A 144,179-nucleotide genomic window follows, 5' to 3' on the forward strand; every position below is an offset into this window, starting at 1 on the left:
CTGAGGATGTTAAGAGCGTGGCCCCTTTTGGACTTTGGAATTAAAAAATGTATCTGAATAAAGCTTCCTTTTATTAGAGAAGAGAAGCATTCTTTTGAAACTGTCTCAAATATCTTACTTGGCTGCCAGCACATTTTGGGAAAGACAGGTGAGAAGTGAAGCACATTCCTTCCATTATGGCTTTTGCCACAGTGTCCAGCTTTACATGTCTTTGGAAAAAAAAAAAAAGCTCAAATGCCATTAGAGCTTTGACTTAAACCAAGACAGAAAAAAAAAAGTATTTTAAGTGTCTTACATTAAAACTTTATCTCTGCTTCACTTTGGTAGAATTAGAATAGTATTAAAGGAAAGCAGCCGACATTTTATCTCTATATATGGCCTGAGTTTTTCTTAGACCATGGGAGGATTCTTAACACACCACAGTTTCAGTACAAGATGGTGAGAGATGGAAGCAACACATGGGTCAGCTGAAGGTTGTTTCAACTGTAAATAACTCCATTAAATCTCTGAGTTACTTTCAACTGGGTTTTGCACATCAAAGAACCCATTTCCTCTTATTATTAAAAGTATGAAATGAGTACCTGTGAAAAAAAAATGTGGCATTGGAACATGCTTTGGAACAGTCTGGGCATATAGTACTCTTCCTTACTTATTTACATCAGTATCCTATATCAAGTGTTCAAGTACTGCAGATGTTTTCTGAAAAGGCAGTGAACCACTGTGCATTGTCATCGTGACTGCTGCATACACCTGATTTTCTTTTCGTACATTTTCAGCTTGATTTTCTTTTCATACGTTCCACTGATATTTTTCTTCAACAGTTATACACAGTTTTTGACAACCACCTAAATGAACACAGTCTTTATGTGAAGTCTCTCGTGCACAAAATGCATTAAGGAGTTAAGCATGTCCTTAGAGGAGTCTTATGGCCATACAAAGTGTCAACACAGTACTGAAGACAGAGGCAGCCTTTAAGAGTATTAGGATCATTCCTACTATTCTAGTTCACATGTTTTGGTGTGGGATTTTTTTACAGTTTGCAAGGTTTCACTGCCACATGTAAGTATTTTCATAGCCCTGTGCATGTTTCAGTTACCTTTTTTGTGGTTCTCATGCTGTTTATGGTGCTCAGTGCCACAGCAGGGGTTAACAGGCTCTTCAGGAGAGTGTTCATGTAAGAGGAGAAGACACAGGATTCTTACATGCTGGATGAACAATGCTTACATTGCGTGCCAGCTGTTCCTTGGGCTTTGCAAAGAGCTTATACCCATCTTAAACCCCACTTAAGCCCTACTTTGATTTTTTTGCCTACATCTCCAACTAATGAAAACTGACAGTGACATCTCTGTACAATAGCTGAGGAGCTGGTCACTTGATCTGAGAAAATGCTAATACCTGTATAAGGAACTGCCTTTTTAAGAGTTTGGGATAAAAATGTAATAACCTCTAGACACTGAAGTTGAGAACCATTGTTACTTCAGGGTTTTTTTCAGTAGCCTTGTTGAATAAAATGTTCTCCTTCCCTCTTACTTTTACTAGTTCTCTCTCCACTTAATTTTTCTCCTGCTTGTTACAGACCCCTTCCAGAGACAATAAATTCCTGACTGTATTCTTCTTAATTATCACCTCATAGCACCATAAGACTTATCTCTTCTGGTGAAAGTTTCTTCTCTAATGCAAAGTTGGTCTGTGATGTGGAGTATATGCTACTTTTATAGACCTACCCTTGAGAGTTGTTCCTGCGTTCCTTCCAAACCCAAACTCTTGAATTGAGAAAACTCCTGTCTGTACTTGACAATGAAGTCAACAGGAAAAAAGTTGGATTGCCGATTATAGTTTTTATAGCATAATCCATCTACTGAGTGGCAGTAGCCTATATTTTTCATTTTCAAGACAAATATTAACACTTTTTAAAGCCGTAGGTGGGCCAAGCCCACACTGTCTTTTCACAAGCCCTCCTCTCCCATCCACATTAGTTCTGGATGAAACCAAGGGGATGAGAGGCTTATGGGAGGTGGGGCTATCAAATTTTCATTTGACTGAACTTTTATTTACATTTACACTTATTCAGAAAAGCAATTAGACTCATATGCAGAGCCTGCCTTTTCTTGAATCAGAAGTTTAAAAATGTAATGTTCTTTTAGTCTGTAAGTAGCTGCGTCTTCTTTAACAAAACTTTACCAAAGTTCTGTGAGTCAATTTCGAGGAGCAGGCCTTGGGTCTATAGGATTTCTCCTGATTGTTGACAGATATTCTTGGTACAGTGTAACAATATCTCCAAGAATTTTCAAACCTCTAACTCCTTATGTCTGTCAACAAATACCTTGTGCACAAAAGCCCTTTGGCACATGTGAACTTGTAAAGAAGCAGAGAGTTTGAACGCCTGACTTTCAGTCATGCCTGAGTATACAGCTGTGTTCATTCTGTCCATGGACAATGCAGGGAAAACCCGGAAAAAATTGCTGTAAAAGGAGAAAAAGTGTCCCTGACAGATTCAATGTAAGGTGTGAAGGAATAAGAACAAACAGCAGGTCTACATTAGTTATCCAGTAGTTATTCTTGCTATAATAATCATCTAAAATAAAGAGTCACAAAAAGATACGGTAGAGACAAAAGTGACTTCTGGGTGCTTGGACAAGCTTGATGTCAGTATTTTTCATTAATGCACTGTTTGAGCATCTATTTTGGAATCACAGAATCAGAGAATGGCCTGAGATGGAAGGGACCTTAGAGATCATCCAGTTTCAAGCCCCCTTCCATGAGCAGGCAGACCTTCCATGAGACCAGGTTGCTCCAAGCCCCATGCAACCTGGCCTTGAACACTTCCAGAGATAGGGCAGCCACAGCTTCTTTGCACAACCCACGCCAGTTCTTCACCACCCTCACACAGATTTTCTTTTTAATATCCACTCTAAACATACTCTTTTTAGTTTAAAGCCATTTCTCCTTGTCCTGTCACTATATGCCCTTGTAAATAGTCTCCATTTTTCTTGTAGGCTCCCTTCAGGTACTTGAAGGCCACAATTAGGTCACTCCAAAACCTTCTCTTCTCCAGGCTGAACAATCCCAACGCAAAGTACACAGGTGTATATACCTTGGGAGATTTGGATATAAAAAGAAAACTAGCGTGACATTTTCTGAAAGACTTTCCTAGTTAACATTTTTCTAATTTTTTTCTTGATAGTCATATGGTTTAGTTTTAGGCAGTCCTGTAAAGAGGAGGGAGTTGGACTCAGTGATCCGTATGGGTCCCTTCCAACTTGAGATATTCTATGAATCTATGATTCTATGCCAGGCTGTATACAAAGAGAGAGTGTTATTTCACCAAAGTACAGCACAGCCACATAGCTGGCTATTGGACAGATAACAGAGGAGGAGAGGAAGTGCAGGTTTTACCGAATTCTCAGTACTCAGAAGAAGACGGTTCTTCTTGGGCAATTAACTGAAAGGAGGAAATTCTCCTGTGCATACCTAAAGTCTCAGCTTGACACAGGCAGCCTTGAAAGAAAATCCTCTTGAAGAGACTTTGCTGAGAGGAGTTTATATTAGCTCCCACTTGAACTGAAAGCTGTTCCACCTGCTCTCTGGCAGAAAGGCAATGTGCGTAATTAAAAGCAGACATTTCAAAGAGTATGAATACCCAGCAGGGTTTTGAATACTGAGAGTAGTGAAGGGTTCTCCCTCATCTGCACACTGTTTCCACCCTTTAAGTACTCTGGAGAAATTAACTAGCAATGTTTGGTTATTATTAATCCTTTTTACAATGGAAAGAGCATCTCAAGAAATTTTTGGTGCCAAGAATCTGTTGTTTTAAGCAATTCACTAAGCAGTCTCAGACACTGCAAGCCCTCCCTAGTTAAAGTTTCTAAGGTTTAATTTATTCCAGAGACTGGATCAGCAATGGTGGGAAGGTGAAAATTCTGTTTTTCAGTATTCAGTGTAGTGGAAGTGAGAAGCTGTTTTTCTTTCCAGACTCAGAAGAGAAGCTGATTGCCGTAGCATAAGCTCTTCCTAGGGAAAAAGGTTTATTGGCATCAGAGACAAATTTGTGCTTAAGGTTACTAACTCCAAATTACTTTTACTTCAACAAAGCCATGTTATTAGATACTACAGATTTATGGTTATTTCATCCCAAATGTAATCTGTGCTTGCTCATAAATTATCTGAAGAGCTGATAACATTGCTGAAAGTGGGAGTCTTTCTTAATAAAGTAAGTAGAAGCAATCAAACGCAAATGAAAATACAATTGTCTGCCCACTATGAGTTTTTTGTACTGAGATAACTAAGCAACAGAAGTTATCCTTGGTTCAGAAATGGAAAGTCATTATGTGCATTAAAAAAAATGATATTCAAAGAAATCACAGCTATTTAGTAATATTTTTCTTCTAAAAATGTGAGAACTAATCACCAACTGCTAAAAGCATATTTTATGTTGATATACTTAGTTAACACCAGACAAAATTTTCCTTTTGTTGTCTCTTCTTACAAGCCAGTCCTCCAATAGACATATGGACTACATGACCAGTTCACACCTCTTCAAGACTTATTTTTATGTCTCTAAATTAAAGTGAACATTTTGTTAAGGTTTCTCCTCTTGGTTTAGAAATATTATATTTGCACTCTTTTCCCGATATGAGAGAAATTAATATATTGTCTCCCATTAGGTCATTTGAGCACAAGCAATACTTTGTTCTCTTGACTATTTTGTCTGCAAACAGAACAGACCTTCTCAAAAGGTCTGATTCTGAAACATATAAACTATGTAATAAAATAGTATTGATTTTAAACAGTTATTAGTATGAATATATGTATTTCCATATGAAGAGGGTTGTAGAATCAGGCCAGAACTGTGCAAGTCACCATGCAAGTATGGATTATAGGATTGGAGAGGGATAACTGCAGGAACCTGCAAACCCCATTGTATTCTTGATTGTATTTTGAATCTTCTTTTCTATTAAAGGTTTACAAGTTATAAAGGCACCCGATGAGAATTGCCAGACAGTGCTTTAATAAACATAGATCCTACCCTTCTACATGTGCATAAATCCAATTCATTTCCTCTAGTGTCTGATTTCAGCTGAAGTTGAAATCTGTCAGTAGGAGGAACTAGCTAGTCCACTGCCCAACCAGGGCAAGAGCAAAGAAACAGGTAACAATAGTGGATTAAGTGGGTGGCACACGAGAATGGGGCTTCCCTACTTCATTCTTTTTCTCCCTACCATCCTAGGTCACACTCTACTAGAGTTGTGTTTTGGAAGTCTCCCATGTCTGAATACTCCCCAAAGAGCAGCACAAAGCAGTGGTTCACAGAATCACAGAATGACTGGGGTTGGAAGGGACCTCCGGAGATCATCTATTCCAACTCCCCTCCTAAAGCAGGTTTACCTAGAGCAAGTTGCACAAGAAAACAACCAGGTGGGTTTGGAATATCTCCTGAGAGGGAGACTCCACATTCTCTCTGGGTAGCCTGTTCCAATGCTCTGTCATGTTCACAGAAAAGATTTTCCTCATATTCAGATGAAACTTCCAGTGTTTCAATTTGTGCCTGTTGCCCCTTGGTCTGTCTCTGGGAACCACTGAAAAGAGTCTGGTCCCACCCTCTTGATACCTGCCCTTAAGATATTTGTATGCATTGATAAGATCCCCTCTGAGTCATCTCTTCTGGAGGCTGAACCTGCCCAGCTCCCTCTGCCTTTCCTGATAAGAGAGATGCTCCAGTGCCCTCCTCACCTCCATAGCTCTCCTTTGGACCCAATCCAGTAGTTCCTTGTCTTTCTTGAACTGGGGAGCTCAGAACTAGACACAGAACTACAGGTGTGGCCTAACCAGAGAAGAGGGAAGGATCATCTTCTTCCATCTGCTGGCCACACTCTTCCTCATGCAGCCCAGGACACCACTGGCCTCCTTGGGCTCATGGGCACATGGTTCAGTTGTTCATTTCCCACACAAGTAATAGAGATCTCTGTAAGAGTGATCAATGGTGAAGGAGAGAGGAGGCTTATCCTGGCGATTCAGGGTTGCAGTGAGCACTGTAACCACTTGCAGAGGCTGTCCAACCTTGTCACCTACGGTGTACCAGCAACAGGCATTCAGCAGCCAGAGTAATCTTTGGCAGACAAACCCTCTTAGACATATCCAAATAAGAGACAAGGTTTATGTAGCTGCACAAGGGGGGAGAGTATTGATGTTTCTTTTATGGAGTACTTTAAATGCTGAGACTGATTGGTCTATGTCTTTAAACGTGAATAGTATGTTCCTTTTTTGTAAATGGCAGTCAAAAATAGGTGGCTGGCTAAGAGAAGTGTTCCTGAGTTTTACGAGATCAATAAAACTTGTTGTTGTACAGAGCACTCAGCTTTTGCTAGCAGTCTCTTACATCAGCTCTAATCAGGGTCCTCCCTGCATCACTGAGGGAGGAGGCAGTACTAAGAGTTTGTTCAGCAGCTGTTGCACCAAGTCCAACTCAAGTCCAGGCTTCAAGACCCACTGGAGTGAACAGGGTTTATGGATGCACTTGAGTGCTTTGCTGAAGCAGAGCCAGCCTGGGTGAAAACATCTCACCAAGTAACCAGGCACTCAGTCCCACCTCCTTTGGAGACATTTTCAAGGTGTGAGATTTTTTTTTTCTCTCATATGTTGTTTTTTGTAGGTTTGGGTTTGTTTTTTTCAATCAGCAATAAGGTCTCCAGGATGAAAACGCATGATATCCTCTTCTATATGAACAACCTCATAAATAAGAACAGATGCTTCTAGTGCAGAGGCATGAGGGAGGCATGAGGAAGGCATTTCTTTTGAAAACAGCAGTTAGAGAGTCTTCATAACTCTCCCATTCTTGGATGATTTTATGGTTGAGCACTGAGACCTGAGCTGGGAAGGCCCACTAACCAATTCCTTCCTCTATAAAATAGACACTAAAAAGGAATTCGATCCAGATTGTCTCTTCTGCACATTCACCACACACCTTGGGTCTGAGCTCAAAACCACCGGGGTCAGCTGGATGATTCCACTGCAGTTCAGGGAATATTGTGTCTGGTGTAGACTTGGAAAACATGTCAGAGGCATTCCTGGTTTTGCTAAGGATGTGGGCTGTTCCCATTAATCATGGCCTTAGAAACAGACAATCGGTGCTGCATTTAAACTAAAAAATGTTGAGAAACATAGAAAAGAAGGTCAGAATAAACAGTGGGCCCATTTGCATTCAGACCTCATTCTTCACATCAGCAAAATATAAGGCAGAACCTAGAAGGAAGCAAGATTTAGTGTTGGCTTCCTTCTAACAAAGTTGTGACTAATGGCATTATACCTTTTTATCTAATTTTTTTAAACAAAAGCTAAAACTAAGGAAGAGGAGGAAAAAAACCTTCCAAATAGAGGTCCATTATGCTCATGGCCTCTAAGGCAGCCTGCACAATGGGTGCCTCCCTCTCTCCTTCCTCCTGCATGATGGATCTCCTCCAGTTTCCCTGTTGCTTGTGGTTAAAACAAAGATTGCTGTAAGCTGTGCATCTTTTGACTGATGAGATTGCACTATTTGGGAACCTGGATACAAGTCCACACCTCCAGCAAAACAAACAAACAAATGAAATAAAACCCTCACAATGCTCATTTTGCAATGTCAGCTAGATAAAACACCCTTTGGAGATGTTTTACTCATCCTTTTACTCTGAACAAAAGCAGCAGAATGAGGTTGTGAACGGGCTGATCATACACCAATGCCACTTTAATTGGTTCGAGCTGAGAGGTAGCAAAATTAATTTATTTACTGCATTATAAAATGAAGCCCAGTTCAAGTCTGATTATAGCAAATTACCCTCCCTTTCACCAAAAGTAAAATTTGCGCTTGATGTATGTGAAAATTCTTTTTTTTAATGGTATATGACTGTTTAAATTACCTTATTTAGCTGGGTGAAAACTGTTTTAGTTAAGCCCTGGCTTAGGTGAGTCACTAAATATTTGTACAACTAACATCAGTAAAGGAAAATTATGCAAGGCAAGTTTGCTTTTGTTTAGGCAAACAAAATGATAAAAATAAAATTGTGTCATGTAAAATTAATGCTTAGTGAAATCTTACTTTTACAAGCGCTGTTATTAGGCAAGTCTGCAGATCTGTCACCACAGTCCGAATATCAAATCCATGAAAGAGAACATTTCAGTATCACAGCAATAATACTACCAGAGTCAAGATGCTTTCAGCCATGTAATTTCATATATAAGAAAACTGTTCTTGAAGTAGTTGGGCACCAAAATGTTCTTTTGTTCCAAGATTTGAGAACAAATTGAGGTAGAGATGCAGGAGAAGACAAAATGTGCTAGCTCATGTCTTCCAGAACAACAAAAAAGACTTGCCCTTTCACAGGTTTTCCTGTTGTCTCTCATTTGGAATGATAAATTCACATTAATGGGCTTTTACAAAGCCTACAATTTCATGGGATTACTAAACATATCCTAAATTATTTGGGGTTTCAGAAAAAACTCCATAGCCATTTGTCAGTGACTTTCAACAGCACTGAGGATTTTCAGAAAGGCCTCAGGCACTCATCCGGACTATAAGTGCAAGAACATGAGGAAAAGGTTTTGCTGTCATTTCCCAAGAGTTCTAACAAAGGTAATTTGTAGGTACTCCATGGAATCACAGAATGGGTCAGGTTGAAAGGGACCACAGTGGGTCATCTGGTCCAACCTCCCTGCTCAAGCATCTCCAGCTCATTTCAAATTTGGATGCTTATGGAGCTTGGATAAGGATCTGCCATATTCAACACATCCTGAATAAGCCCAAGAACTAAAACAGAACAGAAAATCTGAGTTTTGAAAGATTCCTCATTTCTCTCAGTTCCAAGGCCCCTCAGTGTACTGTGGTTCAGCTAGGATGTCTAGCAGACATTAAGCACCTGTGAATCTACAAGCCAAAGGGATGAAAACCCAGAGCAGTATGAGGCAACAGGGGGGACTCAGAGAGTGGTTAATGAGGGTCAGAGGATCCTCAGAGGCATCAGCATTGCCCCCTTCCCTGCTGACAGGTTGCTTCCCTGTGTGTGCATTCCCAGGGTGAGGGCTGTGCAGAGAGCAGGGTGACCTTGGAGGGGGCCTGGCGAGCTCCAGCCCCAAGGACAGCACCCCTTGCCCTCACACCTGCCATGTCCGGGACTGCAGCCCAGTCCTCTCCTGTTTTACAGGCCATCGGGAGGTCTCAGAGGAAACAATTTATTCTAATGAGGATCGCTGTGTTCCCAGGTCTGATACACCCGTCCTTGGCTACTCACAGAGGTGACTTTACTGGGCTCTTCTGGGCTCTAGGGGTTTGTTCCTCCAGCCTGAGCTCTCCATGTGACTCCCACCAGGAAACCTGATGTTACAATATCAGCTTTTCTCTGCGGCTTGACTTGGAAAGAAGAGCAAGATGAATTTCCCCGTGCTGCAGTGCCACGCAGCAAATTGCTGGGAGAGTCTCAAATCCTCTGATAAAGATCTTTGAGAAACAGATGCCATCCAGGGTCCATGTTTGAAGTCCCTTTATCAAGAATTTCACCTGTTATTACCCTGATTTCATGTTTATCTACTGAATCTACACAACTTCTTGCTGTGACTAGTTGGTGGCCAGAGAGTAGAGAAATTTGCAATAAAAAAGCATAGCAGTGACTTCAGCTTAAGAGAGTTGTCTGGTTTCCACAAAACCTCCCATCAAGGGTTGCAGTCCCTTAAATCTATGGAAGCAGTAATTAGCCTTTCCAGGTACCAAATCTGTATTTATTGAGGAACTTTTATTGTTGTCATGCTAAACAGCATGAAAAAGTTTCAGCCCATTAAAAAAAACAAACAAACAAACAAAAAAAACCAAAACCAAAACAAAACCAAAAACAAACAAACCAAACCAAAACATAACAAAAAGAAAGTACAGACAAACAAACAAAAAGAAAAAAAAAATCCACAACTGTGGATTTTAACTGCCATTAAGCTGAAGGGAATTTATTTATTTTGTGAAGTTATTTTTCATCAACTGGTCTCCTGTTTTCCAACAATCAATGGGTTCCATCTCATCCTTGTTCCCTCTGCAGCTCTGTGGCAATGAAGGGCTGCCAGGTAGAGCAAGTCAAACATGCCCTTCCCTAAAGGGGTGCTGCTGGAGGCAAACAGCATCTCGGGCACCAGAAAGAGGTGGAAAGAACGAGCTGACCCACACAGCCAGGGCCACAGAAGGCTGTGCTGCACAAGCAAAGAACATGAATATGTCTGCAATGGAGAGAAATGTTGATACAGACAGTATCAACATGATGTGAAAGACACAGTCAACCATGGGTCTGACTTTCCAGAAAAATAAAAACAAGCAGAGAGGTTATTCTGTACCGGTTTTTACATGTAACAACATTTTCATAATCATTCAGCATGCCTCCCATAAAAAGACTTCCCACTGCCACTTTCCTCCTCTCATCAAAGTGTTGTGAAAAAAGCTGGTAAATGATAACATTAAATCGCATTTTAGTAAGGTTAAGTAGGCTGCCAACAACAAGGAGCTTTACCTAAAGTGTCTTTCTGAGTCTCAAACAAAACAAAGCCTATCTTATCTCCACATCAATTTACATGCTGTAATCCAGGATGCTTCCCTAAGAAGTGAAAAAAAAAGGTTTTGCAGGAATTTCCCTTATTTTAAAATGACCTAATTAGTCCCAAGTTTGCATAGATTTCAAACCAAAACTCAGGTGCAGTCAGGCACAGCCATTCTTTGCTTTGTTTACCCATCTGTTTCACTGCACTTGAAGCACAGATGAAACGTGGTAGAACTATTTAATGTGAATGGTACTGAGAGTATGGAACAAGTTACCAGTGTCGGGAGTTAGTGCAGAGCATACACGTGTTCAAATTACCAGAGATTTGTTTCTCTCGTAGGGAGGATTGAGGGATGAAAATGCAAAACCATGGGATTCAGCTAAACTAAACAAAGGAATTGATACTGTATTTTGGACCAGATGCCTTTTTCCTGAAAAGATTTTCCTTCCAAATGATTCAGGTGCAAACTTGTTGTCTGCCGAGACTAAGAGCCAAGAACTCTTGATATTGCTTCTGGGTGTGACACGTGACTGCAGGCAGGGGGTTTCTGGCTGGTTTTCTTCTGATTCAAGTCTTACTTTTTTTGTGTGTGAAGGATGTGCGCTGGGATAGGAGTCCTACAGGCTTCGGCTGAGGGCTGGATTTTGGCCAGGCCTGAGTGGGTGCAAAGCAAGGAAGAGAAAGACGGGCTAGGGGTGGAGGTTATTAGTGAGCTCCTTCATGCTCAGCAGAGAGGCTGCTGTGTTTAAGGAGGCTCCCTGAAATAGGCTCTAGGCTCAGCATCAGTTCTGTAGAAAAATCTGTTGGGCAAGAGCAATGGTTACAGCACATGAACAGCAAAAAGCAGAAAAACACATACTCCCTATGTGTTTGTATTCCGAGGCAAAATTCCTCTGACATCCATGGAGGCAACACAACCCTGGATCACCTGAGGTCTGAGTTTTACCTACAAGGCATCATCTCAACTCAGATGACTGAAAGGGCTTTGATATCAGCTCAAACACAGAACTGAGCTAACACGTTTGCAGGACTTCTAAATTAGAGCTGGCTCATGTCCAGGCAATTCGAAGCATAAGCAGAGCAGCCTCAGGTCTGTCTGAAATGTCCATATAGATGGATTCTCAGATAGGATGCTCTGAAGTGTTGCCTCTTGTGGTTTCAGTTAGCGTGTGGGTGGCTGAGTTCTCTGAATCACATGTTGTAAAAACAGCAGTTTGACAGTCCCATTAACAATATAGATAGTTTTGGGTTCGGTATGAAAGCCCTTCTTTTCGGAATTCCTCAGATCTGAGGAATGGGTTGAAGGAAAAAAAGAATCTGATTCAGAACTCAAAAGGAATTCACGTCTTTCCCACAACACTTACTACTGGGAAACATTACTAACTTTTACTCTAAGAGGTATTGACCAATAACTCTCCTAGTGTTTTCCTGGTAGCACAGCAAAGTGCAAGTAAAGAATGGAGAATGTAAGTAAAGATAGCGAATACGAGTGTTTTGCTTTCCAACATTAAAAAAATAAAATAAAAGCCATATCTTATGCAGGTAAGTATACATGCACACAGAGTGCCTTCAAATTTGCAGAGAGAGTGAAACTCAAACTAATGGCAGAGTTTACTAAAATTCATCAGGCCATGTGAATGCAGGGCACTCACACCACAACATAATGAAAACCATCAGAGCTCCAACTTCATGTGGTTTTCATGGACCCACAGCATCTGCTTGCTTTGTTTTGGAATTTTGCCTCTGCCCCGTGCGAGTCACTGTGTCAAGAGAAGTATGTGAGGGAGTCCTCTGGGTTTACAGAGCAGGAACAGCAGGAACATCATAGCTGAACCATTCCAGGTGCTTGTTAAAACAGGTTTCGCAAAATGAGAGAGGAGAAAGGTCCACGGGGGTTAAACTGCAGACAACAGACAGTCTGATAGGCCACTGCCTTGCATTTCATGCAGTCACTAATTTCCACATGTGCAAGACTGCTGCATTATAATTTCTTAATTAGTTATAATGGAGACTACTCCATATCACTATAAATGAACACACAGATAAAAAAAACCCAGGAACCGAAACCAAAACAAAATCCAAAACCAAACCAACAGAACATAGGACCTCACTCAGTGTTTACTTCCAAGGACAAGTACAGCTTGTGCACAATGACATGCAGTCATTTTGACAAAAATGTCCTTTTTGTCAAGGATTTTCCTCACCCACTAAATCTTTTCTCCATAATATGTAAAACTCAGCAGTAAGTGAGATTGCTATATTGCTCTTCACTAGAAATTGGTCTGACCTGGTGTATACAAAAGTGTAGACAGATTGTTCTAAGTAAGACAAAAAAAACCCCTGCAATTAGGATTTACCAAAAGGAGCTCTCAGAAGATGCAGTCTGGAAAGGACAGGGTTTTTTATGTCTCTGTGAAGCACAGAAGGGAGGTGCTATCTGAGCCCTATAAGTAGAAACGTGTACAAGCAGACAAAACATAGCTGGAGTGAGGTCATGTCTTTGTCAGTGCCACTCAGGAAGCCTGACTTCACCCTGAGGGACCCCAGCAGCGATGTTCTAGACAGCAGCCCTGGACCTGAATGGCAAATGTGCCAGCAGACAGAGGATAAGAAGGAAGTGACTATACAACTAAGAACTATTATTCATCCTTATTACAGTGTAGTTGCTCAGTGATGTTCATGTGGCTTTGTCTAGGAGTAGAAAACGCAGCAAATGTTGACTGTACTGAAAGCTGATAGACCTCAATGTGTGATTATAAAGAGGCACTTATTATCAAGCAAGGCTTTTCTGCTCAATACTAAAGAACACAACTCTTAGCACAAAACAGTTTAATATTTTTATCAGTGACTTGGAAATAGAATAGAATCATAGAATCATAGAATGACCTGGATTGGAAGGGACCTTAAAGAACATCTCATTACAACCCCACTGCTGTGGGCAGGGACAGCTTCTGCTGGACCAGGTTGCTCGTAACCCTGTCCAACCTGGCCTTGAACATTTACTGGGATGAGAGACCCACAGCTTCTCTGGGCAGTTTGTGCCCAGAGAGCCTTACCGCTCTCATCAGGAAGAATTTTTTCTTACTATCTAATCTAAACCTATTGTTTTTCTGTTTAAAGCCATTCCCCTTTGCCCTGTCACTACAAGTTCTTGTAAATAGTCTCTCTCCATCTTTCTTGTAGGTTTCCTTCAGGTATTGCAAGGCAACAATTAGATTACCCTGAAGCTTTCTCTTTTCCAGGCTGAACAATCCCAATTCTCTCTGTCCTTCCTCATAGCAGAGGTGCTCCATCCCTCTGATCATCTTGGTGGCCTCCTCCGGACTCACTCCAACAGGTCCACGTCCTTCCTGTGCTGGGGACCCCAGAGCTGGAGGCAGCACTGCAGGTGGGGTCTCACCAGAGCAGAGCAGAGGGGCAGAATCCCCTCCCTCCCCTGCTGCCCACACTGCTTTGGATGCGGCCCAGGACATGGGAGGGTTCTGGGATCCCAGTGCCCATGGCTGGGTCATGTCCAGCCTCTCACCCACCAGCACCCCCAAGTCCTTCTCAGCAGGGCTGCTCTCAGTTTGTTCATCCCCCAGCCTGGATTGACACTGGGGGTTGCCCTGACCCGGGTGCAGCACCAGCACTTGGTCTTGTTAAACGTCATGTGATTCCCATGGTCCCACTTCTCAAGCTGGTCCAGGTCCCTCTAGAGGCATCCTGTCCTTCAGGTGTGTCACTGCACCACTCAGCTTGGTGTCATCAGCAAATCTGCTGAAGGTACACTTGATCCATTTGTCTATGTCATTGATGGAGATACTAAAGAACACTGGTTCCAATATAGACCCCTGAAGGACACCACTTGACATATAAAATCACAGTCACATCATAAATCATAAAATCAGTTTGGGAGACCATCTAAGACTTAAGGTGGGCTGGACGCTGACATGAAGAATTTAGGATCCTGATGATTAAGTATGGAGCAGAGCAGTACATCTGGAAACAAAGACTGTAAGCCATAACCTTAGAAGAGGAACATTCGCTCCAGAGAAGCAGGGAGACATAGACCTTTTGCCAAGGCAAAGGGAGAAACTCCTGCTGTTCATCAGGTAATGTGAGTTCCTGGTGTAGTGCTCTGCACGACAGAGTTATGGCACATCAGGTTGCACATGTATTTTACACTGGCGTGAGCAGCATTGCTTTGTCCAGCAGCAACATCCACAGCTGAAAGATATTTTTTGTAAACTGAAGAAGACTAAGACATGGCCCCTGAGAATGACTGAAATATTAAAAAATTTTTCTTTGTCTATGCACAAGGCCCTTACTGTGTTTAAGCCTCACAAAGCAAGTGCTAGAGTGACAAGGCTATTATCTATAATTTTACTCACTAGGAAGAAGAAGTAGATTCTTCAGACTAGCAGGAAAATGTTTAATAAGGTGTGATGTCTGGGCACTGCAGCTAAATGCATTCAGATTAGAAGTTGGATGCAACTTTTTAACTGTTAAGGTTAAATAAGCCTTGGAACACTTTACCAAAAGCTCTTGTTTCTTCCCTGGAAATACCAAGATCTTGGGTTTAATGAGTCAAGTGGGTCAAGCTCAGTGTTTCAGATGTGAACACATGGCTTTTCTTGAGCCCAAACATATATTGACTCCAAAAGTCTATGTGTGTGCTTCTGATCTCCTGGAGGCTGAGGTTTGAGAACTTCCCAGCCACAGCAGGGGAAGAGCCCAAGGCACAAACTACCCCTTAATGTGCTCTGCCTTCCTCCTGCTTCGGGCATAAATCAGTCACCAAATAAGAAGGTGGTAAGGCTGACAACAGGCTAACTTGCAGCTGCCAAGCACAAACACAGGGCTAACACTCATCCTTCCTCGCACAACAGCAGTGAGAACCTTGTGGTAAACCAGGTGATTGTAGCGGTCAGTGTTCCAGGATGAAAAGGGTGGGTTGTTGTTGGGAAAGGTCATGGGTGGGACACTGTGTTGTTATGTTTTCTTTTAAAACATGTCACCATATGGTTTGCATGTTTTGAAGTAGTGAACTTCTGCTCTTGCGCAGAGGAGAATGGTTTTCCTACACAGGGGATGGGTGAGTTTTTATGAACCATGGAAAGTCATGCTGTTCATTGGCAAGGGTTTGAGTACACACATTTTTCAGTTCATATTGGAGCATATAAACCCCAGTAAACATCAGGAAGGAAATAAGGTTGCCTGGTGTGGCTATGATCTAGACCATGACACACACATTTCAAAATGTTCTCTAGGGAGAAAAAAAATCTGAAAATATTGCAGGCAAGGGAGCAGAGAAGTACTGAGAGGGAGCAGGTAATTTGTGAAACAGCCTTGAGGCTATGATGAAATCTCTGTAACTCAGACTACACAGGAGAGCAAAAGTTTGCATTGACTGGGAGGTTTCTTGCCCTGTTCTCCTAATGCCCTGAAAGGTGGGCTGTGTGTTTTCATACTGCTTTGTAAATCCATTCCAGAGATAGGAATGACATTTTGTAGCATAACGTATAGTGGAAGTAGTGTGTTTGTCTAGCGAACCTGCTCCAGAGTTTCCTCCTGCTGAAGATCACGTAGATGGATTTTGAAAGCACCAGTTGTTCAGATCAACCTAACATCAAGTCGTTCTCTGCTCTGCCCATGTGTTGTATCTCCTAGACGCTTCATATGTTTATTTCTCTACAAATTTCTTTGCAACATGGCTACTGACGATTTTCAAGACTCGTATTTGATGATATTTTTGGTGTCTACTAAAAAGGGAAATAATTTCCTGTGGTACATTGCAGTATCATGTAATAGAGCTCCAGGGAGATTTTCCCATTCCTTTTAAACACACACCATCCCGGAACAATGGAGAAAAAGGAGTCATGATATTTATCAATTTTCACCATTTACCTTCCTGAAATGGAAACCATAATGAAATACCATGCACGCTATAGCACTGTATGGGCAGGAAAACTAGACAAAGTCTTCCATTGTACTGGTCTGGTTGTTACAGGAGAGGATCTGCCTACTTTGGTGAAACAGGATGTACTGCATATTTTGTAGTTTTGCCCAGTGCTCCAATCCCTGTGGGCTATGCCTTTTCAACAGCAGCAATAAAAGAAGAAAAAGACTGAGGCCCTTCTTTTATACCACTTTTATTTTAGGGGGATATTAAATACAAAGAGTTTCACTCTCGGTGGAAATTGTCCAACTGACTCCAGGATACTGTGTAATCATTAGGAACTGGAAAAACTCAAACTGCCTGTCTGTAGTGGCTTGGATAAGACCTGCTGGGTGCATTCCAGAAATGAATATTGCAGCTGTGATGACACTTATGTTTGGTCTCTTCTTTCAGGGTGAATTGCGCCCTTATGCCCAAGGCCAGCATAAGTCTAATGCATCATTTGAGATCCATTTAAGCCCTTAAAATAAGACTAACATAGCATTTAAATGTTAGATGGACCTCCTGGCCCTTTTGATGGAAGCGAGTGCATTGCAAGAAATGTGCTAAACACTAAAATGTATGTGTTAATCAATAAAATGTATGTGCTATTCATTAAATGTATGCTTTCCACTGTTAAAGACAGTAAAATACACCCCAGAAATGATGGTCCTGTCTTACGTATGCATTCTCTTACCATTTCTTCATACAACATCCTAGTTTGCAAAGTGCCTAAGACCTCCCCATCTGAAAAGGAACATTGTGTAGCTCTCAGCTGACACTACAGTCTGTGTCCTTCTGATTTTCCTCAACAGTAGCAGGACTGTCCACTCTGGGAAGTAGTGCAGCTGGATAGGAGGAGATCTGGATGTGGAACAGCTGGTGCTAAGGATGTGGCATCCACTCAGTACACCTTTAGGTGGATTTATTTGGTCTAGCTCTAGTCTATTCCTGTGCCCATGGGAATATAACTTCTGGTTTACTTTCATTCCAAAGGAATCCTGTTTGTGTGCTCCATGACCCCTACCTGGTGCAAATCAAAGTGCAGTAAGTGGAGATAATAGGGGCATAATAGGAGAATCCCTCCAAAAGCACATTCATGATCCTCCCCTAGATCTGCCCAGTGTACACCTACTTGCCTTCCTAGGCGATGTACAAGAGCAAGAAGTGCTCTTAAAATGATCCTACTTGTGGATTAATGCTACAGAACTCTCTGTGGGAAGAGCAAGCTGCAGGGTCTCCACGGTTCCCCTTCATGGCAAAGATTTCTGTTCTGAGTGAGGGTCATCCAGCTGAAGCCCTGTGCTGACAGCCATGCCACCTGAGAGCACTGCCCCCAGCTCCTGCCTCACAGCACCTGCAAAGCTCTTCCTCCCTGAGTTTCAGGGCAACCAGGATTCAGATGGAAAAATCTGTGCACACGGTAACCAGAACTTGATATCTTAGACGGTGGAGCGTGTGTATTAATGCCAGGTGAGATCTGGCAAGTGAACGTTTGTTTTAAATTTCTCTTTAATCACTCTTACAGTTTTAACTTTGAAGTCTAGGGAAGTACATTTTCTGTTTTATGCCTCAGATGACATGTAAAAAGATATTCCACCTACAGTACTGGAATATCATTTATAGAAGTGTAAATTCATAAAGCTATACCTCTAACAATTTGTCCATATGGAACTACTCCAATTTGCATAAACTGAGGACTTGACTGAAAAAAGAAAAGAAAAAAAAAAAAAAAAGAACTTTTGAGGCACTTCTTTTATTATAACTGGTCCAGAATTTCAGATCTAGGTATTTAAGGATATATATACAATCTATGTGAAAAAAAGGAAAACAAGATTTGAGTAGGAGTCTCCTAATTCAGTATTGAATTAGTTTTTGTTTAGATGAGGCTCAATAATAATTTTAAGTTGCACAGCTCGCTGAAAGATTCATGAATGGAGCTGGGAGGACAGGGAGAAGCTAAAATATAAAAATCTTTGGAAAAATATTTAAAGAAATAATGATAAAAAGTGGTAAGGTTTGGAGGGCTACAAGAGAATGCAGATTTATTTGAGTTCTGTTTTTCTACTACAGATGTTCTGCTAACTAGAGTAGAGATGTTCAGAGACCACATATCTGCTGTAAAATTCTAGGACTGAGATTAATTAAATGTCTGCTGCTCCTCACAAAAACTACACTCGAGAGTTTTTTGGGCCTTCTAGTCTTCTGAACGAACAGCTGTAGCATACATCACATGCACATCTTTCACTCTTAAAATGTATTTTTATAACAAGTGTCATTTTTTTATAAGGAAAGTTTAACATTTTACCCTTCCTCTGATTATCTTGCTGCTGTTCAGAAAATAAAAAAGGATAAGGGTCTGATACTTACTGTACTAACATCTGATACTTCCTGCAGAGCGCTGCCTCCACCCAACATGTGTTTTTAAATAAAATTCATAGTAGTTTCAATGGTCACAAATACTCACTTATGGTTTATGTGAGTCCATTTCTTGCAACAGTTGTAGGAAGGTGAGGACCCCATTCCTGTCTATTCTCTAGGTCAACACCTAGGAAATACGATTTGTCATTTGTGTCTTCTTTTTCCCCCTGACTGGACAATCGTATTGCTTCTTTTGATCAGTCAACTCACCCCTCCTCTGGATCCTGCTATGTAGGCGAAGGGTATACCTTTATTATGTGATTTATTTTTATATATGAGTAATCTTGTAGAAATCTCTTTTCCTCCTCCATAAGCTGACACCCTAACAATCTGATTTCTGGATGCCAGGCCTCAAAGAGTTTCCTATTTTAATTTGATATGGTACCCACAAACTCACAATATTCTTGTGTTGTTACACTAAAACAATACTGCTATTTAAACAGTGCCCAACCCACCTTCAACTCCATACCCCTTATGGCTGCCTCCTTAGCTCTTACAGAAAAATGAAGCTGATGTCAAATGTAAGATTTCCAGCCTACTGGAACTGTTATATACTTGATATATTATTTACACATGCCACTTATAAAAATATAAGCCCCAAGCCAAAGGCGTCTCCTTCACTCCCACATGGCTGTACTTGAAGATGTCATTGACCATAAAGAAACAAGCAAAACATTTTGCCTTAAAGCTACAGCACTTCACACCATAAAGACTTGCGTTCCTTACCAAGTATAACTGCTTTAAGTTCATCATTTTACTGTAAATGAAGACAATTTTATTTTAAACCTGGCCAATTACAACAACTACAGGTGGTGGCCAAATGCAGTGGTGGCTTGTGAGGAGCACAAAGGTACAACCTGACTAATGCCACCCAAGAACCTGCACACTGAGGAACACCAGCCTGTGTCTTATTGTGAAAATACTTTCTAATTGTTTTTCTGAGGTAGATGTTACTTGACCTTTAAATAAATAATTTAAGTCCTATAAAAACTGTACCGGACTCCTTAAAAATGTCAGCTGTGTGTGGAGGAAATGCCAGCTGTGGAACAGAGAGAATGTACAGCCCACAACAAGCTTTCCACTACTGCCTTTGCCACGTGCAATATGAGAAAGATGAAGAAGTTATCTCAGTCTCCAGAAGCCCTCAATTCCCAACACATCTGGTAAGACTGGCAGGAAGGATACACCAATAACAGTGGTGTTGTCTTATTTATCAACCACAAACCCACTTCAATATCAACAAGCAACTTAGAGTCAGTCAAAACAACCACCAAGATGTCTCCATCTGAATGGGTTTTCATAGCATTCAAGCCATGTAAAGACACATGGTCCAAATAAGGGACAATGCTGACTGTGCTGCTGTCCTAGGGTGGGGGTCAAGGCTGTATAACTTATTCCAAATGCTGGAATACCTAGTCCTTTCCAGAACTCTAGCCTAAAATATTAATCTTTAAGAGCTCTTTGCAAAATTACTTATAATGAATATTTTATTTAATAATGAGCACTTTAGAAATAAATTTTTTCAGTGGTTATGCATCACTGTAGGAAAGCTTTAAAGTGAATAGACTTGAACATTATAATCATAATGTTTGTATTGTTAAAATTGCTGACAAGACCAATAAGCATAGTAGATTAGAGAAGCAGCAAAATATCACTGGTAGATTTCTGGGGGAATAAAGATTCAAACAGCCTCCTGTTGCAGAGGCTTTCAATTCTCAGGAGGGAGAAAGTTGTCACATGTTAAGAAGTGTGTTGCTACAGGTAGTTTCTTGAATAGGATCTTACCCAAACCTGGGTCCAGTTCCCTGTGTGGATCACAAGTCTATCAAATGCTGTTCAGTTGGTATTACTTTGAATCATGATGAGCAGGCAATTTTCCTGAGTTTGATTTGGTTTTCTTATATTTTTATAGAACAAATGTTGCCTCCCATAGTAATTGCTATCTTCCCTGTGCAATTACATAGAAATGCCAGACAGTCCTAGCACCAGGACAATAAAAGCTGAACAGAATTATTTTAATTTTCAAGGAGAAAGAGTTAAGTCAATGGTGAAAGCAGGTGGTGTTGGGTAGGACATCTCTGCTAGGCCGTAACTACTGTCAGGGGGCTGCAGGCAAACACAAGGCTAATTTGTCAACAATCCAGTTGGATTCATGGTTTTCTACCCCTTGTAACATGACTGAGAATTGAAAAAGAGGTGATGCAAAATGGGACCATTTTATAAACAACTTAAAGGTCACATAGAAAAAATTATTAACAACTTTGCTGGTATCTCCACATCCCTCAAGTTATTCCTTCATGTGAGTGTTTCTACTGCTTAGAGCAATGTTTCTTATATGGCTAAGATGCTACATGATCAGGAATCCCCAGCTACCAAGGCTGTTATTTGAAGGATCCTAAAAGCTTTCATGGACAAACTCAGGGGGTGAAACACAACTTTAATGAAAGCAGATTGTAGCTCCCAGAGACTCCAGGGCATATTGTCTTCTTTCATCAGTATTGAATTGGTCCAAAGTGTACAAAACTTGCATTGTGCCTTAAAGCTAATTGAGGATTTCTGGCTCTCTATCTCTCAGTTGAGAAAGGTCAGCTTTGAAATTTCCAGGTCAGAACTGTTTGACAAGGATTTGGCGTCATCCACAACTTGGGACATACTAACAGGATTTCTTGTTTAAAGGCAGTGCTGTAACTGTAAAAAGAGGCTAAGAGGGCAAAACTATGAGGAAAAAGATGATTCATTTCAGTGATTTATCCTTACACTTCCAGGCTCTCAGACTAAAAGAGGACTCTCTCGTTGCACTAGGCATGACTGACCTATCTTTCCGTTATTGCAGTGCTGTGCTGAGTTATTGCAGTTTTGAAATATAAATAGGAAAAATTTCATAATCTATGGGGTAATTTGCAAAGGCTAATTTGTACCTTCCTGGAAAGCCTAGATCCTTGCTCAGTGAAACAGGGCACTGTGGAAGCTTAGCCAACTTTTCCTGTCATTTGGGAAATCAAAGATAACACAAGAGATGAGCAGTGAGACATATTTAATTATCACTAGCCCTTTTAGCATTCCTGCTTTTCCAAGGTTATATATGTCCAGACAGTTGGAATTAGGCTGTAGCATGGGAGAACCTTACACCGGCCTCTTGTGCACCATATGCCTTTTCATTGACAAACTAACACTTTTTTAATGAGAGTTTCTGAGGTTGTAATCCAAAATACATTCCTTATCCCATATCTCATCTTTAGCACCTCTCCCGGGGGTATCTGGGAGTTTGGATCCAGACATATTTGCAAATCCAGGGCTTGATCAGGTCCCAGTGAAGTCAATAAAAATATTGTTGGTACTGAAAAGATATGCATTAATCTCAAATGAAAAGTAAAACCCATCCAAGAAAAAGTGTGAGGTAAATTACAGGTTCTTTTTCTAATCAAAATACGTCTTCTTCTTTCTCTCTCTTTAAATTTTTCTTCAACTATTTTAACTTTATAACTAGCTTAAAGTAGCTGAGAAAATGTTTAAATTTTTAAATGTTGAATAGTCCTGGACCAATACCCAAAAATGTTAATGTGACCTTCCTGATATATAATTCTTAATTTTGAAACTTACTGACTCCAGTTAAAAATTCTTGGTGATGACAGAATACTGAAATGTAGAAAAAGAGATATCAGGAGGTTGAGAAATGAACTTTTGATCTCAGGTATCACCATATCTGGAAAAATGGAAAAAGAAGAAAAAACACCAGCAAAACTTCGGTGTGTTAAACATTTCATAAGCATAACCTCAGGGTTATGTTAATGTAATCATTTACATGGGAATATTAATTTTTGAAACATTTGTGGCTTTAGTTAACCTGTTCCTTAGAGAAGTGCCAGACTCTCAAAGCAGCCCCTGGAAACTACAGAGGTGGGTGCTGATCTGCCATTCTCTGTGCATCCCACCACCATGGCCATGGTCCTGCAAAGCATCACAGACGTGCCCGTCACTCCCTTGCGGTCAGAGCAGTTGGGCTGAGATGCTGTTTGCAGGTGAGGATGGAGTTGGAGACCTGCATCCCTCTGGAGTTCTGCAGCCAGAGAGCACCTGTTCCAGGCACCCGTTTTGGGACATCGAGAGGAAACATGAGATAACAAGCACTGCTGTTTCCCATGCATCCGTGTTTGACTTGGTGCAAGGCAAGGCCCTGGGTCCATACCTCAGCAGGGTCGGAATCCTCAGGGGTCCCCTTCCTCCCGCCTTCCCAGAGCCCGTGCTGCCTTCCAGCCATGGTCTGGGCAGAGAACGAGTTGTTTGCCAATCTCCACTCATTCTGTGGGCAATGTTAAGGTGGAAAGGGCACATGAAAAGGGAAATGCAGTCATCTGCGCTTCGCGGTGTCCCTGCTGGAGCACGAAGCAGGGGGTGGAAGACGAGGGAACAGGGTTAGTGGATATGTGTGTCAGCGGGGGGATGATCTAAGTATCTGAAGTCATTCGAAAGATTAGAGCAAGCATTACCGCTTCCCCGCCCTCTCTCGTCCTCGGGGCTCAGGGGAAATCACAGTCCACACTAGATGACAGCTTGCCGGGTCTTAATGACAGGCTGGATGAAGACGAGCCGCGGCCGCCCAAGACAAAGGGGGGAAGTTTGGCGCTGCCGCCGACCCGGGAAAGAGGCATGGGCAGGGGCCGAGCCGGGACACGGGGGGCAGCGCCGGGGACACCCCCGGCCAGCCGCAGCCGCTCCGCTCCCCCGGCCGCCTCGGGCGCCGCATCACCCGTGTTCTCGGAAAAGCCCCGGACGCTTCCCTCCCCTTCGGAGCCAGACGCAAACCTGCCTCCTCCACCGAGCTTTGCAAACTGCAGCGCCAGGGCAGCAGAGCGGGGGTGGCGGGCAGGACGGGAGGTAAGCCCGGCTCCACCGTCCCCGGCCAGCGGTGACAGCTCAAACCCCGGGTGACTCTGGGGCTTCAAGCGTTTCGGGGAAAACCTCGCGGTTTTCACACACAGTTTTTTCTCCCGGTCTCTCTCCCCTCCCCGGCTTCCTCCGGCTCTTCTCCTCTTCTGCTTCCCTCTCTCCCTCTCACCATCCCTCCTTTTCTCCTCCCCCCGCAGCCGCCCCCCCCCCTTTCCGCCTCCCCTCAAGTTTCTCCTTCTGTCTGATTAAATGAGAAGGAAGTGTGGGAGTGGTGGTTTTGAAGCTCTCCCTTTAAGAGGCAGCCTGCAGTGACGAATTGTTGAAATTGCCATTGCAGGATGGCATTCCGCTATAAATTCATTGTTCCACCTCCTCTCATCTTCACATTTCTCTCCCTTCTCCTCTTGTTCACATCGACAGACTGGGGATAACAACAACAACAGAAAAGATACAGGGAGGGCGCTTTTACAGAAATCCAGGACGTTTTCCGCTTCTTGGGCGCTTTTTTTTTTTTCTTTTTAACCATCTCGCCGGAGACGATCGAGACGGTTTTTGGTGCCTGAATTTCTTGTCTCCCTTTCTCCTCTTCAAAACAAAAGGGGACAAAAGAAGGAAAGGGACCCCACCGGAGCCCGAGAAAGTGCCGAGTCGCAGCAGACCTGGCTCCTGCCCCTGCTGCTGCTGGTGATGATCCGGTGACTACAGCAGAGAAGTGGAAGAGGAGTGGGAAGTGCTCAAACTTCTCTACTTGCCGGTTCCGAGCCTCCTCTCCTCCTTTTCCTCTCTCCCCACTTTGCCTCCTCGCCAGCAGCAGCGATTTGGGATTTTTTGCCTCTCTCTCTCTCCTTCCATGTGCTCCCGGCTCTTCCCTGCTGAGAAACACAAAGTTCACACGCGAGCGGCTTTTGTTGACATTTTTTTCTCTCCCACTCACACTTGACTCGAGTTTGGGAGGGAGAACTTTCTTTTTCTTTTTTTTTTTTTTTTTTTTTGTTTTTTTCCCCTTCCCCCCCATCTTCCCCCTTCTTCTTCCCGTCCCTTAACTACGCTGCCGCACTCCGCCGGGCCGGCTCTTTCCACCGCCGTCCCCGACTCCTGTTATTATTATTACTCCTCCTAATTCCCGCCGCCGCTCCTGACGGCGGGGCAGGATGCTCCTGAGGCTGCTGTCGCTGCTGCTGGCGGCCCAGCCGCACCGCGCTCTGGCCTCGCCGCCGGCACCTGCCGACCCGGGAGCGCCGCCGCCGCCGCCCCCCCGGCCCCCCGCCCCCGGGCCGCCCCGCGGGGCCAGCGGCGTCGTGCGGCGCCTCGACCCGACCTACGCGGGGGGCGGCAAGGCGGGGTATGTGCTCTACGCCGGGGGACAGCGCTTCCTGCTCGACCTGGAGCGCGACGGGCCGCGCTGTCACTACCGCGGCACGGTGGACGGCAGCCCGCGCTCCCTCGCCGTCTTCAACCTCTGCGGCGGCCTCGACGGCTTCTTCGCCGTGGGGCGCTCCCGCTACACCGTCCGGCCGGCGCGGCGCGGCGCGGAGGCGGCCGGACCGCGGATCTACGGGGAGGGCCCGGCCCGAACCCCGCACCTCTTCCGCAGGGAGCGCTTCAGCTTCGAGACGGTGCCTGCCCGCACCAGCTGCGAGACCCGCGACCCCGCCGGGGCGGCGGCGGGGGACGGGCGGCGGCGGCGGCGGCGTCGCTCCGTCTCCCGGGCCCGGCAGGTGGAGCTGCTGCTGGTGGCCGACGCCTCCATGGTCCGCAAGTACGGGAAGGGGCTGCAGCATTACCTGCTCACCTTGGCCTCCATCGCCTCCCGGCTCTACGCCCACGCCAGCCTGGAGAACCACGTCCGGCTGGCCGTGGTGAAGGTGGTGGCCCTGGGCGAGAAGGAGAAGGGGCTGGAGGTCAACAGGAACGCCGCCACCACTCTCAAGAACTTCTGCAAGTGGCAGCACCAGCACAACCGCCTCGACGACGACCACGACGAGCACTACGATGCCGCCATCCTCTTCACCCGCGAGGTAGGCATCGCCCTGGCCGGCAGAGGCGTGCTGTTCCTCGGGCCGTGGGTGGCCGGGCTGCAGCGTGGCGAGCCTGGCGGACCTCCAGCCACGCTGCTCTGCTTTACCCCGTGGTTGCCTCCCCGCCCAGGGATTCGGCTCTGCCGTCGGGTTGCACTGCATCTCAGGGGCACCCGACGGGGATGGAAGAGGGGTTGAGAACCCAACCAGTGGTGCACGTATTTGTGTGTGCCCGCTCCCGTCTCCTGCGCAGTCACCCCCACTGCGGGTACACGTTGTCGTGCCAGTGCAGTGTTGGGACTCCTGCCAGGGTGGAGAGGGGGTGATTTGCCTGATCGGGGGGACTCATCTGAGACTGCCCAACTTATCTCTGCTTAAGACATGACATTGTTCCATCTTTCCCAGTGAGATGTTTAACACGCAGCTCCTCTCTCCCTGCAATTGTGGTCCAAGCAGAAGGGGCTTGGGCAGAAGTGATAGCACTTCCTAGACTAAATTAGTCCCCAAACAAACCTGCTAGTGAAAATGGTGGAGAACACCTTAAGAGTACAGACGACTTCCTTGTTGAGTGCCTTGAGATGCTATTTCCAGCAAGAATAGCTTGACCACACTGGAAGCCAGCAGCACTTGTGGTTCAAGTGTAGGACGTAAATGCAAACCACAGGTAAACAGAGCTGCAAAAGTTGGTTGAGTTGGGCTGCTGGTGAGGGGATGCAGTCCTTTTCTTTCCCCCCGACTGAAAAATGGGTGTCCTGATAACTGTGGGTTGGATCTAGCTGGTATTACCCATGCAGAGCCATGTTCCACGCTTGGTTGTTGATTAATTGCATTGCCAGAGGTCGTTAAGGGACATTGCTCTAGTAGACATGTGGCTGAGTTTATGCAATGAAGTTCTTCTGTAAGAATATCCCTTCAGCGGTTTGGGTTTGGTGTTTTCTTTTTTTCCCTTCCCCAAGTATGAAAAAAATAACTGCATGACTTTCCGTTCATTTGAGTTCTCCTGCTTTTCTACATCATAGGAGCCTGCCAAAAGGGATGCTTTGGATGGTTTGTGGAAGGAGTTGCTCCAGAAGGGGGAAAAAAAAGTGTCTGGCTTGCTTTTATAGCTGTAAATAGTTGAAACATTAGGTTCTGTGTCAGTCAGGCATCACTTGTGCAACAGGAGCCTTTTTTAGCAGTTTAAGACCCATCAGTCCAATTTGCAGACTTTCATTTTTTTATCATTATAATCTGAATGAAAGCATGCTACCTAGTCTGGGTCAGAATGCTCTTGCTTTTTGCTATAAGGATCCTTTCTAATGGCTTATTAGTTACGCCTGGGCCAGAATCCATCACTTCTCACTGAAGAGTGTTTCTCTCTGCCAGTATTCCCATTTATTTCCCTGGGATTTATGACAATTCAGAAACTCTTAGGGTGGCAGACTGTGAACCTTAACATCAATTATTAAGTTAATTTGGATTGAGATAGGATGTGAATTTAAAGTGCACTTGCTTTACAGATGCTTATCTGTAATTCTTTGCATGGATGCCCTCTGCCAGAGTAAGAGTGTGCTGCTAATCAATAACCCACTTTCAAAGACTCCTGAGCAATGCATCTTCCATGTGTAGAGTTACTTCTTTTGGATGCAAGTAGTACCTAAACTAAACAAAACATCACAGTTCCTGTGGTCTTCTTCTACTCTTAAGGTGCAAATATTACTTTGCATTGTTACTTAGGGATGTAAATGCTTTCTGAGAAAAGAGCGCAGGCTTCCGTTTCCTTAGTTTACATTTTAACAGCTTTAACTATGGGATTATCTCCTCGATGCAGCTCAGGATAAGTTAATCTGCTTTAATGGTTAGCTGTGTGCACACGCACATTGTTTGGCATTGTATTTCAGTATTTTACTCAATAAGAACAAGACCAGAGTTTCTCGCTACATGTGTTCATGATGTTCTTTGCAGGGAGTATGTGTGAGTCCACACGATTTTTATATGCTTACACTTGAAATGTCAACATGAATCTGTTTGCTCGTCTTGGAATGTAAACACAAAAAGGGTTAAAGGATGAAAAAGCAGTTAAGATGTTTCCTGGACAAAACAGCCCCACTTTGAACTAAAGAGATATTTTTCCAGTTTGGCTTTTCAATGAGAGTGGTAGCAATTGGCAGGAGAATTGCACTTTTACAACTATGTTTTGAATGTATGAAGTACGTTGCCTAGCTACAAGACGCCAAGCCATGGCCGCGTGTTTTGATGGGCTCTGAATACTGTCATGCTGATTCTTGAACATCCAGACGCCTTTTTCTAAAGGGCTTGTTTTTTAGGCATGGAGTAAGTGTGTGAGGTACATTTTCCGTCTTTGTTTACTAACTGAGGCCACCTTGAACTTTGTGTCTCTCCGTCAACAGAATAATATTTGCAAATCATTTGTCAGCTGAATGCACGTCCTCAGCTGTATGTAACTGTTTATGTGTAGATAGAATCTACATTATGCATGTCTGTTGTCATACAAGTCTCTAATATAATAATTATCTTCATCCTGGAGCGACATTTACTTGCATGCTATTTTTATGCCAGAAGAGGCTGTCTGAAAAGATAGCTTTATTGGAGTTCCTTAGAAAGGAAGACAGAATTCAGCACTGTTGCTTCCTCTTCTTTGGTTGTCTTTACTTCTTTAAAGATAAATTAGTAACCATTGATAGACTAAGGGTGTGCTGGCAGCTCTCTCTTATTATAAAATTAGTACTGGCAGTTTAAATTATGGTCATCATCATTATTCATACTAGGAAGCACTTTCCATAAAAAAAGATTTTTAGAAGGAAATTTACTGATTCTGAGTTAAAATAGCCACTTTTGGTCATAATCTGTGCTTAATTTGATAAAGGCTTTAAAGCAATTATGCTGCAGACCATAGTAAATAGTAAATAAATACGAACATGAGTTGAGTTTTGGGTGATACAGGCAACACATTAAAGATATTTTAAGGCTCTGTGTTGTTTATCAGTGATGGCAAGGGCCACTTACCCGTCCATTAGCTGCAGTGGGTCCTATGTTTACTCTGTAGCTGTAAGGAGCATGTCTGACCATTGTTATAAACTGTGTAGGAGATTGTGAAAACCTTCAGTGGACACAGAAGTTATCTATCACTAAATACTGCAGAAATTTCGTTGGGTTCCACAGTGATTATGTAAATTCCCAAAATCTGATGAAGAAAAGTGTATTTTCCCAGGGATCTCAATCTCTCATTTGGGGCCGTGATGGCCAGTATCAAACATGACAGAGGTCTGACTTGGCAGTAACAAAAAGGGATAATTTTCTAATATTTCTAAATCCCATGAGAGCTCTCATTAAGGCAGCCTGGCCATAAGGACCTCAGAGAGTACATGGGTCCCCTGCTGTTTGACTACTTTGTGGTTGAGTCCTTGACAACAGCTGTAAATTTTTAGGCTGCACACATGCTTAGAGCATCCTCCATGGAATATGGTGGTGCAAGGATTTGATCAGCTGGTGGCCAGGTGAGTCCTACACCCCATGCAGCAGGTAGGGAACTGGCTGTGTGGTGGGAAGGAGGAAAAGCTTATAAAGCCCTCTTTCCCTGCAGATGAGCTCACTTGTTCTCAATGGCAGCAAAGTCAACAGTAAATTTAGAGTTCAGACTGTTTCAACCTCTTCTTATTGTGAACAGTTCTCGGAAGCTGGAAGCAGGTTATCTTCAGATTTTTATGGGTGCAACAAAACACTTGCCAGATTATTTGTCACAGTAGAAGAACATATTAGACATGACTTGCAAACTGCAGTTGAACTCACACTGTACCTTTTCTGAGGTCTAGCCTGCTCTGCAATTATCCTCTAGAATTCATCCAATCTATTTCATTAGTGACCCTTAGTTAAATTTCAAGTGAACTATTGAATGTGTTTGGACAAAATCCATCTCTCTTCCTTTCCCTCCAATTCTGAATCATATGAAGGTTAAAACAGATATTTCTCACAGTAGATACAGACAGGAGCAATAAAAAATACTTTCCTAAGTGCTTGTTAGCATCACCCGTGGTAGTACCATCAGCTGTGGCTCTAACAAAAAAGTTCATGCTAGAGCCAAAGGCTGCTGTCCTTCCTTTTTCTACACAGTAATTATATGAGCCTTGTGGCTGTGATTTAGTTTAATTGTCCATCTGACAGTGCTGTTGAAATTTAACACCAAGCTTTATATTATATCAGCTCTGTAGATGATAATTTCCTTGCATGGAGCACATGCTTTCTTTGGCTCTAATTCTTTCTTCCTTTTTTTTTTTTTTCTTTTCTCTATTATCGTCTTCCCACAGTTATTATGTCGTGGTAGTAAAACAAGTCACTGTACCAACGGTCAATAGAATATATTTCATTGTTTATTATTATTACTCTGAAGAAATTATAGTATGATGTTTCTACCAGTTTCATAATATTTTCACCAATTTTGTTGCAAATCTAATACATTTAAATAATGTCCCTGGGGAAAATAAAGTGGGACATAACTTGTAGAGGAGATGCAATATGATTCACACTGATATAGAGAGATGGTGTGCAGTTTTTCCACAAAAGAACTATGGGTTAGGCAAGTTAAATCACACACTTTTCCTTGTTCACCAGTCACCAGTTTCATAACTGAAATATATCCAATTTGTCAATATTTTTAAATCACCTTTAGTAATACTGCTGTGTTTTCTTTCAATGTTCTAGGGAAAAAAACATTTTGTTAATCTGTCCCTTCATAACATAAAAGCTTAATCCAATTTAGGCTCTTTTCTAATACTTTGCTTCAGTGTCCTCACATGATGCGTGCATAGAGTCCCTGTACCATACAGGGGAAGAATAAGAACATGCCTAAATATCCAGACTGGTGTGGAGGTAATTTCTGAAGCCAGCAAGTGTAGCATGCATGTGTTAAACTGAGCCAAAAAAGGTGTCACGCATACGTTGGACTTTCTTACTTAAAATTCAGAAAAACACCTCTGTACATTTGAGATTCAAATGCCCAAACCTCAGGCCTGTGTTTATCAAATGAACCCAAAAGGCAGACAATCTCAGTTTTTAAGCTCAACTACTGGATAAAAATACGTGATTTTTGTTGTGGTAGATATGGCAGGCGTCGCCATTCTGGTTTTCCTCAAAAGGTAACCAGGCCTTGGCCATCCTCTCAAAATGTGGCTGGGGAGAAGGACAAAGCAGTAACCCGGTGAGTCTGATGGGAGTCCTTCCTCTCTTCATAGTCATGTCCAGGCCCTCTCCCTGGTGCTCTAACCTAGACATCCCCATGAGAGAGACCCACCAGTGTCTCAAAGAAGATTTTTCACAGCAGTCTTACTCCAGGACAGCGTCCCACTATTTTGGCTTGCAAAGCCTTTCTTTTAAGTGTCATAGTATTGGCTGAGGGTAACATAGACCATACCCTAATTACTTTGTTCGCCCCTTAGCCCTTATTTGCAGTATACCTTTTGCAGACTGTCAGCTTCAGTCTTATGCTCCTTTTGCCTTGCAGATGTCATGCCCCCCTTGGGCAATACCCGTGATCCTTTCTGTTTGGGTGATCCTCACCTCCCTCCACATGTGCCGTTCCACGTTGCTGTGACATTAATAAACGTTCACCCGCTTTGCAGAGGGGCACATGGGAGGGTGGATGTGTGTGTTCCGCCTCACCCCACCCTCCCTTTACAGGGCTGCGGTGGGAATGCTGCTGCAGGAAGTCGGAAAGTCATACTTAATTCCTTCCTCTGCTTGAGGGATTTTAGGTCTGTATCGCCCACCTCCCTGGAGAGGTCCTTAACCAGTAGGTTGTAAGCTGTTCCAGGTGTTAAGGAAACTTTCCACCCCTCTGACCAAAGCTATGTCACTGTTTAGTGAGTAATTCATATGGTGAGAACGAGAGGAATCGTGACCTGAAGCCGCTGACTGGAGTGCACCGCTTAGAGCAAGGTGGTCTGGGTTCCTAAAGCACGGAGAGAGGAGAGAGGACTGTTTCTGTAATTTACCACAGGACTGTTCAGTGTAAAATAGAGAAGCAAGCTGAGAAAGGGACCAAAACTAGGTCTCTTCACCAAGCACTGTAAGCACTAACAGCAGCCTGGGCCAGGGAAGCCTTTGGCACATCGGCTGCTACAGGAAGAGCCACAACTCCCTGTGTGCATGGGCACGTGCAGACCTTCCCTGCAGGCCATAGTCTAGCATAGACCATATGGTGCTCTCCTAAGAAACATGCTTCTAATTGGCCTCATCCCTAAAGGAATTTGAAGCTGGATCATGTTCTTACTGGGCAAAGGCTTTAGTTGATGAGCCATTGTAAAATACCCAGAAGGGCAAGTGAACAAACACACAGGGATGCAAAAGCTCTTAGCTGTGCTTTACGAGAAGGTGAAGTGCAGCTTTGCCTCATAGAAAGCCTGATTCTGTGGGTTTCTCATACATCTGATCTGAGAACATCTATCTGTAGGCTTAACTTCCATCAGGGATAAAGGTAGAGAAACATTAAGCATCTCAAAACCAATCAAGCTTTAGTTTAAGTGAAGTGCTAAGCTGCTTAGGACTGTGAAATTGTGGCACTTCGGGGCCCATAAGGTCACAAACTGCAAGTCCTAGGAAGGGTAGATAACTCAAAAGACCAGAGGACATATTCTTCTCCCTTGTACATTCCATCAAATTGCCCATGTTGGTGTTTACATCCTGATTTGGATCTGGTCAGGGGGCTCTGATCTAATACCAACTTTCACTAAACACTTTTTGTTTGGTTTTTTTATTAGGCTACTGAACAAGTTTCAGGTAAAATAAATCCACTGCTCCAGCAGGATGCAGTGACAGTTATCTTCTTTCACCACAGTGCCATGTATACATGGCAGACAGCCAGCTGTTCTTGATGTGTTCAGAATGCCAAGAAATCTTTGCCTCTAATAAGCTGTCTAATTAACTACTAATTTTATGATGTACAGCTTAGTTTTCCTAAGTCGTTTCTTTGCCAAAGCTTAAGTCTTACCATCTATTGCCTCCTGCGTAGCAAATGCATTTCCTAGTCATTCTTGTTTTGAAACTGCTGTAATGCAGATCAAGGGCCAGACTGCATTCCTTCTTTAGAAATATCAAGAAACACTCATTCTTTGAAGCTTCTGCCACTGTTTCAAGGCATTTGAGTATACAGATCTGAGTAACTGATTAACTTTCTAATAGAAAGTTAAATAATCTTTGGAAATAATCATTGGAAATTTAAGTGAAATAATCATTGGAAATTTAAGTATCCCAAGTCCCCTTTTTCCTAGTGCTTTAGCTGGAATATGAAAAGTTGAGGTGACCCTTACAGGTTTTTTAGTTTGCATCATTACATTGGGATCTGTTTTTAGCTAAAAAAAAAATTAAAATATTTTCAAGGGAATAAAACTTTTTACTGTACTCCCCAAAAAGTTACTTCTTAAAAGTTGTAGACTGCTTTCCAAGACTGCCCAGGAAAATAAAAAAATATAACTATTGATGGTGGTAACAAGTAATCAATAGCCAGTGCAGCTATTGGAGGTTTAAGTCAAGAGAAATTTTGCCATCAAGATTTAAATCAGTGGAAGTGTAAACAGGCATGATTTTCAATAACATCACTTGGAGTCATACTGTTGGGAAACTAGTATCACTGAGTTAACCCAATAGCAAATTTTTCAGAGTATTTGTCTCAGAAATGCCACTTGATAGGCTGCAGTTTTGTTTTTAGTATATACTATGTGATGTTATGAATAGAAATATATTAAAGTTCAAATCATGCAGAGGCAAGAGAAGTAAAGAATATATGAGATAATGAGTTGACAGCATAAGGGATCTGAGGCTTTAGTAATCTGCCTAAATGATTCTTGACAATGTCAGCATTAGCTGAGAAAAAGCATCCTCAGGCAGTCACTGAGGACTGAAGTTGGCAAGGAAAACCAGGAGGCTCAACACATGCTCTCTGTTCAAAGCACAGCCATTGCATGCCCTGCTCTAGCAGCAGATGGGCAACCCATAGACATCCCAGAAACACCTTCATACTAATGCCAGAAAATATTTCCTGTCCCTGTTTCCAAAATCCTTTACGAGCCACCTCTGCCACTTCCCAGATGGGATTTGGTAGGTGGCTGCAGGACTCCCCCCCCAGGTCCTTGCTCCAAGTGCCGGGGCAGCAGTGTGGATGTGGAAACGGGGCTGGCTGGAGGTAGGAGAGCTTTAATGCATCACTGTCCACCACTTCCTGACCCCAGTGCAGTCACTCTCCTCTATTCTCCTTTATGGGAATTGTTGATCCCACACCATCTGAGGACAGCTGTTTCCCAGCTGTCTGTGGGGAATTGGAGGACCTAGGTAATTTTACCATTTATTTCCTGCTGTGGGATTTCCTAGGGCCAACCTCTAACTAATACAGCCCTAATGTCTAAGGAAGATGGTAATGCAATCCTGTGCATAGTTTTTGAAATGTTGAGGGTGAGATTACTAACCAGCCACGAGTCAGAAGGGCTGCTTATGTTTAACATCCCTGTCGTAATTTTCCATGTTCCCCACATCCCATCAGAAGTAACTCTAAGGAAGTTTATGAGATTGCCTGCTTAAAAGATTATATTCTTTTAATTATACTTGTGTCATCAAATCCGGTGAATCATTGTGAGGTCTGGTTGTGTCTGCTGGTATAAATTCCCAGCCATATCATTGGCATAGCTGCTTCTTGTATGCAAATAGAAGTAAATCATGCACTGGCATAAGACATCTGTGTGCTGATACAATTGTGCCCACATTGGCAGCGGTATTGATGTAAGTATCTACGTAATAATGACACCCAAACACAACAAAAGACCAGATGACACAAAATCTGCATGCAGAGACAAAGCCTGAATTAATGCATTTTATACTATCATTGGCACTGTCAACCTGAGAGTAGTCTAGACCTCCTACAGTGAGCTGCTTTCTGTCTCATTTGTGTGCTTTTTGGTACTTGTGTAAGAATTTCAGTTTCAAAATTTCAGGCTTGTGTGGATACAGGTCAAATTGCACTATCACAGAATCATAAAATCAGTTAGGTTGGAAAAGACCTCTGAGATCATCAGGTCCAACCACTGACCAAACACTACCGTGTGTGAGACCAGAGCACTGAGTGCCACATCCAGTCTTTCCTTAAACACCTCCAGGGATGGTGACTCCACCACCTTTCTAGGCAGCCCCTTCCAATATCTAATCACCCTTTCTGTGAAGAATTACTTCCTGATGTCCAGCTTGAACCCTCCCTGGTGCAGCTGGAGGCTGTTTTCTCTTGTCCTGTCACTGGTTGCCTGGGAGAAGAACCCCACCTCCACCTGGCTATAACCTCCTGCCAGGTAGTTGTAGAGAGTCGTAAGGTCTCTCCTGAAACTCCTTTTCTTCTGGATCAACCTTAGGTCCCTCAGCTGCTCCTCACCCTTCCCCAGCTCTGTTGTCCTTCTCTGGACATGCTCCAGCACCTCAGTGTGTTTCCTGTAGTGAGGAGCCCAGAACTGGACATGGCACTTGAGGTGCAGCTGCACCAGTGCTGAGTGCAGGGGAAGAATCACTTTCCTAGTCCTTCTGGTCCCACTATTTCCGATACAGGCCAGGATGCCACTGGCCTCCTTGGCCACTTGGGCACACACTGGCTCTTGTTCAGCCACGGTCAACCAGCACTCCCAGGTCCTTTTCCAGGAGGGCCACTTTCCAGCCACTCTTCCCCCAGCCTTTAGCACTGCATGGCAGTAGTATAAAGGTATCTTACTTCCTATATGGCTTAAACTCATTTACTTAGACGGATTGTATCCCCATGGAAAGGTATGTTTATTGGTACTATGCACGTGCATTTTTTCTGAGTTTTGTTACACATGCTCCTGTAGGTAAACCACTTACAGTTACCTCTACATGGAGTTTACTTTATCTAAAATGTACCCTTAGACCAAAAGGGTCAGATTCAGAAGTGATACATAAAGGGCTAAATGGATAGGAACCCAAGCAAAAGATATAGGAGTTTAAGGATTGTGTCATTTTTGTTGAATATGCCCCAGATATTTGACATTATAATAACATGATCTCACTTGGAGCCTGATCCAACACTGGTCGAGAGCTGCTGAAAGTGATACAAAGTTTATTTCCCTAAATGCAAGCAAAAACATTTTGAATTTCTTTTAAAGTACTTAAAAATGGGCATCCCATACCTTCCCATAACCAATGCAGAGCCAGAGACAAAGTCTGGGGAGCTAATTGGATTCCAAGGAGGGGAGCCTGGGGTGTTGGAGAGAAAATTGTCTGCATATTATCTGCATTGCTGCAGAATGGAAATTTTTCTTAAACCATGGATTACACTTGTAATTTGGAAATTGAAATACTTTTGAACTGTATCCCTTCTCTTTTTGTCAGGCTGTTTTGTTCATTGGTACTGCAGAATTTAAATCTTGATATTAAGTAGCACCAAGAATGCACTTACTGAAAAGAGTTCCCAGACACCTGGAAGCCAGAACTGAGCCTGAAATTCTTCCTCCATATATGTAATATTGCTGTGTATTTTTAGCTTGAAAAATTTCTTTGTTTCCTCTTGGAGGAAAAAAAAAAATTTGGTTGGTTGGTTGGTTTTGTTTTTGTTTTTGTTTTTTTTTTTAAAGAGATGCTCTGTCACAATATCTGTGAACTCAGTGTGTTTTTCTTTTACTTCAGTGGGTTTGAATCCTGTGCATTTTCAAGTTTGCCTAACCTGTCTAATCAGTGAACACTGTTCATACAATTCAAACCTCATACAAGGTGTCTATTATTCAGGTGGATTAATTATGAAAGGCTTCATCAAAGGAATTCCTTATAAAAAGAGATGTGAAGGAAAGCAGAGTGTCTTAAAAATGAAGGTGAAAAAAAGGTACTCTTTGATCATTTTGATAATAACCTTTGATAATACTATAATGCCTTGAAAATTACAATTTCATTCAACCACAGTGAAATGCTGAAGTGTTCTAAGTAGCTTGATACCTACTTTTCCTTCTCATCCAAAAAAGCATTATGTACATATATTCAGACTAGTATTCTTCCCTCTGCTTCAACAGAAGCACAGAAAAGTTATTGCTGATGATTAAAACACAGTGTCTGACCACAGTTCCTTCCATCACTATCATTACCATTATCACCATCCTGTATGGAAGAAAAAACCTAATGCTACCTGCATGTTTTTTGTAGACACCCCCATATCTACATGTAGGAGACGTGGTTGAGTTGGTGCACTAGTAAGACTGGGAGTGAAGGCATTTTGGGCTCTATCACATCACTGAGTCTTTAAGCAACCTCTGAGAATTGCTTAAATACTTGGTATATTGGGTAATACACTGTTAATCATTGTGTTACCCAGCAGATGTGGAATGAGGTTTCACATATACCAGTCTCATTTAAGTGCAAGTATGAGACCTGCCTTTGGAGAAGAAGGGTGATCTCTGGTTCAAGGACTGATCAGGAATCTGAAGTGTTCTCTCTGTGCCTTTGTTTACCTTCTGTAAATAAAGAGGATATTCCATTTTTATTGCCAATGAAGAAATGCTTCTACAGCATATTTTGAGTACCTACCTCAGTGCAATTTTGAGCAGAAAAAGAAATAATAATTAGTTACACAACATATCCAAATCCTGTTAAAGTCAGTGAAAATCCTCCCACTGATTTTACCAGGGGTGGGATTGGCTCATCATTCTTTTAAACTGCATTGATACCTTTAGACAGACGCTTACATTGATGTTTTTACCCAGGTTCTGCTGTTCGCAAAGGGCTGGTGCCTCTAACCGGTTGTTACCTATGGGTGTAAAAATTTATTTTAATGCCTTTTTTTTTTTTTTTCCTCCCCTTTCCTGGGCAGGATTTATGTGGGCATCATTCATGTGATACTCTGGGAATGGCAGACGTTGGGACCATATGCTCTCCTGAGCGCAGCTGTGCGGTGATTGAAGATGACGGCCTCCACGCAGCTTTTACAGTGGCTCACGAAATTGGTATGCAGTGCCTTTTCTGTTCCCTTGCCAAATCAAACACTTGTAACAGCTGCATTAGTAACCAAAATACTTCGCAATTAATTCCAGATTTCCCCTGGTCCAGATACTCACTTGGGGATTAAGGCTGTATACATATGCACTTCAGGGTTAACTAATAAGGGATCAGAAGGCAAGTGAAGGCGCACAGTAGGTGTTTCCTTTCTGACAGTGTCATTTCTAAGCAGTAGTTGAAGTGAAAATTTAAAGGCTGCTGCTACTGTTACTGTCCAAAGATGTCAATACATGTCCCTCCTGAGAAAGCATTTGGCCCATCTATTGTAATTTGCATCCTTTTAGTACATACTGAGTGGAAAATAACTGACATTTTTGAACTATTTGCATGCTCTGCTGTTAAAAAGCTTTTTTTCCTGGGACACTGTATTACCTGCAGAGAAAGACTTTTGTGGAAAAAAAACCCTATAATTCTAATATTTTTCTGACTTTATGGAAATTCCACCTTTATGGTGAAATATGTTACTAATATGAATGCTGTAATAAGTGAAATAGTATCTAGGTGGTAAAGGTTTGGTCAAAAAACCTGTTTAACTTTGTTTCAGTTTCCACCGCAGTGCACAGCAATTAAATTAGAAGCATTACATGTAGCCTTCAGAAGGATTTAAGATAGAATTAGTGACAGAAGAAAGTTTATGTTCTGGGATATTACGTCTGTCATGATATATTCCTTCAGAGAGACTGCTGCTTTCTTGATTATGTTTAATTTGCTGATGTTTTTTGAACTGTGTTCACATTTGCTATAAGGGCTATTCACTTCGGTGAGCAAACAGCAACTTAAAAGTGGAGAATGTTCTTTTTTTCCTTTTTTTTTTCCCCAACATTCTTGGAAGGAAATAACAAGGAGAGGAGAACTTTCAGAGAGAGCCAACTGCTGAATTGCCTTGTACCTCATGCCAAACCAAAGTAAAGTTTGCTTTGGGAGTATCACTGCAGTAGTTCAATTTTCAAGTAGCTAACAGGTAGAGCCCAAGAGTTGCATGCCTTACATATACCTCAGGCTCAGCAAACAGAGGTCACCAAGTGTGTAAAAGCAGCTGGTGTGTCAGTGACATGACTCTTCAGTGATAAGTGAACCTAAACCTACTGCTCCTATGGAGCTACAAAGAAGTTAAATCAGTAGTGGCTGGAGAGGGGATCATGCGTTGCATGAAGACATAAAGTATTGTAGCAGGACGAGTCCCCCAAACTGTTAAAATTTTATTTTAACAAACAATAATGTAATTATAAAAGAAAAAGTCCTCTGAAATCAGTAATTCAGAGCATTTGGAGGTAGCTAGAGCAACACATCAAATACAGATACATGCTGTATGTGTTCAGAGGCTCCAGACGCGGATGCTGTGAAGCCAACGACCCAGCACGAACCTGGTCTAGACCTGGGACAAATAGATTGCAAACTTAGTCTGTCAGTCAAAGGCCCTGCTGAGAGGGACTGCTTGTATTTCCTTGCATCCAGAAGTGATGCCTGCTGCTGAGGGTCAGTGGACATTGGTGAGGTTGGCTGAGGAACCTGCTTGTGATGCCAGTGTATCTAGTATGTGAAGAGGTGAGTAATGTGTCTCGACTACCACTCTATCAGCAATAAATACATATTTAGGCAGATTAAAAATGAAGGAATATAGATCAATAAAGATAGGGATGAGCAGTAAACATACATATTGTTACCTTCAATTCTGCACAAAGAAAATATGAACAAAAGTGAATTATTTTTAGTCATCTAGAAGAACATTTTTGAAAAAGAGCCATTTTCGTACCTAGACATTTACAGGAATCTGTAAAAACATTTTCAATGTAAAAAAGGCAGGAATTAAAATGAATACATAACTACCCTAATGGACTTAAAGCCTTTAGTTTGAGGCTGGTTAAAATAACATCCTTTTTTTTTTCTCTTCACCAGAAGTTTTTAAGAAAGGAGGTGTCAGGTCACAGAATGATCTTTGTGTGTGTGTCCTGAAGTGGGAGAAGTTGAGAAAAAAACACAGCTAAAATTGCTTGAGTACTTAAATTAAATCAAAGGTCAAAAAAGGATGAAAAATAAAAGTGTGGCATGGATACCCTTTAGTTAAGCACTTTGGGGAAAACCTTGCTTTATTTTAGTTGGAGACTAGATTTCTTCCTACAATCCAGGAATCTTAAAGTTCCCCCTGTCCTGTGGGCAGGGTGTAGCTTTAATTTTACAGCAGGCTTAGTCACTTGGTAGAATTCACATGGCAACATAAGTGATGCCCTACAAGTCAGAGGGATGCTAAGGGCTCTAAGGTGTTCCTTTCTGTCAGTAGGAAGATCAGGGTGAGCCACAAGGTCAATCAGAGTCACTCTCTGCAGTTTTTTAAGTAACCCATCTCTGTGTGCATGTGGAGCAGATGCAGCATCATTAAGGTGGACTAGATCCACAGAATGGCTGTGTGTCCTCACTTTAACTTCCAAGGGACCTAAATGCTCGTGTTTCCTCTCTGAAGTATTGAAGAGCATTTTTCAGGATCACATTCTTTCTCTGGAAGGCAACCAAAGTCAATTGAACTGCAGCTCAACCAAACAGGATAATGCACAGCCCAGGGGCTCAGGTTGGATTCGTGCATAGGAAGCCAGAAAGCAGCCTGATACAGAGTAAAGCTCTGTTGCTGGGGTGTCTACCACATTGTGTGTAAGATGTTTGTTTTATTTTATTTCTTTCAGATAAAATAGATGGATTTTGACCAGTGGTTTTTGAGGGGAAGAGTATGAATGAGTGGCAGTAACAGGCAAAATCTCCAGAGGTCTGTAAAGGAGAGCACAGATGCAACCAAAGACATAGATGCAGTCAAATACTTAGTGCAGCTGATTAGCTGACAATAAGAGGTGGAGATCTGTATATAAAGTTTGATGAGGTAGGAGCTGAATCTTGTCCTACTTGAATGTAGGGAAATCAGTAATAGTTTGTCTCCAATGTCAAATGCAAAAAATGAGGATAATACAGCAAAACCAGGAGGAAATCTTGCAACTTTGAATGTGATAATCCAGTTTCTCCTCAGAATAAAGGAGAACAATGCTAATACCGTAAATGTTATATTTAAATCATAGCCTGTCAAGATATCCAGCCACTAATAGTAAATCTATATATGGCTGTTTTTTAGCAAAGGACATGCTTCTATCAGGTTGGACAGCAGTTGCTTTGTTTTCACAAAAATAGTCTTCTGGATTCTTGCCTGAAATCATCAGTTCACACTGTGGCATATGGATGCCTTTTTTTACTTTTAGCAGCTCCTTCAGCTACACCTCCATGGCTTTGCAGAGCTATCTGAGCTAGCTTAGGCACAGTATGTAGGCATTCTCCAAGTCTTTGTTGTCATCAGCCTATTATCTGTAAAAAAATGATGTTTCCTTACTTCATGCACTTTTCTGCTTCATGGGGACATACGGAGAAAAGCATTGAAGAACTTATTGTTGCTCATAATCTCAACATTTATTTTGTTTTTCATAGGTCAGCACTAGCATATTGCTTCTCCATATATCCCTTATAAAATAACCATCAGGAAACAATAATAAGTAGATTCTCACTTCAATACTCTGGACTTTGGGGTTGGAAATTTGTTGGTTTTACAGTGTTGAATTATAAGCCAACCTTTGTATCTCCTGAAGATAAGCGTGATCCAGCGTCACCAACAGATGCAGTCAGTTTGAAGTTACAGTTTACATATTTTGTGATGGGATATTATCCGTGTTTAGTAGCCTGGTGTAGTATTTTGAGGTGCAGTCACAGTCAGAAGTTTCTGCTGACTGGCTCCTCTTATGCTGGAATTTCACATACTTTTTGTTACAGACAGCCCATCACCCTAAACAGTTTGTCATCTACAAAAGCAAAATGAGAAGAGTTCCAGAGGACATAAGTGGAGCTACTGCTTGTTTTATCAGTTGGTCATTTCCCCAAATTGCAAAGGAAGTCACAAGGAAAACCAAGGTTTAAAGTTGTCTCTTGAGTTTTGATCTAATCCTTAAATACAAAAGCATCCTTCCTGCAGTCTTCAAGTAGGCAAAGCTCCAGTTCAGTTCAATTAGCCTTACATGGGTCTAATAGCTTAAATTATATGTATCTTTGTTCTTTTCATCAGTCTTGAAAAACTTATTTTTTTAGAGGAGGCAATACAGAGAAAGCGCTGCCTTTCTGCTGAATGATAATGTCCATTTGACCTTTTGCAGTGTTCCTGTTCCTCTGTTGCACAAACAGTCTGGCAGGCTATTACTCCTCCTGAGTAATATGGTTTACTGATGTTCTTTCCAAGTATTTTATTTTTAGGATATAACTTCAGTATTGCTATGTGGAACTAATTAAACTTTTGTTCATTAGTTTTCTTTTATCTTTTACATGTGACTTTAGAGAAGGAAAGGCCAAAGGGGGGAATAAAAGCAGCCTTCAAATATGTTAAAAAAATCGTTGCGAAAATTTGCGTAATAAATTATTGTCTGTGTCCATCTGGGACAGCACAAGGGGTAATGGCCTTAAATTGCAGCAAGGGAGATTTACTTTAAGCATTAGCCAAAATCATCTAACCAGGACAGTTAAGGGCAGAAATTAATTGCTTGGGGAGGCAGTGAAATCTCCATTACTCGGGTTTCACAGGAGCTGTCTGACTAAAACAGCTGTGGCTGAAGGGTCGGTGATCCTACCCTAGGGCAGAGGTATGCCCAAGGTGCCTTTTCAGGGTCTCTGAGGAGCTTCATTTTCTGTGGTTATGTGAAGTTATCACAACTTCCTCCACAGCTGTACTGTGTAATGCCTAAAATCAAGGAACTGTACAGAAACTAAAACTAGAAAATCACAGAATTGTAGAATGGTTTGGGTTGGAAGAGGCCTCAAAGACCATCTAGTTACACCTCCCCTTCCCAGGGAGACCTTTCACTAGACCAGGTTGCTGGGCAGATCCAACCTGACCTTGAACATTTCCAGGGATGGGGCAGCCACAGCTTCTCTGGGCAACCTGTTGCAGTGCCTCACCACTCTCACAGGGAAGAATTTCTTCCAAATACTGAATAACGTGTTTAATACCAAATCTTTTTCAGCATCTGCCACCACTGACAACAAAAGTGTCACAAGCACCATTGGCAAAATGTAGAGAACATAATTTTCTGTAAAGAAACCATTTTAGAAGCGAGGTATCACTCCTGGCATCTGTACTCTGGTGGTCACTGAAATATGTCAGAATACCATTTTGGTGAATTCCGAGTGGTTTGAAGCTATTTATCCAGCAACTGAACCTGTGTTTGAGTTGCAGGCCTCTGTGGAAAGAAGACCATGTCTAACCTATGTAAGGTTTATAGCAAGCTACGATTATGACCCTTCTTCAGTAAAAAAATTAAACTGGGAACAATGTGTATGATACTTCCATGGTAGTGTTGCTTTTGATGTCCATAGAACAGTCAAAAAATGCTTCCATTCCATATTTTACCACATGTGCTCATTTTGTGTACACTCGAAAGTAACTAAATACAGTAATCTTTTCTTTTCCACTGCTGAACATGTAGCCCTTTGATTTCAAGGCTGTCAAGATAAAGCAGATAAAGACAAGCTTCAGACTTGACAGCTACAAATCTTTTGTAGCCTTTCATTTCAAGGGGGATGCATTGCCAACGGCACAGAATCTCATAGCCACATGAAAAAACAGTGAAGGCTGTCTGACTTTCATATTATGTTTCCTTCATGACAGATGAAGTTTAGGCAAATATCCAGGTAATCATAATTAGGCAGATTTGCTTTCTTAAAACAACAAAAAGGAGAGAGAGTACACTTATCCAAGTCTTCTCTGATGACATATATCAGGACAGTTGTTTGATTCCTTCTCTTTGAACCTTTTTCAAACTTCTGTATTACCTTCTGCTTGCAAAAACTCTTGAATTAAGCCTTCATGAACATCTCCCCTTTGATTAAGAGAAAAGATGAGCAGTCCAAGATAAGCCTTCACAAGAGGTGCTGATAGGGCAGAAAATTGAGCTGATTCTTCAAAAAGCAAACATCAGCTGTATAAAAGGTTGCTGGTTAAAATTTTGAATAAAAATTCTTGGCTTACTCAACAATATTTTTATTAACTTGTAATATTATATAAAATATATAATTATTCCACCTACAGCAGATGTGGTGCTTATAGCAGACCTTATTTGGTGAAGGTGAGGCAGTTCGTATGGACAGGTGAAAGGAGTAAATTGATATCCTGTAGAAAAATATAATCCTCAGATTCTGAATATGCCTGAGCTCTTTTTTATCTACCATGTGCTTTTAAGTCTGAGTGGACTGGGGATCTCTGCCTTCATAATGCCTGTGAGGTGGTCCTGACAGAGCAGTGAGGAGGTGGAGAGCCAGATTCTCAACCAGAGGCTTCAGGAAGTGACTCAGAGCACTAACATTGCCCGAGTTTCCAGCGATTTTCTGGAGTTGTGCTGATCTCTGTGTACATGTAACCTCATGAAGAATTAGACTAAACAAGGCACCATGCTTTGAGAAGCTGCTATAGATCCTGAACATCGTAACTTAAAGCCAGATATGTAGAGTGGAATATCAGTATCTCTGCAACCACAAAGGAGTTGAGAATAAAACATATTTTGTCTAATGTTTCAGAACAGTCATTATCAAAAAATATTTCAAGGACATGGTTTAGCGTGGACTTGACAGTGTTAAGTTTATGGTTGTACTCAATGGTCTTAAGGCTCTTTTCCAACCTAAGTGATTCTATGATCCTAAAGCAAGTTCCGTGTTCAGCTTGGACCCCCAGTCTTCCAGGCTGCAGGGTGAAGTAGGGACTGCTTTCCTCCTTGGCAGGTAGCTCCTACCTGTATGATCATGTAGTTTTTGTGGGCAAGGTACTTCTGGTACAGAAAGGAAGGCAGAATTACCTAGTAAGCAGGGAGCAGGCAATGCAATTTTTACATTTTTGTACTGTATACTCTCCTGGAGTTCATTCATTTACCATGAGCTGCGATGAATTATATTGTTTGCGAGTTACTCGGAGTTGAACAGATGTGAAATAGGTGTCACCATCTCCCACTTTTTCACTGAAATTAATATTTATCCCTTCTACATGCCCCATTAATTAGTGCAGCAGAGGTAGTGTGGACCTCCAAGACCGCATGTTTTTAATGATTATTTGTGTCTATGTGGGCATAGTGGTCTCTGATTGCCTTGACTGCATTGCCTGGCCAGAATTTTGCTTGCAAATTGCCTGTCTGACGGGGTGATGTATCTCTGATCTCCCACAGAAGTCTGTTATAACAAGCCTTTTAAGCCCGAGTTTGTTTTGTGTAAAGTCTGCAGCGCTGGTGTATGAATGTCTGATTGTGGCTTGGTTTTATGTCTGCTCCTGAGAAGAAGCTGCATTTTATACTATTGTTTCATTTATTCTGAAGAACTCTTTTAAGCCAGAAATATTAAAAACTGCCTCTGGGCTGGTGATTTAAAAGAAAGAGGGTTTTTTTTATTCTTTTTTCTTTCAAAAATGATTGATAGCAGTCAAAGAAAAGAAAATTGGGAGGAAAGTTCAAGGATGAAGAAAGAGGAATAGCCAGTTTTATATTCTATGCAATTTTTTGTAAGCTTGTGTAATTCAAATAACTTCTATTTTATTAAAAAAAACTTTATTAATTGTTATTGCTTACGTCCATCATTTTTATGCAAAATTCCCATGAATTCAAGAGGATTTGTAAGTTATATCAATATGAAGTTCTTAATAAGGCATCATGTACTGACACAAGTTAGAAAAACAGTACATATGAAAAGAAGTGGTTTTATTTTGAAAGAGTTACCACATGCAATCTTTGTTTACCAAAGGAGAGAGTGGGAGGCTAATGCAGAAGGTATGGGCTGGTGATTAGACCGAGGAATGTTGAGCCAGGAGCTTCCTGAGTCCTGATCCCATGAGAGCCAGTGACTCACTGGGTAACCTTGGGCAAATCACTTGACCTGCTTTTGTACCCCAGTCATCCCAACTGAAAATTAGGGGAAAGGCATGACCTCACTGGAAGACACATGCTTCACCAGAGTTGAGCTTTTCTAAGAAAACAAATTACAATGCCTGCAGCATTTTTTAGCATGCTGTGTCACTTTGCATGTGTCCAGTGGTCAAATTGAGTGCAAGAGCTGTACTTTGACAAGCTGTTTGCTTCAAGCACTAGAGATCAATGTATGTCCATAAACAAGACTGTTGGCTTTTTTTCAGGAGAGCCACCATGATTTGTGCTGTAGCAAAAGCTAGGGATTGCTTGCTGTACATTGTGGACACCTTGTTTTCTTGCTTCTTATGCTTGAGATACAAGGGAAAAATGAATGAGATTAGAGTAATTTTGCATGCTTTTCACTCAGAGAACCTCTGCAGATAGTCTAGAACTATATATTAAGAAAAATCAGAAATATCCAAACTTCAAGAAGCATTTGGACAACACTCTCAGGGCCATGGTGTGAATCTTGGGTCTGTCCTGTGCAGGGCCAGGAGCTGGACTTCGATGATCCTTGTGTGTCCCTTCCAGCTCAGCATATTTTGTGATTCTGTAATTCTGTTTTGCTTCCCACTTCATTTGGAATAAGGTAACTGCAGTCCAGTGTGCTCCACCACACATCCAACTCCTGATTTCCCTGCAGAGCTCTTTGTGTCTTGATCCTTAGAGAGGATCAAAGTTTTAGCCAATATGTTATAATTGCTTTGGGGTATTCCCACCTTATATTAGGAATATATACCCTGTTCCTACAAGGCATAGGAATTTTTTTTTAACCCGTTGCAGGTATTATTTCCTGTTAGGCTGTAGCAGGTGTTGGCCCTCAGTAGTATTGGGGTAGGGAAGCCTATGCAGTGCAAGGCCCACAGTCAGCAATGCAGACAGTGCAGGTGAACTGGGATCCAGGGACTATTGGCTGCTATTGGCTCCTCTTGCTCCTCTTGCTTCAGAATCTAAACTGGCTGAGCCGTGCCAAGAGCCCCTTGCAGGTGGTGTTCCAAAATATACTCCTGTCCAAAGAACGCAGGTTGCTGTCATACCACTGTCAGCAGTTTACTGAAATAGTTACACTTTGTCTCCCCTCAAGGAAGAGAAAGAAGGCTGTGAGGAAAGAGTATCAGTACATTTAGGTGGTTGGTCTTTTTTCAGCTTCACAATTCACAAGAAGGCTAACTCCCCTTCCATGAGGGCAAACCCTGCTTCCTCGCCATCTGTTTCTTTCACCATTTTGTGCATTCCTACAGCATAACTTAACTAAACACCATCCTGCTGGTAAAATTATATTATGTCATTTTCACTCAGTGGGAACTGTCAACACCAGTAAGATGCTTCATTAAGTAGAAAACATCAGATGATCTACTAACCCATTCTCAATCAGTCATCATTTTACACAGCTGCTGGGAGCCCTTTCTTTTTTTTTCAATAGCCTGGTTTGACGTTCATAGTAGTACAAAATGGTGTGGTGCTAAAATTGGCACTGTTTTTAAAAGCCTTCTTTATAAGATTTGTATTCCTTAAGTCTTGCTTTTGTCCAAAGCTTTCTCTGGAGTTCTGCTGACATACAGGAAGGATCACTTGAAGGATCACCTGTAACCTTTTAACTCAGGTTTTTATGAAAGGGAGCACCCCACCAGTAAATGCCAGAAACTCCCCTAATGTCCTGAGCAATATGTGATAATACCAACATGTTCACACCTGCAAGGGGTGGGGGGGAGTAACTTTTTGAAGTAGGAAGGGAAGCGTCCCTTCTTTAATTTTGGGATGCAAAAGGACAAAGGGCACAGGTGTTGAAGTATTTTGTTGTTCTCACTTCTGTACTAAAAAGAGCATAACTTAGCTAGGCAGTAGAGATTGCAGAACCTTGTGATATTTTGAATTTTGATTCCTTTTAATGAAAGGCAAAACCAGCTTTAAGCATCATTGGAAGTTTGTCCTGTGCTTTAATTACTTTTAAGTCTGGTCAGAATGCCTTAAAAGGCGAAGTTAGAACAGAGGGAAATTAAGATTGGGATAAGAATTCGGATTTTTAGTTTCCATAAAATCCGTTGAAATTTGCATTCATGGTGTTTGTAAGTATGCATACAAAGTTAACTGGCAAATCAGTATGGAGAGCTAAAATCCATATAATTAATGCTATAAACAGCTAACGTCACCGGTGGCTAATTTCGAAGCTCAAAAACTGACAATCAGGATTATGTATTATTGCTTACTGCTTCTTTCCTTGTCAAGATTTTTTTTTAAATTATTTTTGAAAATTTTAAACATAACAAGAGAGATTCACAAATACTTTGAGAAGCGTCTCCTCAAAAAGCTGAAGTCTGCCAAGTAAGTGTCTTAGTTCTCTTCATGCATTAGAACAATGGCCTGATTTAATATGACAGAGTAGACACCGTTAATGAGGTGTGTCCTCAGCTCACCCCATTTACCACTGTAAAGTATAGAAGTTATGCTGCACTCCAATTAAAGGTGAAGCCAGTAGCTTGACACTTTCCAGAAGATGACCCTGTTTCAGATTCCTGTGCTTTTGCCAAGGTATTTGGGATGAAATGTTCTGTGCTGAATAGTCTCCTGAGAAGCATTTAATTCTATTTATTTACTCTGAACTTCTCCACAGAGACTGTCCAGCCTTTTCTGAGAGGGAGACTTAAATTTTAATCATGTTAAGAAAAAATTTTCAATCACTCTGCTCAAATGAAGAGCTTGAAATTTGGCAGCAAGCTTCCTCTAATCTGAAGGATATTTTTTTCTATGGGAAGGAGAAAAAAAGAAAGGAAGGAGTAGGATTTCAGTCCACAATTCAGTGGTTTTATTCTCTGCAGAGTCAGTGTGTCTCTCAGTGCTGAGAGAGAAGGAAACAACTGTCTTCAGGACGGGAAGATGGAGCAAGCTAAAGCAAAATGTATTGCCTGGCCTGCTCCAGGGGCATTCACATTGCTTGGCTGTAGGGTTTCCATAGTTTGATGTGGTGTGACCACATTGCTCTGACAGTAGGTAGTCTGAGCTGAAATTGCTTACAAATTGCACTGCAGGAGGAGCCAGGGCTGAAAAACACATGTAGGAAAGGCAAAGAGGCCCTTTCAGAATGTCCCAGGTAGCAGAGAAACTCAGAGGTGCTCAAGTTGTGCGTTCGAAGTGTCAGCATTAATGGGGCTGTGAATATGTGCATTGCATTAAGTCTTTAATTATGTGCTCACATGGAGTGTCCTTCACATAAAATGAACAGTTCCAAAAGGTGAAATACAGTTATGCAAGAAAGGGATTCGTATAGAGAGCAAAACTGTATCTTAAATGGGTGGAGTCTTGAAGAGTGGTATCAGGCTGGTAAATAGAGGTTAAGAAACTTGAATTCTGCCTTACAAGACTGAATGCTTCATAGCACAAAGTTTTGGGTAGTTCTGAGTGGTGCTATAAAATGTTGAGCACTTTGAAAAATTAAATTCTGGAGTTGCTGGTTTGCACTCAGCTGTCATTCATATCCTACACTGAACATGTGTTGTGTGCCATGTGATGTTATTCAGCCAAACTCTTAGATCAATTCTCCAGCTTTTTTTATTCACCCAGAAATGTTTACTACCAAGCCAATGACTTAGAAATGAAACTCCTTTTCCACTGAGAGAGCCTCATTACCTTATTTCACAAGCATGCTGCAATGAAGTAATTTCTACAACTATGAGCACTCTTGGGACAGTAAATACAAAAGCATTCTTCCTGCAACCTTTGAGCATACAAATTGTCTCAGAGAAGATTGCTCTAGTGAGGCTTAAGTCTAACCAGCGTGGCATTTTCTTGCTGGCTGGGCTAATTTTTAGCAAATATTTCTATTCGGTTGAGTGGTAGTATGTGCATATTGAAGAGAATGGATTCAAGTTAAATGCAAGAAAGTGGTTGAAACTCCTGAACAGCTCTGAAAAGCAGTGTGTGGTCCTGATTAAATGTGGGGCTGTGCTGCATATTGAGGGGTCCATCAACAAAAGCCAGGGGATAGGCCTGAAGCCCTGTCCTGCTAGGGTTAGCAGAACACTGGTGAAACGTGCTAACAAGGAGTTATGAAATGTCAGCAGAAAATGGTTCTAGTTATATTACTACTAGGCATATGTTGAGGTTCACTAACCTGTCAGTTCTGCCCACAGTTCTCAGCTGTGAGGTGTGACCTGGTGCTCCTCACTGCATTAGCAAGCTCAGAGATAACACAGCACAGAACAGCAACCAAAAGTAACATCAACTTTGCGTTTCCTGAAGATGCTCCTTGTCAGTGTCTAGGACTTTGGCAAAGTCAGAGGCAGTCCTCCTTGGCACAGTAGCTGCTGATGCATCAAACCCTCACTCAGCCTGTGACACTTCCACAGAATTTGCTCTGTAGGTTAGAAGTAATGCACTGATTATTTGGTTACTCTTGTCAGAGAAATCTATCAATCCTGAGAAATGAAGTGAAATAATAATATTAGTAGTAAATCTTTATGTAGTGCTCTATCAGATTGAAACTCAACATGTACCTACTGATACTCAGCTGTGTCTCAGTGCAGTATACAAATAGCATTGTCTGGCCATATACAGTAAGTATTGCCAAAGGAAAGTGGGTTATCCGAAAAAAATCTTGCATATAAAACACACCAGAAATTAGATGTGCCTTCGGTGTGAAAGTTTGATTCATTATGTTTTTGCAGCAATGTACTTGTGATGTAGCATTGCAGTAGCAGTTAGCAACAGGAGTAACAGGGCAAAAAGTATGAACTCCCATCAGTGTTAACCCAGGTTCCTTGAATAAATTCTTCATTTATTAGGCATTACGGGACCTTTTGTTCAAAATACCAACTCTCTTTGAATGATATTGGTAAATGTGTGCACATGAGGGGAAGAGAGAAAAAAAGATAAATGCCCTCTTCATTCTCCTTCCCACTTCCCCTCCAGTGAGGATTCAGTAGCTGCAGAAGACAGATTGACTCTTCTCAGTCCTCACTGCTACAACTGTGATAGATCAAGGTCCTCTTGTCACTTTTCCTGTGGCTCCATCCTTTGGTCAGGAACCCAGCGTCTGAGTAAAGGCTGCCAGATGATACCTTGGCTTCTTTCACAGGATAGAAACCCTGATTTCTGACCTCCTGTAACCTTAACACAGACTTCTCATCTGACAGCTACTTTTGTAATCACAGATACAGCTCAGCAGTGAGTACTGCCTCCATCTCTTTCCTCTTGACTTCTCCCCCAAAGCAGATGAAAACAACATAACAGCAAGTTTATAGAAGGAAAATGGGTAGAATTTGCTGATTTTATTCTTTTCCAGTCTGTACTGTACTTTTTACTATTATTGTTACTATTGTCATGCCTATGATTATGGATATCAGAATATTTATCCTGCCATCAAGTGTCCCTTGTGTCACCTTACAGCTAGTCCACAGCAGTTATACCAAAACATGAAGCTGATGGTACATACAAGGCTTGTAGTTATTGCAGAATAGTACGGTGTGTGTGTCTTTCAGGGCATCAGGTTTATTTCTCTACAGTGGCTTTGAAGAGTGGTCTTTGTCCTTATTATTAAAGGGCTCTTGGTCTAACCCTGGATGTCAGATTAATCATCTCCTGGCCTAGGTTGAAGACTGTGAGCTTGAGCTCTCTGCAATTTTATTCCTATTCATTCTTCTACCTCTTGGATAGTAAGTTGGCTGCAAAATGATCTAGTGCAGGCATGGAAGTTAAAGTTACACATGATGTTTGCAGAGGGAACAGGGTGCCTTATCTACAGACTATTATTGTTGCCCAGAGAGGGGAGAAGATGGGGGTCACTAATCTACAGGAAGGGTTCGGAGAATCACAGAATAACCTGAGTTGGAAGGGACCCCGAAGGACCATCAAAGTCCAGCTCCTGACCCTGCAAAGAACAGGGTCCCATCATGTGCCTGAGAGCGTTGTCCAAACGCTTCTTGAGCTCTGTCGGCTTGGGGCTGTCACACTTAGAGGAGCTCACATAGCACTGGACTGAACTCCCCTGGAACATAAAGGATTTTTGAAAGTTCTGTCATGTGCTGCTTTATGCACACATTATTTTGTGTTCTGAAGTATAAATATCCAGTACCATGTGCATTTAAAAGTAAAACCCAGCAAAACTAGAACCCTAATCAAAACAAACTAAAAAAACACAAAACAAGACTCTACATGAAAGAGGCTGAAAACATTATTCAAATGGCTTATGTATTTGATATTATAAAGGGTACTTGCACTTAAGCAAGGTGTGCACTTTAAGAATTTATATAGAGGTTGTTTAGTTGCATCATAAATACTTTGATTTTTGTCTGTTTTAAAAGATGTTGCAGCACCTTCCTAGGCAATTGCAGAATGCCTTTACAGAGTAAAGTATTAGTCTTTCTTGCAGAAGATGATATGGAAAAACAGTAAGGGCTAAATTGTTGGCTAATATAATTGAGTACAGTTCCCTTTACCCTCAATCAGGTTTCCACCAGTTAGTTCAATGACATGTCAGCTGATGGCATTACTTCTTTGCTATATGTAATGGTGTAAACTGTCACAGCTTTTTTGTTTTTTTCTTTAGGCAGAGATACCACACTTCAAGTGCCCTGCTTTGGGCTGCTCTTTAAAATTTGAGAATGAATTATACAATTCATGTTGCCATGACTGTGAGCTCCAGCTGGTAAATTCTGTTATGGATAGTAATATAATTTTTTTATTTGTTTTGTATCTATAGGGCACTTGCTTGGACTTTCCCATGATGACTCCAAATTTTGTGAGGAGAACTTTGGCTCCATGGAAGACAAGCGCCTGATGTCCTCCATTCTGACCAGCATTGATGCTTCAAAACCCTGGTCCAAATGCACTTCAGCAACTATTACAGAATTTTTTGATGATGGTCATGGTATGTATTATCACACCTTGTGTCAGCTACATGTTAGTTTTTGCTGTGATCTATTTTTTAAATAAGAACATTTTGTGGCAGCTTGTTCATTCCTTGGTCATCTTCAGGACTATCTTGGAAGTGATTGCAAAGCTAGGCAACAATCTAAAGGCCTGACAGAGTCTCACCCTTCCTCCAATGGTTCAAATGCAAGAGAAAAGAAAGAGTTGGTGGAGTATACGTTGGTAATACTGTGGTTTGGAAAATTGAGAGGTTTATTTAAAAGCATCAAATTAGTCTTGTCTTCCAAAATGCCACAGAAATGAGCTCAGAGGGGTCCTTTAAACAAAGGGCACAAGGAAAGGGCTTTTTCCTCACAGAAATTAAAGTGGGTGATATGGTCTACCTAGAGTTAGCTCTTGTTACCATTAATGGCATTTATGATGTTTATAATGCTGTTATATTTATTACATTTATTACGTTTATAATGCCATTGTATTTACTATGTAAATACAGACTCCTCTGTGCTATATATGGTAAAAGGTAACTTCTGCCCCAGGAGCTTACCTTCCAAAGTCGTGTAACTATTATTTGTTAAATATGAAATTTACCTCTTGGAGAATAAGTGTAAAACTTTAATTTTCCAAAGGTAGAAATAAAAAAGCATAGTCTTCACTCTTTAATGAGTTTTAAAGTCTTCAGTATGCTCCCAAAGCAACAGCAGTTCTTAAATAAACCACTGAAATTCCAAAATGCTGAGATAAAAATGACATAATTGAGTGAATATATCAAGTTGTTATGGTAACTGAAATGCTTATGGATAAAAACCATGGTATGTCTGCTATATGTAAAGGTTTGCTCTTAAATATTTTGTCGACTAATTTCAGTGCTCTCTGAAATATTTTCTCCCGTTTTTCTTGATTGGAGAATGACTTAATTTTTTCTCTCAATTTTATTAGATCCATTAATCTGTACTGTCCTGTTTTATGGTCCATATTGCTCTGGCAGTGACTTAATATTACCAAGTTAGTTTCCACATACAAAGAGAACTTTCCCTTTTGAGTTTAGTTACTGAGGTACAGTGCAGTCCACTGGGGTAAAAAAAGGGACTTCTCTCACCATGCAAAAGAGAGCAAAAGGAACTCTGAACTACTTTTCCTCTTCTGTTCCTCTCCTGCTGCAGGCGACTAGAAAGGTTGAATTTTCCTTTTTCCATTTTTTTTTTTTTGGTGACCTGAGTTGTTCTCTTTACTATGCATCCAGTGAGCTGCTTTCTCCAGCAGTAAAGCAAGCAAAGAAAGCATTTCTCCCACCCACCTTACCTTTGGCTTGTTTCTATCTGGAGGATGCTTGAAATTTGGACTCTTATTCATGAGTTGGGCCCGTAACAATCTGTCCTGCAGGTTTAACAACGTAACTCTGCCAGTCCTTTCATGTACAAATAGGCAAGAGCTTCACATCCTTCAGAGCTGCATTATGGTCTCCTTGTTCATCATGAGTGCTGAGTTCCTGCACAAAAAGTTTGGCATTCCTCAGCTGCTGACACTTTCCCTTGAATCATGGAATCACAGATTGGTTTGGGTTGGAAGGGACCTTAAAGATATGTAATTCCAACCTCCTGCCGTGGGCAGGGACACCTTCCACCCACCCAATTTTTCCACAATGTCATATGTTTTTTGCTGCATGTAAAGGACTTACAATCTGTCAGTCTATTAAGGAATGGGTTAGGGTATATTGCCTTTTTGAAAACTCATGAGTAGTTATCACTCAGGTATGTAGTCTTAAATAAGAGTTATTGAACCTCTCATCACAGAGTTCCCATAGTCCTCTGAGAATTAATGTTGTTACTGATTGATATGATTTCAAATACACAGTGTTTAGGAAATCTTTTTTCTTGATAGATCAGCCCTTCAGGGACCTTTTGTGAGTAACAGTCTTCTTTTCTGTTGAAATTTATAATTTTACAGCTATTTATTTTAAATCAGAGATCAGTCTTAACAGAATGCAAACGCTATCCATGAAGTAAATGTGGAAGTCAGTGATTTAAACTGCACTTTCTTCAAATTATTGTGCTTGAAAGGACATGGCGTTATTTTTGGAACGGTTCTTCTTGTTTTATTTTCATCTTTCAGACAGTGAATTAATCCGTAGCTCCATAATTCCCATTTGTAGTGCACTGAGTGTATCAGAAACCACAGGAGCCTATTAGAGCAATGCTGTCTATCAGCTTTGGGCTGGTAATGGAACAGGGCAAACGTGCCACAGTTCTGTGCTTCCTTCAGATTAAGTATGTGTCTACTTTTGGGGTTTTCCTTAGGTGCAGCAGATGTACTGTTGTATAGTTTCAGTGTTTTCCCTTCCTTTTGGTTTTCAAGAAGGAGCTCCCCCCAGTCTTGCCAGAGAAAGAAAAAAATCCTATCTCTTTTAAGCACTGCTAGGGAGAGGAAACAACCCTCACTCATTTGGGTGTAATTTCAAGAAGTGCAGCAAGCACTATGTAGATCTGAGCGGGCATGAGCATATGAATTGTGCTTTGGGATGACAAACAGGGCATGGCAGCATCGGCGTGAGGAAATAAAATGGTTCATCTGCTCCTTCTTATGGGTAAGCAGAATTAAATATGAGTGAAGTCCAGAAGTTTGGATCTGTGAGCACTATTGTATTACAAAGGAAGAGTCAATGTCTTACCGAAGCTTTAAGCAAGCTTCTCATGTAGATTTAGATAGTCACTCTGTACTGCTGTAATAGAAAGCATTACAGTCTTGATTCTAATTCCTTGACATGACTTTGTCAAATACTCATATTCCTAAGTTCTAAATTTGGAAAGTGATGTTGGGGATTGTATTATTCTTATAAAATGTGGGTACTTGCTATGTAGGTAGCTACTCCTGGGTACTCAAGTTCCTGTCGTTGTGCACAGAGGTCTAATCAATGCCATCAGCAGCATTGCAGCTCATCAGTTGCCTTAGTGGTGCTTAATTACACCATAAACTTGTTTGCCTCAGTAGTGAAACACCTGACAGCTGACTGCATTGCAGACACCAGCATTACATACAGCTAAAGTCAGCTAAATAAATCCCAATATAAATGTCTTGTCCAAGGTCAACCAGAAGATCTGGGGTGGATCAAGGTCCTGCTTCCCTGTTCCAGAGGCCTGCTCTGAGAACGATAAACAGTGTTGTCATGATATCACCATTTGTTTTACACTCATGAGATGACCCCAGACAGCAGTTTGACATTTGGGAAGAAAAGGCTCAGTTAGTGTCCAGAAAAGAGTGACATTTATTTCCATCTGCTTTTAGCAAAGCCTTTCCAAAGGTACTAATTGCCTTTATTGTCATGCCAACCACGAGGCTGTGGTATGACTGCCTGAGATTTATTGTGTTCAGCCACAGCGCTCAGTGCAACCTGAAACAAGGACTGTTTGTGATTTAATTAATTTATATCCTGCTTATCTGCTTCCTGCACAGATCTTGTTCCACCTCTTTTTTCCCCAAGATAGATTACACAAAACATTGAGAGAGATAATGAGAAGGCTTAATTAGCACTGTCATCAGCCAACAATGTTGTTCTATTCCAGAGCACAAAGATGTTCTTTGGTACTCAGGACAAAAAATGGGAATTGCAGAATATACATATTCTCTATGTTGAAGTGTAACAGTGAATTGAAGCCCTCTCTACCTTCTCAACCAGGGGGCCCAGGACAAACTTTTCTCCAACTTCTCAACTCTTTTTTTACCGTTGCAAGTAGGAGTTTGGGCCAGCTCGTGGTAAAAACACCTGCACTTCATTGCAACCTGACTAAACATAGACACTGCTACTCTCTACCAATATAATTTTTTTTTCCTGTGGGGAATCCTTAGGGATGTTCACTATCTTCAGTTTTGAATTAATGTCTTCTGGAGGGGAAAAATGCTATGTGTTCTATGTAAGCTTGTGAAACCTGTTTGTTATTCAATGTGAAAGGTATTTGAATGGGTTGTAACTAAAATGATTGACAGACAAGTATATGCAAGGATGAGACTTTTCTTTCTTTTTTCTCTAAATTTGTGTTTCCAGGCATTTCAGTCAAGGTAGATTTCAGTGAGGGGCAGAGGTGTCTGTCATGGTGAAATGAAGTGTTATTATGATGTTTTAAAATACTGAATAACAGTTCCACATGTGAGTTGGATAAACTATAGGTACAATAGCAGTGTATAATAATGTTGATAAACTACTGACTTCCCATCACTGCCCTAACAATGTATTAGCTTCCTTCCTCATCACAAGGTATAGGAAGTAGGATTTCCACTCTTACTTTTACAAAGTGTATTTTTGCCAGAACTTTTGCCAGTTATGTCCTTTTCAGAAACTCCAGAAAAAAGATAGGTGCCTCCTCACTCCTCATCATGTCTCTAATATTTTACACTACAACAGCCTTTGAATGCCAGGGTACTTTTAAGTATCTTTATCTCTGAGAGTTAGCATTGTCACACTTTGTTTGCATTAAAAAAGTCGGCATAGTCCAGATAAGGCTGGGGTAAATCAGGGTCAACAAATGGAACATGTTTAGCAAAACGGAGAGGTTTTGGTAGTAAGTGGTAATGCAGAAAGCATTTTTGGCTAATTTGGCTAATGGGCCTTGGTCTTTAGAGGAACAAAATAACAGTTGCAGTTAGTATGTGTTCTGAAAGGAAAACATGAGTTATTGAGAAATTAAGTATTTGGTTTGTTTAAATTCACTGCCATAGCTTGAAATTCTATTCCATATTGTGTAAATAGTAGAGGTTTTTATAGACAGGCTTTTCTCACCCATGATCCAACTGAAGAACACTGGTGTAGATTCCAAAGTGAGGTAAATTGTGGTAAGTTATTTTGGCCAAGGATAAGTGAAGCTTGCCCAGACCACATATCCCTTTCATGAAGTGTAAAAGAGGTTACACTGAATAAATAGTTCTGCATGTCAACAAGTGAGGTTTCCAGTGGTGAAAAAATAGCTATCAGTAGATACCTACAACATAAATAGGAATTTTCATGTTTAGAGTATGCCAGACAAATCTTGACCACTGCAGGAGATCTTAAAACACATATACAATTCTTTATGTTTTTGTAATTTTTTCTTCCTGATATTTATGTATTTTTTAATTAATGGATAGCCCTCTTCAAACTAATTCCATAAGCAACCAAGTATCATTCTTTAGAAGGAGACTCTAGTCCAGGTTTACCACCAGCATTAGTTTTGACATGCAGCTTATATTTTCCCTTTGGTCTGTTAGGGTTTTTTCTTTTCCTTTTGTTTTGATTTTTTTCCTTTTTTTTTTTTTTAAGTACCTTATTGGCTACAAGTCTGTGTTTTTTTATTTTTCTGACATCCCCTTAGAAGCTTTACCATTTCTGACATTCTGTCTCAGAACTCAAATGACAACTTTGCTTACTTCGCTCACTCCTTAAATCACAGACTGATAGTGTGGAATGTGTCCAGTCGTTGCATAAAGGAAACCAGGATGAAAGGCCAAGGGGACCCGAGTAAAACTCACTTACATGCTCAGGTGGGAAACAGGCATCTCAACACCCAGTGTGCTGCTGGGTGAGAACACAGTGGCAGCAGTATGACCTTGTGCAGAACCTGATGTCACCTCAGAGAGCCTCCCCGTTCACGTCAGCTTCCTTTGAGTGAGGTTTGCTGTCATCGTTGTTCTGCCTTACCTGATGGATTTGCAGCTCTGCAGAGAAGAGTAGGAAACGAGTAGTAACAGGTTGGATCGCTCTTTTAGGTAACTGTTTGCTGGACCAGCCGAGGAAGCACATCGTGGGCCCCGAGGAGCTGCCGGGACAAACGTACGACGCCATTCGTCAGTGCAAGCTGGCGTTCGGGCCCGAGTACACCGTGTGTCCCGGGATGGACGTGTGCTCTCGCCTCTGGTGTGCCGTGGTGCGCCAAGGGCAGATGGTCTGTCTGACTAAGAAGCTCCCTGCTGTCGAGGGAACGCCGTGTGGAAAAGGAAGGATCTGCCTCCAAGGAAAATGTGTTGACAAAACCAAGAAGAAATACTACTCGGTAAGTTACCGGCTGTGACCCTAGGGGATTTTAAAAGGCGTGATCCTCAAATTGCTGATTTTTGTGGGAGTGAAAGGAACTTTCTGGAAGTCAGATTGAAAGCTGCCTTATTTTTTTAGCGTGTAATTGGATTGTTATTGGCGAGGGATATAGGAAAAATGCTGCTGAGGTTCAGGAAGCATGTTTTCTTCTTGAAGTATGAAAACCTTCTTTCCAGGAAAACTGGGAGCATCCTTTCAGAATAGATGATATGCCCATTCAGTAAATCAGTTATCAGGACATAGGTCTCTGGGCTTCTTGGCCATGGAGTGCAAGATAAATTAAATCCGTAAATTTAATTTACATCCCTCACCTGAAAGCCCCAGGACCCTAATTGCAGTGAAGGAAAAGGTTGATGAAGTTAATACAAAATATAATTTCTGGAGCAGAGAAGTTTGTACCTCCAGTGACAGAGTCTCCTCTGTCCACTGTGCATCTGAAGGCTCACGAGAACTGTCAGTTCAGATACTTCTAAATTTACTGGGTAGAGAGTAGCCCCACAGAACAGGTGTGGACTTGTAGAGCTTTGTGAAAATATTTGCAAACTAGGAGAACCATTCAAATCAAGCTATGGCCCTTATAACACCCTGTTTTACAGATTTATAGACTTCTACATGCTATTGCAATACTGTTTCTAGGTAGCCAATTTAGCAGAGTTGACAACTCCATCTCTTGCCAGTAATTCAAAGCAATGCCTACACATCACAATAATTGGATTTAATTAATCATAGATTAGCTTTATGAACATATTCTGGGAGCCAGACCCCTTGAAGCCAGTTTAAAGGGCCCTTTTGGTAGGAAAAGCAAAATAAAGGAGAGCAGCACATGAGACTTTGGGCGTTCTTTCTGCTGCATCGGTGTCTTCCATGGAACAGTGTGAAGGCAGCTGTGTGGAGCAAGGCCTAGTATTGCCTTTGCCAAATGAGTTGTTGTCAAGGTACAGATAAAAGACAGAAATTAACTCTGCTGGGAGAAAGAAGGCTCCTGAGACCTGTTACCCCTGATTAAAATGACCAAAGAATTGCCTTCAGTGAGGAAAATATTAGCAGCGACTTTGAGATGTCACAACTTCATTCGCACTTGGATGATGAACTTACCTGCTACTGTTTCTTACGTTCCAGGCTTCAAGCCACGGTAACTGGGGCTCCTGGGGGCCTTGGGGGCAGTGCTCCCGTACCTGTGGTGGAGGAGTTCAGTTTGCTTATCGTCACTGCAACAACCCAGCTCCCAGAAACAACGGGCGGTACTGCACAGGCAAGAGGGCCATCTACCGCTCCTGCAACGTCGCTCCCTGCCCCGCCAACGGTGAGTGCCTTCGTGCTCCAGCCTGTCTGTTCATAGACAGTAAATACTGAATATCTGCTGTAGAAGGACACAGCAAAGGTCCAGAGTTTCCTCAAAATGTATTTACTAAAGCAAGACATTAATCATTAATACAGTATCGTAATTATTCACCCACGTCCCCCCCAGATGCCTTAGAGAAAGGACACATGAATGAAAAAAGATTTTCAGTCCTGGAAAATGAAATGTAGTGCAAATTTTAGGCCTTTAATGCTTATTATGCCATAGGAAGATTTCCAAGCTAAAACAGTTGAAGGACTGGAGGGCCAGTTCTAAGTAGAGAAGTGACGTGATGTATCTTAAAAATTATGTAAAGAAGAAATTGAAATAATAGATGGACATAATGATATTTGCAGCGTAGTCTGAAATAGCCACTAATGATGTGAATAATTCTGCAGCTAAGTCTTTTCGACAAGAGCAGTGTGAAGCAAGGAATGGCTATCAGTCTGATGCAAAGGGTGTCAAGACATTTGTTGAATGGGTCCCCAAGTATGCTGGAGTACTTCCCGGAGATGTCTGCAAGCTCACCTGCCGAGCCAAAGGAACTGGCTATTATGTGGTGTTTTCTCAGAAGGTAATGGCAACTCCAGTCATGATTTCATGCTCCAGTGCAGAAGTGTCCTGTATCTAAAAATCTTTCCCTTCATCCATGGAAAAGAAGTTAATCCTATGATTCAGAGATTTCACTGTGTGATTAGATTTAGTGGTTTGATCCACTGGTTATACATTACGACCAGAACTGGCCTCTAAAATGAGATGAGTTTTTCCACATCTCAGTATGTGGATTCATGAAAAATATGAGCCTCTTAGTGCTCTCTGCACTAGTTTGTTCTCAGAAGTGGCTAAAGAGGTTTCTGCCTGGAGTTTTCCATTATTCTGGAATTTTAACCCTGAATTAGGTTTAGGGAGTCCAGAGTAAATCTTACAGAGTCAATTAACCTAGCCAAGTAGTATAGATGTGACTTGTGGTCAGTTTGTTCTGTCAGATGCCACTCAAACTGAAAGTTACCTGTCGCTGCTTTCAGCGCTTTACTAAATTGGTTTTGTGCTGGGGATGTTAGAGAAACTCAGTCTAGTCTGTCGGGCTCTCTGTTCTGAGTAGGTGACATACATAAGTAACTGTGTCCTGCCAGTTGGATCCAAAAAAGTGAGTCTTTTCTGTGGCAGTTTTAACTGAGGCTCATTTGTTTGATTGCCCAGGTCACTGATGGTACTGAATGTCGACCGTACAGTAACTCAGTCTGTGTGCGAGGAAAATGCATCCGGACTGGTTGCGACGGCATCATTGGCTCAAAGCTCCAGTATGACAAATGTGGGGTGTGTGGAGGAGACAACTCCAGCTGCACAAAAGTCATGGGCACCTTTACCAAAAAGAGGTATTGCTCTCAAGTATTGCTAAATGTATCCTGTGCAAATAATAACTCTGCTAATGTGCTGTTTTCTGTATGTCTCTCAACACAATTTGCTTTCATATGAAGATTGGGGGAAAAAGTACATTGCCTGTGCTATACTGCACTTTCCAGATATGTACAGCTGGCTCTTAGCATTACCCTGAAACTGGCAAATCATCAACTGGCAAAACACTGTACCAAGTTCATTTCTGATACAAAGTGCCAGTGATGCGGGTGAGCACCCCGTTAATGGGAAGCCTGCCTAGAATAAGGCATAGCAAGTCATCCTACTTGCTAATCTTGCTGTGTCAGATGGATTGTGGTTCCTAGAGGAGGGAGAAAAAGTAAGAGAAGAATGAATCAGAAAATTTTTGGGATCAGAATTATCTCCGTATCTCTGAAATTTTGCATTTTCCAGATGTTGTTGCATTAGCAAGTTATGCCCTGAGAATGTTTTTTCATCTCATCTATTTTGAATGACAGTGAGGGCATTCCATGTGATTTTGTGACACACATTCCATGTATAACTAATGGAGAGAAGCAGACAGCTGTAAACATCCTTAATAGCTGAGAGGGATTATACCCTGAAATCACCTTTTCAACTGCTGAGTATGTGTGGAGTTTAGATAACTAGATGAGATACCAGAAGTAAACATTGGCTTAAGTGTGACTATATCCCTTCATGTCCATTGGCATAATATCAATCTCAAGATGGATTTTTTTAAGTCAAAATATTTATAGCAGTTATCCATTTTTTTCTGTCAGAGTTCACCTTTTAACTGTAATAAAACTTAACGCGTTAAGTGAAATAAAAGGAACGGCCCTCATGGTTTTCCCTCACCACGTTGAGGGGGCAGTAGGCTTTGTACTGAGATACCAATGTCAAGTAAGTCTCCTTTATGTCTGGGCTCATTTTCCTCCCTCTCCAATTCTTAAGATTCATAGAAAAATGAGGATTTTAAATTATCATTCATATAGCTTCCAGGGTCTAAGAGGATTGCTGCAGATATCCAAATGTAGGAACTTTTAGTTGACAATTACCACTCAGAATCAGTGACTGCATTGGTGTAATAACTTTATATATAAACTTGATTTTGTTTTATATCTTCCAAATTCTTACATAGCATATCGAAAGCTACCAGAAGTTGAAATATGACTCCTGAAATGACCTTTTATTTCTATGCATTTCAACATAGAGATTAATAGCAGTCAAAAATGGCTTTGAGAGTGAATTTATTCTAAAAGTAAACATAACTAATCTTCTTCCTGCTAAACCAATGATTGCTCACCTAACAGTGCCAAAACACCTCTGCCAGAAGGAATGACTTTCCATACAAATTAGCAACTATATAAACTAAATCTTTTCCAGTTTGTAAATATTGAAATGCTTGTGATGTCTGAATGAAGACAGCGGGAGATACACTTCATATGATTCAGTAATAATCCTTATGCTGGGATCCAGCCTCCAGCAGAAGTGTTCAAGGGACTCCATGAATTTCAGTGAGGCCAGATTTGTAGAAGTGATATACTTGGAAATTGAGAGGTTTATTATAATTATTCCTGTGAAGTTCCCATCTTACACCTCAAATCACACCTCTAAGTGACATGAGACTGGCCAGAGGGTAAAATATAAATTCAACCTCGATGCATTTTAAAACATTACCCCTTTTGGAAAGTCATAATTAACCAGTCACAAGTATCTTCTAACTGGATTTTGATTGGATTTTGGACTGACGAGGATTTATTTTTACTGGAAATGTTGTTTGAGACTATTCTTTTATGCAAGTAATTGACTTTAAAATAAACCCCTCATTAATATAGTGAAATCTTAATTGTCTGTAAACAGTTTTTACAGTTGTGTATGAAAAGGCAGTGGCTGTAGTAGAATTGTCTTTCCTCCACTGAAAAATAGCAGCTCATGTGTTGCTGTCCATTATAAATCAAACTGTAGCAATCTGTACATTAAGTGTACAGCAAAACTTAAATGCACAAGTATTTCCCATTGCAGACAATTACCATAACAACATTTGTTTGTACTTCTTTTTTATTCAAAGCAGGCAAAACATAATCTTCTGGGAAACTTGCTTCCTAAGCAAATTATCAGAAGTTGGGAAAGAGGAGAGTTAATCCTGCACATATTTCTTTGTGCACATGAAGTGTTACAGTTCTTTATGCAGACGACTTGAATTCTCCAGTACTGCTTTTAGTTTTTGAACAAATGATTTTGTAACCTTAATGACATGTTTTTACAGACTTATTCTGGCAACTGTTACGTAAAAATATTTGTGCAGTGCTGTAGAGCAGAGTCCCCTGCCTGGGTTTTGCACCATATCCCTTCAGCTTTATGGAGGTGCTAAATCAGTAGAGTTTTAGTCATTGTCCCATAACTGCTGGAAATAGCAGGGAAATAGCACAAGCATTTCATGTGTAGTATGTGCTGTCTGTACTCGTGCAGCTAGAAATTCTCAAAATTAGCAGTCTGTTCTTTGAACAATCTCAAAGGACAGCCCTTCACTTTTATATATTTTTAATGTATTTTCTCATTGAACCTTTCAGATATAGGATACTTGCAGTATGGTTTTATCACAGATTTAGAAATGAAAATATGTGTCCCAAACTCCAGCTGGTAGCTTATAGCTATGTATAGTCTTTACATTTTTTTCTGTGTATCAGTACAGTTAAAATAACATACTTGAGATAGTGACAAATTCCAGCACACTTGCACATTTTGAATGCTTGTCACTTTCGGTAAAAGAGTTTAATACCTTTTTCTAAATCTGAGTTCAGATATTCCATAAGTAGCAACAGAGAGAACTCTGTGATGATACAAATGAAACATTTGGGTGCCCCTCTTATTAGACAATTAATCTTTGGGTTTATGAGTTTCAGAGTAAACAAATTTTTTCTCAGTGATCAAGATTATTTTTAAATGTTCCCAAGGTACCTCTACCCAGCTGTTTCTCTGCTCATGCTTTCCTTAATCATCATTTTAGCAAAGACAGCAAGAAACAGCTGTAACCAATGCATATCTCATTATCTTTTCCTTGGCAGGCGACGCATGCATCGTATTTCGTATCTCCCACCCTTTGGTGAAATATATGAGCTATCTGTTATTTTTCATTCCTCTTGTATCTGACTTACATAAAATTGTTACTAAAGCTAAAGATTAAGCAATTTGAAAGAAGTGCAATAGAAATTTCTTCAAGAACATAAAGAACAACACAGTAGACCAAGAGTGGAACCTGGTCAAATTAATCTAAGATGAGCCTCAATCCAGATGGATTTAGGGCCTGAACTGAATGAAGCGAGATGTGTCATACCAATGACTTTGTGAGGCATTGCAGTAAGACTTGAGGCTTATTTCATGCTAGCTACTGAATGCTCTTCTTTCTCTCCCTGCATTCAGCAAGGGCTACACAGACGTAGTGAGGATCCCCGAAGGGGCAACCCACATCAAAGTTCGGCAGTTCAAGACTAAGGACCAGAGCAGGTTCACTGCCTACCTGGCCCTGAAGAAGAAAAACGGTGAGTACCTTGTCAATGGGAAATACATGATCTCTACTTCAGAAACAATCATCGACATCAACGGGACTGTCATGAACTACAGCGGATGGAGCCACAAAGACGATTTTTTGCATGCGATGGGACACTCGGCCACAAAGGAGATTCTGATTGTGCAGATACTGGCGACCGATCCAACGCAGCCCGTGGACGTCCGCTACAGTTTCTTCGTGCCAAAGAAACCCGGGCAAATGACTAACTCTGTCACCAGCAAAGTGACTCCGCAGCTCACGCAACCCCGCTGGGTTACGGGGCCGTGGCTCTCCTGTTCTCGAACGTGTGACACGGGATGGCACACCAGGACTGTCCAGTGCAAAGACGGGCATGGAAAACTAGCTAAGGGTTGTCTTCTCTCTCAGAGACCATCAGCATTTAAACAGTGCTTGTTGAAAAAGTGTTAACCTGTGGTTGTGATCTTCTTTAAAAGAGGTTTGATTAAGCCATTGCTGACATACTGGTATTAGGTCTGCCCAGACAGAGAGAAGCAAAGGCTTCAATGTACTTACATACAGTCTCAAATTATGGGCAGAATCTGCCTATTTGGACCAAATGAAGATGTGCACTGCTTTAAGTAATAGTAGGGTGATCTTAATATGTCAAAAAAACTAAGCATTAAAGTTGTTACAAGCCCTCTGTGTCTGCAAAAATGTAAACTAAAATAATGCAAAAGAAGAAGAACTAGTGAATGGAGGAGCCTGGGATATTTAAAGGTTACAGAATCATCTCCCCTTTTTCACCTACCTCTAATACAGTATGTCCTTAGAAAATGTCACATGTACCCATGATCCCACAGTAGCTTATTTTATACTGTTTTGTAAATATCTTTCATTCAGTATGTCACTTTATATGACATGGTTCTATTAAAAAGTGAAAAGAGAAACTACATAAGCAAAGTGATTGACCAAAGTATATCTGTAGCCCTTCTGGACTTGGTCCATTCTTCAAAAAGGGCCACAGATGTTTTACTGGAAAATGAAGAGCTTGCTGCTGGTTTTAAAAAGTAATACCTTTTGGTTTTGACAAAAGGAAATACATTTTCATGCTAGGAATTTCCTGACAGTATATCATTATTCTATGACAAATACTGTGTATCCACCAAGAAATTCTCAGAAGGAGCGTTGCAGCAGCTTGCAGACCAGGACACCCCTGGTGTACATTGCTCAAATACCAGGACCATCAGCAGCTCCTCGCCATGTGTGTGTCAGGCATGCACAGAAGGAGGATTTGGCTGCTAGGAGGAATTTGTGTACACTGTGCTTGTAAACCTTTCACTTAGTTCCAGCTGTGCCACAGCTTGGGGTCCTTGTTGTCGGTTAACAGTAGCTGCTAGCTGCTTCTTTCCATGAAACAAAGGCATACTGTATTTTGTAGAAACTAGTTAGAGAACCAAAAATTACAGGTAAGATAATCAAGTGTCTTCTAACTCAGATATTCAGAGGCTGTGTTCAGCTGCTTTCTCTGTTATTTTCTCTATGGCTTCCACCTTGAATCTTAACAATGTGTAATGTACCTACATCTTTTCAAGAGGCTATAAAGGTCAAAAAAACACAGCAAGCAGTTAATATTTTATCACTGTTTTGTCCATCATGTCTAACTCTGGTATTCATCTTACCAGCAAAAGTTTGTAACTGTTTGTCTTTTTTGATTGTTTTGTGTGTCTTTTGGGGTTTTTTAAATCTATAGAAGGCATTCATGTTTTGTATATCTACCACATTTGGGAGGAAGAGGGGTCACTAGAAAGTCAAACCACATCAGGATGTGGAGGACTTGTCCAATATCAATAAGACTGTTTCCACAGTACAGGCAGTAGCTGGTAATAGTTTTCATTGGCAGCAGTTCCTGAATCCCGTTATTGTCTGGTAGAAGTTCTGTTACTGAGGATGGACATTTCACCTTATGCAGGTGGAGGCCTGATAGCAATCCTGTTAAAATTGCTTCCTCTTATATCAGCAGGCTTTGAATTAAGCCCTGAGATAACAGGTAGCGAAAGAAACAGTTAAAAAATACTGATGGAAGTAGAATCCCATCTGTCTTTTATGCCTTTGTTCATCCACACAGGAGAGTCCAGGATCACAGGAGGATTTTCAGACAAGCCTCACAGCTGTAAGTCAGTGGTACTCGAGCACCTCAGGCTCTTCTGAAACTCCCATGAAATCAGGAGGGAGAACTTGTTGGAGTGTGTAGCAAGAAGGGCAAGTCTGACTCCAGGCTGACACAAACATGTTTTTGCAACTGTGGCATGTTTGTATGAACTCTTAGAAATCATGTGATGATTTCAAAACAGCATAGAGTTGCTACATCCACAACTGTGAAACCTGGAGAAGTATCTATTTTTGTACCTTGTTCTAAATAAACAGTAACAGGGGCAGGGCCTCCTCCTCTGTTAAATGGATCACCAACAAATGTTAGTAATCATCTTCAGCTTTCAAAACCGGTGTGGCCTTCTGCTTAGGAGTAGTCCCTATGCAAAATCGTGGGTCTTGAGGAGAACTCCCCATTAGATTAAATGGGATCAAGATTATGATCCCACCCTAAGAACTGAGAGGCTCTAAATATTTGCAGAGAGCCTTCTCTGCCTGTTAAAATAAGATTACTTTGAAATGCCTTATTTTCCTTTCAGGTAATCAGATTTCTGTACTTATCTATATATTACCCATGTTCCAGAACCTCTTGAAAAAGTCAATAACAAATAGAAACCATCATGAGAGGAAAAATCGGGAGATTTAATGTGTCTCAGCACAGACTTAACATTTGCCTCAGCATACAGCTGCTGCATTAAGTGGTATTTGTTTTTCCTACGTTTTTTCATAATAGAGACAGAATGTACAAGTATTTGTGTTTTCATGATGGTAATAATTTATTATATATTCAAAAGAATGAGTAAAGCTTTTGGATGCTATTTAGGCTCCAGAAGAGTAATACCATACGCGGGTATAAATTTAAAGCTTCCTTAGATCAAGAGTATCTTTTCCACTGAAAGAGTTTATTTATATAAATATAAATAAGTATGAGAACAAACCACTATAGTGACTTTACCCTTTTCACCAGTGTAGCAATGAAGCAAAGTATCATGAGCAAAGAGCAGCTGCCCTTCTATGGTGAGAGGGCAAAGGGGACAGACCAAGGCAGGACCCTAAAAGTGTAAGATAAACTAGATCAGCCTGCTGTAGTTAACACAGCCTGCTGTAGTTAACTTACTTTTTTAGGTGTTCTTGGTAGTCAGATTCCTATTCCAAACCTTCCTTCTGTCAGTCATGGCTGTCTCATGTGTAACTGATGAATGAAGAATTGGTGGAAGGTATCTGAGTTTGTCATGTCCACATCTGTTCCCAACTTAATTCTGTGTCACTCACTCTGTTACATCATTGTTTACATCGCTCCCCAGTGTTGCCAGGCTGGAGTCATAAAATGCACCTAGGGGATAGAAACCCAGAGTTTTGCTCTTGGCATATTAAGGAACAGTCCTCAGTTAAATTCACACTGACTTTGGGACACGCTTAGGGTGCCCTTAGGTGAATTTGGACCTCTAAGCTTTGGTGTTTTTTACAGTATCTGCTTTTCAAATAAGAGATTCTCATTAGGAAAAAGCCTGTCAACTTTGGTTTGACTGTATACAAGAAATTAAATTTAGCTGCCCTCCTGTGGAAACAGTTTTATCACAAGGGGGAGAGGGAATAATCTTGTGGAATAATAACAGCTGTTTAAAAAAGAAAAGGGCAACACAGCACTGAAAAAAATAAAGTAATTTATTGTTTTTACAACTGGTATGTGAATGGATGTAATGAATTTATTTATTCTTATTTAACAAAATACCAATTGTGCAAATTCTATATTTAAAATGTTTTCCTATCATCTCTGTCTCTCACTTTCTCGCTCTCTTTTAATTTATGCTTCAGATTTGTGTTGAAAGTATGCCTTGTGAGTTTACATAATATATGGCACTGGTTATTTTTTTTGTATGATTTTATTTAGAAAACTTTTTTCATGAAACAGGAGTATATGTGTATACATGTGTGCACACTGTATAGATGTATATTCTTTTTCTGCTACCATCTTTTACTTAGAGTAGGTTCTAGATTTGTAATTTTGTGACACCTTGTGCTCAAAGCTCCCTGTTACGCTTACACTTCAAAAATCTCTCAACTAGAGTGTCATAAAGGTCTGTGGACTGAAAAAAACCCATAATGGCTCCTGAAGAAGTCAGACAACAGATTTGCTTCGCTTAGACATGTGCAATTCGTGCTGCACACCTCAGACTGACCACCGAGGCTGGTGCTTCATTGAAGCAGGCACAGACTTTTAGTAACTGGGAGTCCTCTATATGTGAATGAAGTTCCTGAGTTGCCAGGGTGGCAAGTGAGTCTTCTCTCATGCAGCTTCTTACATTAAAGTGAAAACACTAAAGAGAAACTCTTGGGTGCCTCTTTAAGAAATAGCTTAAACAATGTATGATTTGGTTTATGAAGCCTGAACCATTATAGAAGGTACTTTTCCAGTGTTTTCACTGTTTATATACATATATAGATATGTATATATGGCTGTAAAAGTCAAAAGCCCAGTTTGGAATGCTTTTCAATATTTTACTTCATTGTATTCTAGCTCTTTGCACCACATCAGGAAAAGTTAGATACAAAAAAAGCTGGTAAAGCATGTTTCCATGAAAATAACAATATCTGTTTTACTTCCACTTTTCCTCCAGTTCAACTACTGCAGAACTCAAGGGAACTAGTATCAGGTCCAGTGTTAGGGGAAAAATGTGATACAGGCAAATGTACAGCTTTTCTGCGGTTTATTTAACAATACAAATGACTCCTGTAGCCACTTCACTGTAAAGGCAGCACTTCGGACTGCTTATAAGCAATTTCAAGCTGTTGAAAGTCCTCCTACCAGTGCCCACATTCACCTAAGTTAAATTCCAGCTCAGCCTCTCTGCACAGCCCCTGCTGCCACCCAGGCACTACCAAGGACCCAGGGCCGGCCACGAGGCTTTAAATGAATTAATGGTGGCCAGTGGGTGATGCTGCCTCACTCAAGACACAATCCAAAATGCCAGGGAGTGGCTACAAGCCGGGTCCTTGATGATCTTCAGGGCAGGCTTTAAATAGGATTTCTAGGGATGGCTCATTAACAATTGTGGGCTTTCAGCAATATGTTTAGGTGAATGTTTTTCCTCATGCCAATGAATGCCATGGTGTTCTTTGTCACTGAGGGAGGTGGAGCCTATGACAAGAGGCAAAATTAGATTCTCTGAGCATGGGCTGCCATTTTCAGGAAAAAAAGTTGCTTGGTTTGGAGGGGTTTGTTCCTTTTTTTAATTAAGTGATTAATTTTTATAGAGCTGCCAGAGTGCATCATTGCATTCATACTTGTTATTTGCAACATTTCCGAGAGGGTTTTTTCTGTGGGTACACTGATACTAACTTGTACGGTAAAGCTAATTCAACATCCTTGCTTTAAATAACATTGCAAATGCAGGTATTTCTGGTTTATCAGGTGTACCAGTAATGACTCTTAATGTAAGGGAAACTAGGTCCTCAGCTGGGACCCCAGAAGGTGGCTTTGGGCCTTAGAAGATTTTATCACAAGTGCAAGTTTTCAGTGACAGAGTGCAAAATTTGAAATGCCCGAACGCAGGTGAGTGGTGTAGGAGCTTCTCTCCAGGCATATCACACCAAACACCCCAGTACCACCCCGCTGCTCTGCACACTGCAGACTTAAACGTTGAAGACAAAACCCACAGCGTCGTTGGCTCTGGATGTTGTCTGTGGGGGCTCATGGTCACTGTAAGGACGGTAAAATCATCTCCACACACATCAGCCTGGCTTGGTCCATGTTGAAACTCATACATGGGCACATGTAGAGCTTCCCCTTGGCTAAATGCAAAGTGCATAGTTTTTGTGTGTGCATGTGTATGCTTGTGTATATATAAACATGTACATGTACATACATACAGAAGCAAGTTTTCGGGGTCTCCATTACTCCCACTCACGGGGGAAAAAAGTTACACTGGGTTTAGTTATATCTGTGTAAATTTAGAGTAACTTCATTACACCATTTGGCTTTGCAGGAGGTGCTTCAGACTTATACCACTGTAAGTGACAGCATAATTTTAATTTATAGTAACTGGTTTACACTATCATATGAACTGTGAAATCTTCAAATAGTTTATCATATGAAACATAGTGACAGTCAAGCATAAGTGCATTGTTAAAATCCCATCAGATACAGGAAATAATACGCTGAATTCAAGTTGGAGACAGTGTATACTCCTGTACAGCAATAAACCCCTTTAACCTGTATAGCCAGGTCATCTGCCCAGCACCAGATAAGATAAAATGAATGAGGTATTGTAGGAAGGACTAAGGGGAAAGCACAATGTTTGGTTTTGCTTAGTTTACTTCACGTGCCTCTTTATACACTGTTGGTGTCAGCATATTCTGGGAAGTGTCACTTTGTGCATTACAGATAACTTGGCTGAAGTACCAGTACCCCTTGTAAAAACAAGATGTGTCACAAAACTCTTTTTTCATCCTAGTATGTGTCCAACCGAAGAGTTAACATTTTTAGAGCACTACTATGTCAGCCAGTTTACATCCTAAAAATATGTTATGCAAAATAAAGATTCATTTGAACTGAATTGTACAAGGTCTACACTGTACTATGACACATTGAAGGCCAATATTTTGTTTTGTGAACTATTACATATGTATAATTTACCAGTTGTAATCTTGAAACATTTGATTCTGTGATTTCAGTAAAAGTAATAAATACAAACTGTATCATAGGTCCAAAATATTTGTTTATATGGTATATTCGGGGCAACTGTTTGCTGTTTGTGCCCCACTACAGACAGAAGAGCATAAAGAACTGATTTCTACATTAAGGCATAAATATCTTTTCTGTATGTAAACACTGCACTTTAGTTGTGGTTGGGTGGAGTTCCAGCAAAGTGTTTTGGTGAGTCAAGGCACATAACAGGAAAGTGCAGAAGAGGGCATTCAGTGCCCTTCCAGAGCCTCAGACAAAGATCTCTATTACAAAGATTTACTCTTCCAATAGAACCATATTATTATACCTTATATGTCATTTTTCACACTGATTTCTTGCTTATCCTTTCACATTCCACAACATTAAGTTGGAGTTTTTCTTGTTCCCAAAAATGATGCTTTCCAAAGAGGTGTTCTTCCCCAAAGTAAAAGCAAACTCATCCTGTCTAAATCTTACTCCATGTGCATTTCTAATTTATTGATTGCTGGTGTTTTTTATGAGTTTTGGATTTTGCTTTTTATTAATTTGGAGGTTTTGCTTTTATTTTGTTTTACAAACTGTGAATGAAATTGGTTCTTTTTTACAGAAACAGTTTTATACATGCCTAGGAATAGCTTTTCTTCCTAGGCTGTTCAGACAAAGGCAGTGAAGCTTTACAGAGCTGTCAGTACCTATAGAGGGGCCCAAGGTCTTCAGAAAAAATTGGCTAATAAATCTGCTCGAAGAGAGCTTTTCTACTAGTGCTTGATATATGCACAATATTTCATACTTTTAATATTACTACTGTATATAGAGAGAGAAATACACATATATAAAGATATTTTAGAAAATCTTGCTTATACATTTACACTAGATGGTTATAAGGCTGGTCACTGCCCATCAAGCCTACAGCAGTCAACACCAGTGAAGGGTGCAGTGAAAAACCTGTACTAGAAGGCAGTTTTGGCACTTACCCTACCTAAATGTTTCAGGGAGATGGGTCATCTGCTACAGTCTTCAGTAAAAGCTGACTAACAGGTTTTCACCCCTCCCTGCATCTTTCCTCAGCCAGGGTCCTAGAGCAGTGCAAAACCTCCTCTAATACCTTGTGTCTTCCTGCCCACCTGCAGGTAGAAATACCAGACATGCAAACTAAGCCACAACTTTATCCTCTACTTTCATTTTGCCTCCTACAGAGCTCTGCAAGTGTTACCACCTCAGAGATAAATCAGCACCTCCTCCATATCTCTCTCTGCATGGCAAGCTGCAATGTCACCAAGTGATTATAGCAGGTCCTATCTCCCCAAAATTCCATTTTTATTTCCCATTTTAGAGTTTGCAGTAACTCAGAGGAAACGATTACTGGGAATGGAAATCCATTCATATACAAATCAAATAAAGCAGACACAGCAGTATAGACTTTCTCAAATGTCCAACGCTGCCATAATCCCATTATTCTGCAGAGACTGTTCTGTATCAGGAAGATGAACTCATTCTCTCCTAATGTATTTTCCATCTCTTCATAATGTGACATTTCACCTCTTCAGAAACTATCCATAATTACATGTGAGGAGGAGACTTCTATTCCCAAGATTCTGAACTTGCAGACCCAAATCTCATTTTTAGGTGGGGATGCAAGATGGATTTGATCCAATTTCAGTCTTCTAGCCAAACTGATCCTTTTTTTTTAAGAAAAAAATAGTTTTAGAAACTTCAAAATACATCCAGTAATCAAACTAGAAAATGTACAAGCCTTTCCACATTGCTTACATTGTTCCTCTCTCCTTATGCTGTGCTCTGCGAAGTTTAAAGTAATAAATTCATCATACTTAGACCACTCAGCATTCTAAGCTGACCCAAGGATAGAGTTGAAGAGCAAATGCGTGGGAAAAATAATCTAAAAAAAGCCAAAGAAAAATTATTATTTTCCATGCTTGGAAGGACAGGGCAGCAATCTCTTTGCTTTCCCTTGATCATTCTGGGCAAAAACATACATCTAAGTGAAAGTGCACAGACATTTTCTTAAGCAGCTGCTCAAGAAAGCTTTGTTGTAGCAACTGTGTGCAGCCTAAGGATGAGCTTATTAAAATGGCCACTTTGGCCATTGCCACCATAGTCTGACTGCTCCAAGTGTTGCTTAACAAATACAGTAAGACCGGGAAGTTGGATGAATCTCTGGAGAACACGTGTGCACGCAGGTATTGGAGAGAGGGGTGTCTCAGAAGGTGTAAGGGGTTAGAAGTGTTGCACTCTGTAACCTTTATTAGCTTTAATGCATCTTGGCACAGGAAGCTCGTAAGCATCTATTTATGCCTACCTGTAATTTGGTTCAGTGGTGTGTCTTTGTTTTATTTCTTTCATCTATTCCACTGTCTCAGTAAACCCAAAGGACCTAAACTTACAGAATTAAGCCAAGCCCTCCTGCATGTCCCTGACCACAGAAGCGTGCGTTCTGCTAAGCAGTCTCCCATTAGCAGCAGTGCTTCCCATAAGCCATGACAGCTGCCAGCTGGGCTCCAAAGGAACAGGAACCCCTGCCCTCGCAGCTGCCAGAAGTGGAGGGCAGGGGGCTGAACCCCACAGCGCATATGAGAGCCCTGCCGGCATTGACTCTCACTGTGTCACAGGGTGAAACCAGCTGAACTTTGAGATCCTGCACAAGGGCAAGGACATGCCTGTCTCTGGCTCGAGATCTGGATGCTTCACACAGATGTGCATCAGAAATCAATCTTTTAAATAGCGCCGGCTCTGCTTCTGTCCTTTTTTCACCCTTGCACAGTTGCAGTATTGAGAGTGCAGTCAAAATGGATTTTGCATTGTTTGCTCTGCAGGCACTGAGGCCCTTGCTCCTTTCAAGCTTTAGGCTGCTGTTGGTAGCAGGTGCTGTGCCCAGGCCCTCTGCTGATGGGAGCCAGATGTTCTCATGCCCATGGATAATTTTGCTTACCTGCTGTAAAGATTGAAGCCCATATGCCCTGGTGAGGTTTGCAGGTGTAAATTCTGCTCTAGCCATGCCAGTAATCACATAAAGGCCATCCACGTGTTAGTGTGCATAAACTATACATTTTTGAAAAAAAAAAAGTGCAAATTGCACTTGACTAGCATTGCAGCAGAGAGGCCCATTGCAAACCAACCCTGTGCAGCTGAAAAACCATGGAGGCACCACAGAGAAACAACTGCCTGGTAAAGCAGGCAGGAACCAGCACAATGAGCACCACTTCGGTCCTGTCGTGCCTGAGAGCATCAGGTAACTCACATCTTGAAATAGTTGAGAGCTGGCAGCAGGCCACCCAGGGAATTGCTTAGATGGCAGCTACCCAACGGGTTGGCAAACAAGCTTAGTTACCTAGTAAAGGTGGTCTGTAACTAAAGGGTAACAAAAATTATACTGTAAACGTTCAGAGCACTTTAAAGTGGTCAATTTAAAACAGGGCTCTGCCCACTGGAAGTGGTCCTTTGCCGAAGGCCTCACTGTGCTAGGGCTGGTTTGTCCAGAAAAAACAGTGTTAGATGCATTCTGTGCGGGCTGGGAGGAATGTTTTCTCACTGATATTTATGTGGCATGCTAAGATCTGACAGCCATCCAGAGGGGTTTGGGCCAATATTTCATTTTAAATACATGCTGCACACAGCCAAATAAAGGCACATGAAATGGCATGGCTTCTGAGGGATAAACCAAATGGCAGACCCTGTATGGTAAACCAGTGGCTACGGAGATATAGGTTGTTTCGACAGGAATTTGAGCTATGAAAGGATTTAAGGGGAAATTACCAACCAGTCTGGCATTCAAATGCCAAAATACACAGTCAGACTCTTGGCTGCACAGGCACGCTGTAATGCTCTTCAGCTTCACTTCAAAGGGAGAAGGGAAGTGGCAGAACTCCTCTGTGGAAACCTCAGCCTCTCCATGAATGCAGGAAATCACCATCACAACTCTGCCTGTTCGTCGGGATAAAATGAAACGGTGAAGAATTATATATGAAGAACTTTTCCTTCAGAGGAGAGGAGAAAGAACCAAAGGATTTGCTTCTCCCTCCATCAGAATGTTTATTATTTTGGGATAGATTTGTTGTGTATTTTTGGCTATTTTTTCCCCCAAAATAGTTTCTTAAGGCCAGGCAGAGACAGAGCCAGAACAAGTTGTAATGTTACTGTGGAACAGCTTTGCCTCCAAAAGATCTCTGTCTGCCTCAACCTGGGAAGGCCTTTCCAGTGTGGCTCCAGTCTCAGGCTCCTCTTCCCCAGAGTCCACACCTTCTACCCCAGGAGCCATTTCCTTTGGCCACATTCATAACGTGTATTCAAATCATCACCTGGTTTGTTTTCAGAGATAGTCAGATTTCTAGAAATATGTAAAAGGGGATGTTAAACACCTAGTAGACTAGGAAAAAGAAACACATTGGCAAAAAAAAATTAAGAGATGTAGTTACTTCTCATTTACAACTACGAAAGAAAAAAGCAGGGGAAAAGCTCCAAGAAAGAACAGTATCTATGAACAGGATCTTTTCTCTTTTGAATCTGGATCTAAGCAATAACCAGGCAGCATCCAAAAACTTTGGAAAACTCAGGGAGTTGATTTAGATCTCCTAGAACTCAATATCTTTGGGTGAGCTTTAAAATATAAAACAGAACAGTTAAAATAAGAGAATGGAGTGGCAGTAGAGGAAAAAATGCTTTACTTTTCAATTAGTTACAGTAAGGAAGAAGTAGTAAGAAGGGAGCCCAGATAATCCCAGGTTTAGGATAATTTCATACAAGACTAAACTTATCAGCTAAATATAAGGAATAAAAATTTTTGATTCCAAAACAATAAATATGGATTTCCATTGGAAGCAGTACCTGAAGACTTCATAGCCCAATTATTCATGAGAATGTGGATATTGTTACTAAAATCCTGAAGATTGCAGCCCAGATGGGTTTATAATTTCAAGACTTTTCAAAGCTTTGTTATTTTTTTAATTAGATATTCCAGGAGGTTCCTACACACTTGCATGGAAGCACTTGTAGCTGCAATATGCATTACAACCCACAAAGGTGTGAAAGTGAATCAGTCATTCCAAATGTACTTCTTAATGTAACACTGGCTTTCAAAGCAAAGGGTTAGCAGGTAAACTAGAGTTTATTCTTTACACCTGCTCAGACCAGGAAGATGTACCATAGGAAACACACCTCAGACACCTGGGATTTAGGCATAAGCTTGATTAACAAGTACCCCAGGGCTCTTGGTGTCGTCACACAAGAGAAAACCACTGGCTGAATGAGGTGGGAACGTGGTTGCACTTCTCCTGTGCGTGGAACCAGGACCAGGGTCCCAGCTGAAGGTGCACCATGACCATGGGTTGCTCATTGAGAGACCGTCTCATAGGTGCTGACCCCAGAAATTTGTGAGAATGAAGGGATAAAGCCTGCCTGGGAGCCAGTCTTTAAGCGGGGGCATGAGGCCAATTCACTAGTAAATAAATAGGTTGGTCATTTGGGACATATCTCAAAGCAATACAGGAAAGTAGCTAAAGGACCACAAAAACTACACTGGTGTCTATATGGCAATAGACTGAGGTTATTTTAGCAGTGTGAAATGTTTTCTGATTCCACCAGCACACAAAAAGTGCCAAAGTAATTTGCCAGTGACAATAATGTGTAGTGTAATGTTGAGGATGAAAAACCTTCAGTTGGGTTTCACCCAGTATAAACCATCCCTGGCTCTACTCCAGTAATATGCAGTGTTAACCACCTATATCTGGGCTTTTTATCTGAGTAGTAGCTGTCACTTGAATAGAGATAAATATTAAATTATGTCTATACTTAAGGCAGAGTCCTTAGTGTTGACTTAAAATGTAACTTTTATTTCTAAATCATTGCAGTGAATTTGTAAATCCCCTCCTTAAAGCTTTTGAAAAACATATTTTTTTTACTCTGCTATTTAACACCATAGTGTGATTCTAGCCAAAACCCAAAATCCCACACAAGGCAGATTATGTTCAGTTCTCTGACTGTCTACATATTTTCTTCTTCTATGTACCTTACAAGCCAAAGCCTGAATATAGCCCTAAAAGCATATCCTCAGCATACACTCAGGAGACCACATTCAGTATCCTGCCACCCATCATATTGAATTGATTGTTTCTACCAGGATTGTTAATAAAACCATAATTTCAAAAATGTCTCTTTACTTAAAACATTTTTTTCTAATGGTATAGTAGTTATGGCAACTGCTTCCTGCCACCTCTGCTGCCAAAAGCCACAATCCATCCATGAAAAAGAGCTCCTCCATCCAAACACATTTTTCAGTGGACAGCAGCATTCCCTGGCTGGAGCACATGCTTCCCTTCCCTTCTGGCAAACTGAAAGCCAAACAAAATCTGTAACAAATGTGAGCTAAGAGTGAGGAATTAAGTGAACTTCTTACAAATGACTTTGTATTTTTACACGTACATGCAATAGAAAAGAAATAGAAAAATCTCTCGGGGAGAGTCGAGGGGGAAAAAAAGCCAGTCAACCCCAAGGGCTGTTCAATGAAAGAAAATGTTTTCCTTTCTTAGAACACGTTTGGAATTCAAACTCTTAAAAGTCTTGGCATAATAGTAATTAAGAAATTGGTGAGTTATTTCCCCTTTTTTCTCAGTTTTATTCTACCACAGAGGTCAGTGGCAGGATTTCTTAAGTCTGGTGTATTTCCTGCCTGATGATCAAAGTTTGTCTTGTGAACCTGAAAATAAAACGTTCCTATTCTTTGCTAGTACCATAACTCTGTTTCTATGGGCAGGTCTTTCTGGTCTTGACACAAAATAATTCTTAAATTTCATGTTGGACAACATGCTAAAGCTTTTAGAAAAGCTTTACTATTACTGTATTAATAAATATTATTTATATAGGCTGTATTAATAAATATTATTTTCCTGCCGATGTGTGATTCCAGTGCAGAGTTATGTGGAGTTTGCTTGTCTTTCCCTTGCTTTGTTGCTTGTGACCTTTTACCCACTCAGAAAATAATTAGTACGTTTTCCAGCAGATAGTTGGATGATTTCATGCTCTCTTATTATGAGAAAACATCGTAACAGAGCAATGCTTTGAGCGAACAGTTCAATGTGCTGTTCCTCCAAGCCCCTGTGTAGTGAATATAAATTTATAAGAATGTCAAAAATTGAACGAATCAAGAATGAAAAGCTACTTATAAAGCAGGAATTCTCTAATATTGACTGAATTTGGAAATTTTATTAAAATGCAACACGACCATCATGATTCAAGTCACTTTGGGATTTTTGGCTGCATGTGAGAGGATAAGGCACGAGTTCCAGGTCTAATTAGGCATTGCACGCATTGTGATCATTAATAATTTCCACCACAGTAGCTTCAACCTACAAGATATTTTGCAAACAAATAGAAGAAACAGGGCGTAGACAGTGTAAGCACCCAAACAACACACAGTACACAAGCTTGAAGTCATGAAAAATAGAAGGGAAGGAAATGTAACAGCAGAGACATGGATCCAACCCAAATTTTGGGTCAGTATTACTACAGTTTTGCTCCCAGGTTCAGCAATGGGACTGCATTGCCCAGTACTCTGTGTTAATGCAGTGCTCACTCACTGAAACCCTTTTCCTCCCCAAGAAGCGCCCACCTTGCTGAGACTTTTGACTCCAAAATGGTTCTCACTGCCTCCATGCAAGTGATGTATTGTATAGCTGTGTTAGGCACTTTAGCTTCTTTTATCCAGTAAGTACAGCAGCAGGACTTCAGACTTTGGAAGTCCCTTCCCACCGGGCAGCTTAACCGCAGGAGTCATCAAGCAGCCCCCTCACACATGTCCTTAGTGTGTGACTGAGCTGTGTGGGTAATGGTGGAGTTACACAAACCCTCTCCACAGTAGTGGCACCTACAGGAATGTCTGCTCCCTGCTTTTGTCTCCAGTTCCCAACCTTGAGCTAGCACGCATTGCAGCAACAGAGGAATTAAAAGAAATGAGAAGAAAAAGCAAAGCATATACATATAATGACATGAAATAAATTGAACTTTGTATCTCCAAGGATTTACTGATTAATTCATTGCTTGGATTTTCTCCCAAATAAATTATGCTCGATTGATGCAAGACTAGTCTAACTAAAAGATAGCATTGCCATTCAAAACCTAATCCTAATCAAATATCCCCAAGTTCCCGTTAACTGTGAAGTTGAGCTGCAAGATTTCAGAATTTGCCTATGCTTACACAGGTCAAATGAAGTGGTGACAAATAGACACCAGAAGATATCCTTACCCCTTTTTCCCAGCTGAAGCAACTGCAAGACATAAAAGTCATAATTATCCTGTTTTAAGTCACACAGTGAGCAGAACCACAGCCAGGAATGTACCGTGGGCTTCTAGGCTCCAAAATAGTGATATAAAACAACTGTTCCTCTGTTACCAGGATTTTTTACAGCTGCTTTCAGCATCAGGTTTACGTTCTCAGTTATTTTTTTCATTCCAGTCACCTCTTGCAGCTGCATGCACAGAAGCAGTTCCACACTGCACACAGGAGTGCTGGCCCTGCCTACAGCAACTCTTGAAGCACCTTTAATTAGTCAACCCAGGCATCTTTGCTAATTGACAGAGAATCACAGAATCATTTAGGTTGGAAAAGACCTACAAGACTGTGGAGTCTAACCTTTGACTGACCACATGACCTTGTCAACTAAATGACAGCATTAATTGCCACATCCAGTGGACTCTTGAACACCTCCAGGGATGGTGATCCAACACCTTCCTGGTAGTTTGTTCCAATGCCTGAAAACCCTTTCCATGAAGAAACTGTTCCTGATGTCCAACCTAAACCTTCCCTGGCCCAGCTTTATGCTGCATCCTCTTGGCCTGTCACTATTTGCCTGGGAGCCCCCCACCTGTCTACAACATTCTGTGAGGTAGTTGCGGAGAGCAGGAAGGTCACTCCTGAGACTCCTTTTCTCTGGGATGAGCCCCCCCCAGCTGGCCCAAGTGCTCCTCATCAGACTTGTGCTCCAGACCCTTCCCTATCTCTGTTGCACTTCTCTGGACATGCTCCAGCTCCTCAGTGTCTTTCTTGCAGTGAAGGGCCCAGAACTGGACACAGCACTTGAGGTGTGGACTCATTAGTGCCCAGCACAGGGGCACAATCACTGCCCTGGTCCTGCTGGCCACACTATTGCTGATACAGGCCAGGATGCCACTGGTCACCTTGGCCACCTGGGCACACACTGGATCATGTTCAGCTGCTGTTCACCAGCACTCCCAGGTCCTTTTCCCCTGGGCAGCTCTCCAGCCACACTGCCCCAAACCTGTAGCACTGCAGGGGGGGTTTGTGACCCAAGTGCAGGACCCAGCACTTGGCCTTGTTGAACCTGTTGACCTTGGCCCATCAGTCCCTCAGCAGTGCCTTCCTGCCTTCCAGCAGATCAACAGTCCTGCCCAACCTGGTGTCTTCTGCAAATTTACTGAGTACACTCGATCCTCTCACTCAGATCATCAATAAAGATATTAAACAGGACTGAAGATATCAAACAGGACTGAAAAGTAAGCACCTAAAAGGTACAAGGATTGTGGCTTTTTCCACTGACCTTAGGATAAGATGAACAGTACCCTACAGGCTCTTGTTTCTCCCCGCTGGTCTCTATTGTTCTATGTAGGGGATGCTTCCCTGTTTGCTGCATCCCTGGTCTCCGATTGCTCCACAGACTGCATTATGGAACAATGGTTGACTTCTATGTGAGCAGGTCTATACAGACAAACACTGCTGTCATAAACTATTCCAGTGGCATGTTGTCTGCCAAGACTGTATTACACCATTCCTCTTATTAATTTTTTTAAGTCTAAATATATAAAACTGCTACAACTCTGTCATAGGCTTTCAAGAATGTAAAAAAAAATATTTTGACACTGGGGAGGGGCTTTCTCACCAGGACTTTTGAATCTGCATCTGAACAGGGTTTATAGGTGCCTTTTGGATTCAACAGAGAGAGAATGGGCACTTCATACATGTGATTCTTCTCACCCTACAGGGGATGTCCATAATAGGTTAGATGGATCACACATTAAAAACGTGTATTTCTTTCCAGTGACAAAGGGACATGGGGTTCAGATGTAGACAGCTACAGTGCAGATGTCTGTAGCTGAGTGAGAGGAATCTCATTCCACATTTCAAGGGCTGAAAGTGCTTGGGAGCAGTATCCTGTTTCCAAAGAGTTTTCAAGTAAAAACTGAGTTCCAAATGGCTATAATTCTTTCCAAAAATTGACTGGATGAAGGCAGGTTTGTTCTGCAGCATTTTTTTTCACTGAGCTACCATTGTGAGAATTAGTAATGTTCCAATTCAGACTCTCTCCCTCCCTATCATCCCTCCTCCTTATGTCTTCCAGCTCTTACTTCATTGGAAAGTTATCTTCAAGCTCATAAGAAACCATACCTCTTCTCCTCATAGAAAATATCTGCAGTGAATTCAAATCCCCTCAGAATGTAAAGGTCGCAGTGATTGCCAGAAAAATGCTTTGCTCACCTCCCCCTGCCCACAACATATTCATGTGGAGTGACCTAATTTTTATGCCAAGACTTATTTGTGGGGGCCTTTTTTAATTAAAATGAAGTTGTTTAAAATCAAATTATGAAGGCCTTGGAGAGATGCACAAGTATTTCCTTCACTTAGCCTTGATATACATACAATATTAAAATCGTATGTAACTACAGAGCTTTCAATTTTTCAATTATATATTAGTACTGGTTATTACAACTCGGTATCCCTGTTACACATCAATATTGGTAAGCCTTCAGTTTCAATGAGCTGTGACTATGAGATCCAAAATGTGACCATGAAATACATGGAGGCTTTGAATGCTATGCATTGTGCAGAATCTCTCAGTGAGTAAATCTTGTTGCTGTGCTACAAGAACAAAGGGAGTCCAGCTTCTCGCCCATTCGCTGTGTGTGTACTGCCACTATCTCTTCTTTTTTGGCTTCTTTAGTCCATGGTGAATAAATATAATCAAGCCAGCTGCTGCTTTCATGTCTGTGCAGTTTTTCCGCAGGTGTCACTAAATTCTCTTGAATGTGTTCCAGCTCATTCCCTGAACCCCCAACATCCAAAGCGAAGTTTATTTTTTCGCTTATAACCAGATAGTAGTTATAATTTAACCATATATTAACCAAATTATGAGCTGAATGCCTTATCTGAGCCACCAAAAAAAAAAAACCTTGACTCCCTTTCCTGAGCTGATACAGTTGATTTAAATGCCTTTAAATCCAACGAGTGCACAGAGCAATGGAAAGCTCAACACTCCATATGCATCCACGCTGGCCATAGCACTAAGACAGGCAGAAGTCTTGACTCGTGGAGGGAGCACACTTTGGAGCAACTGGTGAAAGTTTCTGTGCCTGGTTCCTGGGAAGTTTCTTTTTATCCCACTACTTTAGCCGCAGGTTTACATGCAATCACATTCAAAAGAGGAGCCTCAAAATACAGGGGATCAAACATTTGCAGAAGGCATTAGATCTCTCAACTCCTTTTGCCACCCAAATGATTTCTGCTCTAAGCAAAGGTGGTGTTCAGTGTTCTTTCATTTATATTGTTTATTATTAACATGTATTTGGTTCCAATCATGAAACTGAAGTAATTGTAAAAAATTACCGCTACAGAATGCAAGGATCCTTCATCCAGCACTTTATGTGAACACTCTCATCTTCAGGGTTCAGTATAAATTGGAGCCCGTTACTGAGTTTTCAGAGGTTATAAATATAAAAGGGGTTTTTTTCCTCCTTCAACTATTACAACACAAACCAGAAAGTGACTAGTAAAAACATGTCTTGTTCTTCCTATTGCAGACAACTAGGCTAATTTAAAAATCAAAATATTCAGCCCTACCTATTAAAAAAGGCAGTGACAAGTGGCCAGAGCTTCCCCTTGCTAACACCTGTCATTCCATGTAGCTCTGTGGGCTTTGGTGGAATGACTCCACATTGCACCCACATAAATAAAACCACTTTTGGCCCAACAACCACAGATTTATAAGGGTCAATGTAAAGCAATGGCATCAGTAGCTTCTAAAAAAAACAAATATTTTAAGTGCAGTGCCTAAGTCCTGAGTAATTTTAACACATTTTCACCACTCACCAAATGTCACATTGTCATGTTTACAAAAATATGAATGCTTTCATGTGGCCTAGGAAAGTAATATTTGCAGTGCAAAGTTTACCTTCTTATATAAAAGTGTTTTTCCTCAATTTTCCTGTTGGTCTAACATAGAATCATCAGGATGACTTCTACTTTTGCACACAAAATTACAGAATTAAGGTAGTGAGCTATTTCTTCGAGTATTATTAGCAAATTTTGTTGTGTGTAAGTGTGCATGACTAAAGGTTGTTTAGTGCCATCTTTTGGGTGGTCCTAATACTACAGAACGGCTTCATCAAATCAATTATACATTTGACACCAGTTATGTGTCCAGGAAGCCGTGTGTTACTAGATCCCGAAACTTGTTCCTAGGGGTTGTGGGGGTTTTATCCAAGATTTTGCTTCCTGATGTGCATGAGCTCTCTAAAGAACAAACAGGCAGAGGTGACAGGAGCTGTAATCTAGGATAAATCTCACCACCACTCTCTAGAAACAAGTTTAGGGATGTAGTAACACACAGTTTCCTATCCACGGTTCAGTGAGGACAGTACACAGCTGAGTGGCAGCAGTCAGATGACAAAGAAAGTCAAAGTGAGGATGAATTGCTGGGAGTGTTTCCATGATGCATAAAAAACCACCCCCCAGCCCTTTCCTAGTACACAAATCCCCAAATCCCCAGCAGCAAAATATTTTCCTATTTAGAAATACTGGTTTTTTCCAACTTTGGCCAATGTTCATGCTATTTTATAAGATAATTATCTACGTATCTCAGTCACACCCTATATCACCAAATTTCTTTCTTCTGACTCCTAACATAAGATCAACAGCAAACCCATTAATTTAGTTGTTTATATTCTGTCTTAATCCCATATTCCTTGGTGGGTCTAAAAGTAGACCGTATGTCAAAAACAGACAAAACCCAAGCATACAAAACTCCAACTTAACACCTGCACTGATGACACAGAATTAGAAGCATGCATAAAATATTTATGCCATGGTACCTAGTCCATGATAACTAATAACCAAATCTAACCATAAACCCCTGCCTTTCCAACCAATGGTCTAAAGCAGGATTAGATGACAATGTCCCTTTGAAAAAGCTGGTGGTCAACTAGTTTCATCTTCAGCAAGAAGAAACTGAATGTAGTGAAGTAGATAATGCTTTCAGCAGGGTTTCCTTTTCCCCTAATGAGATGGGGGTCCTTTCTACCCCTACTCCTGGACAAACAAGCCATAGCAAAGCCAATTTCACCTGTGATAGGGAGAGTACAGGGCTTGGAGGTAGTCGGGCTTTGGATGCCTCCTTGCAGCAATGTAGGCACACAAAGAGTGGGCCAAGGTTCGTACTGTGCTCCCTGACTCATGGTCCCGGAGACAGCACAGAGAGAGCCAAACGAATTACTCATGTGTGGAACAGCATTTATTTACAGCACTTGGCCCTGGAGTCTAGAGCACCAGCTGATCCTTTTTTGCTCGCTGTTGGGGTTGAAATGACATACGCACACACAGCAAAATGTTGGACAAGGCAGCCTCTCCAACGAAATGCTGATGTCTGTAATTAAACTTATCTCTGTGTGGTAACAATCCCCAGGCACCGCTTCCTAGTCCAAGTGCTTGTTGGAAGCTTTCTGGAGGTGTCAGAAGGTTTGCATTCCCCTACTCTTGGATAATCAAACACTGCTCACAAATTCATTTGGATGTTGAAATAAGCCCAGGCAGGAAATTTATGCATGTATGTTTTGGAGCATTTTAGGGACACGAGTCTGGAATCTGCTTCCTTCATCAGCGTATCCCTTCTTCTGCTGTGGTAGGAGGTAGATACACGTAATTCAGTCTTGAAATGCATCGGGTTCAGTTTTACAGCTGTCATGCCCTCTGTTTCCATCCCTCTTGTTGGAAAGCAGGTCTATCTATGTGCACCTACAGCAGATCTTATCTGGAATCAGCACCCGTGAGAGGCCACGTAGGCTATGGATGCAGCAGTCTCTAACATCAATAATTGGTCTCTTTTCACTGGTACTAATAATTAAATGTCTGGCTTGTGGACAACCACTGCTTATATTGCTCAGAGCTAGAGCTTTGGGTACTTTTCACATCATAACTGTACAAATGACCTAAAGGGAGCTAACACACAATGTATTTCCATAGTTCTTTGCACAGTCAAGATGAATTGCACCATGCTAAGAGAGAGGCAGGGCTGTGTCAGGACACTGCCGTAGGCAGAAGCGAAGAAGAGACTTCCAGCCACACAGATCAAAGCCCTTGAAGGCAGAAGAGATGCTCGAATGACAAGAAGTCAGTAAGCCTCTGTTCAAGCACAGCTGTCCACCAATATGTGAAAAATACTGCGGGGCTGGAGCCACAGAGAGTAACATAAAGCAACATGTGCTGGTACTTTTAGCAGTGGGTGTTCTAACTGTCTTTGACTTTTGCTTTTCTGCCCTCCCTGAAACAAATAGCACAAGCTAATGTTGTCACTTACAGTTTCTGAGTGCTGTATGTCATAGCTTGAGTGTTTATAGTTTTTCAACTTGTTTCCGATAACATGTTTGAGTTTGAATTCTTTTGGAAAGGTAAAAACAGAACGTTTTTCTTGGAGAGCTTTGAAATCCAAATTGCAAAGCTGGCAGGGTCCCTCTCAGTTAAATTTGGTTTCACTTTTTTGCCTCAGTAACAATTTCTTTACACAACCTATTTTAGCTTATGTATTTACCATTTAAAGCAATGGCAGCTCAGCTGGCATCATTAGAATTATATAAATGTATGTTTTTATAAAGTAGAATTTTTTACCTGTTTGCTGAAATACCTGATGATGCATTGGTTTTAAAAAGTGTGTTACATGTGACAGCTGTGCATATTTGCGCTGTAGCTAGGATTTTTATACCACACCCAGTTCATAAATGTTATTGAGCAACAGCTTCTGACATTTTTAAATAATCAAGAAAGAAAATGTTGGTGAGGGAAGTAGCACAGAATAACACTGATTTCTTTCTTCCCAGATGATTAGAAATAGTGCTGATCTACTTTGGAAATGTAAGAACAATCCAGGTTCTGCAAGAGCCCTGCTATGAGACCTTGGAGGTCCCAGAGAAGTGGTTTCCCTAGCTGCTTTCATTTATGCCTTTGAAGACAAATAATATGTAACCAGACCATGCTTCCCCTTGGAATGTCAAACTCAAAAGCCCAAGAAGTCTCCTCCAGTCCATGTCCCTTATTAAGTCCCACACTTACTGAGGACCAGCCCAGCTTTTGCAAATGCTGAAGATCAGCCCGTCAGCAGCCACACGACTTCAACAAGCACCGCTACTGAGCCTGAAAGAGCCTGGATCGGCCACAGGCAGCTGGAGGACTCTCTCTCCTCTTCACCCGCTTGCATTTCACAAGGGACACGCAGATGTCCCTCTGCCCAGGTCTCAGCATGCAGCCAAGCAGACAGAGGCAACTGCAACCCAAAGAATTTGGGGTTGCCTCAGCTGTATTCCCCACAGATCCTAGAGTGCCAACAGGCAAACTGAGCATCTTTCACAACAGGAGAGGGCAATGCCAGCGGGTACAGGGATGTGATGTCTGCCCTCCAGTTATGCCCACCTTATGATTACAAATTATGGCTGAACTTGTGCAGGCAATAAAATTAATTTTATTGTTTCATGCATCATGAAATTATGATGCATCTTTCTGTCTGCGATATTTAAAATGCACATTTAAATTTATTTGGATTTAAAACTTATAATATTCTAAATAAACAGAAGGCAGAACTCAACAATAAGAGAATGAATCAAAATACTGGGATTAACTGTTAGATTTAATACTACCAGGAAAAGCTTTCCCCTACTTTACCCCCTCCCTCTCTTCTTAGGTCCACATATTCCTAGAAGATTTGAGACATTTCAAAACCTGTGATTTTTTTTCCTTGACCAATCTTCATCATATATCCAAACCTCTACTTTTGCCTTAAATACAGCTTTTAACTTTAGGGCATGCATTTGGCAATTTGAACCATTCAGTCAAATACACTGTGAATTCCCCAGGACACTCGTGGAAATAAGACTGAATGAAAAGGTTTCCTGAACATCCCCATGCTCCCTTAGTTCTTCATCACCCAAAGCAATAACATATCTTATGGCATGCTGTGCAAAAAGGAGTTGGTGGCATAGTGAAGGCAGCACATCAGCACGGGTCCCCTGCATCTCTCACAAACGTGTTCACATGCTTAGCTTTATACCCACTGGACGTCAAACGGCCTGTCTACACCATGAGAGCAAAGGCTTTGCATAAGGGTTTGCATATCAAAGCCAAGACGAGAAATTTAGTGATGCTAAATGGAAGTTAAATGTTTTGTTGACTGACTTTTTGGTGTTTGGTCTTAAGCAGGAACAATGTTTTTTCCAGAAGATGGGTAATGAGTAACAAGAGTGAAAATAAAAACTTGGTTTGTACTGGCTTACTACTGTCTGTTTATTTCTTGCTGTGCTCTCTTATAGCGTCTGTGGAATAAACTGACATGGAGGATGGATGGGTGTTTTGTTTTAAAAACTTCATTTCTCCTGGTAAGACATTGCACATGCTTCCTCTTGATATCATTTGTAAACAGAGTATTTTAGCCAACATTTTATTAAGTTTTCGATCCTGTGAGCACTCCAGGGGTTAGCAAGATGCTGGGAGTTAAGCCTAACTATAAATATTATCAGGACTGGGGCCTATGTGTCTGCTGAGTTCCCTCTGTTAACATTATGTGACTGAGATACGTGTTCCATGGCTGCAGCGAGGGCTGCTCGCGTGGGCAGAGTGTATTAATAGTCTTAACATGGAGTTGTGCAAGCGAGGTTGTGGGCCAGAGGAGGGGCTCATGTGAGCTGCTCCAGATCTGCTGGGGAGATAGCGACCGTGACTCTGCACTGAACTAGGACAGACAGGGAGTTTAAGCTTTCCAAAAACTGGAGAGAGCCGCAAAGGAAGGCCCTCGCTGCCCCTGTGCTCACCCTCTTCCTACCGACAGCTCCCGGCCGGATCAGCAGCAGGGAGGGAAGCAAGAGGTCTTCTCACCTCACCTGCCCTCCTCAGAGAGGAGCAAGGCAACTGCCACCAAGGGACGGCCAAAGATGGGGTATCATCAATACAAATCCAATGAAAATGGCTTCATCTATTTTGTCAAGCATTTAACTCCTGAGCAGGACATCTGGTATTAGATTTTTCACATGGCTTGGGAAAATCGTACGGTTTGAAGAGGCTGAGGGGATCAGTCTCCAGGACAGTGGCAAACATGACCCTGCTGCAGTGGCCTCTCCCTGCTCCTGCTGCCCCTGCCTGGCATCCCAGGCTTGCAAGGGACTGGTCAGAAGGAAGGGAAAAGGGTACAGGCAGCAGGTGACAGTGAAGTCAGGCAAAAAGGCAATGGGCTGGAAAGGGAAAACCACAGGATACAATTTTCTGCATGTCCTTCCTGCAGCATTCTTAGTCAGAGTACCAGTATGGAGTGTGGGTGCCCAGGCCCTGGCAGGGGCTGCCAGGAGGGTCCCTGTGAGGATCAGCCAGGGCTGCCCCATGCTGGTCACTGCCAGTTCCACCAGCTCCAGCAGACCCACCACCAGGCATGGCTGAGCCCCACAGCCACGACGGTGGTGCCTCAGGAACAGCAGGATAGGGGAGGGCACAACGGTGAGGGGTGAGGGGAACAGTGTCAGAGACAGTCCTGAGAGCCCCGAGGGGAGTGGGCAGGGGGGAAGAAAGACCTCCAGGTGCCCAAGCAGGGGTCCCCTGCAGCCATGGAAAGGACCTGTGGTGGAGGGGGTTTGCTCTGAAAGACTGCAGCCCATGGAGAGGTCCCACACTGGAGCAGGGACAATATCTGAGAGAAATGCAAAGAGGGGCTGTCATGGACTCACCACAGCTTGCCATTCCCCATCCTCCTGTACCACTTGTAAGGGAGTCAGAGGAGTCAGGAATTGAAGAGGGCCTTAGAGCCCAGGAGAAAAAAAGGTGAATTAGATCTTATCCTTGTTTCTCATCATCCCTCTCCAACCGGCAATAAACTAAATTAATTTTCTCCAAGTCTGGTTTGCTTGTGACAGGAACTGATAATTGATCTCCCTGCCCTTATCTCAATTCATGAGCTTTTCTATCTTATTTTCTTCCTCCTATTCTGACAAGGAGAAATGAGGGAGCAGCCAGTTGGGCAGCCGACACCCAGACAAGGTCAACCCACCATGATACCATATATTTCTTTACCTAAAATTAGTGTTACAACCTTTTATTTTACTCACTTAATTGATAAAATTGAGATATTAAGCATTCCAATGTCTCAGGCAAAATGTATGATGAAGTCTTGCTGACCTTGTGATTAAAACATGTCAGGGTTCATGTATAGGTATATCCAGAACCTAGGGAGACCTTCTAGGAGTTTGTTCTATCCCAAGACACCTAAGCAAGTCTTACGGACTTACGTGCCCCTGTACCCAATAGTAAACAAAGATTTCTCATTTACTTTTCCACTAACACCAAAAAAGAAGTGAAGAAGCCATCTGAAGTTAAGAGACTAACATTAGAAAACAAAGGGGATCGAAAGCAGAAAAAATTAAGAGGTAGCCATCCCATCTCCTGTTCAAATGTGGATAAAACTGTCAGAAAGCAAGAATAAATTAGCAACATCATGAGCCCTGTCCTGACATAGCTGCAACAAGTTATGGCAGAGCTAGAGGTTCTGCAAACATCTGTGAATTGCATTAATATAAAAAAGGTATTTTGTCCTATCAACAATAAATTGTTTAATATCTTTGTACCTCAGGTTTTTGCCTGTTAAATAAGGATAGCACTTGGTAGGGGCTTTTGAGGAGATAGTCCTTAATGACAGTGAATTGCTCATTTGAGAGCCATATAAGCACAACGAGGGAGTCAAAAATACAATCACAGAGTCATGGAATCATGAAGATTGGAAAAGATCTCCAAGACCATTGAATCCAACCTTCAACAGAATACCCCCATTCCCACTAAAGCATATTGCAAAGTGCCATGTCTACTCATTTTTTGAACACTTCCAGAGATGGTGACTCCACCACTTTCCCAAGGAGCCTGCTCCAATGCTTAAACACCCTTTCACTGAAGAAATTTTTCCTAATATCCAGCCTAAACTTCCCTTGGCACAACTTCAGACCATTTTCCTACCAATGCTTAGAAGGAGGTAATTATTAAGAGCTCCCAAAAGCCGACAAGATTTTAAAAAATAGTATTGACCCAGCAACTGGAGTAAATCTGATTTTTTACACAGTAATGGGTTTTTTTGGACTAAGCAAAGGTGATTTGTTCCTCATCTTAAAAGGAGCCTGGAGCACAGCCAGGTCTCCCAAAAACTAAAGAGATATCTTACCCTATTTTGGTATATAACAAATATTAGAGAAAGAAACAAAAAACTGTACTTAAAACCATGACTTTGTATTATAACCCCTGGTAGTATTTTTGAAATATCTGCTTAGGTCACAGAATAAACTGATGAATTGCCTGGACTAAAGCATCTAAGTAAAGGTCCTGATGCAAATCCCCGAATTTACTGTTAAGTGAAGATGCCTTTTGAGGTTCTCTCTCTTGAGGTATACATTGCTGAAATTTTGTTTACGTGTTCTGAATAAAAGAGATGCAGGCAAGAGTATTTCATGCTTAGTTTAGGGTTAGGGTTAGGATTAAGGTTAGGGAAAGGGTTAGGGTTAGACCATCACTTTCTCCACTTGGGATACAGGTTCTGCTTTGCAGCGAGGTAGAAGCTAACAGACAATCTCCATTACAGTTGCTGACAGGTAGTGCAGAGATTAGTGAAAACACTGGGACTACCAACTCTCTTGGCCTTAAAAGAGTTGGCACTGACATGTCAAAATCCCTCTCTTCACAAGAGGAAAACTCAGAGCTGTTGAGGCTTATTACTCAACTGCTGGATGCAGAAAAGTGTAACTTGCTCGATTCTTTTTTCCCCAAAGTTTTACTTTCCTTTTTGCCTATTAAAGGCATTTGCCCGTTTACTTCTCAAGTGGCTACTGTTGCATGTTTGTTTGACACTTCAAATTCCACTCCAAGAGTAAGCTGAGGAGACTACAAATGCTGTACCCCATTTGGGATGCAGGTGCCATGGAAATCTGTGGCTGCTCAGCCAATACAAGCTCTTATTTAAAATCAAAGCAAGATTTAGGACAAGTGCCAACCATGACCTAGTATGTAAAAGTAGGTACTAAAAATATATATAAAAAAGGTTAAGACTAATCATAACATCCATCTCTGTGCCAGAGCTGACAGAAGGAGTAGCATCTTCTGTTCCCAAACAGTCTGCAGATACTCTGATCTTAGTGGTACAGACCTCAGATCACAGAGACAGAAAGACATTGTCATTTTATCAAAAGGCAACAGAAGCAAGGTCAGTGTCTCAACAAATTCAAGGACCATGTCCTCAGTATAGTAAGGACCACAGAGGTGGCTCACATATTTGAAACAATTGAAGTTTTCACTCTTTCTAGAAGGCGTCAGAGGGCTTCTGACCTGCTCAGGCAGCAAAATCCACCCTTGACTGTACTGAGAAAATCTTTAACTATGTCAGACACCAACATGGCACAAGTTCGGCACTATTTAGTATCAGCAAAGATGACACAGTGATCTAAGGATGGTAAAATGCAAGATACCTAACTTTTAAAAAGGACATCAAAGACCCCTGGGCCTGCTGTGTGTCCATTTCATTGTAGTAAGTTCAGAAAAACACAAGGCGTGGAAAGGCAACACTCATGGCTGAAGAAAAGGGGGGAAAATGGCAATATAACATTTTGAGCACCTCGATTATTGCGATTAGTGTATTATCTCTGTCACAGGTGATGAAGAAGCTGACAATGAATACTAATCTCTACTTTAAACTGCCTGTTTAGGTAACCTCAAGCAGCATGTTGGACTATAATACAGAGCTAACAATACATTCAGCCTCTCATACATGAATTTATAACCACAGTTAGAAAGGGTCTAACTTTCTTCCCTAGATGTCACAGTTGTTCACGAGGGGAAAAAAGCTGTGCCAGGCAAAAAGGAAGTTTTCATGGGAGTATTACAACAAATGCCATTTGTCCAGCAGTGACCATCTTCAGACACACATAAGAAAGGTGAGGCTTTTTGGAAAAGGAGAGGGAAGAAAAAAGGAACTCTCTCAGAACAAGTGAACAAACCAAGACCCAGAGGAGTTTGAGGGGCCAGCCCCATCCCTGCAAACCAAGAGGAAAGCCTATCCAGAACTTTAGCAAAGCATGGATTAGATGAGTCTAAACACATATATAAATTGTTTGGGGAGTGGAGAGTGGTTAATCACTTTCCTTAATGTTTTTTGCCCTTCGTTAAGTACACGGTCCAATATTGATTATCCAGTATAACAAGCAGGAAGGGTGGATGAGCTTGAGCTAGGGTGAGGGAACTGCCCAGCCTGAGATTGGGCAGTTAACTCCACTGAAAATGTTTGTTGCTAATGTTCAAATTCCTTGGCAATTTTTATAAGGTGTATCAGCATTATATAGACTTTGGTCAGAAAGAATGACCACCATACTCAGGACAGCATGGAAATCTTACTAGGCAATAGCTTTGGAATCAGCGTGGCCATTGCCGACATCTGCTAAGTGAATGGCAACTGTCTCCATACCCCACAGATGTCTCAAAGGTGAAAAACTATTAATAGGTACAGTGGTGAGTTTTCATTAGGAGGACTTCCATGGCAATTGTAACACTTCTTGCAGTACTTGTGAAATCCCCTGTCCAAAGCACATGAAGAAAGTGTGGTATCTGTCGAAACTGCAGTGTGATAAAAATATCAAAATGTCAGTGGAGCTCAGGGTACACATGAATGTGCTCCTTGCCATTTGCCAAGGGACTTTGCAGCCAATGTTACAGTTATATTTAACTTCTGAAATACTCTTGAAGACATGGTATAATGCAGCATTTTGTTTTGCCTGATTGCTTTTATTTGATCCCTAGCAGTTGTTTTGACCATGAAAATTTGGATTTAGGTCAGCTGTTCACAAGAAATTTAGATGGTGAAGCGAATTCTTCAGTAGGAATACTTCTACTACCAGAAAGTGAGATACACATGTCAGATCTAAACAGTCTTTTGAGCCAGTGGATTTAAGTGTGATACAGTCACATCTGACTTCACATTCTTATGCAAATCTCCCTCTTTGGCCTTACCCTGCTGTGATAACAGACTTTTGCTATGGTATGTGACTGATAATAGGTGGGAAGAGTTTAACATAAACCTAAATGCTAGGTCATCCCCCAGGTCCCGATCTAGCCATGAAACTGGCACTAAATATATGCACATCTTTGTTGCTGCTGCTCTTGGAACTTTATCACTTAACATGCATCAGCTCACAGGTTCTAACAAGCACATCAATCAAGAAACTGTAAAATGATTTAAAACATGTTATCACGGACAAAAGTCAATACATTTTTCACCATGCTTATTTCAGGAGCAAACAGAAAAAACAGATACTGTCCCTGGGAGATGTGTAGGTGACCTGGATTACAAAATACTTCTACCTGTGTACAATAAAAATTGTTAAAGTGAAAAGTTATGCCATCAGTTATAATGCCTGTATTGTACTAAAATCATGGGAGCGGTATTATGTTAGTCAGGGCAAGATATCTACAGAAAATTTCTTTGTGACCTAAATAAGGACTGGCACACAATAAATGCATTCTTACTTCTACAAGTGGTTTTCAGTTAAAAGTAAATGAAGCTTCTTGGCTGGCCCTTACTTTTATAAATTGAACTAACCTGTATTCTGAACCGCAAAGTCTGGTGCATTATATTTTCTGAGTAGCAAAATGTTTGACTCACACAGCCAGAAGCGTCAGACCAAGTTCCCACTGAGACCAATTTTGATAAAAGTTTAATAAAGTTTAATAATGGAAAGCAGAAATAACCGGTAGCAGTTCATTTTGAGTGCATACAGGCCTACATAGGTTACTTAGCAATAAAATTTGGAAGGTGCCCAAATTTCTGCATCTTTTTTTTTCTTTTTTTTGCAACTTTAGTAATTTAAAAGCAGAAATTATGGGGAAACACATCAACACATTAAATCACATGATTCTTCTCAGAAAAAAAGTATACTTCTCATTAAAGTGATGATGGACATTGTTTCCTTTTTTCCAAGTTCTGCTGATTATCAAAACACTTAGACAAAATTAGAGGTTTTTTCTCTTAACCCTGTCATCCTAGTACCAAAACCCAACAGCTAATGATCTCAAAATCAATAATAAATGGAAAAACACATATAACACAAAAGACACCACAGCAGAACAATCTCCATAAATAATCTTGGAAGTGAGGACTTTTTTAACAGCATCAGGTCTTTAATCCCCTATTCGGTAGGCCTAATGTGCCATCTGCTGTTTCAATTCTAAACTATAAACAGCTTTTGAAAGAAGCAGTCATTCTGCAGCATTTAAACGAATAGGTTGAAAAACGGTGGGGCGGTTTGTTTTATTGCTTTTTTTTCTTTAATTTTGGAAGCAACTGTTTATGCAAACAGTGGCAAAGGAATTAAAGCTTCACCATTGTTAATACTGCTCAGAGACTAATAATACTTGAGTCTGAGCCACAAAAACTATTCTTGCACTGCAGACGAAAATACAATGATCTGACCAAAATACGATGATGTGTGAGCGCTATCTGGTGGCTTACTTGGCGTTACAATTTCTTGTATTTCCTGACTGGATTTTGCTTTTTTTCTCTGAGCGACAGAACTTCACAAAAAAAAAAAAAAAAATCCAAGTTTTATGTCTTTTCTAGGTTTCCATCCAGCTCATTGAAATTCTGCAAAAGTTCAGTATGTTTATCTTTCTAAGTCTGGATTCACACAAACTGGGATCGGAGTTGGCACGGATTAGATATGATATGGATTGCAAATACATGTACGCAGGCTTTAATATCTGGAATAATCCAGCTAAAATCACTGGGGTTATTCACAGAAAACAACTCAAGCTGTAGCAAGATGATGCATGTGGTACCGCAGGTGTGTTGGGCAGCAAACCTTTTGTAAATGTTTCTTCTCAATGTGATTTGTGTTCAAGCAGCGCACAGCAGCACAGCTAGCAATGAGTGGAAAACAAGGCAGATGAGTTTTTTACTAAAACGCTTACTTGGATAGTATATAAAGGCCAGGAAAAGTTTTGCCCTAATCATAGAACTCTTAAGATCACTGCTAAAATGCAAACCTTACACCAGAGCACAGCTGAAACCTGGGAGATGAACCGTGAAACAACCTCCCAGAACAATTCTTTATAAGCGAGTGCCACCTGGTGGGACAACGGGAAGACTTTTCAGACCAATAAAGCTGTTTTAAGGTGGTCAGGATCTTTTCAAATCAGAGAATTTACATCAAAAAATAGCAACAAAATCTTACAACAGAGAGCACCCAGCAGCTGAGTGGACACGTGGCCTGGCTCTAGCCCCTGTTGATCTATGTGTGACACTGATTATGCTGTGAAATGACAGACAAGGAGGTTTTCATATTTTTAATTAATACATTTGCAAGCATCTCTATCTTGAATCCATGCAAGTTCAAAAATAAATTATGTAAATTCTTTCCTTTCAATTCTTCTATTTCTAGTCTGTGACACTTGTAATTCCCCAAATTTCAAAGTACGTACAACTCCTAGGGAGGTATCCTATGCAACAGAAAATTAAAAGCATGAATGAACAGTTCCTTTGTTGTGAGTTTTCTATGCTAGGGAAAGCACAACAGAATTGGGCACACATTACCACATCTCAAAGATAAGGGTAGAGACTGACACACATCTCCAACTTAAGCCAAATTAGGCCTCTGTTGTAATCAAAAGGGTATTTCTGCTCCTGAGGTATTAATGGATGGCAGCCATAGTCTCCAGAAGTCATGACACTGCTTGAAATGTCCAGCATTTCCTACTGTATTCTAAAGAAAGTCCCACATTTGAGGCCCAGTTCTGATTTTGCTCATCCCTCTGTGGCACAACAGCACTTTTGTTGAGCAAGTAGCTGGGAAATAGGGTTTACCTCTTCACATGTTTTTTTGCACATCTCAAGACAGTGTTCATTTCTAAACTCGCAAGATTTACAGAACACCATCAGAAACGAATGTATTGTTGGGATTTAGCAGGCAATCAGACTGTGCAATTGACACAGACACAGAGTTCCAAGGTCGTGTGACATGGGTTAAATTAGGAAGAATAGCCTTTGGGTTAGATTTAGTGGCATATATGGGACACTCCATCCTAAGAAAACAGCGGATACATAAAATTACAGAAATGTTCACCCTATCACAAGGTTTTGCTACTTCTGTTTTCAACCTCTGAGTTTTACACTTGTATAAAATGCCATTTTGAGAGACACACAAGCATCTTTAATTTGGAAGCCCAGGAGGTCACCAGCAGGTACACTGCTTCTGTTTTCATTCACGCATTTGCTCACCACTTCTTTGTCCTCATCCTCCCGGCCTCAAGAAGCAGAAGGAAGCGTTACTTGGCAGTGCACATCGCAGGGGCGTTGCATATAAAGAATTAAGGGGATTAGCTGCACCACTATGGTTGGTTATGGCTTCAAAGGAAAATATTGGCTGCACCTACGTAAATGTCTCTGTTTAAGTGATTTAAAAGAAACCATTTCCCAGAAGTACAGGTGCATGACTGACTACAGTTATTAGGGCCGTGAAAGGGCAAGAATTGCTTGGTGAATGGCGGGGGGGATGGGGGGGATGGGGGCAATAAATAAAAAGACGGAAAAGCCACGAAGGCGATCAGGGATCTCTCTCCCCTCCCTCCCCCGCCCCAGGAGCTCCGGGCCGTCCACCTGCCGCTCCCCAGCCCCGCCGCACGCCCAAGCCCCCGGACCGGCGCCGCCCGCAGCCCATCCCGGCGCTCCGACGAAAGACCCGCGTCCGCCGGGCAGCGCGGGGCACAGCTCGGGCCCGCTGCGGCACGGACCGAGCCCGGATGGCCTCGGGGACCGGGGGGGACGGACACCCCCGCGGCCGGGCGGGCCCCGGGCAGGGGGAGCAGCGGGGGCGGGGGAAGGGGCGCAGGCCGCCCGGCAGCAGAGAGCCGACCCCGGGCTGCGCCCGCCGCGCCCCGTCCCGCCCCGTCGGGGGCGGCGGGGGAGAAGGGGGGCCGGCAGCCGCCCGCGGCCGCGTTACGCACGCAGTGAGCTCAGCGGCCCGGGCCGAGGGGCGGCGCGGCGGGGGGCGGCGGGACGCGCCGCGGCGGGGGCGGCCCGGCAGAACCCCATAAAGGGCGGCCGCGGCCGCCCCGCTGCCGCACTCAGCCCGCACGGCGGAGGGGACCGGGGCGCGGCTGGCCCGGAGAGCCGGCGTTCGCTCCGCTCCGCAAGGACGGGAGGCTCCTCGGCGGGGCCGTGGAAGTGCAGGCGGGACCGTCCCGGGGCTGCCGGAGACTCGCCGGAGCGTCCTCCCCGCCCGCTGCCGCTGCCGGGTAGAGCCGAGGAGGAGGCGGGAAGGAGAAACGGCAGCGAGAGCAGGACAGAAGGCAGAGAGACGGACCGGGGGGCACGGCTGCCGCCCTCGCACACCCTCGCTCCCCGCCACCGCGCCCCGGCCATGGGAAAGCCGACGCCGCCGCTCCAGTGACCGCGGGACCCGGAGCCCGCCCGGTCCTCCGCCAGCAGAAAGAGACTCAGACACCCCCCAAAACCTGAAAGCAAAAAAAAAAAAAAAAAATCCTATATCTCTTATTACATATTTCTCTATAAAGTCAAATAAAGACACGAGAAGGGCTCCGTCAAGCCGGCGGGTGCAGCAGCGAGCCTCCCCCGCCCGAGCGCGGCGGCCGCGATGAGGCCCGGGGGGCCCCTGCCGGCGCTGGCGCCGGTGCTGGCGGCGCTGCTGGGGCTGTGCAGCGCCGAGCGCCGGGCCCTGGTGCTGCCGCGGCGCCTGGGCGCGCCCACCGGCCGCGAGCGCTTCCGCCTGGAGGCCTTCGGGGAGCGGCTGACGCTGGAGCTGGAGCCCGACAGCAGCTTCCTGGCCCCGGACTTCACCCTGCAGTACCTGGGCGGGCCGCCGCCGCCGCCCGAGGACGACCTCTCCCGCTGCTTCTACTCCGGCACCGTGAACCGGGACCCCAGCTCCGCCGCCGCCCTCAGCCTGTGCGCGGGGATGCGCGGCGCCTTCTCGCTGCGGGGCCGGCAGTACCTGATCCAGCCGGCCCCCGGCACGGCGCACCGAGCCGGACCGCACCTCCTCCGCCTGCGCGGGGCCCGCCGGGCCGCCCCCGCCGCCCGCTGCGCCGTGGCCGAGGCGGGGGCGGGGGCGGAGGGGCCGCAGCCCACCGGGCTCGCAGGTACCGTCGGGACACCGCGCCGCCCTCCGCGGGGACGGGGATGGCATGGCATGGGATGGGGTGGCATGGGATCTGCCTCGCCCAGCGCCCCCGCCCCGACGGGCGCTGGCGGGGATGCCCCGGCCAGAGCTTCCTCCGCATCGCACCCCGAGGGGCGGCGGCGGGGTGCTCCGCACTGGGTGCGGCGTTCACCCGGAGGCAGCGAGCTGGACGGGTTATTCAGCGGGGGCTGCCGGAGTTTGGGGGCGGGAGGCGGGCGCGGGGCCAGAGGGTACATCCCTTGAGTATCGGTGGGTTTGGGCTTCCTTACGGTGGTCTCTTGTTTTGTTGTGCTGACGTGCGCTTTCCCTCCTTCTCCCTATCTTTTTTTTAATGCAGAAACGAGAAGCAGAAGGAAGAAGAGGTTTGTGTCCAGCCCCCGCTACGTGGAGACCATGCTGGTAGCCGACCAGTCCATGGCCGAGTTCCACGGCAGCGGGCTGAAGCACTATCTCCTGACACTGCTCTCCGTGGCGGCCAAGCTGTACAAGCATCCCAGCATCCGTAACTCCATCAGCCTCGTGGTGGTGAAAATCATGGTCATTTACGAGGAGCGGAAGGGACCTGATATCTCTTCGAACGCGGCCCTGACTCTGAGAAACTTCTGCAGCTGGCAGAAGCAGCACAACCCGCCCAGCGACCGGCACGCGGAGCACTACGACACGGCAATCCTCTTCACCAGGCAGGTGAGGGACATGAAGGTCAAATCCATCCCCACACCCTTTGCGCCCTACCCCAGGAGGCCCCTTCTGCCAGGAAACCCCCAAAAAAGTGTTCAGAGACAGTCTTGTGTCATCACAGCTTTGGTGAAGTAGGCTAAAAATTAGATGAAGTGCTTTTTATTTTGTTAGTCTTTTGCTGTTTGCACTATCTCAGGTGAAACTTACAGTTTGTGCACTGTATTTCTGCCCCATATATTTTTAGCAGATTTAGGATGGAAATTATGCATTTTATTTCTACGTGTAACCCTTGTGTATGTTCCAAAGACAGATTTTTGCCATCATACCCATTGAAGTGCTGAATATTTATGCTCTTTCCATAAGTGAAGGCAAACTGCCAGGGCTGGATGGCTCTTGCCAAGGTTAAGTCTCTGATCTGATTAATAATGAAACTGCCTTTTTTTACAGGACCTGTGCGGTGCCAAGACATGTGATACTCTTGGGATGGCTGATGTGGGAACAGTTTGTGATCTAAACCGCAGTTGCTCTATCATAGAAGACGATGGTTTGCAGGCTGCCTTTACAACAGCCCACGAACTAGGTACTTGAAGCTTTGAAAGGCAATTTCATGTGATTAATTGAAGCCAGCTTGATGCCGTAAAGCAACTGCCCAGCCTGCACCGCGGGCTCACCCAGTGCAGTCAGGAGGAGGCAAAGCTTTGTCTTGCAGCAGGGTTGAACTGGGGAAAGCAAATCCAGTCTGCACAGCATTATCTGCAAGAGCTGTGTGTTTGACTGACTGCAGGAAAAAACGGGGAGAGAAGATACAGTGCCATCTGCTTAAAATCTGGCAGCACTCAGATTCGGGTTACTACTTAAAGACCAGGCTATGAGCAGCTCTAGAGTAATATTTAAAATACTACTGGTAATGCATAGGACAGACTTCCTAAAATCACAGACTTTCCTTTTTTTTTAAGGCCATGTGTTTAACATGCCTCATGACGATGCAAAGCAGTGTGCTGGTATTAATGGAATAAGCCGGGATTTCCACATGATGGCATCTATGCTTTCCAATCTGGATCGCAGCCAGCCGTGGTCTCCGTGTAGTGCCTACATGATTACAACATTTTTGGATAATGGTCATGGTAAGATTATTAAGCTTTCCATTCATGTGGCATTTAAGCTCTTGTGCTTTACTGCTCTGCTTTTTTTTTTCTTTCTTTTTCCTTTTTTTTAACAGAGTGCTTTCTGCTTCAGCATAGAGTTAACCTTTTGCATGCTGCCAGTGAATTTAGAAGACCCTTAGTTTTACAGAAATGGTGGCACAAATGGGCTCAAAGACTTCTGTCACAAAGCAAATGCAGTTCCCTTTTGAAACTGAATTTGCTCACAGCATCGTCTGCCTTTTTTTTTCCTCTCTTTTTTTTTCCTTTTCAGGTGAGTGTTTGTTAGACAAGCCCCACAAACCAATCCAGCTCCCTTCTGACTTGCCTGGCACATTGTACGATGCCAACAGACAGTGCCAGTTTACATTTGGAGATGAGTCCAAGCACTGCCCCGACGCAGCCAGTACGTGTACGACGCTGTGGTGTACTGGCACTTCTGGAGGACTGCTTGTGTGCCAAACCAAACACTTCCCTTGGGCAGACGGCACCAGTTGCGGGGAAGGGAAGTGGTGCATGAATGGCAAGTGTGTGAATAAAACTGAGAAGAAGCATTATGATGTAAGTATTGAGAAAGAAATCAGAATGTATCTTGGGTTGCAGAGTCGCATGGAAAATGCTGCGGTGGGAGGAATCAGTTAAAGGGGGTTGAATCAATGGAGGCAGACAGCTAATAAAACAAACTTGGAGCGTCTAATGAGTAGTTTGGGTAAAAATGAGCATGATTGTGGTTTTTGTGGTTTGGTTTTGTCTTGCTCTTACTGTATTAACTTTTGTTCCCCTTCTGCTTGTCATTCCAGACGCCAGTGCATGGGAGTTGGGGGTCCTGGGGGGCGTGGGGAGAGTGCTCCCGGACCTGCGGCGGTGGAGTGCAGTACTCCTTCAGGGAGTGTGACAACCCCATCCCGAGGAATGGCGGGAAGTACTGTGAAGGGAAGCGTGTGCAATACAGATCATGTAACATCGAGGACTGCCCGGACAACGATGGTAATCTTGTCCCCATTTCTGAGGCAGAGGATTGGTGTCTTGTGGAGGAAGAGCACAGACAGGGATGATCTAATGTCCACCTGTCTTTTCTCTGCCTGCAGGCAAAACGTTTAGGGAGGAACAATGTGAAAAGCACAATGAGTTTTCCAAGTCTCCCTTTGGAAGTGGACCTGCAGTGGAGTGGACACCCAAGTTTGCTGGTGTCTCTCCAAAGGACAGGTGCAAGTTGGTTTGCCGAGCAAAAGGAACAGGATACTTCTTTGTTTTACAGCCAAAGGTATTTCAAAACGGTACCTCTTCCATCTAATGTGAATAGGATTTTTATCTTCTCTCTTTATGTGAAGGGTCAAACAGTGCAGAAATCTGAAATTATGTCTTTCTTATATTGAAATTGGATTATTCCTTTTCCTACAGATACAGCTTAATCAGTACAAGCATGCTTTAACTATTCTGGCACAGTGCTTCCAGTTATTTCACACGTACTGCGTCTTCTACCCACTCCACCATGGTTTCCTTTCCTCTCCTTCCACCAATTTGATTACATGGAGATATGTTCAGAAAACTGGGGGGGATCTTTGCCAAAACACTGGTGCTTTCTCATACTGGTTACTAATATGCTGACAGCTTAAAATAAACATGAGGAAAAGTGTTCATCTTGCACAGCTACTTGAACTCACTGTCATCAGATGTTGAGAGCCAGTAACTACCAGGGCAATGACACAGATGTTTTTTGTAGACCAGTACTTCCAGAAATAGAGGATATGTTGAACAACATTAAAAGCAATGCTGATACTGTACTTTGAGAACATGACTGCCTTCTAGTGACATCAGAAAACAACGTTCTTTCTTTACATGAAGTCAGTAAAACAGTTTTGTATGAGGGGGTATTAAAGAAAACTGAAATTTTTTGTTCTTTCCTCTCACCATGACATCATTTTTGCAAGTGAGATGAAGTAGCACTACATACCTCCGACCATGGGCTGCTTTGGTTTTAATTTCCAAAGCCCTGAAAATACAGGTGCTGCAGGTCTACCACCTGTCCATACTGTGCATTTGATATGTGTCCGTGTTACGCAGTTCCAAAGCAATGTGCATCTTGTAATCAGAGGTCCTGCTGTTTGTTTCTTGCAAAGGTTGTGGACGGCACCCCATGTAGCCCCGATTCCACGTCCGTGTGTGTGCAGGGGCAGTGTGTAAAGGCTGGCTGTGACCGTGTGATAGGGTCCAACAAGAAGTTTGACAAATGCGGTATTTGTGGTGGCAACGGATCCACTTGCAAGAAAGTGTCTGGCACACTTGTAAGAGCAAAGTGAGTATATGATTGCTGCTGTTACTTTGTTCTGGTGAATGTTTTGTGGGTGTAAACTCTGGCTTTCCAAGTCAGTGAGATGTTGCCCAAGTTTGTCGTTGGAACTGAGATTTGATATGTCAGAACGATCTGACTGAGGATGACTTACAGTGGAATGCAGCAAAAGAAAGCCCTTATGTGTGGGCGTGTCTCTGCAAATGTGGGATGTGACTTGGGGAATCCCTTACTCCATTCATTAGGTTGGCAGCTCATGACCTAAATGCTTTGACTAAAAACGAAGTTTAGCCTTGTGCTGGGAAACTTCTTCCCTTTCCCAGGGAAGAGCGGAGGGCTCAGTCTTTCTCTTTTCTCTTGGGCAGACCTGGCTACCATGATGTCGTCACCATTCCGGCTGGGGCAACCAACATCGAGGTGAAGCAGCGGAACCACAGGGGCGCGAGGCACGATGGCAGCTTCCTTGCTATCAAAGCTGCAGATGGCTCCTACGTCCTCAACGGTGATTACACCTTGTCCACGCTGGAGCAGGACATCACCTACAAAGGCAGCGTGCTGAGGTACAGTGGCTCCTCTGCCGCCCTGGAGAGGATCCGCAGTTTCAGCCCCCTGAAGGAGCCTTTGACCATCCAGGTCCTCACGGTGGGGGACCTGCCACAGCCCAAGATCAAGTTCACCTATTTCGTGAAGAAGCCCACGCAGCCTGGGTCGGAGAAGGTGGCTAGAAAGAAAGAGTCCTTCAACGCCATCAGGGAGATCATCTCGTCCGAGTGGGTCATCGAGGAGTGGGGCGAGTGCTCCAAGTCGTGTGGCTCGGGCTGGCAGCGGCGGGCAGTGGAGTGCCGGGACCCGCAGGGCCGGCCGGCCTCCGACTGCGCCCGGGAGCTGAAGCCCAGCAACCTCCGTCCCTGTGCCGACGTGCCCTGCCCGCAGTGGCAGCTGGGGGACTGGTCACCCTGCTCTAAGACATGTGGGAAAGGTTTCAAGAAGAGATTGTTGAAATGCATTTCTTACGACGGCAGCGTGCTGCCGCAAGAAAGCTGTGAACCTTCCAAGAAACCGAAACACCTAATAGACTTCTGCAACGTTACGGACTGCAGTTAAAATAGGACAAGTTGGGAAAGCTAAAAGTCTTTTATTTTTTTTTTATTTTTTTTTTTAACTTCAGAACAATGCACTGAAAAAAAAAAAAGAGGGCTAGAGGCAGCACATGTGTTTTTGCATAAAAAATTCATGGTAAGGATCCACTGAGGTGGGACAGTGCAAATAGCTTTAGTTGGCTTTGCATCCTAAAAATACTCTGCCAACTGAAAATTTGATGGGATAGCAGACCCATGTCACTCACTCATCTTCAGCAGATAAGGCCCAAAGGCATCATAATGACCTTTTTTTAAGTCTGTTACAAATTAAACAAAACAGGAGCAGTAAGACATGTTTAAGCAAACATTTTGGGGTATAGTTATTTCTTGCTTCTTTTGGATTTATGTTGTGGTACTGATCAAGTCCCCAGGTGTAGGAAGGGGAGGGAAAGGGGAGTGAAAAAGATAGCTTAAAATAATTGGTCAGAGCTTACCTACCTCACAAAGGGCAAAAAAACAGGATTGGAAAAGGAGCTTTAACTATGTCATTCATGGCTGCTATTGTTTTAGAGAATAGTTTTATATAAAAATAAAGCCATATTCTCTATGTGTAAAGAGTAAGAAATATCAAGAATAGTCGGTCAACTTCACAAATAACTAAACTTTTTGGTTTTTTTAAGTGCCTTTATGTCATCCCAATGTGCCTGTCCATTTCTCTCATCCACTCCAGTGCCATTGTGGTGACATATGTAATCCAGAGGCTAGAAAAAGTGGAAATCTTCATGGAACAGATATTATCTCTGGTTGCTCTTTGTGCCTTCTGCATACCTACCACTGGCTTTTCTGATTCCAGCTTGGTCCTACCTTCCTGTCAAACAGACTGATGGAGTTTGTGAGCATTTGAGTCAAGCTTTGACATTCAAATCTTTTGCCTTGCCCCAGCCAATGGATATTGTTTGCATTTGAGTTTAAAAAAAAAGAAGAATCCCACTGTGAATGGGAACCTCCTATGTGGCCTCTGATGGGTTTGTAGTGCTCAATCAGTGATAAGGTGGGAAGGCAAAGCTGAAGGATAGCAGGTCCATCCACAGCTGCATTCACATGATTGAAGTTTGTGCCAGTTCATAGACAATGAGAGAATATGGCTTTCCATATGTATATAGTAAAATATATTACTATAGATTTTATATACTTTATAAGTATTTTATATTTCTTTCCCTTCTGGGAAAGGTTATAAATTGTAATAAATGCATATAATGAGCATATTTATTTTTATACTTCTTGTCTAATGTGATCTTCTAAGTTATCACTTTTTTAAAAGGACATATAACAAGGATAGAGTATTTATACAGTATAATATGTTACTAGAAGTAATAAAAGAACCCTATAAATTTTGGAAATGGAGCGTCTTTATTTCACTGGACTAAAACTAGTCCATCAAGCAGAAAGAGCTTGGAATCTAAGGAAATGTTATGCAAAAGGCTACTAATTAACTGTGTTAGTGAAGAGGTTTGGAAAACTCTACCTGTAACACCATACATCACGTTAAAAGAGGTAATTTTGTATTTTATTACTTAACCACTAATTCATCTATTAAAAATCACAGTGCAACTGGACTTATGCTACTGGTTGTAATAACTGCTTGCAGAGGGAGTATTGCTGTCAGTAGTGTTTATAACCAAAAAAATACATACAAAAGTAGTTTTACCTGCTCTGGTTAAACTTAACCCCAGTGGGAAAGGAGCAGTCAAAATTCAAAGCCTTTAACAAGCACTCAGAGCTTTCCCTCACCAGTTTCTGGAGGCCCTCCTGATCGTGCTTTTCTAATTAGAAGTACTGTATGAATGAGCTGTTCTAACACTGTTGGTTACACTTTTTATTATGCTAAAATAGATACTAAGCATTGAGAAACTGATTTTTGCTCCCTCATATCTGATCTCACGACCACTGCACTCAAGGGAAAATCTTCGGTTCAGCTCTGTAGGATTTTTGCCATGGAATTTAAGACATCAGTCATTTATGGATACTTTTGGCTTTATGTCATGTAAAAATCTATTAAAACTTCCTTTGCCAATGTTTGGACTCAGTCTTGCAGAAATAGTTCCCACTTTATTCTGTGGATAAAATCCTGGCCCCTCTAAAGCACATAGAAAAATTCTCATCACGTCACACTTCATTGAGCATTGCTTTGACATGCAAAAATACTGGGGGCTATTTTGCTTCTAACATTATTTAGGAGGGAGCCAATCCCTTTCTGTATTTATAAATAGTTAATAGTATGTATAAACAGAGCAAATAACTATTTGTATATATGTACACCAATATTTTACTACAGCAGGTTAAAATTAGGATTATATACAGTTTCAAGAGAAAAAAATATACATTTTTATTTTCATATTCTGCTGTTGTTGTTACTCCTTGTAGACTTCATGTCCTAACATGTAGCTGGTGGTTGGTGTTACCTGAAACAGTCTCCATTTAAGACTCCAGGGAGCTACAGTCCTGAAAAGGCAACACCCTGTGATATCTACAGAACTGACGAGGTCCCGTGACTTCTGGGTGATGGCAATTGCTCAAATTTGATCTCCTCAACCTAGAAGAAACATTCAGAGCAAGGCTGAGAAAGCCCTGCAGAGGAAACAGCTTCTCCATGACCTATCCATGTCAACTGAAGCCCAGCTGAGGCGCTGACATACTCTCACTTCTTGCAGTAGTGCTTAAAGAGGCTCTTGGGAGAGAAAAATGGCATTTCAGAGGCACCGCCTTTCATGCTGAAGGGAATTTGGATCCAATCAAATACAGCCAATTCCTTCTTTAACAAAAGGTGGTGAAGTGTTCTGCATTTCCAAAACATTGTGACTGCATTACCTAGGTCAGTCAGCCCTGTGGTTACAGTGAGGAGTCAGAGGGGGTGAGGGAAATCAAACACATTTGGTATTTTACACAAATGTCAATAACAGTTTTTACACTTTCACAAACAGCTGCATAATAAAATGAGTGATGAACTAGTAAAGTTTTATGACATACTGGCAGCCTATTTGCTATGGTAGCATTCATTTCTTCAGAGCACAAACAAAGCAGCAGCAGGTCAGTTGTAGTGTGGCTGACCAAGACTGCATTTCCAAGTCATAGTTCACTGGCTATTTTTCTTTGATTAGATCATGAATTCTTGGAAGCTGCACCTCTTATACAGTAATAAGGTTCATGAATCACAGAATCATAGAATGGTTTGAGTTGGAAGGGACCTTAAAGATCATCTTGTTTCAACCCCCCTGCCATCAGCTGGGACACCTTCCACTAGACCAGGTTGCTCAGAGCCCCATCCAACCTGGCCTTGAACACTTACAGGGATGGAGCATCCAAAACTTCTCTGGCAAACCTGTTCCAGTGCCTCACCACCCTCACAGTAAAGAATATCTTCAGTATATGTAATCTAGATTTCCCCGCTTTCAGTTTGACGCCATTCCCCCTTGTCCTGTCACTACAGTTCCTGATGAAGGGTCCCCCTCTGGCTCTGAAAGCATTGTAGTGAGTAGTTCTTAGACATTTCAGACATCGTGAGACCAAAGGAAAATTCTTTCCTGTCTTTCAGAGGCCTCAGGAGCCTGGCTTTAGGTCAGAAGGCCAGTCTGAGGGCTAGATCTCCAGAATCCAATCTTCAAACTTTACCATCTAAGTTAGAAAATAACTGGAAGTTTGAAGAGGAGACTGTTTATGCTGGAGAATTATCTGCCAAGCTGATTAGTTGTGGAATTGTGGTATCTATGCTGGGTAAGTATTGTAAATGGTGTAACTAAAAAATTTGGAGTAGCTGTTTTCCTCTGGTGCTGTTAATAAATAATGTGATTTACTGCTTGAAATCGTATTTACATTAAATAGGAAAAAACTCAAAACATTGTGTGATAGGGTTCTTAAGCTACTGCATTCCCCTCTCTTTAGTTCAACTGTTGTTGTAAAACCAAGAGATGTTGGTGTCATAAAATAACTATTTTGCCATTGGTTGTAATGCATGTGGTTTCAGAGCAGTGAAAGGTTGGTGGCTATCTAAAAGTTGGTTCTGTTTGAGCTTTCAGAATAAAGAAATAATTGTATATATCTGGTATGGAAAAATCCTGAAATTGTCTAGAGCCATTACATACTTCAGAAGATGATACCTGCATTTCAGAGCCACCAGTTGCCTGAATATATTCCGACCTGTAATTTTAATGTCATGACATGGACTTAGAGCATAAAGGCCCAAGATCTGTATATGAGTGACACTCCCATTTGCCAGGCAGTAGCAAAGCCAGGATTTCACTTTCTGAAATGCAGCTCCACATAACTCGTAATGTGGCAACTGGATTCCTTTGTTTGTAGTTTCACAGTAGTTTTCATTCAAATCAACATCTCCAAACACTGTTTATGTTTCAGTAACAAGTAAGCACTTTGCTTTTATCATTGCCACGTCACAAGTGGGTCAGCAGATGTGAAGTAATGTGATTTGTTGAATTTTGTAGGACAAATAGGTTATATGGACTAGGGAGCGGAAGTTTTAGACAAAATATATGAATACACTAATTAGGTTAGGGAATGGAGAAGAAAATTATCCTAAAGAAATTCAGTAAGGCAGCTTCAGAAGAATAACCCAGAGTCCTCAGCAAACAACCCCACTGTGCTGTCTGGCTTCTGCTCATCTGCTGGCTCTGAAAGTGCTCGTGCAGCTTTGCTTTCACAGCCCAGTGTTACTCCGGCCTCATACACCTGGGAAAGCTTTTCATCCCCTGCAGTTGCAGGCATGCCTACCACACACCATTTGGAGCAAAGATCAATCCTGTGTGATATGGTCAGGACTGCTTAGTCCTCTAGGCAAAGAGGGTATAATTGGGTGAGAAGTTTTCCCTAGCAAAGGTCACCCGACACCCAAATATAGCAAACAGATCACCTGCCCCCACGCCTCCCCAGAACAGAGCCAAATCTCTAGGACATGTCTAGGCTACAACAGGAGTGTAAGTGAGCATTCAGCAATAGCCCTCATTTAGCATAAACCCTTGCATTTTGCCCTGTTTTGCATAAACAGATCACACTGTTACAACATATGGAGGCAGAAAAAGAACAGGAGATTGCCACTTCTTCTAGCAGCACCCTCTTGAGAGCTCTTCCATGGCAGCATCAAACTGTGGTGCTTTCCTAGTGAAACAGCAGCTGCAAACGTGCATTCGTGCTTGATATACCCCCTCAAAACACAAAACAACCTGTATCAACAGAAGGGAAGTCAAAACATTGTTATCAGGTTCACAAAGTGGTGCTATGAACATGGTGTTCCAGCGCTCCTGAAGCCTAGGGCAGAGAGATTATTGCTGGAGATGAAAGTAGCCTGGTTTGGACTCACAGATCTGTTTTACAGTCCGCAACAGTGTAAGAGGGTCTTGTGCGAAAGACATTTAATGTTGGGCAACAGAAATACAGTTTCCTACAGTCCCTCTGCCTGTAAGCTGTGCTTGATAGCTTCAGTGTGATAAAGGATGTGTCATATTGCAGCCCAAGACCATCAGCTAATGAGATTCCAGACGCCTGGACAATATCTAAATTTAAGCATCCAGAATCGAAGTTGAACCAGTGCTAAATCTGTCATCTTTAATATACTATACTTTTGTGTCAGAATGCTGCAAACCTAATTTAAGTTTCTACCAGCTTGTGAATTTTCACAGATATTCCAGCTGGAAATTAATATTTTCTCCAATATTAGTTGCACTCAGCTATAAGATATTTTCCTACGAACACAAAAAGGAGCTGCACGTTCCAAGAGGGAAGTCATATGGTAGAGATTATAATCAGGCAAGCTGAAAGCAGTGGCCATTTTAATTGTGCACCAGTATATTTTTTCCAGTATAACTAAGATAATATGCCTGTCTCCTCCCAAACAATTTAAATGTATGCTGCCACTTCATATGATTCCTCATGTACAAAACTGGAGATGAAGTTAGGGATAAGAAAACAACTTAAATTCAAATATTTTGATTAAAAAATTTTGCTTTCAAGCAACACACATTAACAGAAATCTTTTCTAAGTAGTTGTTCTAATTGAAAACCTGTACCATCAAAGATAAGAAGCTTTCAAACAATTTACTTCTGATTTGCTTTTTCTGTTTTCTTCAGTTTTCTGATAGCCAGACTGGCAAAAAACTTGGATGCTGTGATGTCAAGAAAGAGGGACACTCCAAGACATACACTGAAAGCACAGCTAAGCACAAAGTAGTGAGTCATTCTGCACCATCTGGTAGATGGGCAGTGGCAAAATCTGACATCACTGGGGCATCATTTTTGTTAGAAATGGCTTCAAAGCTGCACCACATCCTGCCACAGTCTGTACATCTTATGCTTCTCACATGTATGATCCCACTTCAGCCTACCAAGAGCTTTGAATAATTAACTTCAGCAGCAAAACCAGCAGCTCTTTAAACAGTCACAAAATTGGCCTCATCTGTAGCTACCTGAATGAAAGAAAGATGTTGTGTAGGTACAGCTCTGGTTCAACAGGGGGTTTAGGCACATACTTACACCCATCCTGATTCAAGACAGCCCTGGTTAAACAGGTTGAATTAACTCCAAGCCTTGATTAGAAACTTTTCATAGAGATAAAACTGTGTGAGGTAAAGGGAAGGGAAAGGGAGAGAGAAAGAGAGAGAGGGAGAGGACTTTTGTGGAATTGTTAATTATGGAAACTTTTGAAACATATGTTGGAGATTAGATTTCACAATCAGGCCTAGGCAGATTTAAAAGTGAATTAAATGCAGTCTAACGTCCATCTCCTTTTCCTCTCCCAGTGAACCAATAAACACATTTGGAGATATGTTAAAACAATGAAGACTGGTGTTTTCCATTTCTCATTATCATCCTGCTGGAACAAAGGCAGAGCACAACATGGAAGCACTAGAGGGACTCAGCTGCCTTTGATGAATTAAAAAAAAAATAAATTAAAAAAAAACCTCTGCACATGTTTCCACTTCATTCTTACAATTTATAATTTTATTTATTTGCAGTTTTAAAAGCATAATAGTTGATGTCAGAAAGGAGAGCCCCCAGAGCTACATGTGAATTCAGCTCCAGCTGAAGTGGATTCAAGTGGGCACTAAACAGCTGCCTGTCAGACAAGAAAGTCAGAGGCATTAAAGAATATAAATGTTAAAATCCTGCATAAAATAATTTTGAATCTCATCTAAGCTGGCAAAAGCCAAGCAACTCAGAGCTAATGCTTCCATTTGCATAGGGACAAAAATTTGTATAAGCCTGTTTCTGAAGCTCAGACTGAAGTAATGGATATTACCCACATAAGAACACTGGCTTTAGTGAGGCTAAGTCATATACTTACATCTTTATTCCAGGTTTTAAATTAGATTCCTCTTGGTCTGACTTTAAAAATCAGTAGATTGATATTATTTAAGTCTGTGCCACAGATGTTCTCATCACTGCATGACAGCTTTAACTGCAAGGAATGAATGAGAGAACTCCTGCCTTTGGGGTGCAGTGCAGAGGAAGAAGAGAGAGGGACTGACACCATCCTGCTGAAGACACCTCCCAGTGCTGGAAGGACAGGAGGATGGGTTTGCAGCTGGACTCTCCTCCTGGGAGGTGGGCTCTTCCAAGTTTCTGGATGAAAGTTCATGGATGACACTGACAGAATATTTGCTGGGAATTTGACAGGTATGTGAGCACTTTAAACAGTGTCTGAGTTGCTTAGAGCAGTATGGAAATTTCACTTTCTAGTGAGAGGGACATGTAAAGACTTGAAGGAGAAGATGAAGATATTGGCAACATCAGTTAGTTTAAAGCAAACTAGTGACTTCATCTTGGTGCCAGTGGTGCTCTGGGGCCTTGCAAAGAACCTCTCTAGCCAGTTTCCCCTTCCCAGCTGCAGGTCCAGGAATTTCCCTCGGGATGCAGGGCTGCTGCTGAGCCACACACCGATGGAAACCCACTCCACTGTGGGGCCAAGCAGTGTCATGCGTGGCCTGCAGCCAGGGTGAACCTGGTCTGAGCTCACAGCTACCGAAATAAGTTGTGTGTTTGGCATCACTGATTCTATGCATCACTGGTTTCTCCTGAGACACATGTTCTCACTGGTAGCATGCAAATTGTTTGTTCAAAGAACAAAACATGAAGCCAAGGTTTGCATACTACATTCCCTAAGGATCCTAGGAGAGAGCTTCCCACTGGAAATGGTTGTTCTGATGACTGTTTGCAGACTACCTAATGTGGAGCAACAAAGCTGCTTGTACGGGTGATAAGGGCATAATTTCCAAGAATAGAGAGCAACTGCCAGTCATTCAGCTCAAACAGCTTTGTAAAGGACTTTGTTAAATCAGGAGGGGACTTGGTTTAGTGGCCTGGCCTGAAGAGGAACACTGTGTCAGAGAACAGAAAATACAATTTCATAAAGCTACTGTAGCTATTGTCCAGGTGTTTTCAGCTGTCAGTTCTGGGGAAGACTCTCTCTTCTTTTTAATGTCAGTGACGATGGAGGATGATTTGACAGAACTGAGCTGAAGGGTGAGGTTTGACCTGATGTTATCCAGACAGTCCCAGTTCTGCTCCCCTGAAGACCTGGCCTATTGTGGAGGCGTGCTGGGAGCTACATAGTGGAAAACAAAGAGATGGTGGATTTTTTCAGTGTCAGGAAAATGGATCCTACAATTCACATTCAATTTCAGTTGAATGCCAGGAAAGTGCTTCAAAGAATGGAAATAGTTTGTTGCTCAAGACCTGAACTACTAAAAGATAAGTGTTTGGCACATCTATGTTTGGGACTCCAGAGGAGAATTTGTACCTTTCAGACATGCTGCTTAGCTGCTTTTCACCACAATTCACATGACCATGGGTTTTGCCATCTACCTGAGTATCTCACAGCCTGAATGTCAAGTGGTCTAAATCCACTTCATGTTATCCTTCAGTGGAGCCTGATGTATATTGTAGCCAGCCAGTTCTCTTCTTGCTTCGGGTCTGCCTACGCGTCTGACTAGTGAGAGCTTGTTTGCTTTTGCTAGGGGCTGTTTGACAGACTCACACAAGACCTGCCTAAGTAAGGCTTGCTCTTAAAAGCATTGCTGGCATAGTAATGTCACTGAAGAACATGGAAAAGAAAAACACAACCCAATTTGTTATAACCGTAACAGCAAAAAATCCCAGTGAAATGCATTTATACTGGCCTAAGTCCTTTATTCTATTCTGAGAACTGATCTAAGCTATACCTACAAGGAAGTTTCATTTGCCGAACTAAATTAGATTTGCATTTTTACATGGACAGAAATAGCTTCACTGGTTAAAGCCGTGTTGGCAAATCCAGTTACATACAGACAAGATTTAAAGAGCCTTCTCTTTCATGTGTGCATTAAGAAATCAGTGTCCCTCTCCTTGTTGTTTTTTTGTATTTTCTGGGAGGAAGAGGGAGGCAGAAACTGAGTTCTCCCTCCTGCCTCTCGTTGCTGCTCAGAAGTACAGAAGATCACAAGGCCAGCACTCCTGCTTTTCTCCCCCATGTCAAACTACAAGATGGTGAGGCTGTGAAGGAGGTTGGGTGTTACACACCTTCTCTTACATGCCCCTGTACCCCTGCTAGTTATCCACTACCTTTAGATATTTGGTTCATCAGAAACCCAGGAGAAATTTCAAAACATTTTAGGAACTGGGTGGCATATGAGGTTTGCTGATGCCTCCACCAAAACCATCTCAATGGACAGCTGACACAAATAAGCATCCAATTCACCTCACTTGCCATTTGAGCTGGCTGAAGATAATAAAACCTACACCCCAGGCTTCTCTGCAGGATCTGTGATGGAGAAGCTGAGAAAGTCTAAGAAGAAAATGCACAGTTAGCAATGCTTTAAAATCTGAGAATGGCAGCATTGTCTTGGGAAACAATAAATTATGGGTTTAAACAATTTAATATCACCCAAATGTTAAGGCAGTGTCATGCAGAAGCAACAGTTACAGCAGTTTTGTTTAAGATTAAATTTAATATCGAATAGTCACTATAGGCAAGCTTTGTTCTCTAGCACTAAGATGTCTGCACATTACGGATGCACAACTTCTTCAAAAAACTGCCAGATTACGGGATTACTCTAAGGAAAATTTCGCAATGGTGTTTGATTCCTTCCCGCTGAAGTGATTTTCCACAACACTTTGCTCTTACAGCATATTGGCAGATGAAGAGAGACTGGGGAATGAAATGCATTTGGTAGTACTACAGAGTAACAATAAATGCAGTCCTCAGTGTCTTCTGTGTGTTCTTTTATGTGTGTAATAAGTGGTGAAATGATGCTGTTGGCAAGTTTGAGATAGAGAGGTAGAGTATTATCTGAAGTGGCTTTATCAGAAACAACTGTTTTTGAGGGCAGGAAGCTTCCTTTTTCGTGTGAAATGTAAATATTGTGCAATGGTATACATGTTGCAAACAGGCATTCTGAAAAGCAGTTAGCAGGGGCTAAAACAAATACCAAGTAGCCCACTTGTAATGGCTGGTAAAGCAAATTTATCCCCTATGGTTTATATTAATACATAACTAATCTCAGTAGTGGCACAAATAAGCACTGTGTTTTTTAGTTTAAAATTGGAGAAGATTATTTTTTTATTTGGCAAGAGATGAGTAGGTCTTTCAGATGTGATGGGCTCTACGTTAACAAATGTCCTTGTGCTATTCAAGTACAACAGCAGAGCATTAAAGTCTGTCTCTGTTGTACGATAAGCCTGCGTGTTTTACAATAAGCAGTTATAGTATTTGGGCCATATAGTCTTCACTTTCTCCTCCATTCTCTTTCTGCACTGAAAAGCTTGCTTTCTTTTTATCTTTTTTTTGATTCCCATCCAAAAAATGTGCACTTTTCTTGGGCAAAGAGCGCTAAATAAAAGTCAAGAAAGAGAAAGTTAATTTGCAGGGTAAAATAATTTGATAACTGTTTTGAAGCAAAAATTCAAACTCCCTGGTGAGATTAAGGATGAGTTTCACTTTAAAATCATTCAGATACTGCTAGTTCCTGCAGCCCCCTAGAAGAATTAAGCTTTCATTTTTTTTCTTTGCGTCTTCACTGATACAACTTCATATCACAGACTGGTTGAGGTTGGAAGGCACCACCGAGCAGAGCCTGGTCCATCCTCCCTCTCTGCAGATAGTGACAGACCTTGATGAGGTCCCCTCTCAGTCTTCGTTTCTCCTGGCTGAACAGTTCCACTCCCTCAGCCTGTCTTCCATTCCTGAGAGGAGAAGATACCTACGCATTAAGTAGCTCTACACTCTGTAACCCACTTCCTCCACCACCTGCAATAAATGGTTGGACAGGCTTTGGCTCCTGACCCTCTCCTGTGCCCAGCAGGTCACACAGGGACTCGGAGACAGGGTGGGCAGGGTGCTTGGGGAAGGTACCGCTGGTTTTCCTGTGCACAGCTGGGCACAGGCCCTTTGACCCCAGCCCAAAGCCCACACTGGAGTGTGGGGTTGGTGTCTCAGAGGCAGCTCTGCTGCCCCACCCTTCTCCCCTCCTTGCTGGTGGAGGCCTCCGGAGCTCTGCTCTCCATATCAGCCAGGCCAGGGCCAATCCCCTTGGCAGCCACAGGCAGAAGTGCTTTGTCTCACTCTTGAGCAACCCCAGAGAAAGCAGAGTGTCTTGAACTTCTCTTCTGTGTTCATGTGAGTCAAGTGGGTATCCCAGCATCCAAGTCCATACTTACAGAGACAAGCCAGAGGAAACACTGAAACAAACATCCTTCTTTTGTTTCGAGGTGGAAAGCAAGCCAAGGGGTACACTGCATTTCACGAGGCAGGGAAAGATGCACAGGAGGTATCAAATGATTCTCTTCCTAAACAGAAGCTATATTTAGGTACTAACACAAATTGATGAAACCCAGCAGTCAGTTTGCTTTTCTGACTGAAATTTTAATTTACAGGTGTATGTAGCTATGAGTTACCTGACTCCAGATGAACTTGGCAAACAGCTCCACTTGGAAACACTGAGACCAGAGTTCTCTCTTTCTTTTTTAAGGTGGAGGTTATGGATGGACACAGAGGAGGACTTTTTTTTTTTTTCCTGGAGAAAACTGTTTAGGCTGTTTAAAAAAAAAAAATAATAAAAAAATCTGTTGGACAAAAATTTGCCAAATGCTCCAGAGCAGGACCTGGGACCTGTGAAGAAAGAGTTAAAACAACATGGGGGAAGGCTCCCTTTCCTTATCGAGCATTGAAGGGAGGACCTAATTAAACGGCTCCTTGGGAAGTGTGAAATAGAAGATGCTTTTGGGGAATCCTATCTATACATTCAGGATTATAGGACAAACTGGTGACACAGACTCCAGAGCATTTTAAAGCCTGTACAAAAGAAGGAAAATCTAATGTTTCCTAGAAAATACAGGCTTGCCAAATGTCCCGCCTGCTAAGAAGATGCTGTGAAGACCTTCTCAGCAGTGTATTTAGGTGTACCTTGAAGAAGTGCAGTTCCCAGTATCCTCAATGGAGAAAGATGGGCATGTTGGAAGAAGGTGTAGGTGGCTGAGGAGGTGTAGAAATTCAAACCATCAAGACTTCTACCTCCCCTGACTTATGTCTCCTCTTCCTGGGGTCACACTGCTCAGGCTTCACATGACAGGTAGATACCTCCAGTCATGTTCAGACATGCAAGTCCTCGTTCACAGAGCAATGTCAAAACTCACTGTCTCCATGACATTGGACCCCATTCCCTTATCCTGCTGACATCAGAGGTGTGGTCTCAGAAGCAAGGGAGAAAGAAATACAGCACTGTAGAAAGTCTGAGAGCAGAACTAGGCCCTAATGGCTTCAGTTCCCCTTCTCTAATTCTAATTCATTCAAAAAGTGAAAGTTTGGCAAAAGGGATCCTTTTGGTAACAACTGCAGAAAGAATGATTTTGCATCAAAAAGTGAAAACCAAGCTTTAAAATTCATGTCTCAAAACTTCCCAATGCAAAATACTATGGCTCCTTCAGTGATTAACCCCAGTTCTCTTTCTGGTTATGAATTGTCTAAAAACAGACAAGCTCATGGAAGGACTGTGGGCAAATAGTGTGGATTGCACCAAATGTATGGGTTTGATTTTCCAGCATTGATTTATTTTTTCAGTAAATACTATAAAGCAATAATATATTAATATTTGGGAAAAGAAACCTTCGAATGACATGGGAGTCTACAAAATAAATGAGACCTGGGTAAGGGAAATGAATGTAACTTGTGACATTGTGTCACATCAGCTCACTAAGTAGTCCTAAATACCTAGTGGCTTTAACTGTAAAAACTTTTTAATTTTACTTTTTTTTTGCTAAGTAAAATAACTAGAAACAAAGGATATACAGGCATGAATAAACAACCTCTGAGGTAATATTACAGATATATCAGTTATTGTCCTAGACTTCACTGATAGTACATTTGCTTGATTTTAAGTAATTCTCTCTCCATATTTTTAGATTTAGCTGAACAGCATGAAATCTACAACACAAGCCAAGCCGGATGTGAAGAGAAGTCTTTCAATGGTTCTCATAAAATCTTTCGACTTACAGTCTCCATAGTGTTTCTTTTCCCTAAAAGGCATCAGTATTTCCAGTTACAAAGGTTTCTGAAGGGCATGCAGGAAGCTCTAATTATGTTATTAAATCCTTAACAGTGCTTCTATGAAATTCTTGTTATTTTCCTCATATTGGTCTTGATCTTGTACAATTTTCTGGTACGTTCAGTTTCAAATAAACTTCTACCCATGCAGTATGGCAAACTGATTTTTCAAATCTACATATAAGCATAGCAAAGTTCAGGGCCAGAACATATATTTATTAAAATTTTGCTTAGTAGGCTAAAATACATGAATAGAAATGAATCTTCTCAATATCAAGCATGTCCTAAGGCAGCATCTTGCAGAATAGTAAGTGAACCATGTCACTGGTTCTAATTTTAGGTAATTGAGTACTTATTTCACAGTACTCTTCATCCTGGGGCAGTGTCTGGCTTGTGCACACATGTAGCAGGGAGCTCTTGCAACTTCTTATTCCTTGCCTAAATCTCTTCTCCCACTCATCTATCTCTGAGGAGGCAGACAAGGTTCTTCCATCCCTGCCCAGGGTGGCTCCCCTCTGCAAGTCCTGCACATTGTGAAACCCCCGACGTTTTCCCTCTTGCTGTTTCATGGACAGTTTCTGAACATCCTCTTCCATGCGCTCCTCCAGCTTCAGCAGTGACCATCCAATTATGTCAGAAGTTTTGGGTTTACCCTGTGTTTGAGACAGCAATTTCTATTTTCCTTCCCGGCTTCACTGGAGATAAGTGACCAGTGGCTCCTCTGACAGGACTCGTTAGGTGCTATGAATCCATTCAATGTATTATTGGATATTTTAAGGAAAATTTCTTTCAGGATTTCCACATCTCTGTGTTGAGATGGGAAGAACATATGAGCTGAGATTTTCTGATTACAAGTCATCACAGTAGGTTGACAACAACCAAATCTTGGTTTAGCTGGTGAATGCAGCTGCCACCCAGGGAATTCACTCCTTCCCAAATATATATCTAGGCTTTCATATTACTGCCAGTGCAGAAAATTCACTCATCTCTTGTGCTTGCATGCTTTCAGACATGAAGACAGAGATAGAGCTGTTCTTACCCAGCTTACTTACTTTGGAAAGCAAGTCCTTTCACTCCTATCCTCCACAGCAAAATAAAATAAATGAGATATTGGGCTGGTAGATGTGTTACTTATGGAAGCAGTTCCAAGGGCTGGTAGATGTGTTACTTATGGAAGCAGTTCCAAGGCACTGTGACTGGTCAGCTTCATGTCAGGTATGTTCAACATCAGAGAAACCACTTTTTGTTCCTGTTGGAACTGGGTGAAGATTTTATTGTTGTTGGATTTAGCATTCAGTAAGGGGATAAATTCTGACTTTGCTTTAGTGTATTTAAGGCTCACAGTTTGGGGGATTACCATAACAGTTGAAGTACCTATGGATTAATTTTTATATTTATCTACTCCCCTCACCAAAGTCCTTCTGTTTTTGTATGTTTGGGCTATTTATTTTTTTTTTGCACAGAAAATTCCAGTAATTTAGTTTTTTATCTTTTGTGTGGTCCAGACAATATTAATTTGTATCTCTACGGTTTGTGTAAGCTTTAGATGACTATACATTGCTAGATAGTATTTTTAGCAGAAACAGTCATAAAACTGTCATCTTGACTTGTTGGAATAAAAATATTAACAAGGACCTCTTAGAAGAAGAAATCTGTCATGACAGCAAAGAAACTCAATTATGGTTCAAGGTAACATAACATAAGGGTGTTTCATTTAAAATCTGCTGTTCCCTAAAGTGAGTGAAGAAGTCTGTGAGGCACAAGAGTCAAGAGACAGTGTCCTTTACTGTCTCTTGGGAAATATGCAAAATATGGCATTCTCCCTTCAGATCTCTTATACAGCTTGAAATTGTAATTTTACGCTTCCTTCTGTTGGGTTCTGTTCATTGCTGATGCCAACTGGTGTAAAGAAGGGGTGGGGGGAAGCCAGACTCCCACAGGATCAGAGTTCCTTGTGGATGTCCTAACTCCTTTTCCTCCCTTTAACCATTTTTCCATCAACGACCTGGAGTTATTAGATTGCTTCTTTGCTTTTGCAAAACATCTGAAGATTTGGAGTACATGAAAATTCTCTAGGCTTTCAAATTTCCACTTAGAATATAGGCCTATTGTGGACTTCATTGAGAGAATAACTTATCATTTGCAAAATAAAATTCATAGCAATTGCCTATTGCCTGAAATGCTGTTTTCATTATGTTTTTGAAGATAATAGTTGCCAGACAGAAAATCTGATGATCTTCCACAGATTGTGTTTCTTTTTTTCATCAGAGGAAACACACTCCAATTCTGTACTTGCATTTTTCTTTAATTTTTGAGGTCTGTAGAGGGAGATTCCTCGAACCTTTTCCCATTACCTTTCCATGACCTCATTGCTTCTCCTGTCCAGCTCTACTTCTGAACATAAGTTTATATTTTGTGATATAATAGTTGAGAATAGTTGTGGTCATTTCTCAGCTTGGGTGAACTTCACAGTAAATAAATTTTTTGGGTTTTGTTTTTAAAAGATGAATTGCCCAAGGGACCATATCTATTTAATAAGCTCTCCCCCACCCCAGACTTCCTAAAATTATTATCACGTGAAAAAGTGTTTTGCTTTTGATGTAGTAGCCACCTGCGTTACAGAATCACAGAATATTTAGGTTGCAAAAGACCTCCAAGATCACTTTGACTGATCACCAGCTCGTCAACTAGACCAAAGCACTCAGTGCCACGTCCAGTCATTCCTCTAACACCTCCAGGGATGGTGACTCCACCACCTCCGTGGGCAGTCCATTCCAAAGCTTGACAACCCTTTCAGTGAGGAAATTCTTCCTGATGTCCAACCTGAACCTCCCCTGCTGCATCTTGAGGCTGCGTCCTCTTGTCCTGTCGCTGGTTGCCTGGGAGAAGAGGCCAGGAAAGGGTTTGTATTTGTGTATTTCGTGTCTAGTTCCTGAGGCAGCCAAGGGTGTAAAAATAAATAATTAAAATATCTTTTTAAAGGACTGGGGGAGTGAATGCTTTCACTGTTAATTAACCATGGAAATAATCTCATGCAATAAAAAGGAAAAGAAATAATCTTCAATCCAGAACTCTCCATGCTCAAGTTATGCCCTCACTGGACTCACACATGTGAAAACCACTGCTATAAATTATTTATTTTGAGAGAGCACCATTCTTGGATGGATTGCAAGACTGGGCTTGTAGTGGCTGATACTTTCTCCTCACCTCATTCTTAATTTCTTCTAGATAAAAAAAAAAAATGTGTTTGCTCACATTCAGATGACCCTAAAATGATGGAAAGAATGACTCTGACTCAGGGATACAGGCTTGTATAAGGTCAGTATTATTTTGCTGTACTAGAATGCAACTTCTTTGAACATGCTGACTGCTATAATTCTATGGCTAAGAATGTGACCAACTTCAGCTCTAAAATTGTTTTAAAAAAGCAGGTGTGGGGTTTGTAAGGCTTAGGAATTGGAATGAGCATTCCACATAACACTTTCCTAGATATGTAAATGCATTGCTGAGGTTTGCTTATTCTGGTATCTCTTACGGTATTTCTAGTCAAAGAGACAAGGTAACAGTTCCTGAAATGTCTGTCTACCGTATTTCATCTGAGCTACCTTGAAGTTCTATCTTGTTTCTTATTATGTTCTTTCCCAATTACTGCAAGGCTTACGGCAGCATCCTTAAAACAGCAGCCACTAGAAGGCTATTCAGTACTACAAGAGGCTGTATGTTTTACAACTTCCAACTCAACATTAGAGACTACCTATAACTGTAGCTGAAAACTGGAAAATCCCATGTATGGCCTAGGAAGTGAGTGGGAAAGATAACTAGGGTGTACATTAAAAGATAAATGGCATCCAACAATATTTCCCAAATACTAAAGAGTCAGAGAACAGCTCTATACCAAACTGCCTATAATAAGAGTGGTAAAATAACCACTTTTAAAATAAATGACAAATTTCACATAAGCTATGGCATAATGGTCTGTACTACAGTAGTTTGGCACCTCGATTCATCACTCCTAAGAGAACTGTAGTTATTTCTAAATACTTCATCTTATTAATATTGTGATATTTCAGTAGTAAAATATGGCATCTGTTGTATATTATTGTTTCATTCTTACAGTACAATCAATACTCTAATCTATTATGGCACTTTCAGATTAGTGTTGTTATTTTCAGAATAAGCAAAAATGGAGAGGAAATGGAAGAAGGGAAGTGTTCCATAGAGAAAAACATTTCACAAACAGCAGTGGATCATCCAAGCATGCTCTCTGCTGTGCTTCAGGAAAACAAGTCATTTACCAGATGTTTCAAATTGTGTGTAAAATATAAAAGAGCACATTAGAGGAAAATGTATTTAATGTTAAAATACTTGTCTGTCTATTGTAAGAATACTAGACGTGAAACATGAGCTATCTTAAAAAATATTAAAATGCATCCTATTTTACCCTTGTACTATATAACTATATCTTTCTCGAATTAGTCGCTTTGCTTTCTGAGGAGATTTTTATATTTGTTACATTTTTTTGTCTGTCAAAAGTAAGCTGATTCCTCTTTTTGTTTTTACTCTCTTCCTTTATTAGCTTTACCCCCCTGTTATTTTACTGGTCTTTTTCCTATGATGGCACTTTTAAGCAGGGTAGAGAAGTGGACATATGCAATAAATACTTAGGTGAATGTCAAAAGACAGAGATCTACTGTTCCAGCAAGCACAAACTGAGAAAAGTCCAGACTGTGGAGCTTACAGACAGGGTGCCTGATACACTGAATCTGCTAAAAAGTCAGCAGAAGTGTATGTAAAACAGGTCAATCCAATAAATTTGGTTTTTAGAGACACCCTCATTAGTACAAGAGGAGAGAAACAGGGGTGAGTATGAAAGCTGCCAGAGAAGTGGGAACATTTTGTCCTGAAGTGTAAATTATTACCTGTGGCACTGGCTTCTTGCTCTGTAATAACTGAATGCAAAATATTTGGTACCCAGGCCTGGCAGAAGTCAAGGCTGCAGTCCTGTGCACATTTAGCCTACAGCACCACTGATAATACTTCCCAAATAATAAGCAAGTTGTAGCAGCGCACAGCAAAACCCACCAAGTCCATTCTCATAAAGATTTGTGTGTTGAAGGTGAGCTCCTGGGTATCATCTGACATTTGATAAAGACAACTAGAAGTTCAGTGGTCTTCTTTAGCATTACAAATACTAAAGGAAAACGGAGAACAAAGACAAAGATAATATTATCTTCCTTCTCACTCTTCCAAAGGGATTGCATCAGATATTCACCATGTTGTCTCTGAGAAGGATGTAGGCATGGCAGGAGTCTGTATGCAAAGAGGCTCAAAACACAGTCCCTTGTGAAGTGCTGTCGCAGTGACATCGGCACACACGTGCTGAGGAGGGGCTCAAGCACAAAGCAAGCCTGTATGACTCCTTTAGATGTGTATTGAAAGAGCTATGCTGAAACTGAGGAGACAGACCAGATGTGGCAACATCTGACCTGACCTGAAGGGCCTCACCCTGCATGGGAAAGATGTAACTCGAGTTGAAACTGGGGGCAGTAGAAATTCATAGAATGGTTTGGGTTGGAAGAGACCTTAAGGATCACCTACTTTCAACTCCCCTGCCATGGGCAGGGACACATTCTATGAGACCAGGTTGCTCCAAGCCCCATCCAACCTGGCCTTGAACACTTCCAGGGATGGGGCAGCCACGGCTTCTCTGGGTAACGCATGCCAGTGCTTCACCACCCTCATAGGGAAGAATTTCTTCCTAATATCTAATCTAAACCTACTCTCAGTTTGAAGCCATTCCCCCTTGTCCTGTCACTTCAGGCCCTTGTCAATAGTCTCTCTCCATCTTTCTTGTAGGCTCCCTTTTAGGTACTGGAAGGCAACAATTAGATCACCCCAAAGCCTTCTCTTCTCCAAGCTGAACAATCCCAATTGTCTCAGCCTTTCCTCACAGCAGAGGTTCTGCATCCCTCTGGTCAATTTGGTGGCCTCCTCTGAACTTGCTCTAAGAGGTCAATGTTCTCCTTCTGCTGGGGACCCCAAATCTGGATGCAGCACTGCAGGTGGGGTCTCAAGAGAGCAGAGGGGTAGAGGAGCAGCTGGAGACACTACCAGGTGTCTGGAGACACTACCAGGTGTCTTTTAGTAACAGTGTGCCAGCTGAGATCTCTTCTTTCTTAATCTATTACAAGCCTTTCCTGTAAAGACATTGCTCAAAACACAGTAAGCATCTCTTGAAGTAATAAACTTTCCTTTTGGCTACATGATTGAGATGCAGCATTCAGGGTTTGTAAATTTTCAAGAACTGGCTGATTTGCATAGGCACATTATTTCCTATAAGCAGAGCTGGCAGTGCTGCCAATAGTTACCGTTGGCCAACAATTCCCTTGTAAAATCCTGCTTCTGCTGGGATAAATTATTTTTCAGTGCTCTGAAATTTCTTACGTCGGGCCTCTGTCTCAGGGTGAATACTTGCAGTTTTATTTTGCCATTATTGATGTGGTTTTTTAACATTTTGAGGGGAAAAAAAAAGTCATCTGTTCTCAAGATAATCGTGACATGATGTCCCTGACTCCTCACAAGTGTTCTCCTGGGACAGGACAAGATCGTCACACTTTGTAGCAGCAGTTTGACTTCTGGACAGGGAGAGCCATATGGGTCTCTGCAGAAAAAGAGCTTTGGTTATGAAATTTTGCCCAAATGTGGTTAAATGCATAAGCCTTTGAAGCATCTCTCTTCTACTATGCTAATTTGAAACTCACTAGGGTTTTTTGGCAAAAGCTCTGACGCTCCAACTCCATGGGCTCAGAGGCTCAGAGTTAAATGCAACATTGCATCCAGCAGTTTTCAGGGCTGATGCAGCAGCAGAGCCAGGGCTGGAGCAGCCTGTGGCTCTCCTGGGTCTCACAATCCCTCTGTCAGCCCAGGGACCATCTGGCCTTAGCATGGGGCATGCAGGCATGGGCTGGGACAGCAAGTTCTGGAAAAGAAAGAGGATGGAGCTGGTTAGACTAGTGGAGGAGACAGATTTCTGGAGCTCTCACCCAGGGAGTTCTACTTTTTCTTATCCAAACCAAAGCCTGGAGGCTTTGAAAAGCTCTACAGTTTAGGAAAATGAGGATAAAACCATCAATTTCTCAAACCCCTCTGCAAGGCTTAGATTTAAAACCTGAGCTCTGGAAGTGCCCAGGTTTAGGATGGCTCAGCTACAGTCCCAGAAATAAAATGTTCTGCTTAAACTCATGTCAGTTCCCCCCTGCCTGCTCCAGAAATGTTGGTGTTTTTTTCTAATTGCAAGTACTTGAGGGATGGTTTTATGGTGTTTTCAGTCCAATCGATTCAATAAATCAGTAAATCTGATTGCAGGGCAAACTTTAGAAGCTTTCTTGCTCTCTGAGATTATAAAGGACTCATGGGGCTTTAAGAGTGAAGGACAGAAGTAAGAATACTCAAGGCAGTGGTTCAAGTTTACAAAGATTCTAATAAATGCATGTGGGGTTGTAGAAGACCACTGTCTTCACACAGGTATGGCAAGGGAAGAAAATTATTTGTCTGAGGTAAATATAAATCACTGAAGAGAGAGCAGGCTGAATCCAAATGCTTTCCAATATGCTGCAAAGATATAGATCAAAAACATATCTAATCAACCTGTCTCGTTGCATTAGAGAGAAGCAAGTCTTACATTCAGAGATACTCACAGGCCTAATGGAGAATTTTTCCAGTCTAACAATTTACCATGGATTAATACCTGTGGTCCTTGCAGTCCCAGAAGAATCTAATGATATATGTCTGAGGTATTTTTTGCATGCAAAACAAGTGCAGTGGCACTTCCCCTAACAAAGGACAAATATGTGAGAGGATAGAGCCAATTGTTTTGGGAAAGGAACTTCATCTGACTTAATATCTGGTTTGGTTGGGGGGGTTTTAACAAAGAAAGCAAGAAGGCCCCCATCCTAAAAGGCTTTTGGGGAAGAAAAATCCTTGGTGTTAAAGGGGACTGCTGGAATGATTAGCAGAGATGTGGCTTGGGCCATCAGAAAATCCTGGTATTTGCCCGAGGTCTGTTCAGTTGGTCACCTTGGACAGTGCCACCATTTGCCCTGTGATCCTTCCCATTCTTCCAAGCAACATCAGTCCTGGTGAGAAATGGGTATATATCAGCATATTCTAAAAGCGAATAATGCAAGAAAAGTGGCTTCAGGCACAAGTCAGTTTTAATTTAGCCATTGTAACCCAGTGTTTCAGAGAACACGAGAATGGCTCTGTTACACAGAGACCTGATCTATTCTGATCACAGCCTGACTGTATAACTCACACTGATAAATAGCTTCTTTTACACTAAACATCTGTGGGAAAGACTGCTTCCCATGCTGGCCACATGCCTGCTAAATAAAACCCAGAGGAAATTGGCCAGGCGGTTCTGCATGCCATTGTGAGAGAGGTTAAGGCTCAGCAGTGACCTCTGGTCCCTTGCCCCATGAACTGATGGGACCAGAGGCACCACGAAGTTGGCAATGCTAACTCTTCGCTCTGCTGTAGAAGTGCCTTGACCAGGCAGGTTATTCTTTAAAGGGATTAGCTATCACAACTTTGCAAATGAGTTATAGGTGACCAGAGTCCTGCTTTTCCTCCCCCATCAAAAAGGTTGTGAAAAGAGGTTGTGAAAATGCAGAGTAAAAAAAAAAAAAAAAAAAAAAAATTAGAAATGTTAAAATGCAGAGGCTAGAGTGAAATATTTTTTTCAAGCTGGTTGACTTATGAAAGGCAGTTTTAATAATAGTAACTTACCAGTTACATAATTGGTTGCATGTAGAACTCTGTAGAATTATAGACCAATAGTATTTTTTAATAAATTTATTCTTCCCCATAAAATAACCAATGATCAGCTGGGAAGCAAGTACTAACTGTGCTCTAAAGACAGATTTCAGTGATGAATGATCCAATTAACCAGACTGCAGAACTCTTTTAAAACCTTTTTTCACTCTTGGTGAAGTATCGTGCTGCTTTCACAATGTGTCCTCACAAACCTCTCAAAGGGACTGCAAATAGAAAAGTCACATTGCAGTACGATTTTGCAGTGCAGTGTTTGACCATGGAGAACAATGCATGCTCAGACACATTCAGTGTACCAGGGAGGACAGAAAGAATTTTATAGAAGGAAAGAAGTAGTTGTGAACTTAGTGGCAACTCAGATCTCTGATTCTTTAAGTGCTTTGGGACCTGTTTACATTTAGACACAAGTAAATCCATTGAAGACAAATAGATGAAGCTAAGTTCTTTTATACAATTTGAGATGATTGGGGGTATATCTCTATGTGGTTACTCATGAAGTTGGAAAAGCTAAGCGAGACATTCTGTTTCATTCAACTTGAAAGATATAAATTGAATTTAATATCTTGTGGGTTTTCAATGAAAGGAAGTTGAAAATTGAGGAAGGGAGTGTCTTGTTTGAACAAATCAGAGATTTGATTTGCCTGTTCTTGTGCAAATTTTCCTTAATGCTTGATATTAGCAAATTTTTTTCCTGCAGAGAAGTGCAAAGAAACAGAAAATTTTAAAGAGGTTATTTATGGAATGTAAATATTGAAATCCTTAGTACAAAAACTTGCTGAGATGCCTGATTTTAAATGTCACTCTTAAAAGGTCTTAAAAGAAAGAAAAAGCCTGCTTTATATGTGAGCCTACATCCATCCCAAAGAGAGTTAAGGATACACTATCATTAGTCCTTGCAAGTAACTTAGTAGGAACTGTTTGCTTATATATAATTGGTGACAAATTCTACTGATATATATGTAAAAAGTGATCCTATTCTGGGCAAAAAAAAAGTCAAATTGAGCAATTCCTGTAAGAAATCGAAGTTCTTGTGTCCTTCTCTGCCTGTCCTTGTTTTTGTGGGTATTAGTCAGACCTTAAACAATGATTGTTTTTCGTCAAAGATAAGCTCTCAGGCAAACAGGAAGAGGGTGTAGTAAAAAGTGAACATAAACCATATACTGGAACTGCTGGCATCCAAAGATTTTTATCAGCCTTTTCTTTTTTGTTATGTCTGTATTTGCAATATATCCATCTACTGTTCTTATTTTCATTGCTGTCCCTTGGCACCAGTAAATCATATATAACACAGGATATCTTCATGCCCAGACTGAAATCTGTTAAGCAGCAATTCTTTCATTTGCACATCCTTTATGAATTTGCACAGTTTGTGTCAGATATGGTTGACTTAAAAGTGATGGCTTCAGGAGAACAAATATCATGAGGAAAATACAGTCTTTCTCTACATTTATCCAGCCAAAAAACAATGAAATTTTTCCTCTATGTGTGTTTCATGTACATTCTTACAGTGGAAAAAATCCCTCTGTAGTTACCATGTGTGATTTGAAAGCAAATCAACTGATAAAAAAAGCAACTTCAAAAAAAAGTCACTGCTCTGCAGAAGCATTCACTAAACCCCTCAGTGAGGCAGCTTTTAACTGTGGCTTTCCCATACAGAATTGGACACTGTAGACCAGACCAAATTCCCCCAGAGGCTAGAAATAATTTGACCCTCTGAAGAAATCACTTGGGTAATAGGGACAGTCAGCACTTTGCCATCTCTTAATTTGTCTCTAATTTTGGCTCACCCAATTTCTGTATGAACAAAACTCCAGTCTCCTGGAAGCTTTTTAATTTAGATTCAAGACAGGCTCTGTCGCAGTCTCTTTCTCTGAAGATGAAGCATTAATAGAAATAGTTTTTTAGCCTGTCTTGTTTGTTCAGATTTATAATCTATTCTAGCATTTCCTCCATAGTGTGTTTAACATGGTATTTCCACAGGCTCAACTGAAGCTAGCATGTAGCATTGTCATATAAATAGAGTCCTGCCCTTTCAGCTGTGCATTGCAACCACAACCAACCTGCTTTGAGCAGCACTGGGACTTGATTAAGTTACACGCATCTAAAAAATCATACTAAAAAGTTTCCCCAAAAATATTGCCCACCTTAGGTGGCTGAAAGCTGCCTTCCTGTCCCATTCCACATATGCTCTTTTTACCTCAGTGGGAACCTTGAGCTCTGACAAATTGCTCTCAGAAATGTCTGGAGCAGTTCAGCTTGGTTCTGTTATGCTGGAGATTATTTTTCTCTCAAGGATGTGAGATATTTGCAGGGTATCAGAGCTGCACTAGGGTAAGTCCTGAGGTCAGACCTTGCATTACCCTTCATTTTCTAGCAGCTGCTTTGTTGTTTTCTTGAGGTTGCTGCTACCCCTTTAAAAACAAGCATCCCAGGAATTCTCTGTTGAAACAGGCTTCCCCTCTCCAAATCCAATTATACTATTTCAGCTGGGTCATTTTCAGCCCCTGCCACATTTTTTTTTTTTAACTGAATTTATTAAAAAGCATGGCCCTGCCATGGGGAAAGCAAGGGGAGTTTTCACCCCGCTGACTCCCAGCTCTGCGCCAGTGGCCCTCATGGCTTAGGAGTCTGGCAGGCTCCTTTGGAAACCACGGGCAGGGGAGGCAGAGGCAGCGCCCCGGCCAGACAAGGACTGTGCGGCTCAGCCTAGGCAGGATGAAGAGCGAGTTTGGGCAGCCCTCGCTACCCAGGGATGGAGGGGAGAGGCAGCGCCCGGGAAATCCACCCCTCTCCGTCAAGCAGAGCCAGGCTCGGTGGCTGCATTCCCCACCGGGCCGCTTCCAGGGCCGCAGACAGGCGGGGACACCCCGAACTGCGGGATTCGCTGTCCACGTTCGCTGCCAGCACCTGAGCCCCAGATGTGTTCTGTGCAGGGCTAACAGCTGGAAGGACGCGGCAGGGTGGACGTCGGGGGAATTGCAACAGCAAAAAGGGGGGGGGGGGAAGGATTGAGGATGTGGAAGTGGGAAACCAAACTTCTATCATTCATGTTGATTTTAGTTTAGCAAGAAGACCTGCATGCCAGGTGCCCTTGTAACCTTGCTACTACCCCAACATCTATATATCTATATTAACAGAAGCAATTTGGAGTTGAGGTTGACAGCTGGTATTGTCCTTTGTTCACCTTTCCACCATTTTAAGTGGAGGGCATGGTGTCAGTGCAGAAACCCCAGGGTCACAGATGCCACAAAACGTGTCCCACAGGCAGTGGCTTTACAGCATGACTGTGAAATGGTTGCTCAAGGTGAATGACCCCAGAGAAAATAACATCAGAATTGTCATCAGAATTTCATAACAAATCATTTTAGTTTAAAAGGAATAGAGCACTTTATTAACTAAAAAAACCCCAAACAATCAAAACAAAAAAAACCTCAAAATAAACAAAACAAAACAAAACCCAAAAAAACACCAAAACACCACCTCTGAAGCACTTCCATACAATTTACCCCTCTAGCAATGTTACTCTCAAGTGTCAATTAGCATTCATGTTGTAGCCATGTATAAAGACCATCTTGTTATGGGTAGTGAATGGGAACAATAATGGACCCCATTGCCTTCTTCAGAAAAGTGGACATCTGTTATTAGAAAACATTAGGAAATTTTCTAATACAGTAGAATTAAACATATTTCCCTAGCTTCAAAATAAAGTACAAAAATCTTGTGTAATTTATATTTTTGCTATCTGCAGAATATTGTTATCTGGGTTTAAATGGGGATTCTTTAAGACAGGTCTATTTTATTTTAATTAAACCCTTAAATTTGTGTTTCAAACACTTCTTGGTTGTTTCTAATTTAGTGCTCTGGGCAGCCACGTTGGGTCTCACTGCAGCTCTTCATGCCACCAGTCCCTGCCTATCACCCAGCTCCACAGGGTGCCCACGGGTGCTACCCAGGCTGAGATACCATGGGAACCCTTTGGTAAGCCTGGAGGCACCAGTCACTTCCTGCAGGAGGACGTGTTAAGTTGGGAGGATGCCATTTCTCCACTTAGGTGTCTTTTTGTGGGAGCGCTCAGCGAACGGCTTGTTGTGTAACATTTTGCATTGCAGCACAGCTTTGCAGTCAGCGCTGCGCTGCTCAGCAGAAACAATGGAACAAATCAAGTAGAGAGGCTTTCAGGACCGAAAAACGCGTTCATTTTTGTTGTGAAATGCCGTATAAATTTCCTTAGCAGTTGTGCCACACACAGCGAGGGAGGACGAAGACAGTCTGCTCCTGACAGCTATTGCTGTTTCTTGCTTTAGCAGAGGATTTTATCTCTACAGCTGGAAAGAGGCTCAAAGTTTATAAAATGCCTGAATCTGGGTCAGGAAATATTTCTGCTTATTGCAAGCTGATTTCCCCATCTGATGTACGCTGGAGGTGTTGAGAACAAGACGTCCTTGCACAGCTGCTGTGTCATTGCTCTCCCTTCTTAAAATGGAGCTGTTTGGAGACCAAGAAGAAAACTGGGGTAAAACTACCCCCTCTCTGTTAACTGATACTGTCCTGTGCTCCTGTTGTGATGGAAAAGTTTAACCAAACTGAAAAGAAGATGCATCACAAACTCATGTATCCAAAGGGGAACCGGCCAGTACACAGGAGGGGAGAGGGACGTGCAAGACACTGGGCATGTGACTGATCCATCAGTGGTGCGTAGGGTTTCCTGGTGTCCCATTTCACTGGTCCCCTTTTTGCCTCTCATACTACCATGTAGCAGCATGGTAAGATCGTCTCCCTGGATTTTTACACCAAGAAGAGACAGATTTGATCTAATCCCTTGCAAATCCTGAAAACTGTCGTGTTAAATAGGCCCATCTGGGGATTGGGATGGTGGGAAGGAGATATGGGCTCAGCTGCAGCCAGTGTGTGTCTTAGAAACACCTTTCAGGTCATAAGCCCTGTCCTTAGGGGGTCTGGCACTCCTGTTGCCAAGCAAGAGGGTCACAGTTTCACCCTCTGGGCTGTGCAGAATATCCCTGGCAATTTCTCCTCCTTTTTTTCCCATGGAAACCATGAGGCAGTTTTGCATCTGTGTTCTTGAGCATTTAATACCTTCTAGACCTCATCAGTGTTGGAGGTGAGATAGATCTTAGCTGAGGAAGAAGAGTTAGCAGTTCAAAAGGAGTGAAGCTGGCCTTAGACTTGACACTGCTGGCGTTTTGGGTTAGTGGTAGGCTCTATGGAGTCATTCTTGATTCTGTACCATGGAAGCAGATGTTACACATTCACAGCTTCCCCATCCCTGTCATCCTCTGAGGTTTGTTATTGTAGTCCCAATCATCATTTGCTGCTTTCCATCCCAGAGGCAGCTGTATTTCACTGAATGAGCTGCATGTTTTTACATCACGTAAAAACATGTACAGCATTTATCTCCTGAGATTAAAAATGCACCAGAAATCGGGATTTGTAATGCTGTTGTGATCGTTTTCCTTTTTATAAATTGCAAACAGTAAATCACTTAGTCTCATTTAATAAATCGTGTCATCTAAGCATCTATTTTGTTTATGCTGTTTCTTGGTTCACCTTGGCTCTCTTTTGATTCCAATCATATGAAAATGCTCAAACTCATAGGCGAGCTTGAAAATGGACAATTTTCAAAAGTAAATCTTTACTGCCAATTCTACAAGAAATGCTGCTGCATATGGATATTTGGTTGCACATATATTAGAACATCATGTCCAAACACATTTTGAACATAAGGGAGTTGAGAGATGGAGTCTAAAAAATATTTTGCATATTATTATTATTATTATTGCTGTTGTGGTGGTGGTTTTTTGTTGGTTTTTTTTCTTTAAACCAAGTGATATTTTATAAAAGCTGTGGCGTGGAAATGCAATGAGTCTGGGGTTTTTACCTTATTCTTTTATTCCCCCTCATTCTTGGATATGGTCGTAAAAAATCTGACTTTGAATCAGTTCCCTTCACTGATCTAGCGAGGTTAAAATATAACCCAGGTTACGGGTGCAAGCAGGAAAGCTGCACCTCAGGGCAGTCAAAAGACACTCAGGATGCTCTCTGTGAAAAACTCAGCTGTACCAAATGCGAGAAGGACATCTGAGCTCAAACTTCCCAGCTGCCCTGCTTTAAGTTATGGAGTACTGTCTGCTATTTTGTGAGTGGAACGTGAACCGTTTGCATGTGTCTGTGTGCCTGTGTCAGGGCTTTTGTTTATGAGTTCGGTCACTGTTTCCATTTCAGAAGAAATAAGATAAATCCTTTTGACATTCTAGCTCTTTCTCTTCTTGGCTGTAACTCATGGTGAATACCTCAGCTTTGGCAAAGAGTTTTGTCTGCCCTAAAACTACATTTTTCAACATTTGCTGGTAAAAGTTTGCCAACTCTAGTCTGGACGGCAAAGGTTTAAACTTTTTTTTTGCAAATTTCAAACCTTAAGAAGAGCCTGTGTGGGTTTTTCCCACTTCTCTAATTTTGTTCTAATAAAAGACACGGTCTCTCTCAATAAACCTTTCCTACCATCACAGATCATTATGGTTCTTGTATCTGTATATAAGTATGCATGCCTTCATTTCTGTAATGTGACTTGAAAATATTTATCACATGCTTTGTTTAAGCATTTCAGAAAAGTGGAATTTTTTTAAAGATTTAAGGAATAAATTGATGATAGTTCATTACCATAATGTCAGCCTCAGTAAGCAAATGGCTCTTGAAAAACCATTCCTCTAGGACATATATACATTTTCTGGTTTTCTGCACACTTCAGAAAGTTAATGTGAAAGTTGCTTTTTGCATCATTAACGGATCTAACCAGTGTTTTATTAGATTTCTCTTTACAGCTATTTACCTGCAGCCAATAACAACATTGTGTATATTATTTTGGATGTGAATACCAAGAGATAGAATAGAACACTGAGACAGCGCTGAATGTTTTGTAAGGTTTTGGTTGCTTGGGGTTTTTTTATGGGAAGATATAGAAAACAACTGTTTGAGCAGATGCTCTGGGTTCTTAATTTTGTAGCTGTAGATACTTAAACATCAAAGAAAACCAAAGCCAACCCTGTTCTCTTTATGAAAGAGAAAGTTAGGAAAAGGGACAATGGCCACACCACGGTGTTATGGCAGTCCCAGTCATCTCAGTACTGGGTCTTCATTTAGGTCTGAGACAGGGAATAAATGCCTTTACTTTTATTTCTGGCTTCAAAGTACTTCTCAGAAAAAGTGTAAACAAGCTGCTCAAAAATTAGATTGAGGCACAGGGATGCAGCTGGTTTTTTGGGGTTTGTGGGGTTTTTTGTTTTTTGGTTTTTTTTTAATTAATGTTCACACAAAGTATAGATTTATCATTTAACAATGAACTTTGGTAGAACTTAAGTGAGTTGAGCTCATCACCCAAAAGCAGATTGAACAATTCGAAAATGTTTTTCGGTTTCCCCTCAGCAGCTCTGGGACAACAAAATCCTCCTCAGCTAATCAGTGCAAGTGCAGCATGGCCACCTTAGCTGTTAATGTATAGCACCTGATTCAGCAGCACCCTGGGCTCAGATGCAGTTAATAGCAACAGTGCTTCTCGGGAGAGGCCCGCAGGTTCTGAAAGGATCATCTGGGCATTCTGAGGCAGCAGCATCTGCCAAGCCGGGGGTTTGTCAGACTAATCACTACCAGTGATGGATGTGCTTTCTCTGAAGCTATTTTTAGCAAAACAATCTGAATACAGGATATTTGGTAAACATCAGCATCCGGTGTTTATCAAAATAAAACCTCCTGCATGATTTGTAAAACTATAAATAAAGCAAGAGGTTCCTCTGCATTGAAATTTGAATCATTATTTGCTTGAATGGCTGCACAAACAGATCAAAACCCTGGCCATGAATGAATACAAAGCATATGACAAGAAAGGCAGATGTTCTATTCATTTCTGCTCACTGGCATCTAATTGCTGAGCTGGTTGCTCTTCAACCTCTATTTGAGTTAGCTGTATGGTAGTTAATGGTAGCACGGCTTTTAAACGAAATATGAAAAAAAAAAATCCTTTACTTGCAAGGTGGAGATCTTTATCCAGGCCCCCCAAGCTGCTGGCTAGTTGTGTATTTTGAAATATCCAGTCACAATTGCATTCTGTTACTGTGATGTGTAACCAATAAAATATGTTACTGCAACGTCTGGATGGCAGGAGGAGAAAAGGCAAGGCCGGTGGAGCGCTCAGGACAGACACACAGCACACAGGTAATAAATTCTAGCCCAAGGCATCTACATGCACTGCACAGAGCTCACTGAAATGGGCCCAGCTGGTGTCTAGGCAGGCTGGCTGCAAACAGCTGCAATGCATTTAGACAGAGGGGACAAAAAATTGTAGAAAGACACAGTCACATGGTGTGATGGCAACACACCTGACATTCTGGCCTTCTGTCACCTGTAGAATCTGCCAAGTGCTACAGCAAATCAAAACCACCCAGCTCTCTCATTATGTCTGGTGCAAATTTAATCACAGAATCACAAATTAGGGAACATAGCAGGTCATCTGGTCCAACCTCCCTGCTCAAGCAGGGTCGTCCCAGAGCACATCGCACAGGATTGCGTCCAGACAGTTCTAGAATATCTCCAGTGGGTGATCTATTCTAGTGTGTGGTCACACAAACAAAAAAGATGTTCTGTCTCATGTTCAGGTGGAACTTCCTGTGCATAAATTTCTGCATCTTGTGCCACTGCTCAGCACCACCGAGCAGAGCCTGGTCCATCCCTGACACCTCCCTGTAGATGCTGACAGACACTGATGGAGTCCTCTCTCAGTCGTCTCTTATCCAGGCTGAACAAGCCCAGTTCCCTCAGCCTCTCCTCGCAAGAGAGATGCTCCAGTCCCTTTATCATCTTCATTTCCCTCTGCTGGACCTGCTCCAGGAGCTCCCTGCCTCTGCCGCACTGAGGAGAACCGGGCACAGTAAAATTAATTAAACATAAGAAATAAATACATAAATACAGCATTTGCATGCACAGAAGACACATTTAAGTAAATCCGAGCTTAGGAACCCGACTGGTTTTTGATGAAAGTGATGAAAGAGCACATATACAGCGATCCTGTAGGAGAGGGACGTCAGTTCAGGGTCGTGGCACGGGCGTACCCGGCCCCCCGCACGCCCTTCCCTACAGCCTGTGTCCAGTGGTTAATTAAATTGAGATTAGTTCCGAAATCCCGAAGGGGAAGGCGGAGGAGGAGGAGAAGGATGAGGGTGAGGAGGAGAAGGATGAGGCTGAGGACGAGGAGAAGGATGAGGCTGAGGACGAGGAGGACGCGGGCGCGGCCGCTGGGGGGCAGGCAGGGCGCGCTGTCCGCCCGCCGCCGCCGCGCCCTCACGGCCCGGGAGCGGCCCCGCCGCCCGCCCCAGCCCCTCGTTTCGGTCTTAACTCCGTACAGAAAGCGCCATTAACGTGCCGGAGGCCGTCTGCCTTCCAGAAGCGTGCGGAATAAAGGCCGCAAGGGTGTTTTGTTTTGTTGGTTTTCTTTTTTTTTTTTTTTTTAGCTCTGCTGATGTAAAAGTGGTGACAGGCATTACGTGCGTTAGAGTGAATTTACGTGCGCGTTTGCAAAGGGTAAACAAACGAATTTGGGGCTTTAAGTCACATCTAAACCTTTAATTTACTTGTGGGGAAGATAACCCATTCACATATATGTCAGTAAATGTAAAAACCCGTGATTTAGTAACTGGAATTGCTACACCTCTAATCCCGTGTCCAGTTCTGGGCCCCTCACTGCAGGAAGGGCACTGAGGGGCTGGAGCGTGTCCACAGAAGGGAACGGAGCTGGGGAAGGGTCTGGAGCACAAATCCGATGAGGAGCAGCTGAGGGAGCTGGGGGAGCTCAGCCTGGACAAAAGGAGGCTCAGGGGGGTCCTTATCACTCTCTACAACTACCTGAAAGGAGGCTGTAGTGAGGTGGGGACTGGTCTCTGCTCCCAAGTACCAAGTGACAAGACGGCCTTGTATTCCTGAGTACCTAAACAGGAGTGAGTTAAACCAGTTTGGTGGTGGTTGCCACAAAACCCACCTTTGCTGCAGCAGATTTGGGGCTCAGGCTGGAGCTCCAGGCTCGTCTCTGCCTCCCCTGCAGGGGACGTGTGCCCTTGGCTGGCAGAGAAGGGATTCCTGGGCAGCTCGAGGGAAAGCTGGGCAGCTCAGCAGGGGCAGCCCTGCGGGGTGGGCACAGCCCCCCTGGGTGGGCTGAGGAGGAAGCCCATGGCCACCCCCAGTTATCTGGGCCCAGAGCCCTGGGCCAGTGTCCCTGAAGGGTCCCAATGTCAGCTCGCGGTGGTGCAGAGGAGCGCAGCGAGGGAGCATCCTGCAGTGGAAGATGAAGGACAACCTTCTCCATGCCCACCAGACCCTTCAAGCCTTCTGCTAACTCCTGGCCCCAGGGTTGATGGCTGCTGCTTGTGACCCTCTCCTCAGATGGCTGACCCAGTCCCTCAACAGAACACCTGAGCAGGGAGTAAGGCCAAAGGAGTGGGAAGCTCACTTTTCCCCCAGCTGGGAATGTGATCCATGGGCCTCAGTGACCTGGCATGTGGCAGGGCTAGGCAGCAGCTGGCCACCCTGTTGGCTTCTCAGGGACACTTTCCTGGCCCATATCACAAGCACTAAGTTAACATGGAATTGTCCAGGAGTGGCACAGTCATGGGGAGATGCCTGGTTCATTTCCCAGCACCTTCCATCCCTCTGTCCTTCCTTCTCCAGTGCCACTCAGTGACAAGCAGCTGCCCTTTGGGATGGGACTGCCCATCTCTGCAGCAGCCAGGCACATTCATGCAACACTTGCACCAACAGGTTGCAGCTTCAAAGAATTGGTCCAAGAAAAACATTAAAAATAGAATAATAATGCTAAATGTCAAGGTGTATCGATTTAAGATAGATTCAGAAATGTGCATGTTTAATACCAGCAAGGACTTCCATGGTTAAATAATATGGCCTGCAGTTTAACACAGTCACTGAATTCCCCTGAATTAATTTGTGCTTCAAGTTCAAAATGAGGTATAATGAGCTAGAAAAGTGCACAATGAGATGGCCCATTTCATCTTGGATAAGCTGGTCATATCAGCCTCCTCAGCCAGGCTGAGTGAATTGGCTAATTAAGTATAATAGCTGATCAGCAGGCATGGACTTGGGGGGGTTTAGTTTCCTTACTCTGTATGGTCAAGCATAGTAAAACCTCAGCTCTTCCATGCTCTTTTCAGTACTTTTCTAAAAGTTCTACTGCTGGAGAAAAGAGAAGGTTTTTAAAAAAATAACAGAGTAAAACATTTATCAGAAGCATTCTGGGAGATCCAAAAGGTGCTTGTGAACTTTGAATGGGCTCCTGTCTCAGGCACTGGGACTGCTTTCTGTAATGTGGATGCTTGGGAATGTGTTAAGGGCAAAAGACCTTCAAAGCTGAGAGACAGCTTCCCCCCTTTCGGTTTTAGAGTCAATTATGGTTTCAGTTCTTTTTTGGTTTTTTTTTGTTGTATGTGTACTTCTAAATAATGCATGGTAGCATGTTTCATGTTAATTATGTTTATGTGAGAGGTTGTGCCCTTCTGTCAGTTTAGATGTACCTTCCCAGGCTTTCATTTGCAGGAATAGCATACAGCAAGAGACACTTCTATCAAGATTTTCCCATGGGGAAAGTACACCCTAAACCCTACATTATTTTATCTATATTTCCTGGTCTGGTGAAAGATGTAGGAGGTTTGGACTAGATGATCTTCAAAGCTCCCTTCCAACTCAAACCATTCTATGATTCTATGATAATTTTCTTTTTTCCTTAACTACCATTTTTACAAGGATACTTTTCCTGCTCTTTTAGACTCGGACAACTTTTTTACTAAGCCCTTTTCTTGTGTGAGCCTGCTTCATTGCATCTAGCCTAAGGAAGTAACCAGATGTTTGATAGCCATTCCCCACACTCCTTAGCAGTTCATTACCCTTCCAATCCATTCCAACAGGTGACAGACATCCTGTGACACTGTAATTAGCTTCCACACATAGTTTATGATCACTTTGGGAGACACTGCATTTTTTTAACTGAAGTAAACAAGTAATTGTGTGTACTGAGGCCACTTCTTAATTCTAAAAAGCTTGCAGAACAGCAGTAGTGCTTTTTCCTTCTTGGGTCACCTCATGCTCTGTCTGTCTCTGGCTAATGTTGGAGCTAGATTTTGAGCCATCCATTATTGTCAGGAGCAAGCAGAACTGAGTAAAAAAAACCCAACACATGCTGTTGTGTAGTAAATTTCTCTTATCCCCATCTCTGAAAAAGTATTTAATCTAATGTTTCTGCATCCAAAGGTGGAAAAGCGAAATTTATCATTTGCTTTGACAAATTGAAAATTAAATGCTTTGGCTTCCATTTTGAAATTATATTTTGTAAAATAACCTCAGAATGCTTTATTTTCACCTTCCCACCCTGCTGCTAAGGCTGCCCACCAGTCAATCCCCACCTTTCTTCTCCAGCATCTATTCTTGTCTGCAGATGGTCATAGAATCACAGAATAGTTTGGGTTGGAAGGGACCTTAAAAATCATCTCATTCCAATCCCCCTGCCACGGGCAAAGACACCATCCACAAGATCAGGTTGCTCAGAGCCCCATCCAACATCCCTTTTCAGGAATGGGGCATCCACAGCTTCTCTGGGCAACCTGTTCCAGTGCCTTATCACCCTCACAGGGAACAATTTCTTCCTAATATCTAATCTAAACCTGCCCTCTCCCAGTTTGAAGCCATTCCCTCTTGCCTGTCACTCTGTGCCCTTTGAAGTTTTAGGAAAAGTGACTGAGTGATAGATGAAACCCACTCTCTTGCTGGAGTGGTGACTTATTCCATGCAAAGGCATTCAGGGATAAATTAACATTGGAGGAAACAACTAATCCATCAAACTTCATCAATCTACACAAGGGCTGTCAGAACCGTCACCATGAAGATGCTGACAGCGTTGACTCAAGGGAAAGCAAGAACTCCTTGCTAAAATATGAACTTTGTCAATAAGGCTGAGTGTCCCTGGTATACACCCAGTAGCATTAATGTCCAAAGGACTTAGGTGTCCTTTCTGCAGTGCTACAGAAATCTGCATTAAGAAGTGAGCAATAGGGAGGATGGCAATGAAACACATGAAAGTGTTAGTGGCCTGTTGGGAGCCTTCTTTCCCCTGTCCACCTCCCTTCACTGGCAAGAGCAATACAAGTATTGATTGCCAGTTACAAGAAAATTGTGCAATGCATGAAATGTATTCGTAACTTTCTTAATATTTGACAATTATATCATCCATCTCCAAGCTCATTACATAGGAGACGTGCCTACAGAAATAAACTGTGTGATAACTTAGATGGGACTATACTGCCAGGCTGATATTGAAGATTTGGGAATATGAAGCTATTTCCTTACTTGCCACTCACAGCACTTCTTTCATCCTTTCCAGTGCTTGGTCCAGCCTGTACTGAGATGACTCTGGTAATGTGTCTGCCTCTTCTTTTTGGGAAACAGCTCTACAGTTTGATAAGATGTTTTAAATTTTCTTATAATAATTACTTTCCTCTTCTTGGCACTCCAGTTGTTTACATCAGCAGAGCTGAGAGAAGTCCTTCTGAATGTTTTTATAACTTGGCATGTGCAAAGAGGCAGCCTTGTTCCAAACTGGGAGGAGAAATTAATGCATTGCTTAAACCAAAATCTCTTTGCTCGAGGAAGAAATTGGCAGTTTGAAACTGTCAGGTCTCATCTAGTCCCATTTAATATTTCAGAGGGTCACTTATATGACTGACGTCTAAACAAGGGGACATGTAAGACTCCTGGTATAAAATTCTGACTGATGAAAATAGATCATTTGAAACATAATGAGACAGATGATAAAGATAAAAATATTTTTTGAAGAGAATTTGATAGCGTTGTGGAGGAGGAAGTTAAAACTAATTGATTTGACTAACACTGAAAGGGAACATAAGGATATTTTCCACAGTTGATTGTTACTAAAATGGCTGATCAATTTGATCAAAAGGGAAAGCTTAGGGAGGGGAAAGAAAATTGGAAAAGCAGAATATACTTCTGGGGTACATCTTCAAAGACAGTCAGCAGTTTCTCATAGTAAATCCTGCAAAAGTCCCTTGTTTCATTTCTGAAAACCTTGTTCATTTCTGAAAATCTTCCTCTCATTGTTTCAGAAATGAATGTTGACTTTGCTATACTGAAGCTTACGCACAAACACAAAATGATCCTTCTGTTACAGGAAGGTTATTTTCACAAGTTGAACTTCTGTCTCATATTTGGCTGATCACAAAAGGTGCTGTGCCGAGCCCCGTGGCCTCCCTTGTGGAATGTCTAATATCTGCAGCTTCTTTCTTTTGGCAGAGAAAAGCACAACGGGAACTGTGGACTTAGTGTGCACTGAGACCAGTGAAAACCCTCCCACTGATATCAGGACTAAGAGCAAGGCAACAAATCAGTTCAGTGCCGTAAAAACGAACCCACATTAGGAGGTAGATATGGCAAATTTCATGCCATGTCCATGGAGATAAATAAAGCCAAGTCTTTTTAATTTCATTAGCCTTCCTTCCTGAAGAGTGCACATTTTCCAGGCTCGCCGAGCAGGGCTGATCTGCTACATCCAGTGTATTACACACACCAGTGGCTCCGTGTATTTGAGTGTTAAGGCCACAATGTTCAAACTCATCTGAATGCAGTGAGACAGCGGATCGTCTCTCTCTTCAGAATGAGACCTGTTGCTGCAGGGATCAATAGAGCATTAAATATCACCTCTTATTACAGTGAATACCCAATAAATACCACGAGCCCAGTGCAGCCTCAGCTGGTAAATATCGACCACGGAATGCCTTCAGATGAAGTGGCTGATCTGAGAGGCTGTTTTAATTACGGGATTTCTGTCAGCAGTCAGAGGAAACAGCAAGATGGGTAACTCAGAGATGAGCAGAGAGGAGAGCGGAGCTTTGCCGAGCGCTGAGTGTGGGTTCGTGTGCCTGTGCTGTGTGACCTGGATGGGCACGGCTCGGGATGGAGCCAGGGGTGCTGCGGGCGCACACTTGCATTCCACGCCTGAACGGTGGGTATGTGGTGTTGGCGGGGAGTGCCCCACATTTCCGTTCATCGAGCCAAATAGGAAATCACTTGGAGGCTGTAGTGTTTGTAAATTTTGCCTTTCCTTCTGGGACGGGTTGACTACAGAGGCTGTAGCCTCCAGACGGCGCTGTGTGAGCAGCGGCAGAGTCTGCCTGCCTCGGCCAGATCAGCATCTTTGTACAGACAGCCTGCGAGACACAGCTTTATCCCATCTCTCTCCCCTGCCTTGGGAGACAGGGAGATTTGCATCCAAACTGGCAGAGCTCTGCTTTCAGTGTCTCTACTTCTATAGATTCTCTCTCTGTCTTTTCTGAAATTATTGTAATTTCATTTGTGAATCATTAATTGATATTATTAATCAGTACTAGCATACATTTGGGTTTGGATGTTGACTGCATTGAATGACAGCATTTAACATTCTGTTAATAATCTCTGAACATGCTACATCTATTTCTTTAAAATGTGTGTTTCTTTGTAGTCACCTCATACACACATTTAATAGTTAATGTTATCCTGAAAGCAAACACACGTAGCAGTTTGTGCAATAATTATTGGTATATCACAAAGATTTTTATTGCATTACTCATTCAAAAATATTCTTACCGTTACAAAGTGAAACCTTTATAAAATGTGAAGACAGTCTTCCCCACCACTGAAATGTTGCTGAATGATCAGGGTTACCTGGCATTGTTCTTCAGTGGAAAGCTACTGGGCATTTCAGAGAGACTGGACTTTGTCCAGGCTTTAGTGTTTTTGAAAAGCTTCATCAGAAAAGACACATGTGCTACTTAGCCCACTTATAGCTCATACTGTTCTAACATTTCTTTTTAGAGAGTGGATGAGCTAGAATCAGGTTAGAGCCACTTGTTTTAGGTACCTACCATTGTACTGAGATATTTATACACCCATCATTGTCTGTGCATTGGTGGAGTTATTTCATTTTCCAGCTACTTCTCCTCATTTATTTATTTTGAATGTCATCTGCCCTGCTGAGTGTTTTTTTGAATCATCTATTAATATCAGTACAGTTCTCCTGAGTGAGTGGTGATTTAAAACCAGATGATCAGAGGACTAGAGCATAGCCTTGGCAACCAGTGCCAAGTAAGAAGGTGGCTCTGAGCAGAGAGCCACATGTTCTCCAGAGATCCCTTCCAACAAAAATTATTCTGTTTTTGTGATTCTCTGTTTATTTGTGTCACTGACAACTTTTATTCTGTCATCTGATTTAGGGGTTTTATTTGTATTTAGGCCTTGTGATTATCATACACTTTTTATTTCTTGCTCAGTATTGCTGATTTTCTGCAATTTAAGGAGAAAATAAATTATTTCTACATACAGGTAAAATTGACATCTTAAATGTAGATGTTATTAATAATAAACAATATAATTCTTGGAGTAGTTAAACTGTAGCAAAATGACAGCTGAAAAGCTCCTACATTGGGTCTTAAGTCAGAGCCTTCTTTGTGCTCTGTTGTATGTTGGAAAATTGAACGTTTTTTCAGCATATAGAAAATGAGTTTTACAAACCAGATGGATTATACAAGCACAATGACAGCCCTTGTTTTTTAACAAGAAATCTGCTCCTGATGTTCACCGAGACTAAAAGCATCTGAAAAATTGCCCTGGCAAACACTGGGAATCTTGTGCCAACTTTCTTCCTCCCTCCTTCTTGGGAAGGTGAAACTACCTCCAAAATAACCCTGAGGAACTTTTGTTCAGTCTGCTTCTACATCTTCTGAGAAGGCAGACAGCATGGACCTGGCCCTTCTAGTCAGGAGAGAACAATTACAAGAAAGACTTCCCAACTATTATTCATTCACTGGATCTCTGGCAGGTTGTTTCAGGGTCCTTTACCTTCTCTACACCTTCTCCCTTTCCAGGAGTACTGAAAGGTGGGTGCCTGAGGCTGAAGACCCCTGAACCAGAGCAAGGTGCCCAGGGAGATGGTCATTCTGAACCCACACCAATTGCTCTGGGTTACCTGCCAAACCTCTGCTGAAGGTGCTGACTTTAAGGCCAGGCTCATGTCTATGCTTGCAGGAGAGGTGTGCCTTCCTGCCTTGCAGAGCTGCTTTTCTGTAGTTGCATGGTAAGCTTCAAATATGACAATGCTGAAAACCAGGAGACTGTCTCTATTGGGTTGTGCACCAAGCTCCCTGATTATTTTTAGAAATTACATGTTATTTCACTGGTGCTCCCTAGCTTTTCTTGTGATTTGTTTTTTTTTATTTCATAGTCACTTTGCCTGAATCATCTGTGAGTTTATAGACTTTTATTATATCATCCTCCAG

The 144,179-nt window shown here is 42.1% G+C and overlaps 2 protein-coding genes across 2 annotated transcripts; both read left to right on the plus strand.

Annotated features, from left to right (window-relative positions):
• Nucleotides 1–24,921: 24,921 nt before the first annotated feature.
• On the plus strand, nucleotides 24,922–71,750 carry ADAMTS5 (ADAM metallopeptidase with thrombospondin type 1 motif 5). Its single transcript, XM_032679289.1, has 8 exons — nucleotides 24,922–25,788; nucleotides 37,622–37,754; nucleotides 52,456–52,623; nucleotides 58,356–58,639; nucleotides 59,800–59,983; nucleotides 60,418–60,593; nucleotides 61,220–61,395; nucleotides 64,817–71,750. The coding sequence occupies exons 1-8, from the start codon at nucleotides 24,922–24,924 to the stop codon at nucleotides 65,370–65,372; spliced, it is 2,544 nt and encodes an 847-aa protein (XP_032535180.1). The 3' UTR covers nucleotides 65,373–71,750.
• Nucleotides 71,751–98,118: 26,368 nt separating this feature from the next.
• On the plus strand, nucleotides 98,119–106,459 carry ADAMTS1 (ADAM metallopeptidase with thrombospondin type 1 motif 1). The gene is made up of 9 exons (XM_032678412.1): nucleotides 98,119–99,154; nucleotides 99,533–99,879; nucleotides 100,321–100,453; nucleotides 100,830–100,997; nucleotides 101,290–101,576; nucleotides 101,816–102,002; nucleotides 102,104–102,279; nucleotides 103,136–103,311; nucleotides 103,671–106,459. The coding sequence occupies exons 1-9, from the start codon at nucleotides 98,650–98,652 to the stop codon at nucleotides 104,407–104,409; spliced, it is 2,718 nt and encodes a 905-aa protein (XP_032534303.1). The 5' UTR covers nucleotides 98,119–98,649; the 3' UTR covers nucleotides 104,410–106,459.
• Nucleotides 106,460–144,179: the final 37,720 nt, after the last annotated feature.

Source organism: Chiroxiphia lanceolata, chromosome 2 (assembly GCF_009829145.1).
Source record: "Chiroxiphia lanceolata isolate bChiLan1 chromosome 2, bChiLan1.pri, whole genome shotgun sequence".
NCBI classification, from domain to species: Eukaryota; Metazoa; Chordata; class Aves; order Passeriformes; family Pipridae; genus Chiroxiphia; species Chiroxiphia lanceolata.

Bases quoted from the DNA above. Each gene is read 5' to 3' on its own strand.
- ADAMTS5 (XM_032679289.1), top strand. From the start codon at position 24,922: ATGCTCCTGAGGCTGCTGTCGCTGCTGCTGGCGGCCCAGCCGCACCGC. The intron at 60,594-61,219 runs GTAATGGCAACT...TTGATTGCCCAG, and splicing joins ATGTGGTGTTTTCTCAGAAG to GTCACTGATGGTACTGAATG. The intron at 61,396-64,816 runs GTATTGCTCTCA...CCCTGCATTCAG, and splicing joins GGCACCTTTACCAAAAAGAG to CAAGGGCTACACAGACGTAG.
- ADAMTS1 (XM_032678412.1), top strand. From the start codon at position 98,650: ATGAGGCCCGGGGGGCCCCTGCCGGCGCTGGCGCCGGTGCTGGCGGCG. The intron at 102,003-102,103 runs GTAATCTTGTCC...CTCTGCCTGCAG, and splicing joins GGACTGCCCGGACAACGATG to GCAAAACGTTTAGGGAGGAA. The intron at 103,312-103,670 runs GTGAGTATATGA...TCTCTTGGGCAG, and splicing joins GGCACACTTGTAAGAGCAAA to ACCTGGCTACCATGATGTCG.